The sequence below is a fragment of the Notamacropus eugenii genome, chromosome 7, assembly GCF_028372415.1.
Source record: "Notamacropus eugenii isolate mMacEug1 chromosome 7, mMacEug1.pri_v2, whole genome shotgun sequence".
Taxonomy (NCBI): domain Eukaryota; kingdom Metazoa; phylum Chordata; class Mammalia; order Diprotodontia; family Macropodidae; genus Notamacropus; species Notamacropus eugenii.
Genome location: NC_092878.1, coordinates 111,077,556 through 111,221,734, shown reverse-complemented (window position 1 = coordinate 111,221,734; position 144,179 = coordinate 111,077,556). Strand labels below are relative to the sequence as shown.

The following is a 144,179-nucleotide window of genomic DNA, read 5'->3' as shown; positions in this document are numbered from 1 at the left end:
GGTTCTACATTAAAAAAATAAAAACTAGAAGGCTTGGAATACAATATTTCAGAAGGCAAAAGAGTTAAGTTTACAACCAAGAAACACCTATCTAGCAAATCTGTGTATAATCCTTCAAGGGAGAAATTGGTATTTAATGAAATAGAGAAATTTTAAACATTCCTTATTAAAAGACTAGCAACGAAAAATAATATAATCATAAAAATAAAATACCTTCAAATGAAAGACTCAAGGGAAGGATAAGAAAGTTCAAAAAAAAAAAAAAAGAAATAAGAGGGAGTAACACCATGGACTTCTTAGAGCATTTCTCCCAAACCCAGCAAAATACCTGTAAAAAATGGCTCTAAAAAATTCTGGAGCTGCAGAACTTGCAGAATGACAGAGTGAAGCAAATCTCCAGCCAAAGACAGTCTGGAAAGGTGCCAGGAAGCATCTATTGCACCACAGTGGGAACAGAGCACAGTCCAATGTGGGTCACACCAGCATATATGGGACCTGAGCATCCATGGCCTTGGGGGAACTGAATCTCAGGCACCAGTAATGGTTTCCAGAATTCATGACCCCAAAACACTGAGGAAAAATTGGACAGTTAGTGGAAAGAAACCTTGTGTGTGAGAGAGTAGAGTAGTCAGGCACAATCCTAGGGCAGCTGGGGGGCAGGTGATAGAGGAACCCACAGTATCAACAACAGCAACTGGAGCAGCTGCAGCCATGATTTCTGGAGCTCTAGGCCCACAGATTGTGCCATGATTGAATGGCTGACAGTACACCCCCGCCCCCACGCACCCACTGGAAGCAGAAAACCACCTTGACAAAGAGCTCAAAAGTCAAGTAAATGGCTAGGGAAATGAGCAAAAACCAGAAAAAGAATCAGACTATAGAATCTTATTTTAGTGACAAGGAAGATGAAAACATGCAAATAGAAGACAACAAAGTCAATGCTCCTCCATCCAAAGGGTCCAAGAAAAATATGAACTGGTCTCACGCCATGGAAGAGTTCAAAAAGGATTTTGAAAATCAAGTAAGAGAAGTAAAACAAAAATGGGAAGAGAAATGAGAGTGATGCAAGAAAATCATGAAAAACGAGTCAGTTTCTTGCTAATGCAAAAATGCTAAAGAAAATAACACTTTAAAAAATAGACTAACCCAAATTACAAAAGAGATCCAAAAAGCCAAGAAAGAGAAGAATGCCCTAAAAAGGAGAACTGGTATGGAAAGAGAGGTCCAAAAGCTCACTCAAGAAAATAATTCCTTAAATATTAGAATGGAGCAGATGGAAGCTAATGACTATGAAAAATTAAGAAATTATAAAACAAAACACAAGGAATAAAAAATAGCAGAAAATGTGATATATCTCATTAGAAAAACAACTGACCTGGAAAACAGATCCAGGGGAGAAAAATTTAAAAATTATGGGACTACCTGAGAGCCATGTTAAAAAAAAAAAGCCTAGACATCATGCTTCAGGAAATTATCAGGGAAAACTTCCCTGATATTCTAGAACTAGAGGGTAAACTGATCACCTCCTGAAAAAGATCCCAAAAGGAAAACTCTAGAAATATTGTAGCCAAATTCTAGAGTTCCCAGGTCAAGGAGCAAATATTGCAAGCAGCCAGAAAGAAACAATGTGAGTATTGTGGAAATATAATCAGGATAACACAAGTTCTAGCAACTTCTATATTAAGGGATCACAGAGCTTGGGATATGATATTCCAGAAGTCAAAGGAGCTAGTATTAAAACCAAGAATTGCCTATTCAGCAAAATGGAGTATAATATTTCAGGAGAAAAGTGGTCATTCAATGAAATAGAGGACTTTCAAGCATTCTTGATGAAAATACCAGAGCTGAATAGATAATTTGACTTTAAACACAAAAATCAAGAACACTAAAAAGAAATTATAAGGGATTTATTAAAGTAGAATTATTTACATTCCTACATGAAAAGATAATATTTGTAACTCGTAATACTTTTCTCAGTATTTAGGTAGTTGGAAGGATTGTATACGTATAGACCAAGGGCATTGGGTGAGTTGCATAGGAAAGGATGATATCTCAAAAAATAAAATTAAGTGGTGAGAGATTATTATATTGGGAGGAGAGAGAGGAAAATAGGATGGGGCAAATTATCTCTCACATAAAAGAGGAAAGAAAAAGTTTTTTTTTTTTTCAATGAAGAGGAAGAGAGTGGAGGTGAGAGGGAAAGAGTGAACCTTACTCTCATCACATTTGACTTGAGGGAATAATATACACAGTCAATTTGTTATGAAACTCTATCTTACAGTACATGAAAGTAGGGAGGAAGGGGAGGAGAGGGATGTTCAGGTGATGACAGAATGGAGGGTAAATGAGAGGAGGGGGCAATTAGAAGTCAGCACATTTGAGAAGGGATAGGGTCAAAAGAGGGAATAGAATAAATGGGGGCAGGATAGGATGGAGGGAAATATAGTTAATCTTTCACACCATGACTTTTATGAAAGTCTTTTACATAATTATACATGTATAGCATACACTGAATTGCTTGAGGGGATGATAAGGGAGAGAGGAAGGGAGAGAAGTTGGAACTCAATGTTTTAAAAATCAAAGATAAAAATTGTTTTTACATGTAACTGGGAAATAAAACATAGAGGCAATGGAGTATAGAAATCTATCTTACCCTACAAGAAAATAGAGGGGATGGGGATATGGGAAGGGAGAGATGTGATAGAGATGAGGACACATTGGGGGACGGGGTAATCAGAATGAATGCTATCCTGGGTTGGGCAGAGGGGAGAGATTGGGAGAAAATTTGGAACTAAAAATCTTGTGGAAATGAATGTTGACAACTAAAAATAAATAAATAATTTTACTTAAAATAACCAATTAAATTAAAAATAACTACCAAAAAAAAAAAAAAAACCTGAGAGGGCAGCAGTTTCCTGGTTCTGGGAGCCTTGATGGCAGAGTGATTGGTAATTGCTATCTACCTCTCCTTGTTGACCTCGATGAGCCCAGAGAATATCTCTCCAGGAAAATCCCTTTAACAGAGGGAGCAAGAGAAGAGGAAAACAGATTCTTAGCCTGGGAAGCTAGAAAGATCCCTAAGGAGGGTTCTACTTGCTGTGGTGGAAGGCAACCAGAGCTGTCCCAGACAGCCCCACTTCAGCAAAGAGGGAGAAGATCTTGAACCCCATTAGGGTGAAGCTAGCAACTGCCAACACCTTTACCACAGACTTGCCTCGGCAACCCCAGGGGAATAAAGAGGACACTAATGAAGGTAGCTGAGCTTGCTTATGCTCTAGCTCAGCAGAGGAGACTTCCTGTGTACCGACCACCCTTTCCCCACACTTAACGAGCTAGCTCCAGAATAACTGCTGGGAAACCCAAAACTATATCACCTGGCCTCTGCTTTCCAACACCAGCCAGCTCAGCAATAGGTAAGCTACAGCATTTTTACCTTCCAGCTGAAAGAACCAGAGACCACAATATACAAGCCTCAAGTTTTAGGCACAATAACTGTGGGGCAAAGTTCCCTGTGCCACAAACACAGAGTTCTACTTTAAAAGCTAGGAAAAAGGTTATTATCATGAGTAAGAAGCAAAAGATAAAAAAAGACCATAGAGTCTTTCCATGAGGAAAAGCACCAAAACACAAATACCAAAGAGGTCAGCATTGAGACTGTACACCCATATGAAACTTCGGGAGGGAATATGAACTGGTCTGAAGCACAAACAGCCTTCTTGAAAGAGCCCACGAAGAATTTTTAAAACCCAAATCAGAGAAAAAGAAGAAAAACTGACCAATCACTTTAAAAATATGATAAAAAGGAATCACAGATGAATTGAAAAGGAAAATTGGAAAAATGGAAAAGAAAGTACAAAACCAAACTGGTGAAAAAAACTCCCTAAAAGGAACAAATGGAAAGATGGAAAAAGAGATGCAAAAGTTAACTGAATAAAACAATTTGATAAAAAATAGAATTGGACAAGTAGAAGCTAATGAATGTATGAGACATCAAGAATCAGTCAAACATAATTTAAAGAATGGAAAGAGAGAATAAAACATAAAATATCTAATTGAAAAAACAACTGACCTGGAAAATACATCCAGGAGAGAAAAATATAAGAATTATTGGTCTACCAGAAAGCTGTAATGAAAAATAGAGCCCTGACAGTATCATCCAAGAAACATCAAGGAAAATAACCCAGAACTCCTAGACACAGAGAGCAAAATAGTCATTGAAGGAATCCACCTTTCACCTTCTGAAAGGGACCCCAAAGTAAAAACACCAAGGAATATCATTTTGAAATTTCAGAATTATCAAGTGAAGGAGAAAATATTGCAGGTAGCCAGAAAGAAATAATTCAAATATTGAGGAGCTACAAGACTCCAAAGAAGCATAAAAAGGTAAAGAGGAAAGGGAATTCATAATGGACTTTAAAGTTAAACTGCTTAATTGTCTACATGATACTTGTAACTTATAAGAAGTTTCTAATTATTAGGAAAGTTAGAAGGAGTATAAATAGACAGAGAACAGATGTGAATGGAATATGAAGCGATGATATTTGAAAACCCTACAATATAATGTAGGATTAGGGTTGTACAAAATTATGATTAACTTCATATGATTATATAATCAATGATTTGGAAGAGGTTTAAAAAATAATTTATCCTATTGTAACTCCTTCAACTTCTTTGTCTTAAATTCTTTCAGTGGCATAGAATTCATCATCTCCTGAGTCTATTCTTTCCTTGTATGTTGATATTATCTCTCTTTGACTTTCCTTCTCCATGCCAAGCATACCTAAATCTTTTTTTTTTAATACCACAAGTTTGTATGAAATCAAGGATTTAAAACCTAGCACTAACTGAAGAAAATTTATGACTCAAGAGGTTCAAAAATCATTCTCTTGCAGTTCATGATGGTCTTTTTCATTTTTTGACTTTTACAAAATCTTGTCAACAGTTACCAATAAAATGTTTCAAATAAATGATGTGATACCATGGTGTGCATTTTTTTAAATTAACTTTCCATTGTCTTTTATAATTATTTTCAATCTACCACTCATTTGGCCAACTCTAATCATATGTAATTCAAGTAAAAAAAAAATCAAGCATTTATCTTTCAATTATTGTGTTCAAAGAACGGTACTAAGCTGTAAAGTCATATAAAAAATTTCAGAGGGGAAGAGTCAAGATCGCAGAGTAGAAGTAAGGACTTGTAGAGCTCTCCCCCCAAATCCAGTCAAATTATCTGTAAAAATTACTCTAAACAAATTCTGGAGCTTTAGAACCCGCAGAATGATGGAGTCAAGCAAATCTCCAGCCAAAAATAGCCTGGGAGGTCAAGGGGAAGCATCTATCACACTGTGCTGGGAGCAGAGCACAATCCAGCATGGGCTACACCAGCACTGATAGAACCTTAGCAGGTCTGGGGGAGGGGAAAACATCACTTTCACCTGTGGTGGTTTCCAAATTTCATAACCCCAAAATGCCTAGGACAAATTGGAAGGTCAATGGAAAAAATCTGTGGAACCTGCGTGAGACAGAAGAGTGGTATAGACACATCCCCAGGATGGCAGAGGGACTGGAGGAGCCCCATGGCAGCCATAGCAGCAGCAGGGACAGAGGCAGAAGCTGTTTATGGACCTCTAGGCCCACAGATTGTGGAAGGATCAAGTGGCTGGCAGTACACCCCCACTGGAAGCAGAGAACTACATTGACAAAGAGAAATGAGATTGATGCAAGAAAATCAGGAAAAAACAAGTCAACTGCTTGCTAAAGGGTACTCGAAAATGCTGAAGAAAATAACACCTTAAAATATACTAACCAAAATGGCAAAAGAGACCCAAAAATACAAAGAGGAGAAAATGCCTTAAAAATCAGAATTGGCCAGATGGAAAAGGAGGTCCAAAAGCTCCTTAGTGAAGAAAATAATTCCTTAAAGATTAGAATGGCAATGGGATATAGAAATCTATCTTGTCCTACAAGAAAATAGAAGGAGAAGGGATGAGAGAAGGAAGGGATGTGAAAGAAGGGAGGACAGACTGGGGAAAGGGGTAATCAAAATGCACGATGTCTTGGGGTGGGAGGAGAGAAGATGTGGGGATAAAATTTGGAACTCAAAATCTTTAGGAAGTGAATGTTGAAAACTAAAAATGAATTAATAAACAAATTCCCTTGTTTGAAAGAAAAATTATTTGTAGGAGATACAATGTTCAACTAGAAGAATACAGGATGATTTGAAGAAGAATATAACCTTTGGAATTATGGGTATTAGGAAAATTTTCTCCTAGGAGATAACATAGGAACCGAACCTTAAATGGTTTTATGATTCTCATAAAGTGAGGTGAAAAGGGAGTCTGTTCCAAACATGAATCATAGCTTGCATAAAGATATAGAAGGAAGGAAATATGATGAGAGAATAGAAAGGAGGACAGTTTACCTGATAAACATGCTGTGCAAAGGGTAGTAAGGTGAAATAAGTTTGGGAAGGGACTTCTGACACAAATGGAAACCCACATTTTATTGTAGAGGCGAAATAGGGAGCCATTGAAAATACTGTGTCTCAAGGGAGTTTTGATTATATCTGCAGTCTGGGAAAACATACCTTGAAGGAATATGGTAAATGAATGGGACAAAGGAAACAATATACTCCAAGACTCCATTTAGGAGAGTGTTTCAACAACGTGAATTCAAGTTAATTATGACTTTAACTAAGATGTTGGTTGCTTGAGTTGGAGAGAAGGGATTGTTGAGGAAGATATAGAGTTGTGATCAACAAAATTTGATGAATGATTAGGGAAGAAGGAAATGGCAAACCATTCCAATGTTTGCAAGAAAACGTTCAAAGGGGTCATGAAGAATCAGACATGACTAAACAACCAAACAATGACAACATGAGGGACAGAGGAGTTAATGAATTCCATATTTTGTTAGTTCTAAATGACAAAATAATATTGATTTCTCATTCTTGTCAACTACTGAAGTATAAAATATCTATTTCAAATTTTCAAAGCCTATTGATGATTTTCATTTCAACTCTCACAACCAGTCCCCACAAGCAATGCTGCTTTAGTACCTCTTTGTATCTCTTCCTCATGCCCTTACACTGGACAGTTTCTCACCTCCCCTTTACAATTTCATTTGTGTCTTGGCTTCCTCCATTGTATTGTGATGTCATTGATAGGAGGGATTATTTCTTTTTTTTTTTTTTTAATTTGTATTCTTAGTGGTTAACACAGTGCCTGGAATATAGCAACCATTTAATAAATGTTTGACTGACATTCTTTTTTAAAATTTCTATACTTTCATTTTTTTCCCATTTTACCCTGAGGTAGTAACATTTACTAATCAGTGTTCTTTGTCAGCATGATGAAATGGATAAAACCTAAATGTGGTTTGCAACTCTGTCTTTGACATTTACTTGGTACATAAGCATGGGACCTTCAATAGCAATACAGGGAATATGATTTTGAAGTCCTAAAAATGTTTGGAACAAAGCGGAGAAGGTAATAGAATTCTTGGGCCGAAACATACTAACATTCATCGTGGACCCATTTCTTTCAAATTCTTCCCATCCAGTTGTACTTAGAGATACCAGGTTTTCTTTCCCCAGATGCCCTCATATCCCTAACCATTATGTCTAGTTCTAGTTGTGATTTACCTCTCTCTCTTTCTCTACACACACACACACACACACACACACACACACACACACACACACATGCATGCACACACACACAAACACACAAAAACACACATGCATATACACATTTGTCCTAGTGAACATATTTGAACACTCCAGGCTCCCCAATGTCACTCAGTCTCTCTCTTTGTGTCATCAATCAGTAATTACTCTTTCTTTGAAGTTCACTCTTTTAAAATTTTCACCTTATACAGACCAAGATAGCTGAAAAAAATTAGGGTATCTGAATGTAATATGAATATACCATAAGAAATAACAAAAGAAATAATTACATTTTCAGAAAAAAAATTAGGAAGATTTGAAAGAAATGGTGTAGAATAAATTGAGCAGAATGAAAAGAATATACAGTAACAACAACGCTGTAAAAAAAACTATAAAAAACAACATTAATACAATTGCAATTATTCCAGAGGGCTGATTGTGAAGTTTACTATGCATCTGCTTATAGAATGGTTGTAAATTTAAGCTTCAGAAAGAAACACATTATTTTAAAATGGAAATTATGTGGAATAAAGAAGTTGCTGATTGAAATTGGTGGAATTCAAGAGCAACTAGCCATTGGCTAGCTAAGGAAGGCCTTTATTCAAGTGAGGTACTATCTAAGGAGACGGTAGAGACAAGAATACTATATCAAAAACACAGACCAAAGCCAAATAGACCAACAATACTTATGTCAACAGAATAGATACTGACAATAGGATAATGGCATTAAAAAAAAAAAATAAACTTTTTGAAGTGAAAAGATATCAGACCTTTCCACTGTCAGAGATGTGAAATTCTTGAAATTAGTTTATTCCCTTACTCAATATCTCTTTATTAGGATACTCTGTGTATGTGAATACTTTTCCCATTGATGCTGTATACACTTGTGGGAAAATGAACCAAGTTTTATGAAAGAGAATCTGTAAAGCTACTATTCTTACCTCAATAATTGTCTTTGTTTAAAAAAAAAGATTTTATTGCTTGGTTACACAACATTTTATCTGAATTGAGAAAGTTTCCAAATGTCTAATTCATTAAGCAGAAAAAATATTCTACATTTCTTGTTTTATTTTATTTTAGCGTATGGTAAGTCATGTTGCCTACTTCCCCCAAAGATAACATATTACTCATAATTATGTACATGAGATGACACTGAAAAAATATTCTACTACCTTAGCAATGAAAATACAACATTCAAATATTATTGTCTAGTAATTCTTAGTTTAAAAAGTCATCTTGGGGGCGGAGCCAAGATGGCGGAGTGAAAGCAACGACTCACCTAAGCTCCTGGAAAAACTCCTCTGGATATCTCTGGGGGGAGAGTCTAACCAGACTTTGGAGGTGTAGAATCCAGTGGGAGACGGACTTTGACAGATTCGGAGCCCAGGCTGGACTGGAGGGTCCACGGGAGGGATCTGTTCCGCGGGGGCGAGACCCCGGCGCACAGCGCAGCGTGGTTGGCGCGGCAGGGCGGAGGGGACCCGAGGGACCCGAGAGTGGCGGGCGAGACCAGCGGAGCAGGAGATAAGCCAGGCCGAGCCAATGATATCAGCGCAACAGCCTTTGAAATCTTCAGCCTAAAGACGGGACTTCAGTGGGTCACTACTTGAACATCCAGGAGCTGGGATGCCGGAGTGATCAGTAAGTGCTCTCTCCTCCCCCCTGATGACCCTGAGGGAACCATAAAATTCTTCCCCAGATTAATCCTGGATCAGCGGGAACAGCAGAAGGGGGCGGGTGGTCTCATAACACCAGAGGCTGGAAAAGTGGCAAAGGGGGATTCTTCCTACCGTGGTGGAGGCTATCTGGAGGGACAGACGACCCAGGGCAGAGAAAATTCGCACTGAGACCCAGGCAAGCCGCAGCCCGGGAGACGAGCCCCAGGAGGGGCGGGAACACGCATTAGCCCCTAGGCGTGCCCCAGCCCTCCAGGGGAAAGGGAAGACAATAGGGAAGCTGGGATCACCATCCCCGGACCTTGCCTTTGCCTCAGGCCAGCTGAGGAGATATCCTGAGACCAGACCACACCTCCCACACACCTATCAAGCTAAACCCAGGGTTGATCTGGGAAACAACAACAACAACAACAACAACAACAAAAAAGCCTGCTTTTAGCCTAGACACACATCAGCTCAACTTAAAGATCTGTACCTTCTGACTGAAAGAACCAAAAGCTACAACACTCAGCCAACATCATGAATCGGAAAAAGCAGACGAAAAGTGAAAAAACCATAGAATCTTTCTATGGGGATAAGGACCAAAACACAAACACCAAAGAGGTCAGAGCTGAGACTGTACTTCCATCTGAAACCTTACATGGGACTATGAATTTCTCGCAAGCACAACTAGATTACGTGGAACGTCTGAAGAAGGATATAAAAGAAAAACTGGCCAATGATTTTAAAACTATAAAAAAAGAATTCACTGATGAGAACATCAATCTGAAAAAGAAAATTGAAGAAATGGAAAAGGAAGTTCAAAAATTAACTGGAGAGAATAATTCCCTAAAAGGAAGAGTTAATCAAACGGAAAAGGAAACTCAAAACCTAAGAGGGAAAATTGATCAGAAGGAAAAGGAAACCCAAAACCTAACTGGGAAAATTGGTCGAATGGAAAAAGAAGTACAAAAATTAAATGGAGAAAATAGCTCCTTAAAGGGAAAAATTGGCCAGATGGAAAAGGAGATGCGAAAGCTAACTGAAGAAAACAATACGATCAAGATTAGAATTGGGCAAGTAGAAACTAACGACTCAATGAGGCAACAAGAATCAGTCAAACAAAACTTAAAGAATGAAAAGATAGAAGAAAATCTAAAATATTTAATTGGAAAAACAACTGACCTGGAAAATAGATCCAGGAGAGAAAATCTAAGAATTATTGGCCTGCCAGAAACCCATGATGAAGAAAAGAGTCTGGACAATATCTTCGAGGAAATCATCAAGGAAAACTGCCCAGAAGTACTAGACTCAGAGGGCAAAATAGTCATCGAAAGAATCCACCGTTCCCCACCGGAAAGGGATCCCAAACTCAAAACCCCAAGAAATATAGTTGCCAAATTCCAGAGCTATCAAGTGAAGGAGAAAATACTACAAGCAGCCAGAAAGAAACAATTTAAATATCAAGGTCACACAGTCAGGATCACACAGGACCTTGCAGCTTCTACATTAAAAGATCGAAAGAATTGGAACCCAATATTCCGTAAGGCAAAGGAGCTGGGACTCCAACCAAGGATCAACTACCCAGCAAAGTTCAGCATAACATTTCAGGCAAGGAGAAAGTCATTCAACGAAATAAGGGATTTCCAGAGCTTCCTGACCAAAACACCAGAACTCAATAGACAATTTGATCTTCAAATGCAGGTCTCCAGAGAATCATAAAAAGGTAAACAGAGGGGAAAAAACAAAAACAAAAACTTGCAACTCAATTAGGGCAATCTGTTTACCTCCCTATAAGGGAAGATGATACCTGTTAATCTTGAGAACTGTGCAACTATTATGATAAAAGGGATATATGTAGAGGGAACGGGCATAAAGTAAATGATGTCATGTCAAAAATATGATTTAAGTATGAGAAGGGAATGTAATAGGAGGTGTGGAAAGGGGGAAGCAGAAAATGGCAAATTATATCACAGGAAGAAGTACAAAACTATAGTAGAGGGAAGGAGGGGAGGGAGATGAGCATTGTTTGAGAGGTACTCTCATCTGATTTGTTCAAAGGAGGGAACAATAATCTTAAGTAGATAATCCTAACTAGCTTTATAGGTAGTAGGAGGGGAAGGGGGAAGAAAGGGGAGGGTGGCTAAAAGGGAGGAAAGAAGCAATAAGAGTAAAGGGGACTAAAAAGGAGGGGGGCTAAAAGAAGGAGGGGAAGGCTGCAGGAGGAGGGGGAGAAAAGTGAATACTATTGAGGAGGGGAAGGGAGAAGTGAGAGCTAAAAGCACAAATGGTGGGAAAGAGGTTGGAGGGAAATACACAGATTGTAATCATAACTGTGAATGTGAATGGGATGAACTCTCCCATAAAACGGAGACGGATAGCAGAATGGATTAAAAGCCATAATCCAACAATATGCTACTTACAAGAAACACATTTGAAACGGAGGGATACACATAGGATAAAGGTCAAAGGATGGAGCAGAATATATTGTGCCTCAGCTCATGTAAGAAAGGCAGGAGTAGCAATCCTAATCTCAGACAAAGCAAAAGCAGAAATAGATCTAATCAAAAGGGATAAGGATGGAAACTATATCCTACTAAAAAGCACCATAGACAATGAAGCAATATCATTACTAAACATGTATGCTCCAAGTGGTATAGCATCCAGATTCTTAGAGGAGAGGTTGGGGGAGTTGAAGGAAGAAATTGATAGCAAAACTATACTAGTGGGGGACCTCAACATCCCCCTCTCTGAACTAGATAAATCCAACCTCAAAATAAACAAGAAAGAGGTTAAGGAGGTAAATAAAACTCTGGATAAGGTAGATATGATAGATCTTTGGAGAAAATTAAATGGGAATAGAAAGGAATATACCTTTTTCTCAGCGGTACATGGAACATTTACAAAAATTGACCATGTACTACGACATAAAAATCTCACAATCCAGTGCAGAAAGGTAGAGATAATCAATGCATCCTTTTCAGATCATAATGCATTAAAAATTACATGTAATAAAAGGCCATGGAAAGAGAAACCAAAAATCAATTGGAAACTAAATAATCTAATTCTAAAGAAGGATTGGGTTAAAGAAGAAATCATAGAAACAATCAACAACTTCATTCAAGAGAATGACAATAGTGAGACAACATACCAAAACTTATGGGACACTGCAAAAGCAGTTATTAGGGGAAGTTTTATATCTCTGAATGCTTACATAAATAAAATAGAGAAAGAGGAGATCAATGACTTAGGCTTGCAGCTGAAAAAGCTAGAAAAAGAACAAATTGAAAATCCCCAAGTAAATACCAAATTAGAAATACTGAAAACCAAAGGAGAGATTAATAAAATTGAAATAAAGAAAACTATTGAATTAATAAATGAAACCAATAGTTGGTTTTATGAAAAAACTAATAAAATTGATAAACCTTTGGTTAATCTGATCAAAAAAAAGAAAGAAGAGAACCAAATTACTAACATTAAAAATGAAAGGGGTGAACTCACCTCCAATGAGGAGGAAATTAAAACAATAATCAGAAACTACTTTGCCCAACTTTATGCCCACAAATTCGACAATCTAAACGAGATGGATGAATATTTTAAAAAATACAAATTGCCCAGATTAACAGAAGAGGAAGTTGAATACTTAAACAACCCCATCTCAGAAAAAGAAATTGAACAAGCCATCAATGAACTCCCTAGGAAAAAATCTCCAGGGCCAGATGGATTCACAAGTGAATTCTATCAAACATTTAAAGAACAGTTAATTCCAATACTACATACACTATTCTTGAAAATTGGGGAAGAAGGAGTCCTCCCAAATTCTTTCTATGATACAAATATGGTTTTGATACCCAAACCAGGAAGAGACAAAACAGAGAAAGAAAATTATAGACCAATTTCCCTAATGAATATAGATGCAAAAATTTTAAATAAGATTTTAGCAAAACGAATACAGCATCTTATCACGAGATTAATACATTATGATCAGGTAGGATTCATACCAGGACTACAGGGCTGGTTCAATATTAGGAAAACTATTAGCATTATCGATCACATCAACAACAAAGCTAACAAAAACCACATGATTATCTCAATAGATGCAGAAAAAGCTTTTGACAAAATACAACATCCATTCCTACTAAAAACATTGGAGAACGTAGGAATAAAGGGAACTTTCCATAAAATAATAAGCAGTATCTATCTAAAACCTTCAGCAAGCATTATATGCAATGGGGATAAGCTAGATGCATTCCCAATAAGATCAGGGGTGAAACAAGGTTGTCCATTATCACCACTATTATTCAATATGGTACTAGAAATGTTAGCTGTAGCAATTAGACAAGATAAAGATATTCAAGGAATTAGAATAGCCAAAGAAGAAACTAAGTTATCACTCTTTGCAGATGATATGATGATTTACCTAGAGAATCCCAGAGATACAAGTAAAAAATTACTTGAATTAATAAACAACTTTGGCAAAGTTGCAGGGTTCAAAATAAACCCACACAAATCTTCTGCATTCCTATATATTAGCAACAAAGTTCAACAGCAAGAGATAGAAAGAGAAATCCCATTTAAAGTTAGGGTAGACAGTATAAAATACTTAGGAGTCTACCTGCCAAAACAAACCCAGGGACTATATGAACACAATTACAAGACACTTTTTGCACAAATAAAGTCAGATTTAAGTAAGTGGAAAAACATTAGTTGCTCATGGGTAGGCCGTGCTAATATACTAAAAATGACAATTCTACCCAAATTAATATACTTATTTAGTGCCATACCAATTAAACTATCAGACAATTACCTTCTAGAGCTGGATAAAATAATATCAAATTTCATTTGGAAAAACAAAAGGTCCAGAATATCAAAGGGACTAATGAAAAGATATGCTTGGGAAGGTGGCCTAGCGCTACCAGACCTTAAACTGTACTATAAAGCAGCAATTATCAAAACCACTTGGTATTGGCTAAGAAACAGAGAGGTAGACAAGTGGAATAGACTTGGCACTCAAGATGCAGTAGGCAAGGAATATAGCAACCTTCTGTTTGATAAACCCAAGGACCCCAGCTTCTGGGATAAGAACTCATTGTTTGACAAAAATTGCTGGGAAAACTGGATAACAGTGTGGCGGAAATTAGGCATAGACCCATACCTGACACCGTACACAAGAATAAAGTCCAAATGGGTACATGATTTAGGTATAAAGATTGATACCATGAATAAACTGGAGAAGCAAGGAATAGTGTATTTATCAGATCTATGGAGAAGGGAAGAATTCTTTACTAAAGGAGAGATAGATTGCATTATGAAATGCAAAATGGATAACTTTGAGTACATTAAACTGAGAAGTTTTTGCACAACCAAACCCAATGCAACCAAAATCCGGAGGGATGTAGTAAATTGGGAAAAAATTTTTACAGCTAAGCTCGGGGATAAAGGCCTCATTTCTAGAATATATAGAGAACTGACCCAAATGTATAATCATACAAGTCATTCCCCAATTGATAAATGGTCAAAGGATATGAACAGGCAATTTTCAGAGGAAGAAATTAAAGCTATCTATAATCATATGAAAAAATGCTCTAAATCACTATTGGTTAGAGAGATGCAAATCAAAACAACTCTGAGGTACCACATCACACCTATAAGATTGGCAAACATGACAGAACAAGAAAATCATAAATGCTGGAGAGGATGTGGGAGAGTTGGAACACTAATTCATTGTTGGTGGAGCTGTGAGCGCATCCAACCATTCTGGAGAGCAATTTGGAACTATGCCCAAAGGGCTACAAAAATGTGCATACCCTTTGACCCAGCAATATCGCTACTAGGACTATATCCCCAAGAGATCATAAAAATGGGAAAGGGTCCCACATGTACAAAAATATTTATAGCAGCACTCTATGTAGTTGCCAAAAACTGGAAGTCAAGGGGATGTCCATCAATTGGGGAATGGCTGAATAAATTATGGTATATGAATGTAATGAAGTACTATTGTGCCATAAGAAATGATGAACAAGAAGACTTCAGAGAGGCCTGGAAGGACTTATATGACCTGATGCTGAGTGAAAGGAGCAGAACCAGGAGAACTTTATGCACAGCAACAACCACAGTGTGTGAGAGTTTTTTCTGGTAGACTTAGATTTTTGTAATAACACAAGAACTTCTGAAAAAAAAAAAAAATCCCAATGGTGGACCTCAAGGCAAAAAGCCTTCCACACTCAGAGAGAGAAAAATGGAAGTCACTCACATAATGTAGCAGATCATGTTTGTGTATGTGTATCTGTTTGTGTATCATGTTCTGATTTGTTATACGGATTCTTTCATTTATCTTAGTCTGACTACATAGCATGACGATAGTGAAGATATACTCAATAGGAAAGTATATGTAGAATCTATACAGAATTGTATGCAGTCGTGGGGAGGGAGGGAGGTAGTGGGGGCTGGGTGGGGAGGGAAAAAATCGCAATTGTATGGCAGTGATTGTTAAACATTAAAAAAATAAAAAATAAAAAATAAAAAATAAATAAAAATAAAAAAAATGTGATTTTTTTTTTATAAACACTCATCATTTGATTCAGGTTTCTAAAAAAAAAAGTCATCTTTATATTATCTACTCACATATATGATATATATTATATGTATATATTAAAAATCCTTTATATATGTATGATATATATATATATATATAATTTTTGCACACATTCAAATATGTTAAAGATACCAATTTCAATAATGTTATTTTCAATTGTTTTTCTTTATGAAAAAGTGAAAAAAAAAACCCCAGCATAACAAGAGTTGAAATAACTTTGGGTTTAAATGCATTTTGCAAAACAGAAAGCTGTGCAGAAGGAAATTAAATAAGCAGTCATTCACCATCCATATACCAAAGTAATGGGAAAAGTTTTTCCAAGCTAATTTACACATGCAAATGAAGTCTGCCTCCTGTATCAATAAATCAATACAGCATAATGAATTCCTCAGATAGAATTCAAATTTAGCCAAAAGCAATGAAGATTTTTTTTAAAGAAAATTATCTGAAACTAAGTTTTCCATATGGACTTCTAAAGTGTGTATGTGTATGTGATATAATATATATACATATATATATAATACATATGCATATATATATATATGTAGTCACAAATATTTATTGATAACATCCCTCATCAAAATCTTTTAACAAATACAATTTAAAATTTGGTATAATCTTCAGAAATATTAAGTTTTAATTCTCCCTATCCCCCTCTTTATTTCCAGGGTTTTGTCCTTCCTTCGTCTCTCCTCTTTCTTTCATTATTATGTTACTCCCTCCCTCTCTCTTTTCCTTTCTTCCTCCCTCCCTCTCCTTTTCTCTCCTTCCTTCCTTTCTTCCTTCTTCCTTGCTTCCTTCCTTCCCTTCTTTCTTGTTTTCTTTCTTTCTTGGTTTCTTTCTTTCCTTCCATTATTCTTTCCTTATTCTTCTATATGTCCATGTTTTCTGTGAATTATTCAATATTATTATGCATATACACATAAACTCACTTGTAACAATGTGCAATGTGTAACAATGGCTCAAAGCAATCCTATGTTCAGTATCAATCTGCAAATATCTTATATTTTGTTTGAGAGAGAGAGTGTATGTATGTGCATGTGTGTGTGGGTGGCTATGTGTGTAAAGATATATTCTAGGTGGGGAAAATCAACTTTAGTAGTATTAGCAAAGGCTTAGAAGTTAGAATGAACAAGTTATATTCATGATAAAGTAGACCTGCTTGATTTTTGGAAAGATTTTCTACTGGAGAATAAGAGAAGCTATAGTTAGAAAATAGAGATGAGTTGAAATATTTTTGGAGAAAAGGAGTAAGTTTAAAATACCATACTGAAGAGTTTTGTTTTATTTTATTATTTTAACCTATGGGGAAAATAAAAAAGGACTAATTAAGATTTTTGATCATTTACTTAATTTTCTTTTTCATTAACCATGAAGAAAAAGGTTACTTAGGCAGAGTGGCAAAATAAATAAGATAATGGATTTGGAATCAGAGAATCTGGGTCCAAATCCTGGCTCTGAGGTTTACTATGGGTGATCTTAAACAGGTTACTGCATATTCTTAAGCTTAAGTTTCCACATTTGTAAAATGAGGAGGTTGAACGCCTCAAATCCTTTTCCCCAAAATCTATCACCCCAAGTTTTAGAGAGATGATTCTGTCAACAAAATAAAGGTGGATTTTGAAAGTTCAATAAGGGCATTTAATATTTTCAAATATGGGATTTGGGGTTTGTTTTCCAACACAATCTACAGGTGTACAGGTATTTTACGGTGATATTAAAGCCAACTATAGCATTGGTTACAAAACCCAGAGAATATATGAATGGGGAAGTATAAGTATAGTAATTGGCTTAATAATAATAATGATTAACTTATAATATACTCAAATAGAAACTATCCTTTCACTGACTAATATAGGAAACTTTTCTGAAGAAGGGGTTCAGAACCAAAGACTCATTGGTTTATCCATTCACTCAATGCATATTCATTAATGTCTACTAGGCACAAGGAATTATTTTTGCTCTCAGGAATTTTCGATTCTAGTAATAGAATTAAGAAAGCTGGTTCTGGGAGAATTGTGTCAAATCTGTCATATGAAAGGAGAAAGAGATTTATTTTATTTGGACTCTTGCAGCAGAAACAAGAACAATGGGTGGAAGCTACAGAGACAAATTCAGATGATGTCAGGAAAAACTTCTTAATTAGAGCTACTCAAAAATGGAATGAGAGGGAGAAAGATAATTATTTCTCTCATATTAGCAACCAATTAATAAATTAAGATTAAGATTTACCCTTCCTATTTCCTCATTCAAAAACTAGCTCCTGTGGGTTGTTCCATAAGTGTCTGAAGGACATTACTGATAACTGAGATGCCCAAATTCTCTGGGTACATGCTTAAGCTTAGGTGGAACCCCACCCAACTAGAAGACCCTACAAACAGAATCTAGACAATTTCTTGCCATTTGGAAATACGCTCCTGTACTTTGAAACTTCCATTAGAATACAGGGTGACCCAGTTTATGAAGGAAAAAATAAACAGCTATAATAATTTGGAGAGAGATGGATTCTTTTCTCCATATTGTTGCAGTTAGCTGTGCCTCATGATTAGGTCATGTTTTCAGCAGAAGGAACTTAAGACTTTTTGCCCACATCTTCATTAATATGTTGACTCCCTTATTAACTCATTAAAGTTTATTTCCACCTCATGTACATTCCCTTTTCTAAGAAGGCTTTTTAAGCATTCGATAGTCTCCATTTTTTGTTTAATGAAAGTCAATGACTTCAATCCATTAATTATTTGCTAGTCATAATTAATACACTTATTATCAATTACTCAGAAACTACATCTACAGGAGTTTTTTGGTTTTTTTTTTTCCTTTTTGTTTGTTTGCTTGTTTGGTTGGGGTTTTTTGCTTCGTCACAAGAGATTGTATTAAGAGGAAGTGTATTTCCCCGTCTGGTAGGTCTTCAAGCAGAGGTTGGATTGCTATGCATATTGAAACTTCCTTTTGTACCTGTTTTGGATGATATGATCTCAGAAGTGTGTTCCAAATTTAAATTCTATGATTCTGAGATTCTGTGGGAAAGAGGAGAATTTGAAGTTGCTGGTGGCATTAAGGTTATATATTATAGGGCTAAGTTAAGAATAAACCTTTTTATGAGCTGAAAAGGACTTTGAGATATCCTTGTTAAAAGTTAAAATGCAGATAGTTAGAAAGCATTTGAGATTAGTTTATTGGAGTCCAACTTAAAAAAAAAAAAAAAGCAAACAACAAACCTCTTATTGCATCCTACCTGAATTGTTATTTATTGTTACATCGTGAACTGGTTGGACTATAGCAAATTATTTTGGGAAATTCAATTTTAGCATAACTCACAAAAATTGTTACAATTACCATTTATTTTATGATTCAAAGTTTATAAAATATTTTACTTATGTTTTCCCAGTTGAATATGATATAAAACACAGAAATTAGGTACTAGGTTATTATTCCTACCTTAAATATTAGGAAAGGGAATTTAATTATGAACACATGGCTAGAAGTTTTAAGTGGTAGGTTTTGAATTCTTGTCTTCCTGGCTCCACATTCAAAATTCTATCCACATTATCATTACTATTTACAAGAGATAGAAACAAACAATAATAATAAGTCTTCAGGAGTAGGCATGACAAAATTACTTTCACATAAAACATGAGAAGTTAAGTCAAAAGAATGTTCGCATTTAGGAGTTTCTTCATATTGTTGAGAACTTAAGTTTTGTATTTTTTTTTTCAAGTTAAAAGCATTAGTGTTGCACTTCTGTTCATGAAATATTCAAAAGACCAGATGAAGACCTCCAATACTTTAGGTAGCTGCACTATGGAGTATTAATAGAAACATGTGGAAAGATTCAGAGATGATGAGCAGTTAGGGATTGTCTTCAGGTCTCCACTCACGAAAAAAAAAAACATACATTGATGAGTTCATAAATTTATTGGATTACCAGAGATCATATTCTAAGAGTATTCCTATTGCAATTAATAACTAGAAAATATTCCCTAAAAATTAGGTAAAGAATTTCCAAATAATAACTTCCAGTTGAATTAGAGAGGAATTGCTCTGGGGCAATCACTAAGCCTTTTTGTCTGCCTATAAGCAATCCCAACAGCCACATGTAGGATATAGGGAAATTTAATTAATCCTCAAATAAGTTAATATTACAATAAGGGTGATTGAGAAATGCAAATTGTTTTTCCCTCATGATGGATATGTTATCTACACTTTGAATTCTGTATGAAATCTGATAAATTGAAGTAACATGGTATATTGCAGTGGCCAATTTAAAAAGATAATATGCTATTTATCAATAATTTTATATTAAATTATTTAGTCAGTAATTTCTTTTTTTTAATTAATTAATTAATTTAAATTTTAACATTCATTTTCACAAAATTTTGGGTTCCAAATTTTCTCCCCTTTTGTCCCCTCCCTCCACCCCAGAACACCGAGCGTTCTAATTGCCCCTGTCTGCCAATCTGCCCTCCCTCCCTCCCCACCACTTCCCTTTGGAAGGCAAGCAATTCAATATAGGCCAAATCTGTGTAGTTTTGCAAATGATTTCCATAATAGTAGTGTTGTGTAAGAACTAATTATATTTCCCTCCATCCTATCCTGTCCCCCATTACTTCTGTTCTCTCTTTTGATCCTGTTCCTCCCCATGAGTGGTGGCCTCAAATTGTTCCCTCCTCCCCATGCTCTCCCTTCCATCATCCCCCCAACCCTGCTTATCCCCTTATCCCCCACTTTCCTGTATTGTAAGATAGGTTTTCATACCAAAATGAGTGTGCATTTTATTCCTTCCTTTAGTGGAATGTGATGAGAGTAAACTTCATGTTTTTCTCTCACCTCCCCTCTTTATCCCTCCACTAATAAGTCTTTTGCTTGCCTCTTTTATGAGAGATAATTTGCCCCATTCCATTTCTCCCTTTCTCCTCCCAATATATTTCTCTCTCACTGCTTGATTTCATTTTTTTAAGATATGATCCCATCCTCTTCAATTCACTCTGTGCACTCTGTCTCTATGTGTGTGTGCATGTGCGTGTGCATGTGTGTGTGTGTAATCCCACCCAGTACCCAGATACTGAATAGTTTCAAGAGTTACAAATATTGTCTTTCCATGTAGGAATGTAAACAGCTCAACTTTAGTGAAGTCACTTATGACTTCTCTTTGCTGTTTACCTTTTCATGCTTCTCTTCATTCTTGTGTTTGAAAGTCAAATTTTCTTTTCAGCTCTGGTCTTTTCATCAAGAATGCTTGAAAGTCCTCAATTTCATTGAAAGACCAATTTTTCCCCTGAAGTATTTATACTCAGTTTTGCTGGGTAGGTGATTCTTGGTTTTAGTTCTATTTCCTTTGACTTGTGGAATATCCTATTCCACACCCTTCGATCCCTTAATGTGGAAGCTGCTAAATCTTGTGTTATCCTGATTGTATTTCCACAATACTTGAATTGTTTCTTTCTAGCTGCTTGCAATATTTTCTCCTTGACCTGGGAACTCTGGAATTTGGCCACAATGTTCCTGGGAGTTTCTCTTTTTGGATCTCTTTCAGGCGGTGATCTGTGCCTTCCTTGAGTACTTATTTTGCCCTCTGGTTCTAGAATCTCAGGGCAGTTTTCCTTGATAATTTCATGAAAGATGATGTCTAGGCTTTTTTTTTGATCATGACTTTCAGGTAGCCCCATAATTTTTAAATTGTCTCTCCTGGGTCTATTATCCAGGTCAGTTGTTTTTCCAAGGAGATATTTCACATTACCTTCCATTTTTTCATTCTTTTGGTTTTGTTTTGTGATTTCTTGGTTTTTCCTAAAGTCATTAGCCTCCATCTGTTCCATTCTAATTTTGAAAGAACTATTTTCTTCAGTGAGCTTTTGAACCTCCTTTTCCATTTGGCTAATTCTGCTTTTGAAAGCATTCTTCTCCTCATTGGCTTTTTGAACCTCTTTTGCCAATTGAGTTAGCCTATTTTTCAAGGTGTTATTTTCTTCAGCATTTTTTTGGGTCTCCTTTAGCAGGGTGTTCACTTGTTTTTCATGCTTTGCTTGCATGTCACTCGATTCTCTTCCTAGTTTTTCCTTTACCTCTTTAACTTGATTTTAAAAATCCTTTTTGAGCTCCTCCATGACCTGAGCCCATTGGGTGGGCTAGGATACAGAAGCCTTGACTTCTGCTTTTTTCCCTGATGGTAAGCATTGTTCTTTCTCATCAGAAAGGAAGGGAAGAAATGCCTGTTCACCAAGAAAGTAACCTTCTATAGCCTTATTTTTTTTTCCCTTTTCTGAGCATTTTCCCAGCCAGTGACTTGACTTCTGAGTGTCCTCTCCACCCCCACCTCACCTCCAGATCTGCCCAGCCAGCATTTGGGGTCTGAGATTCAAATGCTGCTTCCCAGCCTCAGGGCTTTGGGCGGGGGCAGGGTGCTGTTCAGTGTGAGATTAAGTTCAGGTGCTCAGGTGGGGGAAGGGCCGCCTCACAGGCTCAGTTCCCTCAGGGTCTTTATGCAGAGACCTTCAACAATGGATCCAGGCTCCTGCCTGGTTGGGGAGCCCTGGTCTGGTCCCGCCTCCGCTGCTGCCTCCCGAGGGGGCCTGAGCTGAGGGGGCCTGAGCTATGGGGGCACCCCACTCCCCTCTCCACCCGCCAAAGAGACCCTCTCACCGACCCTTGTCACCTGTGGGTGGAGGGACCCGTGCAGCTGCTGGAGATTCCATCCCTGAAGCCTGCTCGGATCTGCTCCTTTCGGTGCTGCGCCGCCGAGGCAGGGCTGGGTTCTGCTCAGTGTCCGGGGCACAAGGGACCTTTTGCAAGAGGTTTTCAGGCTCTCTGGAGCAGAAATCTCGTCCGCTCTGTTCTATGGCTTCTGCTGCTCCAGAATTCGCCAGTGGTTCTTTTCTCTACAGGTATTTTATGGGCAGTGGGTTCGGAGGTAGAGTATGTGCATTTTTCTACTCCGCCATCTTGGCTATGCCCCCCTCAGTAATTTCTTAATCGTGAAATCATGCAATATATTTGAATTTAATCTTCTAGTGTTTCAGCCTACTCAGTACTAAATAATTAATGCTAGAGACTAAGAGCGATTTCTGCTAACTTGTTCATAAACATACCATTTCTTCAAAAGTTGAATTATTAAGGAAAGATTAATAAGACTTGTCGCAATTGCCCTTTAAAATATGAAAAAAAATATGGAATGTAAAATCTAATTTAATATTCAAATCACATTTTTCAAATAAAGCTTTCAATTTATTAGTATAAGATGGTCAGATCTGCTATAGAAATTTATGTAATTTTACTTTACATAGAGTCAATAAGCAAGTATTCTTTAGACTATGTCTAAACATGTAAAAGTTTTTAAAATGTTTTGACAAACATCTCCATTTCTTGCTTTATTTTTCGTTTGTAGACAAAAGTGGAATAACTGTCTGCAGTACAGACTTGATCCAGGGACATCAGAAAGTGATTTGTGTAGTAAAATTAGGCAGAAGTTAATAAGAGGCAGATACAAAGTACACTCCATGAGATGAAGAAGGGTGTGTATAAGACATATATCCAAATAGAACCCACAGCTTCTTAGGAGTCACTGAATGTGGTGTATGGAAATGGATACCAATTGTTAGATAAAGTTTTCAGCTCTGAATGGGTAGGAAAATGGTATGACTTGAAAGAAGGGGAATGGTAGCTTTAGAAGAAAGAGTCAGAGTATCCTGAAACTTGTACAATTTGAAGTGAAAGATATTATCTTACCCTTGAGTGAGAAGAAAGGAAGGCAGATATAGATTTGCTAATTTTCATCCTCAAAGTGAGAGATGAAACTTGGAGCATGGATGAACTCTCAGATATAGAAATCAGAGAACCCAAGAACCTACCCTATATACTCTACAATATAGAATTTTGCACCAAAGAACTTCTATTCTGTTCATTCTGTTTATTACAGAAAGCTACCTCTTCAAGACCATCAGTATGATTCACTGGGACTCACTTATTCTTTAGACTACAATTGAAGTGGGAAAAGGCAAGGTGTAACAAGACCCTTTTAAAACATCTAGAACAAGCCTGCACTACCTGCAGCCCTCGACCCATGGGCTCTCGCTGCATGCCAAAGGATTTCAGGGGATCAGGGAAAAGAGTAGAGAAAAACATCCTTTGTGTGTAGAGGAATTCCTTTGGTTTCATTAGAAGTGAACATGAATTATGTTTATTTTCAACAGAATTAATAGACTGTCAAAGGCTGAAATTATTCTTTTCTTAAAAAATTGTTATTGCTCTTTTGTCTTCACATCATTTATATTTCCCAATACAGGGTATCCTGAAAGTTATAGCATGGTTTTAAACTATCAGGGCCCTGCTCCATCCCATGTAACATAGAATAACAAAAAGAAAAGAAAAATACCAGTGTAGCAAAAATATACAATGGATCGATCAAGTATGACATTATATGTAGTGTGCCACATATGTAGTTCTTACCCAGAACAATGAAGGGAGCAGAGAAAGATATGCCCTTATCTCTTATTTCCAAAATATCTTGCTCATTATTATTTATTAGCAATTTTGATTGTTAATGTTCTTTCCATTTACATGGCTGTCAATCATTATATAAGCTATTTTCCTGGTTTTGCTTACTTCGTTTGCATCTTGAAAATCTCCATTTCCTTCTTTTCCACAGTTTTCAATCATCATGTCTTATGGTTAAGCAATATTTTCTTACATTTGTTAATAATAGTATTCACTCATTCCCCAATTAATGGGTATATACTTTTTTCCAAATTTTTGCTACCACAGAAGTACCGGTAAAATGTTTGGTACCTATGTGTCTTCTTTTCATCCCCTACTTTTAACCTTTAGGAGGTATATGTCTAACATTGAGATTCCTGGATCTTTGAATAATTTCAAACTGCTTTCCACAAGGGGTGATCACACGCTTTGGAACACTAAATGTCTGTATGGACAGAGATAAGTTTATCCCATTTAATAGCTTGTTCTTAGAACTGATTGTATTTCCAAATAGAAGAATATGGGGACATATATGTGTGTGTGTGTGTATATATATATATATATATATATAAACAATGAAGCAGCATGGGGAGTTAGAGTTGAGTTATGTCTACTACCACCCAAGCATGGATCCAAAAGCTGGATTCCATTCCCAGACCAAATACCTGAAGATGTGTTATTTTCAGCAATATATTAGAAAGTTCCAATAAAATTTAATTTCTAATTAAGAATATTGTTTTATAAACCAAATGCATTAACAATCTTCATCACTAATACTTCTGCATATGTGATTTAGCTCTGAGGCATAGGAACATAAATTGAGATTTTTTAAAGCAAAGTATCTTATTTTTCTTTCTTCTGTATTTTTAATCAGATTTGGTCTAAACTATTTGATAAAGAAATCTAATAAAGGGCCTTGTTATCTACGGAATTCTTGCTTAAGAAATTGACTTTAAATCTTCAGGGTGTTTCTATACCTGACAGTGAGACTGGCACCTCTCTGAGCTTTTGTTATTCCTCCAGGAGCAACCAGAATCAAACCAATAGAATGCAGATTTTTGGAAAAGTCCAACAATCCTTTTTCTGTGGGAGACACTCAGCAAGGCTAGCTGGTAAGAGGTGGTGTTGGCGACAGTAGTTTGAAGACCCCTGGGGAGGGAGTTGTGTGTACTTTCTCTGGGGCCCCAGGAATTGGGGGTGCAGGGGCAAGGCATGAGAGCCCTCAGGCCACAGTGAGAGGTGCATGTGTGCTTCATGTGGGCACTCAGGGCTGCTGTGAACCTGACTATTACAACCACCACCTATATGATTTTTCCAAAAACTCTTAAGAACTATATGACTGATTCCCTGCCACCACACTCATCCTAACTTCCTACTTTACAATTTTACAATTTGATTAATTTTACATAGAAGACCAACCAGACTGTTACCAGATTATCACAAAAGGAAATGGAATATTTAAATAACCATCTCTCAGGAAAAAAAAGAAAAGAACAAGCCATTAATAAGCCACTTAAAAGAAAAACAATCCCCAGAATCAGATGGATTTTCAAGGAAATTTAGCCAAACATTTAAATATATTAATTTTAAACCATATAAACTATCTGAAAATAAGCAAAAATTCATGCTGGAAATCTTTCTCAGCTTCTTTTTACATTATTTCAGGTATTTTAGGTAGTGCATTTGAACTGTCCTTCTCTCATCATTGTATTTCCTTGTATAATTTGTCTGACATACCTTTCTATTATTTTTACACCTTAAATCACTCCTCCCCTCACATGTTCTATCGTTCAATGAAATTGGGCTCATTTCTTTTCCTCAAAAAAGAAATTTTATCTCCAAAATCCAGGTAATTTTACTGGCTATCTTCCATTCTTGGATATTCTTCCTCTACATTGAAACCTCTTGACTGATGAAGCTTCTTTTAACATCCCAGAAAAATTGTCAATCTCTATAAAGAAAAGTGAAGCCAAAAATACAAAGCACTCAGATGAACTCTCCCAAATTCCCCTTCAAACAACTTTAAAATAATGCTTCAATGGTTGAGAGGCACAACTTACACAAATTTGGGGAAACAGTTTTCTAGCCCAACACAACTCAGTAGGTCCATAAAAAAAAAAAAATCTGTCTCACTAAGGTAGTGAAGCCTGAAACATCAGCACAGAATGTTTTGCAACAGCAGCATTACTGACAGCAACATCTTCTTTAGATCTCAGCCAAAAGATTGCAGGGGATGCTATTGAACAAATGACTGGAATGATACTATAATATAACCTTTACCGACTGATTTCAGGACCCTTTTGCATTGCCCATACACATTTTCAAGGCATAAAGGATCAATACCTCTTTTTGGCAGTGGGGAATCAGGGACTCTGGTTAGGGTAGCAGAATGGGAAGGAAAGATTGTGGTCACTCTTCAAGGAGAAGAGAACCTGGTTTCAATTACAAGACATAGGGGATCACTATTTTAGCTACAGAAAATGGAGGACCTGGTCAAAGGTTAGTTGGAATTCTATAATTGGTGGCTACAAGGGAACAAGGATCCTTCCTGTGTAAGGACCAGAGCATAAAGTAGGAGAGCAGTGACCACACCTCTTACTAGATTATACCATATTGGAAAACTTATAGAACCACAAGAATTAGTTCTGAAAAGAGCACACAAAACCTGAAGCATAGGACAGTGTTTCCTCCATCTGGAGAACAGAGTTCAACTTTAATGTAAAGTTGAAAGTTTCTTAACTTAAATGGCTGGAAAAATTAGCAAACAAGGAAAAAAAAAGAACTTAACCACAAGTTATAATTATGACAGGGAAGACCAAGACAGAAAATCAAAAGAAGATAATGATGTCAAAGAAGCTACAACCAAAGCCTCAAAAGAAAAAAAATGAATTGGACATAACTCAAACAAAAAATTTGAAAAGGATTACTTTTTTAGAAATGAGACATAGATGAAATTTTGGAAAAAGAAATGAGAAGGATGCAAGAAAATTAAGAAAACAGATTCAACAGCTTGTTAAAAGAAATACAAAAATACTGAAGAAAATACTATATTTTTAAATGGCAAAATGGTAAAAGAGGGATAAGCATCCACTGAAAAGCCTAACACTTTTAAAAGGAGAATTAGTGAAATGGAATAAGAGGTACAAAAGTTGATGGAAAAAAATAATTGTTGAAAAATTAGAACTGGACAACTAGACACTAATGACTCCATGAAACACCATGAAACAATGAGTCAAAAATTTAAAAAAAAAGATAATGTAGAGAAACATGTGAAATATTTCATTGGAAACACAACTAACTTGGAAAATAGATCAAGGAGAGATCATTTAAGAATTATTAGACTACCTGACAGCCTGAAATAAATGTCTACTCATTATATTTCAAGAAATTATCAAGGAGAAGTGCTCTGATAACCTAGAAACAGAGGGTAAAATAGTAGTTGAAAGAAGTCACTGATCACTTCCTGAAGGAGATGAAAAATGAAAACTCCAAGAAATATTTTTGCAAAATTTCAGAATCAAGGAGAAAATGTTAGAAATGCGAGAAAGAAATAATTCAAATATGAAGCCATAGTCAGGATAACTCAAGATTTATCAGCTTCCACATCAAAGGATCAGTGCAACCTGAAGCACTGTATCTAGGATTACAACCAAGAAAAACCTATAGAACAAAACTAAATATAGTCCTTCAGGAGAAAAGATGGATATTTAATAAATGACAGAACTTTCAAGCATGTCTGATGAAAAAAACAGAAGACAATAAACTTGAATTTCACATACAAAACTCAGGAGAAGCATCAAAAGTTAACATGAATAAGAAAGATAAAGGAGTCATACTTATAAGGGAAGATGATAACTGTAAATCTCAAGAGCTTTATCACCATATAGGCAGATAGAAAGAATACACACAGACAGCTGGAATGTATGTGAGGTGACTACAGTGGGATGATTAAAAGAAAAACATCAGAATAAAGAAGTGAGAAAGAGGAATGCACTGAGAGAAGGGAGAGAAAGAATGAGAATAAATATTTCACAAAATCATGCATGAAAATGAAAGTTTTGCAATGGAGAGAAAGGCCAGGGTGACAAACAATGCTTTAACCTTACTCTCAAAGGAATTGGTTCTCTCAAGAAGTAACCATGTGCATCCAGTTGGGTATAGAAATCTATCTTACCCTACAGATGAACTAGGAAGGGAAAGAGGAGGAAGCTGATAGAAGGGAGGCAGATTTGAGGGGAGAGAGGCAAGGTAAAAAGAGAGAATAAGAAAGCTAAACAAAAGAAAGCAGGATGTAAGAAAATAAACCTCTAATAATCATAATTCTGGGGAGGAGCCAAGATGGAGGAGTAGAAAGATACACATATGCTAGCTCTGAACTCACAGTACATAAAATACTTGTAAAGAAGAACTCCCAACAAATTCTGGAGCATCAGAAGCCACAGAACAACAGAGTGGAGGAGATTTTTGTTCCAGAGAGACCTGAAAAACCAACACCAAAGATCCTTCACACACTGGACACAGGGCAGAGCCCAGCCCTGCCTTGGCCACTCAGATCCGAACAGGCTTCAGGGACAGAATCTCCAGCCACCGCACAGGTCCCTCCAAACCACAGGCGCTAAAAGTCAGTGAGAGAGTCTTTTTGGCTCCCCCAGAGGGGAGTGGATATCTCCATAACTCAGCCCCCCTAGGGAGGCAGCAGCAGAGGCAGCAGAGGACAAGGGCTCCCAAAGCAGGCAAGAGCCCAGATCCATTGTTGAAGGTCTCTGCATAAACCCCCTGAAGTAACTGAGCCCCATGTGGCGGCCCTGCCCCCACGTGAGCACTTGAACTTAATCTCACACTGAATAGCAGCCCTGCCCCCGCCAAGAGCCCTGAGGCTGGGAAGCAGCATTTGAATCTCAGCCCCTAAGTACTAGCTGGGCAGATCTGGAAGCCAGGTGGGTGTGGAGAGGACACTCAGAAGCCAAGTCACTAGTTGGGAAAATGCTGAGAAAAGGGAAAAAAAAGTAAGACCATAGAAGGTTACTTTCTTGGTGAACAGATATCTCCTCCCATCCTTTCAGAAGAGGAAGAACAATGCTTGCCATCAGGGAAAGATACAGAAGTCAAGGCTTCTGTATCCCAAACATCCAAAATAAATATTCAACGGGCTCAGGCCATTGAAGAGCTCAAAAAGGATTTTGTAAATCAAGTTAGAGAGGTGGAGGAAAAACTGGGAAGAGAAATGAGAGAGATGCAAGAAAAAGTATGAAAAGCAGGTCAACACCTTGCTAACGGAGACCCAAAAAGATGCTGAAGAAAATAACATCTTGAAAAATAGGCTAACTAAATTGGCAAAAGAGGTTCAAAAAGTCAGTGAGGAGAAGAATGCTTTCAAAAGTAGAATTAGCCAAACTGAAAAGGAGGTTCAAAAGCTCATTGAAGAAAACAGTTCTTTCAAAATTAGAATGGAACAGATGGAGGCTAATGACTTTAGGAGAAACCAAGAAATCACAAAACAAAACCAAAAGAATGAAATAATGGAAGGTAATGTGAAATATCTCACTGGAAAAACAACTGACCTGGAAAATAGTTCCAGGAGAGACAATTTAAAAATTATGGGCCTACCTGAAAGTCATGATCAAAAAAAGAGCCTAGACATCATCTTTCATGAAATTATCAAGGAAAACTGCCCTGAGATTCTAGAACCAGAGGGCAAAATAAGTATTCAAGGAAGGCACAGATCACCGCCTGAAAGAGATCCAAAAAGAGAAACTCCTAGGAACATTGTGGCCAAATTCCAGAGTTCCCAGGTCAAGGAGAAAATATTGCAAGCAGCTAGAAAGAAACAATTCAAGTATTGTGGAAACACAATCAGGATAACACAAGATCTAGCAGCTTCCACATTAAGGGATTGAAGGGAATGGAATAGGATATTCCAGAAGTCAAAGGAACTAGGACTAAAACCAAGAATCACCTACCCAGCAAAACTGAATATAATACTTCAGGGAAAAAAAATATTCTTTCAATGAAGTCGAGGACTTTCAAGCATTCTTGTTGAAAAGACCAGAGCTGAAAAGAAAATTTGACTTTCAAACACAAGAATGAAGAGAAACATGAAAAGGTAAACAGCAAAGAGAAGTTATAAGGCACTTAGTAAAGTTGAACTGTTTACATTCCTACATGGAAAGACAATATTTGTAACTCTTGAAACTTTTCAGTATCTGGGTAGTTGGTGGGATTATACACACACACACACACACACACACACACACACACACACACATACATGCACGCACAGAGACAAAGAGCACACAATTGAATAGGATGGGATCATATATTAAAAAAATGAAGTTAAGGAGTGAGAGAGAAATATATTGGGAGGAGAAAGGGAGAAATAGAATGGGGCAAATTATCTCTCATAAAAGAGGCAAGAAAAGACTTTTTAGTGGAGGGAAAAAGAGGGGAAAAAACGTGAAGTTACTCTCATCACATTCCACTAAAGGAATGAATAAAATGCACACTCATTTTGGTATGAAAACATATCTTACAATATAGGAAAGTGGGGGAGAAGGGGATAAGCATGGTTGGGGGGACGATGGAAGGGAGGGCAATGGGAGGAGGGAGCAATTTGAAGTCAACACTCTTGGGGAGGGACAGGATCAAAAGAGAGAATAGAAACAATGGGGGGCAGGATAGGATGGAGGGAAATATAGTTAGTCTTACACAACATGACTATTATGGAAGTCATTTCAAAACTACATAGATATGGCCTATATTGAATTGCTTGCCTTCCCAAAGGGAACAGTTGGGAAGGGAGGGAGGGATGAAGAGAAGTTAGAACTCAAAGTTTTAGGAACAACTGTCAAGTACTGTTCTTGCTACTAGGAAATAAGAAATACAGGTAATGGGGTACAGAAAGTTATCTGGCCCTATAAGACAAAAGAGAAGATCGGGACAAGAGAAGGGAGGGATGAAAGAAGAGAGGAAATATTGGTGATAAGGGCATTTAGAATCTTCGGTGTTTTGGGGTGGGGGAGGGGAGAAATGGGGAGAAAATTTGGAACCCAAAATTTTGTGAAAATGAATGTGTTAAAAGTTAAATAAAGAATAAATTAAAAAAAAGAAAATTTACAACTCAAAAGCTTGTGGAACTGAATGCTGTAAGCCTGAAATAAATTAATTAAGAAAGAAAAGAAAGAGACTTCGTGCAGTAAATCACTAGACAAAGGTTTTAAAAATACTGAGGGTTTCCTTCTATAAAGTGAGTCTGTATGTTTTCTTTGAGCATTCACTAGAATGGCTATTTGAAGGAAATCCCTGGTGCTAGGGCACCAGGAAAGTACAGAGTTGCCCCAATGCCCTTGGTCTAAAGGCTTCACTTTGATTTAGAGTTAGAAATTCTTGTGGTTCCCTGCCTATCAGTACCTGTTCAGCATCAATTTAGGGCAATCCTTGCAGCAAACTGCCAAAGGCTCCCTGGATTTTGGTCCTCCACAGCTTTTGGAAACCAGGACTCTTTTGGTCTCCCATGTAAATGAACTGGATAAGGGAAAGGCACAAAACTAAGCTCGGGAAGCAAGGTCATTGTCTAAAATAATTCCTGACTTTAATAAATATATGTGACTTGGATTACAAAAAAAAATAATAATAATCATAATTCCGTATGGAAATAGGAAAACTTCACCCATAAATTGGAAGTAGTTAACCAGAATGGTTAAGAACAGAATAAAACAGCATGCTATTTACAAGACATATACTTTAAACAGACAACACACACACACACACACACACACACACACATAGTATAAAAAACAAGGGGCTAGGGAAGAATCTATTATGATTCCAACTGAAGTAATAAAAAAAGAAAGGAAGGGAAGGAAGGAAAGATGGGAAGAAAGAAAGAAGAAGAAAGAAAGAAAGGAAAGAAAGAAAGAAAGAAAGAAAGAAAGAAAGAAAGAGAAAGAAAGAAAGAAAGAAGAAAGAAAGAAAGAAAGAAAGAAGGAAAGACAGAAGGAAAGAAAGAAGGAAAGAAGGAAGGAAGAAGGAAGAAGGAAAGGAAGAAGGAAAAGAAAGAAGGAAAGGAAGAAGGAAAGAAAAGAAGGAAAGGAAGAAGGAAAGAAAGAAGGAAAGGAAGGAAGGAAGGAAGGAAGGAAGGAAGGAAGGAAGGAAGGAAGGAAGAAGAAAGAGAGAGAGAAAGAAGAAAGAAAGAAAGAAAGAAAGAAAGAAAGAAAGAAAGAAAGAAAGAAAGGAGAAGGAAAAACCAGGCGTAGCAATCAAGATCTCAGACAAAGCAAAATGAGACTAATCAAAAAGAGATAAGCAAGGAAACAGCATTTTGCTAAAAGGTACCACTGACAATGAAGAAGTATCAGTACTAAATATATATGTACCAAATGGCATAGCATCAAAATCCTGAGTTGCAGAAGGAAATATGCAGCAAATTAATGCTATTGGGTGATTTACAACTTCTCTCTCTCAGAGTCAGGTAAATCTAATGATTAAAAAAATAAGTTAAGGAGAGCAAGAGGTTTTTAGAAAAGTTAGACATGATATACCTTGGCAGAAAACTGAGTTGAAAAAGAAAAGAGTATAACTTCATGACACATTCACAAAAATTCACCATGCATTACGACATAAAAGCCTCAGAAATAAATGCAGAAAAAGAGACATATTAGATACAATCTTCGCAGGTGAAATTAAAAAGAAATCAGAAAAAGGCAGTGGAAGTATATATCAAATATTAAAATTAAATTAAATAATTTAATATTAAAGAAAAATAGTTGGTTATAGAAAAAATAATATTATCAAGACATAATTGCTTTAAAGAGAATTACAATGAGACATAATGCCAAAATTTATGAGAAGCAGTCAAAGTAGTATTTACGGGGAAATTTATATCTCTAATTTTATTTATTTTATCTCCAATTTATATCTCTAAATTTATATCAATAAAATTAGGAAAGAGCAGATCAATGAATTGACTATACAACTAAAAGAAAAAACACACTAAAACATAAATTAAAAATCACAAATTAAACAATAAATTGGAAATCATGAAAATTAAAAGAGATCTGTAAAAATAAACATATGAAAACCATTGAATTAGTAAAACTAGAACCTGACTTTATAAGAAAAAACAATAAAGATAAATCATTGATTTAACAAAGAATGAAGAAAAACAAATTCCCAGTAAAAAAAAAAAAAGAAAAGGGTGAATTCATCACCAAAGATAATGAAATTAAAGAATTGTTAGCAGCTATTTTGGTCAATTTTGTGCCAATAAACCTGACAATCTAAGTGAAACTGAGAAATATTTATAAAAATATAAATTTCCTAGATTAACAGAAGAGGAAATAAAGTACTTTACTAACTCCAATTTAGAAAAATATATTGAATAAGTCATCAATGAGCTTCCTCAGAAAAAATCGTGGGGCCAAATTTATTCAGAAGTGAATTCTACCAAACATTTAAAGAACAATTAATTCCAATATTTGTAAACTATTTGGGAAAAAAATAGGCAAAGAAGGAATTCTACCAAATTCCTTTTACAACACAAATATAGTTTTGATATCTACACTAAAGAGAGCAAAGAAAGTGAAAAAAAAAAAGAACACTATAGATGGACTTTTTTAATATTAATACAGAAACACTAAATTAAATAATAGCAATTATGACCAGGTAGAATTTATACCAGAAATACAGTGATATGAAACTATCTGCATGGTTGACCACATCAATAACAAAACCAACAACAACAAAAAAACTTTAGATTATCTCAATAGATGCAGAAGAAAAGATTTTGACAAAATACAGTATTCATTTCTCTTAAAACTCCAGAAGCCAATAACTTAAAAAAAATTCTCAGTGGTCTCAAGGCAAAATGCCTTCTCTATTTACAGAAAGAGCAATGGATTTGATCTCAAAATGAAGCAGATCATTCTCTTTTGTATTATGCTTTGGTTTGTTTTACGATTTTCTCCCATTTATTTTAATTCTTCTATGCAACACGACTAAGGTGAAAATGTATTTAATAGTATTGTATGTGTAGAACCTATATAAAATTGTAAGCCATCTCAGGGAGGGAGTAGAGAGGTAGGGGAGAAGGAGGGGAAAGAAGAAGAAAAAATCTAAGGTATATAGAAGTGATTGTAGAATGCTGAAAAAAAATGCCAAAAAACCTACACCAGAAATCATGAAAATATATAGAACTTTCCTTAAAAAGGTATTGTATCACTCTAAAATAATTAGCAAATGGTATCTGTGATAGGGATGAGATAAAAGTCTTTCTAAGAAGAGCAGGGGTAAAGTCAGAATGCCTGTTATCACCATTATTATTCAGTATTGTACTATTAATGTTTGCTGTAAAAAAATAAGAAAAGAAAAAGGAATTGAAAAAAATTTGATGAGGTAATGAGGGAGAAAAATCTACTTGGCAGATAATATGATTTCATACTTACAGTATCCTAGAGAGTCAACTAAAAACCTAGCTGAAGTAAATAATATCTCCAGGAAAGTTGCAGGATATAAAATAAACCCACATAAATCATCATAAAGTCTATGTACTACCAGTAATACCCAGCAAGAAGGGATAGAAAGAGAATTTCCATTTTAAATAACTGCAGATAAAAGAACATATTTCAGAGTCAATCTGACAAGAGAAATCCAGAAACTGTATGAATAAAATTACAGAACACTTTTCACACAAATAAAGACAGATCCAACCAACTGGAGAAATATTAACTGATTGGGGATAGACCAAGACAATATGATAAAATAAATATGACAATTCTACCTAAATTAATTTATGTTTTCAGTCATATATCAATCAAATTACCAAAAAAAATTGAGCTAAAGTAGTAACAAAAATCTTTTGGAAGAAGAAAAGGCCAAAGATATTTAGGGAATCAATGAAATACAAAAATGTGAAGTAAAGGGGCTTTACAGTACCAGATCTCAAACTGTTCTACAACACAATAATCATGAAAACAATCTAGTACTAGCTAAGAAATAAAGTGGTAGATCAGTGGAATAGAAAACATAGACAATTCAAAGTACTAAATGATTTTATTAGTATAGTGTAAACTAAAAAAAAATTCCAAAAAGATAAAAAATGATTCAAGATTTGGGGAGAGTAAAATCACTATTTGACACAATTTTCTGGGAAATCTGGAAAGCAATTTGACAAAACTAGTTATAGACTACCATCTTGCACAGTATACAAAGACAAAGTCAAAATGGGTACGTGATTAAAAATTAGATTAATATCATAAGCAAATTAGGTAATCATGTGAAATTTTACCTATCGAATTTGTGGATGAGTGAAGCATTTATAACCAAAGAAAAAAGAGAAAACATATAGAGAGCATTACAGGATGTATAATAAATTACTTTAATTACATCAAATTAAAAAGTTGTTTTTTGGTTTTTGGTTTTGACTTTTTGGAGATTTTTTTTGCACAAACCATACTAAGACAGTCAAGGTTAGAAGGGAAGTGGGAAACTGGGAAGGAAAATGTAGTAGGTTTCATTCATAAAGACTCAATTTCTCAAATATATGGAGAACTCTGTCAAATTTATGAGAATGAGTCATTTCCCACTTGATAAATATTCAAAGGATATGAACAGGCAGTCTTCAGATGATGAAATCAAAACCATGTATAGTTGTGTTAGAAATACTCTAAATCATTGATTAGGAAAATGTAAGTAAAATATGCCTGAAGTAAAACCTCATATGTACCAACTATTAATAGAAAAGAAAAATGACAAATGTTGGAAGGGATGTGGGAAAACGGGGACAACTGTGCACCATTGGTGGAGTTTCGAATTTATTTAACCATTCTGGAGAGAAATTTGGTACTTTGCTCAAAGGGACCTAAAAATAAGCATAGCTTTGACCCAGAAATTTGATTACTAGGTCTATCCCCTAAAGAGATCAAAGCAAAATTAAAAGAGCCTGTATGTATGAAGATATTTAAAGTAATATTTTTTCCTGGTGACAAAAATTGGAAATTGAAGGGATGCTCATCAAAAATGAAATGACATATGAAATTATGAAAGTTTGCAGTACCGTTGTGCTATAAGAAACGATGAGCAAGATGCTTTTAGAAAAATCCAGGAAGACTTATATGACCTGATGTAAGAAATAGGAGAACAGTCTACATGGTAATGACGAGTATATACAATGGCCTTCTGTCAATATTGGGTGTGGTCAGGTTCTACAGATTTTTTTAATTCTTTTAAGAGGATTTGTTCTGTGAAGTTTGGATTCTGTCAAAGGCCAACACAAGAAGGACCTAGAGGGTCACCTGTGGCCTCAAGGCCACAGGTTCTCCACAACTGGTCTTAGCTATTCTAATTAATACAATTATTCAAGATAATTCTGAAGGACATATGATGAAGAATATTTTCCACTTCAGAGAAAGAGCTAGTGAAATCAGAATGTGTGTATATGTATATATATATATATATATATATATATATATATATATATATATATATATATATATATATATGTATATATGTGTGTGTGTGTGTATGTGTATATGAGTATATATGTATGCATACATGTATATGTACATATACACATGCACCCAATTGTATATTATTCCTTCTTTGAGCCAATTCAAATAAGAGCAAGATTCAAGCATTCCTTCCCCATCTCCCTCATCTTCCCCTTCCCTAGAAAAACTCTTCAACATATCTTTTACATGAAATAATTTACTCCATTTTACCTCTCCTTTCCTGCTTCACCCAGTGCATCGTGCCCTTTGTCTATGTATAGTCCTTCTAACTGCCTTAATAGTGAGAAAGATTTTAGGAGTTACATGTATCATTTTTCCATGTAAGAATGCAAATGGTTTAACCTTATTGAATCCTTGTGATTTCTCTTTCCTTTTTACCTTTTTATGCTTCTATTTAAAGTCAAATTTTTTATGTAGCTCTGCCCTTTTCATCAGTAAGGCCTGAATGTCCTCTTTATCATTCAATGTCCTTTCATTCTTCTCCTCATTCCCCAAGGACTATGCTTAGTTTTCCTGGCTAGGTGATTCTTGATTGTATCTCTAGCTCACTTCTCCTCTGTAATATCACATTCTAGTTCTCTACTTTTTAAATGTAGAAGCTAATAAATTTTGTTATCCTTGTGCTTCCCTGGTTTTTGGAACTGCTTCTTCCTTTCTGCTTGTAATATGTTCTCCTTGACTTGGGAGCTTTAATATTTTGGGGATTTCATTTTGGGAAAACTTCCAGGAGGTTATTGGTGGATTCTTCCAATTCCTATTTGACCCTTTGGTCCTAGAATATCAGTGAGCATTCTTTCATAATGACTTGAAATATGATGCTTAGGTTTTTTGTTTGATCATTGCTTTCAGACAGTTAAATACTTCTTAAATGATTTCTCCTGGATCTATTTTCCAGGTCAGTGGTTTCTTCAGTGAAACATTTCAAATTTGCTTCTATTTTTTTTTCATTCTATTGGTTTTATTTTATTTTTCTTGATGTCTTGTAGAGTCGTTCGCTTCCACTTTCCCAATTCTCTCTCTCTTTTTTCCCCTTCAGTTAGCTTTTGTGCCTTCTTTTCCATTTTGCTATTTCTACTTTTTAATGTGTTAATCTCTTCAGTGAATGTGTGTTTATATGCTTTTTTATATGTGTGTATGTATATATGTATGTATATGTATGTGTGTATGTGTATGTGTACATGTATATGTGTATATGTTTCAATTTGGCCAGTTCTGATTTTTTTTTCCTTTTTTGGGAGGGTGGGGGGGGTAAGGCAATTGGGGTTGAGTGACTTGCCCAAGGTCACACAATTAGTACATGTCAAATGTTTTAGGGTGGATTTAAACTCAGGTCCTCCTAACTCCAGAGCTGGTGCTCTATTCATTGAGTCACCTAGCTTTCCCCCTGTTCTGATTTTTAAGTAGTTCTTTTCTTCAATAGATTTGAGTGCTTTTTTTTTTTTTTTTTTTTTTTTTTACCATTTGGCCTATTCTGTTTGTTTGTTTGTTTGTTTTGAGGTGTTATTTTTTAAGCGTTTTTTATTTCTTTTTTATGAAGGTGTTTACTTTTCCCCATATTTTCTTGATTTACTCACTTCTTTATTCAATTTTTCCTCTACTTCTCTTATTTATTTTTTTCAATTAAACATTAATTTATTTAATTAGTCTGTCTCTCAAGTATCTTGTATTCTTTATTATATTGAATTAGATGACCTATGAGATATTTTTTAAACTTTGAGATTCTGTGATTTAATCCTAGTGTCTTGCAGCAAAGATGACCTCTGGCAACAACTGCTATGTTGTTTAGAGATTTGCACCAATCCTTTTAATTCACCTTGTAGGTCTCAATAGTTTCTTCTGACAGAATGTGTATTTCATGGTCCTGTGACTCCATATGGTATCGACAGAGTAGGATCTGGTCATCCTCACAGAACAGATTATGGAATTCCTTATATCTCTGATAATAGTCTTGTCATTCAGCATTCTATAGGTGATTACGTCTGAGCCGCTTGGTAAGGACAGCCAGTTTGTCTAGATAGAAATTGATTTGAAAATCTCTACCCTGGAGTCTTCTCCGCCTTTATGGCAGGAGAAATATGAAGAGGCCTCTTCCCAATTCCTGAGGAGCCAGCACTGAAAAAAGCTATGGGCACAGTCACTGAAGATGGGGCCTTTGAGTTAGTCCATGCAGATGGAGTGGGAAACCTCCTCCTGGATTTTGCTCAGCCCCTCCTTACCTTCCATTTTCTTAGCTACCAGAGACAGAAGCACCAACATCTAGGTTTTCAAAGCTGGAGGTGTGGAGGTCCTTAGTGACTTCCCAGAGTCTCGTCTGGCCAAACAAAACACTTCCAGTCAGTAAGCCCCCTCTTATTTAATTTTTAAAATTCTTTTTGATTTTGTCCAGTAAGTCTTTTGGGGGAGAGCAGGGGAGGACTGAGACCAACAGTCATTTCTCTTTAAGGCTTTGGATTCAGCAGTTCTGATTTTGTTCGTGTTTGTGTTTGTGTTTTGGTCTTCCCTGCCACCATTGTCATGTTCAATGATCAAGTTCTTTTTTTGCTCTATCCTGTTTCTTGACTTTTAACTTGACCTTAAAGGTGTGCTTTTCTCCTGGGGTGAAGGAAGCACTGTCCCAATCTTCAAGTTTTTCAGCAGTTTTTTTGCAGAACTACCTGTGAGAGTCTGTCAGTTTTCAGTTCTTCCAAGGTGGTATGATTTTGGAAAGGGTATGCTTACTACTTTCCTGGCCTGTGCTCTGGTTTCTGAAAGACCACAAGCTCTTTTGTCTGCCCTAGAACTGTGATCAAGCCCCCTAGCACTGTGTTTGATCCAAATCCATATATTGGCAATGCAACAGAGCCCTGCACCTAGTGCCAGCTAATAGACCTTTTTAACATTCTTCTGAGCAGTTGTCTGCCTCCCTTACTGTCTTTGATCTGAGAGCTCTGGAAACTCAGCTGACACAATTTATTCAGTAGAACCCAAGGCCTGCTGCTAGGCAGCTCTGGCTGCTCTGGCACAGCCTATGCTAAAATATATTGCATTCTCATCCACATGTGACAGATCTTTCTTGCTGACCTCCAAAGTTGTCTTGAACTGAAAAATTATTTCACCCTATTTTTGTGTGGGTTTCACCACCTCAAAATTTGTTTTGAGACATTATTTAAAGTCATTTGGAGGGAAATTTGAAAGAGTTAAAATGAATCCCTTCTTTTTCTCCATGATCTTGACTTCACCTCTCTGTTCATTTAAAAAAGAATTAGCTTTGAATCAAACATACACACACACACACACACACACACACACACACACACACAAAAGAGAATACTAATAGAAATATCATGTCCTAGTTGCATTTTTAACATTGACCTTTCCTTATGGTAATTAAACTGTGACAAAACTTGAACTTTTTGTATGAAGGGCTAGTTATTTGTTGGGTTTTTAACTTTCATAAACAAACAAGGGAGAAATATTAGAATACAAAAAAAAGGTATTTATATCGGACCTTTGAAAATAAGGCTATTAGGCAATATCCAAGCTAAAGGATATTGTTTTATGTGTGGATCCTTTTCATTGGATTTGCTTCATATTGTTTTTCTTGAAGGCAGACAATCTCTATCACATGACATTGCCTCATTCCAATGTGCAAAACTCCCTCTGAATTTAAACAAAGGAGCTAATACTGCCTTTCAGCGTTGTTCTTATTTCTTAATAAAAGCAGGAACACATTGAGAGTAGAGCAACCTAAGGCACTTTTATAAGCACAATTTTTCAACTTTCAGGAGAGTAAACTGGAAAAATCTAGATAGATAGAATAAGCTTTAGCTTTGCAATTTGCTTCTATATACTTTTTGCCTTTTTGAGCATATCATAAAAATAATTTTTGCATTTTATTCTGTTTTATTTCTTTATCTCTTGACTCTCTGAGACTTCAAATGACAATTACTAATCATTTATTTGAGTTGTTCCTAAAAAAATAACAGTTAACACTGGGAGACGCGTATTGGTGAATTCTTTGAATAAAGGTTGACAGTATCATTGCTAAAAGTTATAATGAAAATTTAATTGAAATCAGCATTTCCAATTAAGAACAGAAAGGCAGCACTATACATTTCATAGATGTTAAAACCATGACCATAGTTTGGGTGCAATTGACAGGGCTGTAAATGACTCTTCCCTGACTGCAGTAAAATTCATGAAAGATAATATAGGTATATCTTCATTATTTGTAATTACAGAATGTCAGAAAAGTGGAGTCACAAAGTACACAGAGCAGTTTGCACTTAGTACTAACAATTTATCACCTGAATTTCAAATCTTGCTTCTTTCTTCCCTCTCAAGTTATTTGACAATTTTCTACCTATGACATTGTTTAAACCTCAGACATTGTCTCCAACTTCTAACTCATTTCTGATCGCTGACTTTTCTGAGTAGTTGCTAGTTGGTTGGTTGTTTTCCTTTGCTCTCAAAGAGGACCAAAATGACAATGCTTATGTTGGAGTCAAGGTGTAATGTGTCCAAGTGTGGCTGATCAGACCAATATTAGCTCAGAAAGCTCCAAGACAGGGTAGACACAAATAGTCCACATGAACATTTATAGTGGAGATATCACTAAATTTGCAAATCTCATGATTCTTTTGAGGTGCTGCCAATCTGCTTTGCTCATAGAGCACAGAACTTTTTTTGAGGTGGACATGACATGATAGGCAGTCCTGTGACAGTATCTCTCATGTATCACAATCAATTCCAAAGTTCTTTAGAGAGACCTTGAGAACGTCCTTGTATCCCTTCTTCTGACTTTCATTGGAGCTTTTGCTTTTTGTGATTTCTCTGTAAAACAGTATTTAAGGCAAATGTACATTTGGCACTCAAACAAAATAGCCAGTCCATTGGAGTTGTGCTCTCCACAGGAGAGTTCAAATGCCTGGCAATTCAACTTAAGAAAGTGTCTAGTGTCTAGTCCTTTAACTTGCCAGGTGATCTTCAGAATCTTAAGATAATTCATTTGGAAGTGAATCGATTTCCTGGAATAATGCTAGCATACTGCTCAGGTTACACAGGCATACACAATGAGGTAAGCACTGTAGATCTGTAGCTTCACTGATGTGGATGGATATTTCTTCAATGGTTTCTTCCATGCTTACCCATCCTCTGTTATTTTTGACCATGTCCTCCCAAGATGTAACCACAGGAGGTTGACTCAAAGTGCTGAGGGCTTTTCTGCACTTGTCTTTCTATTTTATAGATTTGAATTGAACTTAAATATTTGGTATTTCAGTTTCATAGAAAGGAACTAAGTATCTGGTAAATTATCTGGCTCAGTGATCTTCAGAATCTTCCTAAGACAATTCAAATGGAGGCGATTCATTTTCCTGGCAATGTGCTCTATACTGTCCATGTTTCACAGGCATAAAAAAATGAGGTCAGAACAACATCCCTGTAGACCTAAAGCTTGGTAGACCTCTTATCTTGCACACTTTCCTTTGGAGCCTCCCAAACACTGAGCAATGTGTGTATTATGTTTATATTCTATGTGTACATCCCTGGAAAGCGTCAGGGAAAGTGAGCTTATCCTCCACATTCAATCTTTTCCTTTTGCTGCAATTGATGATTCCATGTATTGATGGTTTGGTGCTGGCTAATAGAAAACCTGTATTTTCTTGATGTTAGTTGTTAGGCTAAAATGAGCAAAACCAGCAGTGAATCAACCCATATTTTGTTGTACTTTGGCCTCTGAGAGTGCATTGTGGGCACAATAATTTTTGTTTTCTGCTTCCTTCCTTTCTTTTAAATTTGAGCTCTGCTCCCAATGTGAAAGGGACGATGCCCCCAGCTTCTTGTGCTATTGTCTACAGGCCCAGCCTGGTTGTTTACCTGGTGACATGCTAATATTGTCCTAAAGCTCATGGGGAACTCTCCTGACTGATCTGCATTGAGGTGGTGGGATGGGCATTGGCTTGTGCTTCTGGAGGTTGTAGGGATCTGGCGGCTTACTTGATTCTGAACTGGGGTCCTAATGGTGGTGTCTGGCATGTGCTGAGGCCTGATGAGGGTATTTCTGTGTTTCCACATGGCTGCACTAAAAGACATGGCAATCTGGCCTCTGGAGGCTTCATGTTTGCCCTGCACTGTGCTGAAGCACGTGGTAGATCTTGGAGCTGGAGTCTGCCATTTGTGCTGGCTATGGTGAGGCAGAGGAGGAATCTTGGTGTTGGCGTTTGCCCATTCTATCACAATGGGGTTCAGGATCTCTCACTGGTTTGCTGAAATGGGGTTTGCTACAGCCTTGCTGGGATGTTCCCTGGGCCAGACTTTTCTCCTCTCTTACCTGAGTGAGATGGACCTTTCTTATTGACCATCCAATTTCTTTGACTAAGACACTCTTTCACCGTGTCTTTTTGCTGGTCCTGCTCTTTCAGTTTTTGTTTTGGGACTCTATTTTGTAACTCTCTGGAGGTGAGTATGGTAGAGTTACAGCAATTTACTTCTAATTCCACCCTCTTGATTCTCAGAAGTCACTGCATATTAATTTTAATCTAAACTAAGCTTAATATATTATTACAAGCTTACATAATTAAAAAGGAACAAAAGCAAAGTTACTGTAAATTTCTTTATAACTAGGGAGCAATCAATGAATGCTGGGAATCTTTGGTCAAAATGACTACTCTGGGACAGAAAATTACTGTAAAGTGCCTATTGCCAATTGCCTTGATTTAATATTTAATAAACACTGTGTATAAATAGCACATTCTTCTTACAAAGCACACGGTGAAGTGATGAACAATTACTAAATCGTTAATTTACATTTTTCTGAGGCTCAAACCTAATAAATCATTTTCCCTCATAAAAAAGAAAAAAGCCTCCCATTCCCAGAAGTAGATGTTTCCCCAGACTGACTATCATTATAAAATACTTTAAATGTATTGGCTTATTGCTCAAATATCTTACCCAATACAGGCATAACGCATGTCTAAATACAATTGTGAAGTCTTGTCCTTAGAGGGATCTTTAGATATCATATTGTCAGCTCCCTGTCAGATTCATGGATCTCTTTATCACCTCTCTAATGCTCTATCTGTGCAACCTGCTAGATTTTCTGACAGTTCTAGATGTTCAGAAAATTTTCCCTAATTATTTCAAAATATATTCTCATAATTTTAGTACATTGATCTTATTTTTCCTCCCTGGAGATACGTAGATAATTCCAATAACCAAATGTATGAATATTTTCCAAGATTTTCATTAACCTATTGGCTCCCTTCTAAGTTTTTTTATCTTCTTATTTAACCCCCTCATTCACTTCAATTATTTCTTCTATGACATATGACCACTTACTGGATATGTTATACTGAAGATTCTCTTTGATGCAGGAGTTGGATTAGATGGCTGATGAGGTGCCTCCTGACTCTCAGATCTTGTTGTTCTGTGTTAGCTTTAAAACTCAACACCTGATTTATATTTTTGGAAGTATATGTATGTATTTGAATGGATGAAAATTTCTTGAAAGTACATAGTCCCTTCACTAATAGAGATTACTACTCTCTCAAAAATATTGTAATAAAAGCTCAGTCTTAAAAGTGTTCCTGGGTGATGTATAGGACTAGTGAGAGGGAGAAAGAAATGTCAAAATTGCACCAAACTTAAGAGTTGTGAGTGAATTTTATTTAGGTCTGAGTACGTGTGTTATCATTGGGGAATGGTTGATACTGCCAATATAATACTGACTTTATTTCCTTCTGATAATAGAAATAATTGGCAAAAAAAATACAATTTCACAATTTTAAGTTTATATATAAATGGACTGAATTTGCCTTAAAAATTTGGAAATAATTTAATGCTATGGAAATAAAAATAATATCAAAGGATTCAACAATATATTATTAAGGGTACATATGTAATGACAAAGAGTATGCATATCTTGAAAAAGTAGAAATGGAAAGAATATAACACAATTCAGATGACATTTCAAATTACAGATTATGGAGAGGGTAATCAAAGTAGTCATGTAATGCTTTCTCACTCATAAAAAGAAACTCATTATTAAACACAACATGGCACAATAATTCATTTTATACAGGCGAACTCTATTTCACAAATAATTAGTTTGAAAGTCGGTTATAGGTGAGCATGATAGTACATTATGAACTGAAATTACTTGCTTGGGTTCACCTAGCCAAAATGTGCCCCAGGTTGCCACTCAGGCCTTCTGAAGACCAGCTCTCTATTCATGTTGAATCACTTTGCTTTCTCTCAGTACTACTGATGCAGATTTCAACTTCTCTGTTCAACTATGCAGATCATCTTTGAGAGCTGTAATAAAAAAGTTATATTTTTTAATTGAAAAACATTAAATCCATGCTATCCCCCCAAAATATTTAAAGGGTTACCTATTTCCTGGGATAGTTAAGATGGGTGCTAAATATTCTTTTGGAATTAAAAATAATTTTAATATTTAGCTTTCATATTCATCTATAAAGTTTGCAAATGACTTTATAAATAGTAACTTTTATTTCATTTTATCCTCACAACAACCCTGGGAGGGCAGTGCTGTTATGTCCATTTAGCACATGAGGAACATAAGGTTATACAGAGTGGTTAGTCCATGGTAACATGGATAATGAGTGTGTTGGCAGAATTTTATCTCAGGTCTTCCTAACTCCAATTTCAGATATTAGTCATTTGTGCAACCTGGTGGCCTATAATGTATGCGTTTATGTTGTTTCTTAACTAGAAAATCAGTGACAGATTTCAACATCACTCTCAGGTTCTTGTTATCTCTCTGCATGTACTCTCTGTCTATCAGTCTGTCTTTGTCTCTCTATGCCTCTGTCTCTATGTCTATCTCTCTCTCTCTCTCACATACATATGCATACACACAAACACACACACATATGAATATGCAGAAACACATAACTGCCAGTAATATCCATAGCTAGATATCAAACTGCTTGAGGGGAAAGACCAAATCCAAGTCATTTTGACCCTCCTCAGAACATAATATAGCACCTTGTAATCTGTATGTATTTGTTTTGTGAATTAATGAATGAATCAGGGAAGCAGCATTTTTAAATGACTGTTAGGTTATTGATAATTTGTTAGATGCTTGAAGGGAGGGAGGAAGGAATAAAGGAAAGAGGGAAGGAAGAATTCCTGGTCAAAAAGATCAGGGGAAACATCAACCCTTCAGTTTGATGTCTTTGATTCCAGTCATACAACAATGATGACAAGACAGATATTAATAGACAGAGGAGGTTAAAGCATGTGTTATAGAGAAAGGATTGAATTTAATGAATAATTATTAAGTATACATTCAAATATTGTAAATTACATATTTATATTTTATTAACTTTGTGCAGGTGCGTATATCTGTGTGTGTATTTGTCTCAAGTGTTAGAATGTAATCTCATCATGAGTAGAGACTTTTTCTTTCATAGTACTTGTATTCTTAAAACTTAGCCCAGTTCCTTGAACATAATAATTATTTCTCAACAGATTGCTAATTTTTCCACTTGTATTCAAATGCCCCTGGCAGAGCTCTAGTAAAGAGACCTGCAGTTAATAAGGGGCCTCAGACTACTAGTCTCGTGAAATGAGTTACTATTACATGATGTTTCTGTGCAATTAATTCATGCTAGTACAAAATTCACCAGGTATTTTAAGTCACCAAAACTATTGGTCAAGTAAGTGCAGTTAGTATTGGATTAATAGGCAAGGGGAAACAAATATAAAAATGGCCAGAGATCAGTTACTTTATTAACAAACTTAAAATATAATCCAAGTTATTTTTTAAAGTTGTACATAATTCATCTTCACTGAATTCACAATTGGTTTATACATTTTGCTATGCAACTACTCAGAGACAACACTGTTTCTTGTGGTATCTTCTATGAGGATATATAAAGTACAATGAATATCCTGTTCATGCTGAAAATGAACCATGAATGATATTTCTACTTCATAGTTTCTGCACAGTTGTTGCTAGCAACTCAGCTCTAGGGAAATCAACAAAACTCATCTCTATGTAAACAGAATTCTATCACTGCCATAGTTATAGGAATCTCTTGCCACTGGCCTTGCTTATGAATCAAGGACATCTTCAGATTGACCATATTAAATATTTCAAGATTTAATCTATTCTGCAGTATTTAGAGATTTGCAGGTAGGAATTTCTTTCCATTCTGGGTCATGCTTTATTTTACTGAATGCTCAGCGAAGCTAAAAGGCAGATGGTCATTTAATATAATACCTAAATAGATAATAGTTAATGCTGATGAACTTTTAAAAGCTATGTAGTGATACTTAAATGAAGAGATGTGATTTCAGTTAATTATTAGACTCACAACACTATTAAAATATGATTAATTCAACACTGAAGAATTTACAAGAATAAAAAAAAATGATCACTTCCACCATAGTCATCCCTGGGATGTAGTAAAATTTAATAATGCAAGACATTGACACTGTGCCTACTTAAATGTCATTTAAGATCAGTTGTGAAAGTGAATTGAAAATCCAGCTGAAACTAAGAGTTTGTATTTCTCTTTGGGAAGGTAGAAAAAAAGGACTGAGATTTGGGTGATTCACTTGATGCATTATAAAGACTGAGGTGGATTCCTAGAAAATGGGTCTGATCAGAAGTGATATTCTCCTTAAAGATGCTTTCCATAGATATTTTTTTCCTCCAGTTTTCTCCAATACCTTGATCTTGTTGTGAACTAGTATAAAACAGTCATGTGGGTGTTAAGTAATTCAATGAACTCCTACTCTCTCTCAATTCGAGGTAATATGTATAAATCCTTTATTAAATAAAATTTTAAAATAGTTAATAAGTCCAAATTTCAACACAGATCTAAAGAAAGCTGTGATTTGATAAAGTAAAACTATCGGATTGGAGTTAACAGATGACAAGTAAACACCTTATGCATTCTCTAAATGATTTATTTAAAAGTTCATTCTTCAATGTTGAATCAAAGCAATGTATATGTATGCACACGTACATACCTATTATGTATACATACATGCAAACATACATACTTATATGCCAACATAATACATACATACAGATATGTGTTCCTTCTAAACACTGCTGTGAAATTTTATACTGAGGTCATTTTAATATGTCTGGAAAGATAATATTCTATAAATTCGGATGAGTTTAGATTTATTTAGATGACTAGCTCTTTTCTAATCAAGGAATGTGATTCATTTATACATTTATGTTTTATCAGATTTTAATTAAAAATGACTCATCTTTGTCTAAGGAATACTTAGTACCTCAATATTACTCTTATTTCATTATTCTGGTTGTCTCCCCTCATTAGAGAATTTTTGGATATTTAAAGTATACAGACTAAGTTGCCCTGAATGCTGAAGTTCATTCATCTCTTTTCAGAAAATTCAAAGATGCATCCTTTGGCTCTCATATCTTACTGTTGCTATTTCCAATTTCATTTTTAAATATGTCTAATGCATCAAAAGAAACTCTTAAAGAAACATTTACACTATTTTGCTGACTGAACTGAAATACTTACTCTGTTGCATTAGTTCAATTCCTTGTCCATCCTTCATATTCTTTCCCAATCACCTTTCTCCCTGAACGTATAAGTCTGTATTGTATTACTGCATCAATCAAAAATTATTTATGTTCTCTCAGGAGCTTCCATCTTAAACTGTTCTGAAAAGCAGTTTATTTCTGATTCATGGTGTAATATAATATATTAATTTTTTCTTTCTGTTTTCTTCTATAAAATAAGATTTATTTTGTTTATTTAATGTTAAGTTTAACATTAAACATAAATAAAATCAAACATACTTTGCAGCTACGTACATTAAATACATTAAATGAATTTTAATGTATGAAACGTGATGACAAATTATCAGCCCCTCTTTCTTAGTATTTGTTGGTTTCCATGGATATACATTCATTACCATCAATATTTGTTTTATCTAGTTTTAGGTAGAATGCACGCTATTTTTTTTAATTTTTAAACTAACTTTCTTTTATTCATTTTGTATTAATTCACAAATATATTTCCAGAATTTGTGTTTTGTTTAGCAGTGGCATGTACTAGGGCTATTAGACTGGTAAGTGGGTGATTACTAACTGGCTCTTTCTGTATCCTACATATAAATGTGGGGCCTCTTTTCTTCATCTAATCTCCAGTTTCATCTTGGGTATGATTTTTTTTTCTAGTCAACTGCCTTTCTTCCACCCATTGAGGGATTTTTTTTTTTTTTTACTTTCAAACATGTCTTGGGGAGAAATCATGGGAAAATGGAAATATACCTTGTAAAGGTTCTGAAAAACCTTGTGCCACCAGAAACTGGTAAGCGGATTTTGTCAAAAACTGGTCCAGAATCACCTTTCTCTCTCTCTCTCTCTCTCTCTCTCTCTCTCTCTCTCTCTCTCTCTCTCTCTCTCTCTCTCTCTCTCTCTCTCTCCTTCTGGAAAACTTTTTAAAATGAGTAATAAAATGATATTTTTTCTTGAGTTTCAAGAATCCAATAATTGTAGGAGAATTCTAAAAAAATATTATTATTATTTTAAAAAATCTCTCATGGGTGTTCTGCAATCTATCATCTTTAATCACAGTGTTGACATTTGTTGAAGGTCACACATACATACACACATATTAACATAAGGGAAAACAAAACAAATCAATGGCAAACAGGCTAATTAGAAATGGTAATCAGGAAATAAGCTAATTTATCTATCAAGAGATAAAGAATGATAGTGGGAGTGAAGAAAAACACTAATATATGTGTTACCCAAGCCAGCATGATAGTAAATGTGTAATAAGCAGTTGTTTGGGGAGAAAACACCCAAATTTTAATGTTTAATCTCCTTTATTAATATTTTCCATTACTGTCATGTCTACATGATCAACAAAGCAAAACAAGGGACCTAAAACATTCCCAAAGAACTTTTAGGCAAAATGCCTTCCAATCCAGAGAAAGAACTATGGAATTGGATCATAGAATAAAGCAGAACACTTTCTTTTGTGTTATGTTTTGCTTTCTTTTAGTTTTTCTCATGACTTCTCCCATTCATTTTAATTCTTCTATGCAACACGACTAAGGTCAAAATGTATTTAAAAGAATGTATGTGTAGAACTCATATAAAATCGCATACCATCTTGGGGAAGCAGTAGAAGGGAGGGGGAGAAAACTGAAGGCTTATGGAAGTGATTATAGAAAACTGAAAACAAATGAATTAATTTAAAAACAAATAATAAACCAAGCCCTAATTTTTGTAAGTAGAATCACTGCCTAAAGTAATAAAAAATGGCAAAGGGAAAGAAAAATCTACAGAAAGCTTGCTTTGAGGATTAATTAGTATATATCTTCCCCAAAATATTTGTCATTCAACTGAGAGAACAGATAAAAATGGAGAAGATGCTTCAATCTTTATAATAAAAATTTTCCTTTTCAATAAGAATAGATCCATCACATTTGAATTCTAGTATCCCCAATAAAAAGAAAGAAATAATAGCTAGAACAGACCAAATATACAGAAAAAAAAAATCAATTATGAGGACACTGAGGGATCAATTCTGCAAATATCTAAAAAAAGTGAAAATACTGATGATCAGAGAAAATAATTATATTATTACCAAAATCAATGTGCTCAAGATTAAAACAAAGAATCTCAATCCATAATATCCTTTGTGATATAGCAGGGATGATGATAAGAAACCCTGTTCAACTTTATGAACTTCTCTCTCACACCTTGCTAGGGAAGTTTTGATTGTTACCAAAGGAAAAGGCTGCTTCTGAGAAATGGTTGGCTCAAGTTCAGGAGGATAGATTCTTGGGAAGAGATGATGTCCTTTTTCTGGTTGATAAAAAATAACTACCTATCTTTATTATATTTTTCTCATTTCTAGTAGCATCACTATATGATCCTCTCCCCAAATACTCCAGCAATAAGGATGACTCAAAACAGAAGCACATAGCTGTCTATTTAAAATATGTGATTGCTTAATTGATCCTGAGACAATATTCTCTTGGTTTCACAATTCAGGTTAACTTAAAAAAATTCTCTTGGTTTCACAATTCAGGTTAACTTCTCGAGCAATTTAGTTTCCTTTTAAGGGAACACAATGAAAACTAGCTCTTCTGAAAGAAATAAAAAGTACATTTCCGGGTTTGGGTGTTACCTCATGGACAATTTTAACATTTTAGATTTCCTGAGTTCTTTCTCCTGAATTCCAGTGGAAAAGAATTTTGTCAATGTCATGCCTTTCAGAGGATGAAGACTCACCATATATTTGGAGGATTACACTAATTCCTTATGTCTTGCTTACTCTCCATGATAACTGCTGTGAACAATTTTTAATATTATTATTATTTTTTTAATTTTGAGTTACAAATTCTCTCCTTCTCTCCTTTCTTGCCACCCTCCCTGAAATGTTAAGTGACTTTACATAAGTAATGCATATGCAATAAATATATTCCCTTATTAATCATGTGAGAGAAAACACAGACCCCTCCAAAAAAAATGAAAAAAATAAAGTGAAAAATAGTATGCTTCAATATGCATTCAAACTCCAACTTTTCTATATCTGGAGGTAGAAATTGTTTTTCAGGTTGTGGTATATTTTACATAACTAGAATTTATTTTTCATTTTTTTATTTCTTTTGATTATAATTTTGTTGTTCAGATTTATTTTTTTTAATTTTTGTGTAATCTAGCACTTCTCCTTAGTCCACAATAACTTATTTTATTACTTACCAGAAAAAGTCATTTCTGTCATAAAAGAAATTGATTCATTATTTCACTTTCTTCAATGTTTTTTAGTTCTTTTTTGTAAGTCAATTATCTAGATGGAATTTTATGAGTGTATTATACTGTTTAAAAATCTGTATCTAAATTCATCTCTTGTTATATTGCCAACAAGTTTTCCAAATACATTTGTAAAATAATCAATCCGCATCCATTTAAAATGTTTATCACTTCAAAAAATGTTATTTTCTCCTCATTTGATTGCATCTCTATTATTTCTACTACGTTCCATTGATCTATTTCTCTGTTCTCTTCCCAGTTCTACGCATTTGTGATGTGTGTTATTTTTGAGAATCTGATATAAGATAGAACTGAATGGTAAGTCATAACTACTTGAACAAAAATCACACTATAATTTTTCATATAGAATTACACTTTAATATTAAGGAAATATAAATGAATGTACACAAAAGTGAAAGAAGGTACACTCTATCTTGGCCAACTGGAAAGTTAGATTATAAATCTAGGTACTTCTGATGTGAAATCTATTAATATAAATAGATATGTACATATGTATTATATAAGTATATTCTATCATCTACTTTGAAAGGTATTTTAAATATTTTCCATAACATATTTTCTAATTTCCTTTTTCTCCCTAAGGGAGATAGTTGAAGAAAGATGCATAGGGTGAATGAGAGAGATAAATGGGACATGAATAAGGTGAAGGAGATTTATATTTTACAGTTACTCAATTTGTAAAATTCTCTTTCTTCTTGCATAAAACACAAGCCTAATTATTTAAGCAATCATATCATTCACATTATGTCTATAAGTTTCTCATGAGTTATTTGCTTACACTGCATTATCTTTGAAAGCAGAAATTTATTTAATCTATTTAATTTATCCTCCACATTGCCTAGTAGAGAGCTACAGAATCAGGAGGTACCTAATATAAGTTCATCAAAAAGATCTCAAATGAAATGGAATGAATTAAATCATAATATATGCACTGAATGCAGATTCCCTCTGAGTACCTCTAATCAAACATCACATGAGAGAGACTGCTGATGTGATGTCTGCTCTGTTGCAATAAACTAGCTAAAGAGTTTCCATTTGTAATGTAAAAACATAATGTCTATCAATTCATTTTTAAATGTGCTGAGCAGTGGACTTGGTACTCTGGAGATGAAAAAAAAATAACTTCAGAATACCCTTAGCCCCAAATTTAAAGAGAGCTCAGAGGTCATCAATTTGAACTCTTTCATTTTACAGACTGGGAAACTGAGTCCCAGAGAGATTAAGTGACTTTTTCAGATTGATCAAGCTTTAAAATTCAGAAGTTATATCTGAACTCAGATCCTTTGGTCCCAAACCCAGAAAATATATTTCTACTACTCTACCTTAAGACAGAGTCCATTCCTTCATGACATTTCCAGTATCACTTAGGAAACATATTCTGCCTCTACAAAACTGTTAGACTGAATATAACAAATATTTGTATTAGTATTATAATCATATTTTTATTATAATTATGTGTTCTATAAGTACAATTTTCACCTTGCAAATACAAGCTCTGTGATTATTATAACACAATAGAGAAGATAACACCAACAGTCACTTCCAGGGAATGTTTGGTTAATTAATCAAGGAGACTACCTTTATTGCACAGCTACATCACCTCACACACTCCTTTTCATTTAAGCAATTTTGTTGTCGTTCAGTCATTTCAGTCATGTCTTTGGGACCATTTTTTTTTCTTTTAGCAAAGATACTGGAATGGTTTGCCATTTCCTTCTCAAGCTTATCTTACAGATGAGGAAACCAAGGCAAACAGGATTAAGTAATATTTCCAGAGTCACACAACTACTAAGTGTCTGAGATCAGATTTGAAATTAGTAAAAAGTCTTCCTAACTCCAGGACAAGAACTCTATCCACTAGCCATTGAAAAATTTCAATGATTTTTTTAATTAACTCATGAACATATACCTCAGTATTAGATATCATAGAGAATTAACTCTATAGGTTTGGAAATACCTCCCATTGAAACTTAGAAATCCGAGATACTACATGATATCCAAAGAGTCATATGGATATACAGGGAGAGCCATTGGACTTCATATGTCTCTATTTTTTTTTCCATACAAAGATTTTTCCAGTATGTAATCTATTCTCTAGTTTAAAAACTGGGCATTATCTATCTGTGTGTATGTATTTATATTTGTATATGCATATATATGTGTGTGTATATGTGTATTATGTATATATGTGTGCAGCTGTGGATGTGCATGTCCTCCTAATTGTTTTCCATGACTCAGATCTTTCCTCACTCCAGGCTGTCTTCCATGTATCTGCTAAATTATTTTCTTTAAGCACATATATGACTATTTTATTCTTCTGTTTAATAAGCGTTGGAGACTCTTTTGGCTTTTAAGCCAAAATAGAAACTCTTCTCTTTAGGTTTTAAAGAGCTTCACATTGTGGCCTCAACTTATCTTTGAAGTATTATTGTAGTATTCCCACACATTTTTAGTCAAAATATACCAAGGATTCAAGATATCCCTAATGAATCTAAAGTCACTTGAGATATAAGCTGGTAAATAAATAGCTATAGAAGGACAAAAATGATGGTTTGATAAAATATCTTTTCAATAAATATTCCAAAGAGTTCCTCTTATGAATAACATTCTACAAGCTGAGTTTAATGGGATGATGCCTTATTAATTTCTTTAATAAATGGTGACATTGGTATGAATAAGATTTATTATGTTAGTCAAATTAAAGTGCATGTGATGAATATAGAACTTTAGCTGTCAGTACCTGCACAACAACCCTAATTAAAGGGTATATCAGTGACAATGATTTAAATTAAAAGATAATGAAGCAAATCTTATGAAATGTGTTTAACAGCATTTATGTTGAAAAGAATGGAAAGGTCATTATAATTAAGGAAGCAGCTCTCCGCATTAATAAACTAATTTTGTAAATTGTCCAATTTAACATTTTGAACTAAAAAGTCCAAAAAAGACTAAAAAGTTCTATACTTTTTACGTCTTTCCCATGATATTAAAAGTGAATTCTCACCTATTCTATATGAAATTATGATATGATCATGTGCAGTTGCTAAGCTGTGACTTTGGAGATGCCAAAACATTTGAAACAGTAGTAAAAAAATATACTTGTCCGGATATTTTTGTTCCATGTTGTCACAGCACATGACCATGACCAATAGAAGGAAAGATATTTCCTTAATAAAGGACAGCTACTTATACTTTGCATAGTCATTGTTAATGTAGACATAGGAAAATCATGTAAGCAGGATTCTTTTAGTATGTGTTAATAGTGATGCATGGGATTCAACTATACATTTTTTTTATACATCGTTATTTCTACATTTTAGATGCTAGATCATTTAGAATGATTATCTTCATGTTTCTGGAGGGACCATATTGTTAAGATCTCAAGTGGACATGGGAGAGGAGAATCAAGTTACCTCCTAAATTTCACAGAAAATGAAACTCAAACAGTGAGGGGTTAAATGACTTGCCTAGGATACAGGCAGCTAGAATCTGAGATAGAATTTAAACCTATGTCTTTGCCATTCCAAATCAAGTGCCTTATCCACCAAGCTATGCTAAGTAAATGAGTGAAAAAAATGCTATGGTAACATGAAAATGCATTCTCCAAAGAAGCCTAATGAAAACTGTAAATACAAACCTTCAGAAACATACCACCAAGATTAATTCTGTGATGTGTACAACTGGAAGTGTCATAGTAAGAAATTAGGAATAACGATTCTGTATCTGCTCCATCAGTAGCTGATGTTCACTTGTTGCTTTGGCTACAATGTTGAAAAATGAAGTCAGTTTCATAATGAGAGGAGTCAAAACATTTAGAATTCTGTAGTCCCTAAAACTAGCTGATTGACAGAATCATTTTGGTTTACAAGATGGTGTATGGTGATATGACCAAATCCAAAATACTCACTGCAAATAAGTGCCACCATATTTGAAAGAATTCCTGACTCTTTACTGTAGAAAAAAGATAATACATCTCATAGACGAAATAGTGACTTCAAAAATGATGAACAGAAAATACATTGGTTGGTCCTATGAAAGAATCCTGCCATCTTTTTACCTTCTCTTCCCTCAGTTTGGTTGATTTCCTCATGCAGTATTATGCCATTCCCAAACTTTCTGTAATATTTTGAAGATAATATTACACAACTCCTCCCTTGCTCCCAAGGTAAACTTGATTTTATGATATTTTTTAATGCTAATCAATTACCTTGACAGCTATCAGTACTTTATTCCATTTTGACAAGTGAAAATAAGGTCACTGGGAACAACAACAAAAAAGCAACAAACAGCTAAAATGAAAACAGCTTCCAACCAGAGAATATTTTTTTTTCATATTTTGCACAGTGAAAGAGACATTTGGCAATAAAGTGACTTCTCAACGGACACTGTATTACAGGTGCTTAATGGTCTAGGACAATCACTTGTCTGAGAAATAAGGCTCTAAATGGTACTGTAGCTTCAACTGGTTTCTCCAAATGGAGACTAAGAATTACCATTAGGCTCAAAGGTAGCTAAAATTCTTTTAGGTATTTCCTAGGATGTGTGCAGGTAGGTGGTGCAGTGGATAGAGCACCAGGGCAGGAGTCAGGAGGACCTGAGTTCAAATCTCACCTCAGGTGCTTGACACTCACTAGCTGTGTGATCTTGAGCAAGTCACTTAATCCCAAATGCTTCATCCTGAGTCATTTCCAGTCATCCTGATGAATATCTGGTCACTGGATTCAGATGGCTCTGGAGGAGAAGTGAGGCTGGTGACCTGCACAGACCTCCCTCACTCAAAACAAAGTCAAGTGAAAGTCATGTCATCATTTCTCTAATGGCATGGTCTTCTTCAGCAAGAAAGGACAAACACACACACACATACATACACAGGAAGTGTGCAAAGAACTTTTTTTCTGATTAATACGCTATAATTGAAGATTACCTCCTAAATGTCCTATCATTCTTTAATTGTATTCATTGATAATTAGTTCTGTGTTGATACTTTTAACCTCTCCACAAGTCATGAGTTTCTTTGACTCAAAAGATGTTTAGGTCAAATACCTCCTGGGGAAATCCCAACAGGATCTCAGAAGTTTCTCTTACAATGTGAAAAAAGCACTCCTACAGAGGAATAATGAAGGTGAATGAAATTCATATTACACTAGAACACACGAAGCTAAAATCTTATAAAGGACAGTTTTAAAAATAACTCATTAAGTAATGGTAGTGTACATAATAAAACATTTCCACAAATCACCTCTTATGGAAAATCCTGAAAGTTCTGGGGAAATTGCCAATTTCTCAAACAAGGTTAAGATTCTTTTATGGAAAAATGGGGAGAGTGATGTTTAAATATGATTCCTTTTAATTCCCTCTTTCTCAAATATGAATATTTCATTAAAAAGATATATTTAAGGATAATTTGAATATGGTTGGTTCAAATAAAGGTAGCTGAATTACCATGAAAATGGATTTAGAGTTCTTAAAAGAGAAATTAGTTTTACAAAAAACTAATGAAGGTTTCAAGCTTTTAGCAATGGGATTGCAACACACAAATTGTTTTTATGTGTTCCGTTTAGCAGGTAACAGGTTTAGAATATTTCAGCTTAGTTAACAAAGTTTCTAAATTTAGATGAAAGATTTTGAATGATTTAGCATGTGCAAGACAAAAATGTTTATCATATTTCATAAATAAAAATCTAATTTTTATGAAATCATAATCTTTAATTCAGTGCATTTATGTCAAATACCTATTGTGTGTTTAGCATTGTACTAAGCACTATGATGGATTCTAAAGAAATACTTTGCTGATCAACTCTTCTCAGAGCACCAGTCTTTTACCAATACTCAGAAATCTTTTAATTAATCTCTTACTGAGTCAATATTCCATTCACTAAAATCAATCTTTCTTATAATTTCCACTATATTTAATCCTCAACTCTACCCCATTTTCATTTTCTAATCTTTCTTTTCATTTCATTTCATTTTTTTTTTCTGAAAAGATAAATACCAGATATCTGATTTAGGCTTTACCAATTTCCCTCTTTCAAACTTTAGGATATCTTACTCATTACCTCCAGTCAATAGTCAATAACATTTATTAAGTGCCTACTATGTGAAAGACACTGTGCTAAATATATGAAAGTGACAGAAGACAATATTTACCCTCAAAGAGATCAAAATCTAGCAGAGAGCTCACAATCTAAACTAGTCTCCAGTCTTCTATTCAGAGAGGATGAAAATATCAGAGCTCTTTTTGTGTCAAATGATTCAATTTCATTTAGCTTCTGTTTCCTCCTCCATAAAATGAGGAGGTTGAACTTATATTTCATATATATATATAATCATACAACTTTCTACCATAACAGGAATTAAGCTCTGTCAATATTGCATTTGCATCATATACGATTATCAACCTATTCAGTGGAGATGCAGGCAAACTATAAAATAAACAAATTTTAAAATAGTTTTCCCATAACAATACGCATAGATCTAATAATCAAATCTTAGAAACAGCATCTATTTTTCTTTTCCTTTTTATCTTTTAATGTTGAAAGAGATGTGTTTGTCTTCAAATGTTTTTTTCACTGCAAAAAAATGGAATAGAAAGTCACAGTTTTTAGAAACTTTTTGATCTACTGACAAATATAGTTTCCTATTTTCATTTTTCTCTTCTCACATATTATAAATCTTTCACTTTTCAAAATGAATACATCATTTTATTTAAGAGTATGCTCACATATTCAGAAAATTTCCCACTGAGAATTCAGTCATATTCTTTCATTAGTAATATAGGAACAAAAAGGTGAAATTATCTTCTTCTTCATACTTTAGTTATCTATTCTTTTAAAGTTATCCTTTATTCAATACTTAATCAACATTTTTAAGTCATAGGGGTGCCACGGTGGAACAACGACTATAGTGTTGAACATGGAGTTAGGATTCCTAATCTCACATGCTGCATCATACACTTACTGCAAATAGCGTGTACAAGTCATTTAACCACTCAATCTCATTTTCCTCACAGATAAAATTGAGATAATAATTGCACCTACTAAATAACCTCATAAGATTGTCATGAAATATCAAATAAGGTATTATATGAAAAGCATTATGCAAACGTTAAATCACCAAGACAACATTCACATCACTGTTGGTGATTATGATTATGCCAGCATAGTTCTTGATTGCAAAGTGTAACAGACTCTCTATATAGAAGGTAGAAGAAAAAAAATATTCATTCAGACACCAGAAAGTCAAATTCCAAAACCAGAAAGCCAAATTAGTCACAGTAGCCAAGAAGTCAACACAAATTAGCACTGCCACAGACAAAGGCATTTCTAAGCCTTCTTCTCCCACTGCTGGGACATTCCCACAAACAAACAAACACTCAGGAGCCTAGCTGTCTACTTGCCTGTGACCTTCCCAAATCTGACTAGACTGACCAACTTCCTCCCAGCTCTGCTCCACCTTTCCTGTTCCACCCATTCAGCAAGCTCCTCCAAATACATGTGACTTAGGCTTCCAAGTGATTTAAGCAGGTCACATGGGCCTATTAATGAATGGGAAAGATTTTCCTATTTAAATTACTGTTACATTTGGCCCCAAGACCTTTCATATTCATTATATATGTCTCTGGGTGGGGCAACTGGTATGAACAGAATTGTAAAAGGAATAACAGAAAATAAGCATATAAAAGAGTATCTTGGGCAATTGGTGTCAACAGAACTTTACAACAATATAACAAGGATCACACAAAATAAGCACATAAAACAATATCAGGGTAGATCTTGAGCACAGGTATCCCAAAATTCCCTTCTCAAATGAATGGGGCTGAAAATCTTGGGGTAAGGGGCAAAGGTCTCTTCTTACATAGCTACTTCCTGTTGAGAATGAATGTAGAGCTGTCCCAGACCCAAGAGGTCTCATTTGAGGGGTAAGTTGTTTTCTGGCATCTGCAGCTTGGTCAACACTAGGTCCAGGGTGGACACATCAGAGTCATGGACAAGAGGTGACATTCAGCTTAAGCAATCAGGCAAACCTTAAATCATTATACAAATACTAAATATTATTATTATTCATTTGCATATACTATAGTGTACCAGGTTGAATTAAAGGCTTAAAACTTTCATTGAAGACTTGAGTAATAGAAATGTTCAACTTTTTTATTTTGATTTATAGAACTGCTCAATTTAAGTGAGGAAATGGATACCACCAATTGTCTCTGATTTCTCTCATCTCTAAAATATTTCTATAATATATGATATTCATGACTTCAACTTTCTTAACATTCTCACAGATTTTATTTCACTATTTTCCTGGCTCTCTAATGATTCTTTTTTTCCCCTCCCTACTCATTTTCCCCTCCCTACTCATTTTCCCCTACTCATTATCCTTTTGGCATATTCCTTTTCTCTTCCTCTTTTTTCCTCTCCTTTCCTTTCAATAGAAATATGTTGAAGGAAATGCTGAAATTAGAGATTTACAGATATTTTCTCTCTTCTCTCTTCTCCATGTATCCTCAGTACTGAGCACAGTGACTGGCACAGAGTGGGAACTTAATCAATGGGCTTCAGAGTACACTATTTCTTGAACAACAATGGTCCTTTCCCAAGCTCCACTCTGGCTGTTTTTTGGACCCTTCTGGCTTAGAGTGAATGTCAATAATAACTATTTCTCTTTGAAACAACAACCCTGAGAGTCCTGAGGTCCGTCCTAGACTGATTGATTGATTTTTCTTTTCTGTTTAAAGGGGGGATCCCTTGACTACTTCTTAAAGAGGCCTATTTACTGAATGGGTATTACCTCACCTTCAATGAGTATCTAAGAAGGCCTTAGCATAGAAGATCAAGGTCTCTCATTGCATCCTGGGTCATCTCCAGTCATCCTGAAGGATATCTGGTCATTGGATCCAGAAGGCTTTTGAAGACAAAATGACTCTGGTGACCTTGAACAGCCCTTCCTCACTCAAAACAAAGTCAAGTGCAAGTCATGTCATCATTTTTCTGATGTCATGATCATCTTAGAAAATGAAGGATGAACATGAAAACAAAAACCACAACCATTATCCAAGACACAAGTCCATTCTATTCATTCCTTTTTCACATAACCCTATCACCTTCCCCAACATTATTTCTTTAACAATTTTGAATAATAACAGAATCTCAGAAGGAGAAAGTACCTTTCTATACTAACTCATATCTAAACTGAAATCCCTTGTGCAATTCTGGGGACGATTCCTGACAATCCAGCCTCTGAATGAGAACTTCCAAAGAGGAGGAATTTGCTACCTCTTAAGAAAATTAATTCAGAAACTAATTTTGGAAGCAAAAATTGTTAGAATTTTTTGCCTCGTGTAATTTCTAAATCCTCCTCTCGGTAACTTTCACTCACCTGTTCTTGGGACCAGATATAACAGATTTAGCTTCCTTTCCATATTATAGTCTTTTAAATGTTAGGATATAGCTACTCTAACTTATGCTAAGGGTCAAGAACTTAGTCCCTGGGATACTCCACTGCAGAGCTCCCTGAAGCCTAGCATCCAGTGGTTAAAGCATACTCTCTGGGTATCAAATTTTAACATGTTATTTATTAGCTAGGGATCATCCAAGAGCACACATTTTACCATGTATGCTTACAACATTTCGTTCTGTAGAAGCAAGAACTCCAGCATACACAGGAAGCCTTCTGTACAGGTTCTTAGATCTGCCTTTCTAAGGAAATCAACCATAATAGAGGTGCACAAACTTACTTTATTCAAGTCCCTAAATCATTCACTTAGTTCAGGGGAAAAAGTCAACACCTTGAATTTCAGAGAAAATATAAAATGAAATTACAAAGCGACCAAGAGACAGGGCTTTCAACTATCTGAACGTAGACAATACACACAATACACACCAGAGAGAGAACCAACATCGGAGTTTTCATAGTGGGAGGAGGGACTTCTTAGTGGCTACCCAAAGTTTCACCTATTAATGGGTGGAGAAAATGTTAAAGTCTCATATACCAAACTAGTTTTCTTTTTAAAGGAGTAAAGAAATGATAGGAGCTTGGTATCACCTGTTCTTGATGAAATTACACTATGCTGGGTTTTAGTGATCATGGCTTATATTTATTATTTTAAATATGTTCCCCAATTGCATGTAAACAATTTAAACATGTTTTTAAAGTTCTGTGTTCCAAATTCTATCCCTCCCTCCCTGAGATTTTAAGAAAACAGTTACAAGCTATATATATATATATATATATATATATATATATATATATATATATATATATATATATATGCAACCATGTAAAACCTTTCTGTATTAGTGATTATGTATAAGAAAATTTGAAAAAAAAAGAATGAGAGGGAAAGAGAGAGAAAAGAAGGGAAGGAAGGAAGCAGAGAGAGAGACAGACAGACAGACAGACAGAGATAGAGAGACAGAGAGAGAGAATATTTTGATCTGTATTCAGCCTTCACCATTTCTTTCTCTGGAGGAAGACAGTAATTTTTCATAATGAGGCCTTTGGGATTGTCTTGGATCACCATAGAGCTGAGAATAGGGAAGTCATTCAGGGTTGTTTGTGGTACAATATTGTTGTTACTGTGTATACCCGTGTTCTCCTTTTTCTGCTCGCCTCACTTTCTATCAGTTCATGTAAGTCTTTCCAGGTTTTTCTTTTTTCTTAGATCATCCTGCTTTTCATTTTTTATAACACAATAATATTCCATTACAATCATGTACCACCACTTATTCAACCATTTCTCAATTGATGGACATCCTCTCAATTTACAATGCTTAGCACCACAAAAAAAGAAAAGAGTTGCTAATCCAGGTTTAAATTTCAAAGTGACCAAAGATCATTACAAGCATTCTTTTTTTTCCAATGACGTGAGTGAAAATAATATATTGGATAGAATATTTGGCTTAGAGTCAGGGAGATCTGATTACAAATGGTTTCTGACACTTAACCTAGAAGGGAGGGGAAGGACATTTATTAAAAGTTAGTGCCTTTATTTTACAGACACTGTGCTAAGTACTTGAAAAGACTATGTCATTTGATTCTCACAAGAACTCTTTGAAATATTTGAAATATAATTCCTCCCCACCCTGACCCCCATTTTGTACTTGAAGAAACTAATGTGGGCACAGGCTAAGTGAGTTGTCAAAGGTTGAATAATTCTGTGGGCAGATTAGAACACAGTTCTTCCTGAGGTATAAACTCTAGATGGGCATTAACCCTGCCTCAGAGAATATGTAATCTTAGGGAAATAAACTCTCATCCTCAGTTTCCTTACTCATTGCATTGGAAAACATCTAAGGTGACTTCTAGCTCAAAACCTCTCATTCTATGATGATCACATGTGCTGTCTTCCTATTATCTCACAGTTCACCTTTCTTACCTTTATAAATATAGTAACAAAAGTAAGGCTGATTTTCCTGATGGGTCTTTAAATAAAATTAAAATAACACTTATCTGAGAATGAAGGAATTATATCACTCTTTCTGATGGCAGAAGATTCTCCTATTCCTACACAAATTCACTGCAGGCTATCCTTTATGCATTAGTCACATCCTCAACTAAAAACTAATATAAAAATTATTGCATAATTTCATTTTGAGGCTTAAGTTGACAGCATATTAGAAAAATAAATTAATAAAAGATTAATATATCTTCAGTACTTCTCCTGGAATAAAAAAAATGAAAAATATTGAGTAGAGGTGTAACTGATTATGCAAACCTTTCACTGAACCTTCTATTTAATGTCACCCTTTAACTTCTTGCTGTAGTGAATAAATAGAGCATTTTACTTGGAAAAAGTGAGTTCAAATTCTCTTTCAAAAATTATGTAATCTTGGGGAAGTAATCGCATCAGCCTATATTTTCTCATCTGCAAAATAGTGATAATAATAACACCAATCTCACAGCACTATGGACATTATCTAGTGAGAAAATATAAGTAAAATGATTTGCAAAATTGGAAATGCTCTATATTATCTTTATTATAAAATAGGTGCTGAAAATGAATGTGGCAAGAAAGGAATCAGGAAAGATGGGAAAACTAAATCTTGCAAATCATTCTGTACATTATGATAAATATAGGCAAAATTTAAAACATCTCATAAAGCATAATTATTTTTATCATAATATGAACTAATTAACCAGACAAACTAACTGAAGGCAAGATTACTTAGGAATTGTTCCTACTGAAATAGTTCAGGAACTTTTGATCATGACATAATCATCTATATTATTCATGGCTTAGAACTTCATTATTTTCTGACATTATTTCTGTGCAAAACTGCCCTGGGCTCAGCAGTAATTATTCATTATTCTGACATTTTATAAAGGTGTTTTATGCAGTTCTGATTTTGTCTTACTTTGGAGCAATAAAAAATAATATGAAGTTTCTTATTCCACATTTTAACATTCTCATTCTGAAAAAATAAGTTGGCCATTCCCCCAAAACTACAAACCATAATTGCTTTAGAAAATTGATTACTAATATAGACTAATTTTATTAAGGGGATTGCCAAAGAGAAACATCACTGCAAGCAATGGTTGTTGTTGCCTCAACTCCAAGAGCCCTCATTTTTTCTCCATGTAGTTTATCTTGAACTGTTTCCCAAGTGGAAATCTAGCAGAAACTCTAAAATCTTTATTCCTGAGAATATCCTTTTTGACCTAAACATATGTTGCTTGAATTTCTCCCAAAACTTGTGATTAACAATCTCAAAAGTGCTCTTTTTGCTTCTGTAATTTTAATCTTCTTCTATCTAAAATGCACTCTCCCTTCTTTAGGCTCCCAACTAAATATTCACCATCCCTTTCAGCAGATCATCGCATCTGCTTCTGAAGTGAAAATATTGCACCCATCCAAAATGTCAGACCTCTCCATTTCTTGCCTCCATATATAATAACGTCTCCTATTGAAGGCTACCTTTCACCTATGCTCTTGATCTTAAGCTCTCTTCTTTGGAGATTTTAATTTCATAAGCTAAATCTATGCTTTTCCTTCTTCAGTTTGCTCCAATATACTGATTCTTGCATACGAACATATTCAGGTCTCCTGCACTTCAGGTATCTCTTTAAGGAATTCTAGTCCTATTTTGAGTGGAGAGAGGAGGAGGGTTTACTTTTAAACTGAAAAGGATGAATAGGAGTATTATAAGAATGAAGTCACAGAAGGAGATCAGGAAATAGACATAGAGACACAAAAGGAAAAGGAAATGATTGAGAGACAGAGACAGAGAGACACAGAGAGACAGAGAGATAGAGACCAAGGCAGAGAAATATCTCTCTCTCTATCTCCTCCCCCAGCCTCTCTATCTATTCTCAGTGTGTGTAAAATTGTCAGTCATGTAAAAGTAAAGGAGAAGGAGTAAAGGGGAATAATGATTGGGAATGTCTTCATCCTTTTACTTCCAAACCACTGAATGAGTGGTTCTCTGCTTTCTGCCTTTATTTCCTCTCTACCTGCTTATTCCTTAACTCCTTACATTCTTCTTGTACCACGGTGGAATATAAAGACCATTGGCTCTACTAAAACCCATGCATTGGGTTCAAATCCTACCTCTGATGTATACTACTCAAATGACTTTAGTCAAATCTCTTAAGCTCCCTGGACTTCTGTTTCTTTATTTCTAAAATGAGGGCATTGGATTTATTGAATCTTCAGCTTCTCTCTACAGCTAGAGCTAGAATTAATTATCAAAGGCAGTAGACATTTCCCAATCATTATTCTCCTTTACTCTTACAGGACTGACAATTTTACACACACTGAGAATAGATAGAGAGGCAGGGGGAGGAGACAAAAAAGATAGAGAGGTAGATCCTCTGGTGATCCTCTGATGTTAAACTCAATTTGTCCTAGGTTCAAGATCATGTATCTTCCCTTACAAATCTATTTTCCTGATTTCTCTAATACCTTTTAATAACATCCCTGTTATCCCTATTTAGAAATTCAAGTCACCTTTGCTTCCTCTTGTTCCATTAATATTCCATATCATTAAGTGCTAAGTTATTCCATTTTTACACCTGCAAACCCCCCTTCTGTCTGTTCACATGGTCACTGATAGGATTTCGTTACCTGTATTAATATAAAAGATTTCTGTTTTTTCTATCAACAGGTTAAATTTTCCCCCAAACCTTGCAATGTCAAAAATAGGAAATTGATCACTCTGTTGCTTGAAGACTAGGTCTTACTTTATTATACTTCTCACCAAACACCATCATCGACTTTTCATTCCCTAGTAATAAATTTCAAATTCTTAGCATGAGTTTTCTTGAATAAACATCAATCTAATTTCCCCAACCAAATGTTGAAAATTCTACTTATTCCCCAATTTTAATGGAAGTTTTGCCAAGACACATTATATTCCACCATACTAATATTACTTACTGTACTTGTTATATAATTTTCATATTACAATATTTTCAGAGTTTTGTTATAGATTGGTTTATTACATTTACTTTCCCTTCTTTTTTATTCTCTTCAAATTATCATATTGTACAGGACATTTCTCAGAGGGACAAGGAGGACAGTGAGAAAAACTGATAAAATATTTAAATAATTAAAAATGAAAAGTTATATCTCAGATGCTGTCTATTTCTTTCAAATTAATTTTAATACACAAAATTCTACTTTATCTCCTTCCTATCTTTATTATCCATTAAAAATGTTATTAATATGCATAGTTAAAAATATATCTTTCTGTGCTTTTCTGAGAATAGATAACTCTTATCATCTTGTTCAAAGCCTTGCCTTATTAGCTTTACTGAATACTTAAGTTACTTTAGTCATCAAAGATCAGGATACTGATAAGCAAAATGTTAAAACAAAGGATTTACATAATTCAAATATCTATCAGAATTATATAAATATCTCTGTTAGAAGTTATTTAAATGAAAGGAATACAGTTTGGGAAGAAAATTTTAAAGAGAGATCCATCAAGATGTAGATTGTTGTGTTTAGCTAATTTAAATTAGTGTGAGTAATTACAAATATTGAAGAGGATAATAATACATGTAAGAGCATACATGAATAAAATGGAAAAATAAAGAACTAATGATTTTAATATAAAATATTAGGAAAAAATCAACAAATACAATTGACATAAAAAGAAATTTTGATAATTGAATGAGAAATAAGCTAAGAAATAGCAAAACTATATAAATACTAAGCAAAAGTAAAAGGTAATTCTATGTAATTTTCTGAAAAGCTTAGAACTTAGTTAAGCTGAATAAAAGAAGTAAAATTCAATGAGCATAATGAGACATAAATTAACATTACAACATAGAAGAAATAAAATATTAGAACCAACAATATGCACAATTGCATGACACATGGCATTTCTTTTAGTAAGTATGTGTATCACATATTACCAGTGATGGAAAAACTAGTTTTGGATATGAATCCTGCAACTTGCTAACTGTTTGAACTCTAGTGGGACTTTTTAATCTCCTTGTAACTCAGCTTCTTCATTTTTAAATGAAAGGTAATTTCTAAGATCCTTCCCAGCTCCAACTCTCCTATCTTAAGATCTGTAGAATGACGGTTAGGAGCTCAGAGACATCAATTCTAGCTATTAATAAGGCAGAATATGTTAAAAGAGGTTTACATGATGAGCAGAATATTTTAAAGAAATAATAAATATTTCCAGAGGCTATCATAATTTGGGAAGTACTTATTAACCATAGTATCAATAAAATCATAATACCTATTCAGATGACCCATGTATTCAACTCCATGTTAGAATTCCAGGTATATGTTCCTACTTTAGGATGAATGATCCAGGAAGACTTTTATGGTTACAGTCAGGACTGAGAAATGAGAGAGATTTTTTTTTTTATGCTCCTAAAAATAAAACTCTAAAGGATTCCTATATCCATTAGAAAAATTACAAAGAAAAAAAAGAAAACAAAAGCAAAACACCTGTCTTAATTTCATCTCCATATACCTCTAAAAATTGTATAAACTGATCATGTATACAATATATTTTCCCCAGTTCTCTGAATATAAATATTGTGAATTGTTCTAGGATATTAGCCAAGATAACTTCAAATTTCTTACAGAAGGATTTATGTTCCAGAGAATATAAGAAGGGCACACTTCTCTTGATAGTGCAAGTTTCAGGCTTTCTAGCCTCTAATTTTTCAATAGATACCTGCAGATATAAGTTTTTAAAAAATACTTGGAAGCATGGTGTGGATATTTGTCAAAATGATATGATTTGTCTCACAATAGCGGCAATTTTTAAATCACCAGACTGTGACTGCGGCTATGATGGCACCACTGAATTTCAACACAGTCTCCAAATCCTTATTGCATTCTGCGACAAAATTGTGAACCATATCAAGATATCTCAGCATATAAAATTGATTTCGGTATTGATAAGTATCTCATTTATAGCTGTCCACAAACCTGGCTTTTATCTATCTTGTTATCACTATTTTACATTATTACTTTTACACTTCTATATTCCATTCAAATTAGGTATCCGGTCTCTAAATTAATATACCAGCTCTTGCCTCCATTCACTCAAATGTCTAGACTACTAGTTTTCCTTAATTCTGTCTTCCCGTGTTGTCACTTTCCTACAAGTATCATTTAAGGTGTAACCTCTTCCTTGAAATATTAGTGGCTCCTCCACCTGGTTAGCATTTGTCCTCATTACCTGAAAATGCCTTTTACTTCTCTGTGTTAAACACTGTGACTCCCAAAAGAATGTAAACTTATTGAATATAGTCAGCAACAAACATTCTTAAATGTCTACTATGTGCCCATCACTGTGTTAAACAGTGTGGATACAAAGACTTGTGGGGAGAGTACCAGTTTTCAAGTGGACCACAGTCTGATAGGAGAGACAACATGGAAGCAACTGTGTAAATTATCTACATATACACATATACATACATATATACATGTATTTGTCTACACACATATATACATATGTAATATATAACGTATTATGTATACATATATGGTACATATGTATATATAATTATATATAGTACACATAGTTATTTATTGCATATATGATGAATTAAAGACAATTTCAGAGGGAATACTGGGGAAAAGTTATTGCAGAAGATGAAATTTTAACTGAGAGTTGAAAGAAGCCCAGGAGGCAGAGTTGAGCATGGAAAGAATTTGAGTCATGGAACAGCCACTGAAAATGTCCAGATTCAGGAGACATTATGTCTAGTGTGAGGAACATCAAGGAGTTCATTATCACCACACCACGGAGTATATGCAAGAATAAGAAAACTAGAAAGGTATGAGTAAGTCAGGTTTAAAAAAATATCTTTAAACCCAAAGACAGGATCGATTTTGTATTTGATCCTGGAAGTAATAGGGAACTACTAAAGTTTATAGAATGGGAAGGTGAGACATGGTTAACATCTGTGTTGATGAAGATCAATTTGATAGTTGCATGGAGGATGATAGGAGTGGAGAGACTGGAGGTGGGGAGAATGTTAGTAGGTACTGAAAAAGTCAGGCATGAGGTTAGGAGGACCTGTGTCAGGATAGTGACTGTATGAGAGGAGAAAAAGGAATATAGATTAAAGGTGTTAAAGTAGAAACAACAGGATTTGATTGGATATGGAGAGTTGAGGAAAAATGAATAGTCAAAGTTTAAAACTGACTGGTTGTATTGGTTTTGTATATTAGCAGTCAATGGGGCTGAGTCAAAGTCTTTGCAGTAATAAATAAAGAGAATATTCATGTGATTATTCTGTGTACAGGGTTTGATATTTGCCATTTTGAATTATTCTTTTTTCATTTTAGGTTCAATTTTAGAAATCCAAGTTTATTCACTTCCTGTCACTCATATTTACAGAACCAATCTTTTTATTTCATATTTGATATATATCATAGTTTCATTGTTTGAGGTTTTTGATCTTATAAATGATAAGAAATTTTGAACGTTCAACCTTGAGTTCTCATTCTCTCCCACTCTCTTTGTCCTCTATGCTCTCCCCCTTTTCTTCCCCCCACGTGAAACTTCTTCTAAATTCCTGGTTTCATAGACTCCTCTTGCAGACCTCCTAAAGCGTCTTAGTTTGGAAAACACCTTTTCCTGACCTTCTGCTTGTTCCTTTGCTTTAATGTTTGGAGGGTACTGTTGGAAGACTTTGGCAGGATTGCTGCCTCTGTTATCTTGGCTCTGTCCTTTAGAAAAAAACTTGTAATGAAAAAAATATTATTTGACAATTTGTAGTGCAAAATATTTATTATCATTCTATCCAGGAAAAGACTGATACAAACTACAACAAATTAACTCTTAATTCATTTATTAAAATGGAACAGAGAGAATATATTCGTCTTTTTGTCTTTCCCTGGTCCAAATGACGCTATTTAATATATCAAATGGACTGACTCTGAATATTCTTCCTATTACAAGGTGGAAAGCCTAATAAAATGTCTACATATATTCTATGCAGAATTCAATGGTGACAAATATACTGGTCATAAACACCTATGGGGAACCTTGCAGGAATGAAGAAGCAACATAATTTTCCTCCATGGCTCTAGGATATTATATGCCTTGGAGCTAGAGGAAGGATTTGTGTAATTCTTCTTTTTTCCCAAAAATATATTCCTCACAAACTACAGTTTAGAAAACAATGACTTATAACAAAAATGACATCCTGACTCTCTTTGACAGTGGTCTTTTATGCAAACCAATGGACTCTTCATTTCGATTAATTTTCCTCCTTTAAATGAGCTGGCATAAGTAAATTATACTTCTTTCTGGGAAGGGCAATAAAGCAAATAGAATTCTGATGGAATAGTTAAAGAAGAAACATCAGAGTTAAAGTCATTAGTCGTGAAAAAAGGGGGCTTAATAGAACCCCAGATATGATTGATTTTTTAAAATTAATTTTATTATGACTTGTAATCATCTCAGTTCTGTTTGGATTTATTCAAAGAAAAATATAGTTAAATAACATCTCGTCCTATTTTAATTGCTTTGAAAGATTTGTATCCCATGAAATCCTTAATGCAAATGTGTCATATTGCCAATTGGTTTGTGAAAGACATAGGTGGTCCACAGTTTTAGAGATCTAGAAATATAAGTTTATTGAGTGTAAAATTATATGTATGCACATGTACATTCACATATATGTATACACACATACACACTTTATCTATCTATCTATGTAAATAAAATTCTGAAACTCTCATAAGGATTTTTGAAGATTAATTAAGATTCCTATTCTTGCCTTCCTGACAAAACAGCGTATGACAAGGCATGAACTTTGTGGTAAAATTGTCTTTGGCAGAAAAGAGGAGAGCAGGACATTGCTTGAACCATTTTTGCATATAGTGTTACAGGCTTATTCAATCTCTGGGACATATGAACAGATCTCCATGTAATTCCCATGACATGATCTCTGACTTGAAAGAAAATCTACTGCAATGTATATCTTTGTCTTGTCATTTTTAAACTTCATAAGGGACAAAAGTGGATATCAAAGAAGGGGAAAAGAAAAGCGATTATTTAAAACCATTGATTAAATCTGAAGGAGGCCAGAACAGAGTGGCCACAATATAAACCACTGAAAGCATAATCAAAATAAATCACATTACCTTTTCTCTGCAGTGATTTTTCAGGTCTTAACCTTTAATTTAACCAGGTATTTTTACAGATGTCTCATTTTTCAATTTACTATCTTGATTGTACCCACAGTATAGAATGTGGGAAGAGAGGGCATTCTCATATCTATAGAACTGGAAAATGTATTTTAAAAGTTACCAGGTCTTTCTTCAAAGTACATTTTATTTCTAATGTTGAAATTGTTACAAAAATATCTAAATAAACAGAAATTTGAATCATTTGTTTCCTCAAATGCTTTTATTATATGCTTCATTACAGTTCTTGTAGATAATTGGTAGGGATGAGTAAATGAAATGCTTGGAAAAGAATATTCAATTATACCTTGAAGTAGTATCTATATATGCAATGAAATGGATAAATGACACAATTTCTTCAAAACCCCAAAGATTTTTTTTCTGATATATCCAAATAATTATAGAGAAAAGGAGTGTAGGTTGGAAAGATAATAGGATGAGGCAGGTTGAATTGATGTACATTGAAAAGAATAGTTTTAGTTGAAAACTCTTTGAGCTTAAGCACATGTCTTATCCCTTAGATTGATAGGTCATTAAAGCTGAGAAAGTCTAGAACCTTAGAGGTAATCTAAAGAAAAATCTCGTTTTTGCATGAGAGGGAACAAAATCAAGAGAAATTATGGACTGATATAAGGTCCAATAACTACTGATTAGCCACTTTAGGACTTGGACAGTTTTGAATCTCTTTTAGTTCCTTATATAGTTCTCTGTACATAATGTAAACTTATAAATACTGGTGAAATCAAATTAATGAAAATTTTGATCTCACTTCCAGTATTGAATATAAAATCCTATGTTTGACATTGAGTCCTTCATGATCTTGAGCCCTTCCTACACTTCACTTCCCTCTCTACTTTACTCCAGCCTCTCCTTACTCTGCCCCACATTATACTTTGGGATCCACTGACATTGGCCTCTTTGTTGTTCTCATACAAAACATTTTACCTCTGCCTGCAAGCATTTTTGCTGGCTGTATCCCATAAACGGTATTATTTTTTTTCCTAACAATGGCCACCTGATTTCCCTGGTTTCTTTCAATTCCCAGCTAACATCTCACCTTCTACATAAAGCCCTTCCTGATCCCTCTAAATTCTAAGGTCTTTTCTCCAGTAATTATCTCCAAATCATTATACTTATAGTTATTTTTACACAATTATTTCACATCTTCTCCCCCCACCACACTATGAGCTCTTTGAGAGTACAGACTGTTTTCTAACTTAATTTGTATCCCCAGGACCTTTAGTGCAGTAACTAGATCTTTCCAAATGCTCCCTGACTGACAGGTTTGCTTTGAAGTATCACATCATTTACTTAATAGTCCTTACTTTTGCTTTCTTAACCCAGTTCCATCTCAACTTTTGTAGATGTCGTTTCTTGATCCTCTCAATTCCAAGCTAGTGGCTGCCATTATCTTCCATTTACATTGTTTATAAATTCTTTTCATAGTTATTTGCATATTATCTGCCCAATTAGAGAGCTCCTTGAGGGCCATGATTTTATCCCTTTTTTTGTTAATCCCAACACTTAGACCAGTGTCTGGCACATAGTAAGTGCTTAAAATAAGTTCTTGTAGATAAACTGGTAACAATGATATGTTCACTACCTCCCTCTCCAGTTTTGAAAGCCTCAAACAAGATAAAGTATAAAAATGATATCATCAAAAACATCCCATTACATATTTTTACTATTATTAAAGTTGTCATGATCTAAATAGCTACCTGAACTATACTTTACTCTTCAAGGAATACAGAATAAGGAAACGTAAGATGAAATTCTTTCCTCTATGGTCCTAGGTAGCTACTCAGTTCTTATTAGCACATACTATGAATCTCAAAATGGAGAACTTAGGTTTTAATTTCAATATTCTATCAGTTGCAAGGCAGTATATATTTAACTCATGAAGGGAATTTAGAAGTCATTTACTATAAACATTTTATTATAGAATAAAGAAACTGAGTGGCAATCAGGTGGCATAGTGGACAGAACACTGGCCCTACAGGACCTGAGTTCAAATTCAGCTTCAGACATTTAATGAGTTGAGTAACCCTGGGCAAGTCACTTAACCCCCATTGCCACCAAATAAAAAGAAACAAAAAAGAAATGGAGGTACAGAGAGGTTAAATCGCTTGTCCAACTTTTAGCAAGCAATAACTGAAGGGGGAATTGATTCTAATGGTGCAAATTCCAAATGCAATATCCTTTCCATTGAGCCACACTGTCATTCCATTCCACTTTATCAAGCAGATATATGAGGACAGATCAAAATTTGAAACACACACATAGACACAGACACAGATACAGACATATACAAACCATTCCTTTCCCTTACACAATGGTAAAAATAAATAAATAAAATAAAATCTTTAAATCAAGCAACCCTTCATTTTTATTCATTTCTGATTCTTAGGTGAGCTATAGCTAAGAAGCTAATATAAAGGATCAAGGGGGAAAAGACAATGGATTGACACATTTTCAAACAAATTTAAAAGCTTTGGAAAACTGAAAAAAAAAAACAAAAAAACAAAAAACAAAAAAACCACCTGTTCCACGTCCCTCGAGCTAGTTAAATGATTTTGGTGAATTATATGAGGAAACAAAACACATATCATTTGTTAAGCTACTGCTGATGAAGAAGACTTACTTTTTTGAGAAGTGTGTTTTTAATTGACTTATCTTTTAGGCAATAGAAAGGAAGAAACTTCCCCATGGTTTGGCTCTGAGCTATGCAGTGTTGTAGAATCACCAGTAAAGTAGCTGAGTTTGGTCTGCTCTGTTCAGACATGCCATCCTACAGGAGGCTTCCATAACAAGTTTCCAGGACAATACGTAAACTCTTGTTCAGCTTGTTTTACTTACCCTCTTTTTTCTACTGCCTAGAAGTACTTACACATAGAAATCTCCACATATTTTGAATTCAAATATTGGAAGAGATGACTGCAGTCTAAATCTTCTCTCTAGAAAATTCTGGGACAACATGGGAAGAGATGAAGAAATACCCCCTGACCTACCACTTTCAAAGAAAGACATTTTTTGTTTGTTGAACAGTGTGAGAAAGTCAAGCCAGTTCTGAAAGCTACTATATTTTGACTGAAGATGGTGTTATATCTATGTTTTATCTTTTAATATCTTGGCAAATATACTACTAACACTGGTGACAAGGTAGCATTTATTAAATAAGGAAACATGAATCTTTAATGTTTCTGTTCTGTACTTACATAATTAATGGTCAAAGCATCATGACTCACAGGACAGGTTAACAATCTTCTTTGTCATCCAAAGCTTGCATTTGAAAACATTTTTATTCTTTTCATCAAAACTGACAAGCCATTCTTGTCAGAGGCTTGACAGTGACAAAAAGTAGAAGGCTTAACCATGTCTGATCTAAAACATGGGTATTATTTTGCAATTCTGAAGTCTGCCAAGTTGTGCATTGAATGAAGTTGTTCACTCCAACCCTTCTCTTCCCACTTTCCTGAATTTAGCAATAGAATATTTTTTTTAAGAAAACTGAACATTTGAAGTCATCTTTCAGTTTACAATTATCAAGTAGTGGTTGAATGGTATAAATTGACACCTTTTACATTTTTGTAAGATAGTTGAGAGACAAGGAAATTATTTCCATAATAGGAAGAATGATAGAAAATAACTATAAATGATAGGTTTTCTCCCTTCTCTTGTATTCAGAAATGAGACTTTTTGGCATTTATTTAGAGGATGAATAATTTATACACTGAATTGATTTGTAACAGGAAGGTCAATTTGGTATAACCACAGGACTTTGTTTCAAGATGTGTTTCTGCAGAATATCATCTTATCTTCATGGAATAGTAATGATGATAACAACAGCCATGATGATGATGATGATGTTGGTGATATGTATTATGTGTGAAACATTTTCAATTGACTTTACAAATATTATGTCATTTGACCAAATCATAGTCATGCCCCAGTTATTTTCATCTTAATATAAATATATCATATTGAAAATTCTGGAACCAATTGTTCATCATAATTTTGAAGACATTTAATCAGTCATTAAAACAATCAATGCAAATACCATTGAATAAAAAAAAATTCCTATTCCATAGAATTATCCAATATTTTCCATTCTCTAGACATTTAGTATTTCATTGTCAACCCATCTCTTCTATTTACTTTTTAATACCCTCCTACTATATAATACATTATCCCTTTAGAAATCTTGCTCAGATAATCCTCTGTGTTTGGAACAATCTTCGGCACTCGTCATCTACATTTTAGAGTCCCTAGGTCTATTCAAGTGTCAACTCATGATTCATATTCTACATGAGGTTTTTTAAAGTCTCCCAAACTGATAGAACCTTATTCCTTCACCTAATTTCCACTCTAAGGAAATAACTTTGAATGTACCTTCTATATTTACTTTTTCTGCATACAGATGGGTTTTTTGCAACTCTAGAAAATTAGTTCCTTGAGAAAAGACATCAGTTTGATTTTTGTTTCCCAGGTACTTAGCACATAGCACGTGATTATTAAGCCTTTGCTGAATTAAATTGAATTGATTAGAAGTACAGTGTGAGCTATTAATTCTGAAATAATTAACACTATTTGAATAATGATTTCACTTTGAAACATTCTACTAGAGGCAATTAGGTGGCTAGGAGCACTGGACATAGAGTCAGGAGGACCTGAATTCAAAACTAGCTTAGACTGTTACTAACTGTATGACCCTGAGCAAGTCACTTAATCCCGTCTGTATCAAAAAAAAAAAAAATCCATTAATGCACTAAATACTGAGATATCAAACAGGAACAAAATGGTTGTCAAGAGTAGCTGATGTAAAGCTAATCCAATGGAATCAACACTTCTTTATTTTAATTCAAGCTTTAATTACTCATTTGTCATCAATAACTGCACAGGCATCTGGGGGAAACCGAATTTATTTGAAAACAGAAAAATACTTTGCTTAATAATTACAGAAAGAAACTCAGACTTGAAAGGTTAAGAAGAGGGATGAAAGAAGAATCTGTAATATAGTCCTGATTTGACTTGCTGAAAGTTTCATCATTCAGATGATAGCAAGGAAGTTATGAGGGACCCTGTTATGCTATTCATAATGCTTATCCAAAAGGAAACCCAGGTGGTAAAGGAAAAAAAATGATGTAAATCATGGGATAAAATATCTATTATATGAGAGATGAGGAATGTAACACTAGACATGATCATTTTTATACCTTAGACAGACTATTGCAAAGTGCCTATCAGAAAGCTCAGATAAATGCAAGGAATGACACTATGTTTTGTGACTCTAAAAAAGGCTACACAAGAGGGATAGAAATCTCTCAGAGATGAAATTCTGACAATATGATTATGAATGATCGTGGTGAAAAAGAAATAGAGGAAGCATTTAAAAATGTCATTATGGCTGAATAAGGAACTCTCTGTTGAACTTAGATTTTGAAAGCATATGTATAAAAGATTAAAGGCAGGGCATATAAACAAGGATGGGTAAATAGGAGTGGTAAAAATATTTAAGAATGACGTCAGGAACGTTTTTAGACCAGAATAAGTTGAAAATGGTGCAAAAATTTTAAAAAAAAGTTTGTGTGGTGTGTGTGTGTGGGTGTGTGTGTGTATGTGTGTGTGTATTCCTTGTGGGACAAACTAACTCAAGTCAAAAAACATTTATTAAGCACCTGTTAGATATCAAGCATTGTGTTAAGTAGTGGGAAAAAAAAGGATAGCAAAAAATCATCCCTGCCTTCAAGAACCTTACAATCTAAAGAGCCACAATTATTTCTTTTATTTATTTGTTTAACATTTTTTAATTAAGTGTCTTGGTAAAGAAATACATTTCAGATGTCCTGGAATTAAATTATAAAATATATTGATTGCTTCAGAGAGAACCAAGATTCAAGATTGCGGAATAGTCAAACATAGTTCTAAATTCCCCTGAATATCAAACACCTCAAAATAAATATAGAAATAGTGACTAGATTAAAAATAAATAAATATATAAAGGTCACCAGACCAAATCTTATAGGAAAATAAAGGAAAATGTTACACTAAGTGATTTTTTTCCAGCCTAGTTTGACAAAGACAAAAAGACAAAGAGATCTGAAGACAGTGAGAATAGGAAACATCCAGGAATGGACAGAGAACTCTAACAACAAAAGTAAAATAAATTATTTACATTCAAATATGGCAAGAGGGTATAACTTCCCTTATGAATTCCATCATCCTGTGAAGTAATAGAGGGATTTTATTTAGTCTGAAGGTATGGAAGCAATTCTATCATATCGTGATGACCTTATGAGAAGAGTGGAAAGAAAAAGAATGAGAAATATGCAAGAACGAGGAAGGGAAAGGAATGCTAGGGATGTTTATTTCACAATCAGAATATGTAAACAGAAGTCTGTACAAAGAAGAGGGGGAAAGGAGAAGAGTCTGACACTTGAACTGATCAAAAGAGTGTTGAACATACACACATGAAATTGGAAATAGAAACACATTTTACTCAATAAGGAAATTATAGGGAAAGGAGAAAAGGGAGAAATAGAGGGAGGGTAGATGAAAGGACATATTATTCCTAAGCAAAACAAACTCTAAATAAAGATTCACAAAATATTTTTTAATTGTGTAGTCTTTTTTGAGGTAGTAAATAATGGGAATCTGAAGGTGGTGCTATATATTGGGGAATGTATGAACAAGTTTCAGAATATACATGTGATGGCATGCTACAGTGCTGTAAAAAATGATAAAGATGGTTTCAGATAAATTTAGGACAATGCATCTGAACTGATGCAGAGTAAAATGAATAGAACTAGGAAATGATTATAAAATGACAACAATCTTGTAAAGACAAAGAACTTTAAAAGACTTAGAAACTCTGATTAGCCTAATGACCAACCAGGATTCAGGAAGACTAATGATAAAACACGTTACTGACTTCCATAGCTTGGGGGACAAAATAAAAAGGAAATTTGTTTTGCTTGACTATCTATAGCTATGTCTGTATCAATGTCTACAAACACACACACATACACACCACACAAACACACACACACACACATATATATATATATACACACACATATCTATATATGTACACTTATCTCTATCTATACACATAAACAATACATATACATGTGTACATACATATATACAAATGTGTGTCTGTATATATGTATGTGTGTATATATACACATGCACATACAGGGATTTTCATTTTCTTTCACTCTCAATAAGTGAAGAGAGGGAAGGAAGATTTTTTCTTATTGAAAAAATAAAGCATAACTTAAAAACAGTATTGGTTCCTTGCCCAAGTACTACCTTCAGTATATAAATAAAGATAATACTTTGCTTTGATTTTTCTACATTGTATTAATTTTAATTTTTCTTATTCTTCATCTTTCATTTTTATAGCCTTGTGAGTCCTCAAATAAGAATCGATAATTAGTAGTCTGGTATCTAATTAATTTTACTCTTTAAATTTCAACAGTAATAAAATGTTACCCTTGTTTCCATAAGGAAAATTATAACATTGGTGATGGTGATCATCTTACTATATGTTTTCTTAAAATAAAACTTATTATAATCTCTTCTGTATGAAATGAAAACTATAACTGTTTTAATAATAAAAAGCTCCATTCATTTGATTCATTTTTATCTCTGGTTCTTTGTCCTGTGTCCTTCTATTGTTTCATAGTCTAAATGTCTTTTGTCTGTTGCTGTGACGTTACGGCTTAATTTCTTACTAGTTTTCAAAAGTTCATTCCAAAAATTATTTCTTTCACTTTTACATGATCACTGAGAGCACGCCTTCCAAAACATGCAATGCTATCTTTGTTTAAAAATGTCCATCAGCATTTTCTAAATAATAATAATGATTCCATCCATCCCTCTCTCATCTATTGTTCCAGGTCAGTACATTAATTATTCCTCTCCTTATGGTCTTTTCAAGTATATTCAGTAGATGTAGCATTTCTAAATTTGATTTTTTATTTCTTCTCAAAGCTTTTATCTAGGTTTTTCTTTCTATTATCTTTCAGTTTAACATATTCATTTTTCATATTTGCCTTTTTGACAGTAAAACATTTTATCTTATGTTGAGATCATAGTTGACCCGATTCTGTTTTATCCTGTTGATCTTGAACAATCCAGCTAATAGCTCAAATTCCACCAGGGTACATCTCAGTTTCTTTTAACCTTGCATGACACATTGTACTTCCCTAATATTTATCATGTTCTAATGGGGATTGTAAATATTTTTGTGTATATACTACACTCAAAGAGTTATGAAGTCAGAAAGATTGTCTTATTTATCTTTGCATATATGTGACAGATATATGCTTAATCAATGCATATACAGTGAATTGAACTGAAGTTGATTTAGATACCCAAAGTGACCAACATATGATGTGGGTGTACATCATTTGTCAATCCAAAATTCAGGGATGATTATTAATTATTATGATCATTTCTCAAGTTCAAAGTAATGATTATTTTTATATCAAAATATGCTCTCTTCACTTCCCATTATTTTGCACCAGGTAATGTCAGATACAGGCTACTGGACAATTAGTCTTATTATTTAAGGTTAGCGACTAGGCCAGTGATTTAATTTGTATGGGGAATTCCTCACTTGAGGAAATTCCTTCCACCAATTCATGTTTTTACCTTCTCTACAATTTATAATTTTCGTGAACTCTCCAGATAACTGAACGACGAAGTGACTTGTCAAGGGTCAAATATTCATTGTATAGGAGAAAGAACTTAACTCAGATCATTCTGGCTCTGTATCATTATGTAACGCTGTCTTTCATTAGTCTTGTAAAATACAGAAGATACTATCGGACTTAAATAGAGAACACTATTCTCTGCTTTTCGTGGGAAACTAGTTTGGTCATGAAGGGAAAATCAAAAAGATAATGATAATAAAATTAATTATTACTGCTTACATTTTTATAATTATTTAAGGTATATAAAGCATTTCTTTCCCAAGAACCCTATGTAGGAACTTCTATTATCCATGTATATGGCTTGCTTTTTTTTCATAATCTGCTTTGTCCTTCACTATTAAACTAAACAGATAACAGCATTCCCTTTCTCAAAATGGTGTGCATTTGATGCATAAATGCTACTGTATTCTCATTTTTTCCATAGGGCAGACTTTCTTTCACAGATTTGCTTCCCATATTCTTCGGCAGCTTATCATTTCATCTGAAAGCCGAGCAATTTCAGTATATAGTTTTGTCCCTTCCCCCCAAAAATATCTGTTCATTCCTCACATACTATGCTACGGCCCCTACTTTCTTTTTTTTAAAGTGCTGTAAGCAGACATTTTTATTGAAAGACACTGTAAACAGACTCTTTTTTTGTGAAAGCACAGATTCTTTTACACATACACGTACAAATGAATTCTCCACTTCCCTGAATTGGTTGACAGAAAATTGTGGAATGAAGAGTTATTTACAAAAACTTCAGGAAGGAAAGCTGAGCCAGAGAATGGAATGCTCAATGATAACAATGCATCTGGGGTTGCATCTGTATGAAGAGGTACACTGGCCCAGTTCAGAGGTGAATGGTTGGAATGCCCATTTTGACGTAGAATGATTTAGACTTAAAATGGCAGGATTAAAAGAATGGGGAATCAAGCACGTCTTCAAGAGCAGGACTGCATAGTTTCTCTCTCTTTAGTATGTTCGCTTTCCAGATTCTAAAGAAGCTGACTCAGGCTAACTTGCTCTCCACCATGGAAAAAAGGATATGTGACAGCTAAGAGGGAAGCACTCACAATAGAGATGGGGATAATCCAATTTGATTATTGGACTTTCCACCTTTTGCACACTGAACTTGAATTTTCAGATCCTTCACCTTTATGGTCACTCAGATGGACTTCCCCCATGTAGTACTGTTTGAACATTACCTTGGCATGAGAAGAGTGTCCCAAGTTCTCAAAGCTTTCAGTTGCATCCCAATCAACTTGTTCCATTGGAACCTCTTCTCCATCCGGGTGCTTGCTAAGGAAGCATGTGATGTCGTAGATTCACCCATGGATGACTATTCACATGTCCTTCTCTGAGTTGCCCTTCACCACCTCCTCAATCCAATAGTAGGTGATATAGGCCTTTGGCTCCTTCCCCTCTATGCTGCCACTACTGCCTTCAGTTACCATTTAGATCAGAGGCCTGTGGCCCCTACTTTCAAAGGAATATTCATGATGACTTCAGATCCCAAAAATGAACTTACTCTCTCCATGCTGATCCAGGGTGAGATGAATATATTAAGGAATAAAAAAATGCATCACTAATCCTTATATACATCTCTCATGTGGCTAAAACTTAGAACAACAAACATTTGTGTTTTCCGGACGTGGAGATCCTGTTATTGCAAAGATACAAACAAAAAGGACATAAAAAATATGTGGAGGATTTTTTAAAATTACTGATGAATAAAGCATCAAGCATTGTGATTATTTTCTTTTTTAATCTCAATGTATTAGGCATGTTTTTGAAATAAATATCAAGGAAAATTCATGACTTTAATTTATGTAAGCTCCATGCAAGATTGTACTTTAGCAGCATTACAATAAGGAGTTGTTAGATTGTGCCAGAGATTGTGCCAACTCACATCAACAACAATTTGGGACAATAAATGATTTTTTTTTAAATGATGGAAACTATAAGATGCTCTGAAAACAAAACTACTTCACAAAATTTCAATTGTGACGTTTTCTTTCACCTTTCTGTGTTTTGGTGTTCTTTCAGACTTGAAATTCCTACTACTTAAATGGCCAGACTGTATCCCAGGGGACTTTGGAAAAGTTCTAGTAGAATAATCTTTCATAATGCCAGAGTTTTTCCCCTCTTCTAGTGTGACCTACCAAACCAATTAAGCAATAAATCCTCCTTTAGAGATTGTCTTGGAGGTGTGAAAGCAGAAAATACAAACCTATATCAAAATATGATACCACAAGCTCCAAAATCAAATATCAGTAGGTGAAATGACTGTGCCTCAAGAAATAGGAAGAGACTCCACTACATATTGCAATCTAGAGGGAGCAATTATTTGTTTTGGCTCAGCTGGATAAGAAAATTGCCATCAGCTACATTTAGAACTTCAGAACTTCAGATATTTTGAAAATGTTTACATGGACAAAATCACGTGTTACATTTGTAGCAATTATTAGTAAGTTGTGTGTGTGTGTGTGTGTGTGTATGTGAGTGAGAGACAGACAGACAGATAGAGACAGAGACAGAGACAGAGAGACAGAGACAGAGAGAAGGAGAGACAGGCAAACAGACAAATTTCTTTACTTATATGGTCAGCAAGACACAGTGAAATGATTGTTGGACTTGGAGGAGACATGGGTTCAGATCCTGCCTCTGACACTTATTACATATGCTAATCATGGATGTGCCACTTAACCTCTCAGATAATCCTTTAAGAACATACTTAGGTTATAAGGAGTCCTCATAGTGATTAAATCATAAGTGCTTAAGGAATTTTCTTAAGATTATAACGTAATAGATTTCCAGAAACACATATTATTTGGTTTTACATCTCCTATACTTCATAGTATCTTAAGCACACGTGGTACTCAATTTTTTGAAGCATTAGGAATATTATACATACATGCATGTATATATATGAGGTATCCAATACACACATATTATATATATACACATGTGTACATGTGTACGTTTTTTGCATATAATATACATATGCACACATGCATATTCATTGCGGATATGTACATAAATTCACCTGACAGGGACTGCTATTTTTTTAAGATTGTATAAAGTGCTCAATTGCTTGTACTCTTCAGTTTACTTTATATATAGATCTAAACTAAAAAACCTCAATAGACTCATTTTGAAATTTTTTTTTAACTTTCATACTGTACTAAATGTTTACTTCAACAGTTACAGAATTAATTTTGTGTAAATGAATAACAAATTTCATGTCCAATCAGAGACACTCACAAATGTTCACTGCAACCTTTATTGCTATCATGAATCTATCAAAGACAGCAGACTACAAATGCTGCAAGAGAGAAAACTCAAAATCGAGATCGTACATGGTAACAGTGAGGCTTGGCACATAGAATGTTTTGTTACTGTTTATTTTCTTTTCCTTTGACTGAAAAGCTCCCTGATAACAAGGAGGCTGGGTGAGATGAATTCCAATACTCTTTTTATTTCATCTTTTGTATTTATTTTGTATTGTATTTTCCTTTTTCTTTTCCAACCATACACCAGTTGTCTCCTAAAAATATAAGAAACTACAGAGTAAACAAATATTTAAGTCCACTTATTCTTATTCGCCAAAGTAACAATTAGGTACCTGCTTTGGTTTTTTAAATCAAGATTATTCTTATGCTAGATTGGCTCCTTCTAAAGTTCAAAGACGTCATTTTCCTGTCCTTAAAATAGAACTTATCCTTTTCTGAGACATGTATACCTGGTATGGCTAATTGACTTAATATGATGAAGTTGGTCATTGAGAATTTTCCCTCTCCTAGGTTCTCCTTTGGATTAAATAAGAAGCCAAACTATCTTGAATTCAACAAATTCTTTAACTTTCAGAAAATCAAGATGAATTTTTTTATTAGATTTTAATTACCTTAGTTTTGTCACTATTTTTCTTAAATTATTTTAAAAATAAATTTTATTCATGTATTTTGTTCTCACATTACTGACAGATTCTAATGTATGCTTCCCCACCCCCTCATGTCTTATCAACCATATCAAGGTGAAAGTAAGTTCCACTGAGTATGTGCAGGAAAAAAAAAATCTTAACAATATTTTTCCCAAGAGTGAAAAGAAATGTCTAGACTCAAGTTCAATTGATTAACATAGGTTCACTTTTTTTTTTCCTAGCATGAGGGTAAATTTGAGATATGTTCATTTTCCACACTTAGCAGGCTTTCAATATCTTACTATTTAATACAGAGAAACAGCTATGAACTTTCAATTTTATAATATTGTACTGTAGTCACTAAACTAATTTCATACTTAAGTTCTTGAAGAGTGTGATTTTGTTGCTTTGAATCTTTTCTCTACTTCCTCAGCTCCCAGCATCTCAACAAAGAATTGTTATGACTGAAATACATCACATACATATATAAATACTTGATATATATGATTTATGTTATATAGGAATATAGTGAATAACTATGATTCTAAGTCTCTTTGAATTTAGTTGAATTCATATGCACACAATAAGCATATAGTTCATTAATATTCAAAAGTCGCAAGGCTTTATTCTGCACTATGATAGAAATCTGGAATTCAATGTTACCTTCACACATTGGCATGCATGAAATTAAGATTTTAGAGGAAGAAAATTAACCTTATCCTATTAAAAAGGAACAGTTCATATACTGGAAAATTAACTTTATTTTATTGCATGTTTATCTGAATGTGATTATAGGAACTTGTACTAATCTCCTGCAAGTCTACCAGCATTAAATCTAACCACATCCCTACCCCATCTGGGACATATCTGATGACAAGGACTGCCTCTTGCCTTCTTTTTATACTGACACTTAACACGTGTCAATACATAGTAGACACTTCAAAAATACTTATTCACTGACTGAGAACTTTCAGGTACCATTTTTTCTGGTAATGTCTCAGTTTATTTTGGTTGTTGAAAATGATTATTCGATTTTTTAAGGGAAAATTTTTAAATGATTTATGTTTATTTCTCCTGTTTACTTAATAAATGAATTCTCTGCCTTTATGTATGCAAATGCCAATTCTCATAATGGAAGGCAGACTTGTCAAGAATAGGGACAGCTTAGTCTTGATCTTTTTTTCTGTATTTCTCCACTCAGTACATAGCATATAATGGGTTTTGAATAAATTCTTTTTTCCTGGATTGCAGTGAAAAGAAGAAAAAAAATGAAAAAAAAAATTAATGAAAGGGTTAATTTGACCTCACAACTTTTAAATTACATGTCTATATTCTCAAGGAGGTAAACAATAAGTTTATTAGAAAAGAATTCAAATTAGTTTTAAGTTGCAGTTGCAGTTGCAGCTATGAATTGGTATTAAAATACAGTCAGATTTTTTTTAGGTTGTACATGTGTAGTCATGTAAAATATTTTCATAATATTCATGTAGTGAAAGAAAACATAAACCAAAGCAATATTAAAACAAAACTTTAAAAAGATAAAGAAAGTTAAAAGAGTATGCCTCAATCAGTATTCAGACAATGTATTTTTAGCTGTCCTAATAGCATGAAAATTTTTGTGAGTTACAAATGTCATCTTCTAATACAGGAATATAAATAGCTTAAACTTATTAAGTCCTTAATGATTTCTCTTTCCTGATTTCCTGTTTATGCTTCTCCTGAATATTGTATTTGAAAGTGAAATATTCTCTTTAGCTCTAGTCTTTTCATCAAGAATGCTTAAAAGTCCTTTATTTCATTAAATGTCCATTCCCCCCCCCCACCCCGAAAAAGGGGACTCAGATTTTATGGGTCGCAGATTCTTGGTTATAATCCTAGCTCCTTTGTCTTCCAGAATATCATATTTCAAGACCTCTAATTTTTTTTTTTTTTTAAAGTAGGAGCTACTAAATCTTGTGCTATCCTCATTGTGGCTCCATGGTACTTGAATGACTTCTTTCTGGCTGTTTGCAATACTTTCTCCTTGACATAGGAATTCTGAAATTTGCCTATAATATTCCTGGGAGGTTTCATTTGGGGAACTCTTTCAAAAGAGTGATTGGTGAATTCTTTAAATTTCTATTTTTCCCACTGGCACTAGAATATCAGAGCAGTTTTCCTTGAAAAATTTCTTCAAAGACAACGTCTAGGCTCTTTTGTTGATCATGGCTTTTAGAGAGTCCAATAATTTTCAGAGAAACTTTTTTTCTAGGTCAGCTGGTTTTACAATGAGATATGTAACATTTTCTTCTATTTTTTTTCATTCTTTTGATTTAATTTTATTCTTTCTTGATTTCTCATAAAGTCATTAGCTTCCATTTGCTCATTTCTAATTTTTAAGGAAGTCTTTTCTTCAGTGAGATTTTTGAATAACCTTTTTCATTTGCCCAATTCTATTTTTGGAGGAGTTTGTTTTGTTTTTTTTTTCCTTTTTTTTATTCTGTGAATTTGTGTGCATTTTTTCCCATTTGGCCAAATCTGATTTTTAAGGCATCCTTTTCCTCATTGACTTTTTAGACATCTTTTACTCTTTGGCCTACTCTGTTTTTTAAGGTGTTCTTTTCTTCAGTATTTTTCTGTGTCTCCTTTACCTCTTTTCTCATGAGTTTCTTGCATCACTCACTTCTCTTCCCAATTTTTCTCCTATCTCTCTTGCTTTATTTTCAAAATTATTTTTGAGTTCTTCCATGGCCTTAGAACAATTCATATTGTTCTTGGAGGCTTTGGATGTAGGAGCCTCCACTTTGTTTTCTTCTTCTGAGTGTGTGTTTTGATCTTCCATCTCACCATAGTAACTTTCTATGGTCAGAACTTTTTTTTTTTCCATTGTTTGCTCATTTTTCCCAGCCTATTTCTTCACTTTTAACCTTTTATTAAACTAGGGCTTTGCTTCCACAGCAAAGAGCACATTGTCTTAAGCTTCTGTGATTTTGTACAACTGTTTTCCCAAGATACTTCTAAAGACCTACAAATTTTCAGTTCTTCCAAGGTGTTATGATCTATGGAGAAGTATTTGTTTCTCTCCTGGCTGGTGTTCTGGGCTGTGAGTAACCATAAGCACTCTTTTCTTCCCTGGAACTGTGAGGAAGGTTCCCATTCCATTGTGCCTGCAAACTCTGGTGTGTGCATGTTACTTTTCACTCTGGGACTGCCACCTAGGGCTACTATCCAGGTTGGAGTATGGACAAAGCAAGAGTCCTACCTCAGTGCTAGCAAGGAGTTGCCTGCAATCTCCTTCTGATCGGTTGTTTGACCCCCTTACTTTTTATGGGTTGAGTGCTCTAGAAGCAATTGTTGCCAAATGCTTATTCAGTGGTTCCCATGGATTGTTCCTGGTTTGCTGGGGTTGAGACAGTGCTCACATAGCATAAGCTGGACTGTGCTCCTCTCTCAAGTTGGTGTAAAAGACCTTTCCTGCCAACTTTGTAAGTCATGAAAATTGTTTCATTCCATCTTTTCATGGAGTGCCACTCTATAATTTGTTTACAGTCATTACTTAAAGATATTCCAAGGGGTTTGGGAGAAAACTCAGACAAATTCTTGTCTTTACTCCACCAGTTCACCTCTGTCCAGAAATCAAATTCTTAGAAAAAAAATAACTTGTTTTAAACATAGCCAAATGGTATCTAAAAGTTCAAAAATATCCAATTTAGGGTAAGTACACAATTAATTTGACACATTCTTACATGTCTTATTCCTTGAATTAGGGAATCACTATAGAACCATTTCACTCAAAACTTTTAATGGGGTAATCAGAGGTAAGCATGGAACAATGAAAATAATAATGTATTTAGAGTTAAAGGAATTGATTCAAATTTCACATGTGCCATTAGCTAGTTATATGACCCCAGGAAAGTCACTTAAACTCTTTGAAACCTAGTTTATTCATCTGCAAAATAAGAAGATTGGAAGAGATAGCAACAGAAATCCCTTACAAAGGAGACAATGTTTTGAGATGTGATTAGCGTAGTGCTTGACACATAATAGTAAATTAATGAATGCTTGTTGCCTCCCATTTTCCTTCTAATTAGAGATCTCTGACTCTGTGATCCTACATAGTGGTACGACCAAAGAATTTGCATAGAAAATATACTGCCAGGCCTAGAGGCCTGTGTGGGCTACCCGAGTCTTCTTACCTCACCTCCGAGGTCTTCGGTTGGCCAAAACCGGATGCTCATATGAGAGAAAGGACGTTCCAGAGTCGAACAAGGGTTGAGCTTTATTTCAGGGTCTAGTTACAAGTGCAGGGGGGTCTTCCTTAGGAGGAAGAGGGGGAGATTTCCTAAGGAGGCTAGGATCTTAAGGGATTGGAAGTAGAAGTACAAGCGGGGAGAGAGGGGGAGGGGAGAGAGGAAAGAAGAAAAGCGGAGCCTACTGTCCTCTTGGCTCCTCACGTGCTAAGAGAGCTTTCAGGCTTCCTCAATCCTACTTAACCTTCAGCCACACAGTTTGCATCTGAATACCGTGCTGTTAGATAACAATAGTGTGCCCAGATCCGGGACTACCTCGAGGGCAGGGAGACTCCACCCATCATGTATCTCCCGGGGAGAGGCGGAAATACCCGAGCTAGCCGAGCTAGCTCAGTCTGACCTTCTCGAATCCCCGCTGTTCATGGAGGGCCTCGTAAGACTCTAAGATTTAGAAGTCCCACTTTTACCCGCCCGAGACCCTCCACACGGATTTGAACTTCCAATCCCAACAATATACAGTAAAACTTATCATGAAAATTTGGATCAATTAGGAAATGGTTCCACAAGGGCAAAGGAGTAAAAGTCCCAGTTAAAGAAGAATTTATCTTAAGAGCAACTTTTTGAAAGAGCAGGGCCTCTATGTGTTTTACCATATGTCCAGAAACTACCTTTTCTCTCAATTAATCATGATCTTTCAGAACATAGAAAAGCTTCAATCCAGTGACTCTAGACATCTGAAGGGAAATTGCTGTGATTTCCTGGCTACCTAAATACTTTGCAAGTAATTCATCACCTAAAAAACAATGAATCTTACTGAGAGAGAAAGACAAAACCTCAAAACTAGATATATCTTCTCCCAAAAATGAATTGAAACTAGATACTGAGGTCTGTTCCTGGTACACACACACAAATACATGTACATATACATATATAAATATATAAACACATATATACATATGCACACATAGACATATACACACAAAAATATATAAGTACCTATGTACACATATATACTTATGCACTTATACGCATACACATGCACATATATACATACATAATACATGTACATACACATACACACATATATTCCTGCACACACACACACATATCTTCAAGGCTTATCTTTTCTATTACAATTTTAAGACTACAATTTTAAGACTATTGAGGTAACCTATTTTTTGTGTTGTAAGACCATTTTTAATTCCTAAAGAATGACTTTACGTATCTGTGTAATTAATTCCAAGCATGCTATATTGTGTGGTCACAGGACTGTGACCTAGTTCCCTCTAAGTTGTTGATCATCCAAAGTGTAAATGGTCCATAGACTGTGATAATCAATGATCTGTGACCAAATAAAAGAGAGTATCTACCCCTGTTTTGACTTCTTTAATTCAATCTCTTCTTCTACTGAGCACAGTAGTAATGATAAAGATCTCTTCTTTTTTTTCTCCCTGATACTACTCATCTAGAATCATATGGAAAGTTGCTATTCTCAACCTATGCACTAAAGGCTGACTATACTCATTTTTTTAAACAAATATCTCCTATGATATTTTATTGGGAGTCTTACTTGAAAAATAAATCCATGTCAGGATTGAGGCCTCCAGAAACAATTTTCCCAATGTGGGAACCAACCTGTGTTTGCTGCTATTTCAAGATAACTTTCTGGGATGATTAAATTCTCATACCTCATGGCTATTGTCTCTTAAGAACACACTGACAGTTTTATGCCATAAGATATATACACACATACTATATATATATACATACATATACATATATATATACACACATATAGATATAAATATATAGATATAAAAAATATATATACACACACACACACACACACATATATATATATATATATATATATATATATATATATATATAATATATATACTTGCTATTTTCCTTTATTAAAAAACATTTTCCTTTGGAGTCTGGAACCAGTCATAGGCAGGCATCCTATGAAATAGTGTTGTCAAATTCTTCAATGACTTACCATTCATTTGGTAGCTTTCTTTTTGATTCAGTGTTTCATTTGTTTCATCCTTACCATGGGACCTATAGACAGATTTTTGTAACTTGATACTGTGACTTGATACTGTTTAAGGGCTTTGGGTAAAGGTTTACCAATCACTCTGTCCATCTACTACCAACACTACCCAAGTTTCGCTTCTATACACTAATTCTTCATTCCTGGAATAGTTTCAGAAGCCTAACAATCATGTCTGCAAGCATGCCAAGAAAACAATACCATTCATGTACACATAAGGTGATGAAAATACTTAGTGTTCATAAGAAAAAGACAACATGTCTTTACCTGGCCAGCATCTTTAAATAAATTATCAAAGAAAACCTCCCTAATGTCCAAGAACCAGAGGGTTAATAAACACTTAAAGAATCAGCTGATAATCTCAAGGAGATACAAAAATAAAACTCCAAGGAACATTATAGTCAAATTTCAGAAATACGAAGTCAAGAAAAAAATACTGCAAGTTGTTAGAAAGAAATAATTCAAATATTGGGGAGTTCCAATCAGGTTTACACAGGACTTGGAAACTGCAACCTTAAAGAAATGGAGGTCATGGAACATGATATTCCAGAAGACAAAGGAGCTAGGACTACAACTATGAATCACTTACTCAGCTAAATAAATTATAATACATCAATGGAAAAAATGTTCAATAAAATAGAAGGATTTCAAGCTTTCATAAGGAGAAGAACAGAGCTAAAGTAAAAATTTGACTTTCAATATCAAGACTCCAGAGAAGCATAAACAGATTTTTAAAAAGGGAAAAAAAAGATAAAAAAAGGGAAAAGAAAACAGATTTAACAGAGCTAAATTATTTACAACATATATGAGAAGATGATACCTGCAATTCTTAAAAATTGTGTCACTAGTAGTACAACTAAAAGAAATCTACATAGAGGCTATGGGTATAAGGTAAATTTGAAGGAATGAGATTTAAAAAATAAGGGATGAGACAGAAATACACTGGATACAGAAGAAAGGGAGATGTAGAATGGTGTAAATTACTTCACATGAAGAGTCAAGAAAGACATTACAGTGGAGGGGAAGTTGCAAGGCTAGGCAACTAGTATTGCTGTAAGCTTACGCTCATCAGTATTGTCTCAAAGATGGAATATAAATACATACACACACACACACACACACACACACACACACACAAGCAGACAAGCAGAACTCTATTTTACCTGACAGGGAAGTAGGGTGGTAAAAGATCAAGTAAAGGGAGGGTAGATCAGGGGAAGTGGTAGAAAGAGGCAAGACGTGGGTGAGGAAAGAAAGGGGAGATAGGACAGACAAGAGGACGAACAGAATACAGTTAAATACACAAGTAGTACACATAAGTGTAATGTGAATGGGATGAACTCTCCCATAAAATGAAAGTGAATAGCAGAGTGGATCAAAAAACAGAATCCTACAATACGTTGTTTATAAAAAACACATTTGAAGCAGAGACACACACACAGAGTAAAGGTAAAAGGGTGGAGCAGAATCCATTATGTTTCAAATGAAATAAAATAAAGGTGGGGGGAGACAATCCTGATCTCAGATAAAGTAAAAGCAAAAGTAGATCTAATTAAAAGAGATAAGGAAGGCAACTACATCTTGATAAAATGTACCATAGACAATGAAGCAATATCAATATTAACATATATGCACCAAGTGATATAATATTTAAATAGCAGCCAAAAGAGAATTAAAGTGAGTTATAGGAAGAAATAAGACAGGAGAACTGCACTGCTGGGTGAACTCAACTGTCTCTTCTTAGAACTCAATAAATCCAACCAAAAGTAAACAAGGAAGAAACTAAAGAGGTAAATAGAATATCAGAAAAAGTTACTTATGACAGACCTTTGGCATGATTTGGAAATAAAAGGTGACACAATAAACACATGAGAAGAGCAAGGAAGAGTCTACCTGTCAGATATATGAGGAGGAGAGGAATTCATGACCAAACAAGACCTAGAGAGCATTATAAAATATAAAATTATTAATTTTATTATATTAAGTTAAAAAGCTTTTATACAAACAAAACTAAAGCAATTAGGATTAGAAGGAAAGCAGAAAGATGGGAAACAACGTTTGTAGTATACATCTCTTTAATGAAGGCCTCATTTCTCATATATAAAGAGAATTGAGTCAAATTTATAAGAATACAAGACATTTCCCAACTGATAAATGACCAAAGGACATAAACAAACAGTTTAGAAGGGGAAAAGGGAGAAAAAATTGGAACTCCAAATCTTGTTAAAATGAATGCTAAAAAATTTCTTGGCACATAAGTGTGGGAAAAATAAAATAATACTGAAAAAAGAAAGTATACTCAAATTCACTATTGATTAAAAAATGACAAATTAAAACAGCTGAGTTCCACACTTACCAGAAATAACCTCACCTCACCTCACACTTATCAGAAATAACCAAAACTAGAAGGAATGAACAGAAATAGGCACTCCCATAACTTCTGGTAGAGTTGAGAACAGGTCTGACCATTCTGGAGAGTCATTTGGAACTATGTCCAAATTATTATAAAACAGTGCATACCCTTTGATCCAGCAATGTCACTAGCTAGTCTCTACCCAAAGGAGATCAAAGAAAAAGGAAAATGATCTACATGTAAAAAAATACTTACAGTAGCTCTTTTCTGTGGCATCAAAAAGGTGTAAACTTAGGGAAGACATCATTTGGAAATAGATGAACAAGTCACAACGTATGATTTTGCTGGAGCATTACTGCAATATAAAAATGACAAAAATGAAACAAAAAAAAGAACATAGCAAGATTTATATAAACGGATGTGAAGTAAAGTTGGAAAAAAATCAGAAGACAGTTGTTCTCAGTAACAGCAATGTTGCAATAAAGGTAATTGTGAAAGATTTGGCTATTCTAATCAATACAATGATCCAAGACAATTCCAAAGGACTCATGATGAAAAAAAAACCAACACTATCCACCTCAACACAGAAAACTGATTTACTGTCTACAAACTGAAGTGTAACTTTCTCATTTTTTTTTCCTTTTTTTTCCTTTGCAATATAATTAATATGGAGATGTGTTTTGCTTGTTTTCACATCTATAACTCATAACATTTGCTTGCCTTCTCAGTGGATGTGGGAGTAGTAGAAGTGATAAAGTTTGAAACTCAAAATTAAAAAAAATGTTAAAAATAAGTAATAATTTTATTTATCAAAAACAAATTGGGCTCCTTAATTTTTTTTTTCGCATCTATATATAATTTTGTCTTGAATCTATGAGACTGCTAGATGGAGTGCTGGGCCTAGAGGTAGAATGACCTGAGGTCAAGTTGACTGCAAACACTAGCTGTGTGACGCTGGGCAAGTTACTTAACCTCAGTTTCCTATCCCGTAAAATGTGGACAATAACAACATCTAATTCCAAAGGTGATTATGAGGATCAAATGTTATACTATTGGTAAACAAATTAGCACCATGCCTGCCACATGGTAGACATTATATAAATGCTTATTTTCTTCTGTCACCCCTATCATTAGTTTAGGGCTATACTGGTAAGAGAAGCCTTTCCCAAACAAAGTTAACAGACTCTCTACATTTTACTATCAAAGACAATTATCTGCTCACAAAGAGACTATACAACTTGCCCAGGTTCAAACAGCCAAAAATATTTGACCCCAGCTTTTTGTGGCACTAATATCAATAGTCTATAAACTATGCAGCACCACCTCTCAAAAAGGGAAGATATAGTCATAATGTTCACTTTGCATATTGGCAGATGTTACTCTATTTTTGTTACTTTATTTTTACTCATTAGGGCGTCAAATAAAATTCTACTTTCTTCAACACCAAAATCTGCCTGCTGTGCATTTCTACTAAGGTTGAAAATCCTGCTGCTTCACCAATTCGTTACCTCCTTAATTTAACACTTCTGAATCTTCATCTGATATCACAGTTTCATCTTAGCTTACTAATCTGATATATTCTATACATTCTATTTATTTCCTAAAGCCTTTCCTAACTCCATCCTTTTTCAGTCTTCCACTCATGGCCATTAATTCTTAGCACTCATGTTAAATCTGCTTCCTCTTCCCATTTTATGTACCCCATCCTCCCATTTCCTCCTTCCCAGTCTACCCACCTTGCAAAGTGTTGTCCCCGAAATAAAGGATTATCCATCAAATGGGTTGGCTAGTAATAAATAACAGAGGTAGCAATGGAGTAAAAGCAGTGTGTAACTAAATACATAGAAAACTGGTTTCAAGTTTTAACAAAATTTGGAATAAATGCATTTATCTGAACATTGAATATGTAAACATAAAAGAACTTGTGCTTTTTGATGGTGACAAAGAGAATAGGGATGATCAAGCCATGGAGAATACAGCTTGGAGGTGACACATTAACGCAGGAGAGTGAAATGGAAAATGTGGAAAACACAACAGGGTTATTATAAATTAACGGACCCACCTTACACTGAAGCAAGGACATTGGCCAGAAGATCTGTGATATCAAGCAGATAGAGAATAAGGGAAATAGATAATATAGCTTAAAATGCACTGTTCCATTGAGGGATTTTTGATAAAAAAATTTAGAAAGGAAAAGAGCAAAATAATACTGTTAAATTAGATAAGATATTGCAACTCTTACAAATATTTTGATACCTACAAAGAAGAGGATTTTCTTTTAAAATAAAAATGTAATGTCTCTGTATAAAGAAACATTTCTGTTTGAGCAAAAATGAACTTTGGTATAAAATACAAAGTTCTAATTAATTTCTGAACAATAAAAAATGTGTCTAGTTTTGATGTGTATATTGTAGTAGAGGCAGAAAAATATATATATATATATATATATATATATATATTGTTTTTCGTTCATTGAAAATGGAGAAATATGATTTTAAAAAGTAGTGTTAAGGGCAGTAATAGGATGATAAAGTCTTCAGAAGTGCAAGAATTAAGTTTGCCTCCGGGGATCTGCATTTATCTACAACTCAACACAGTAAAACTTAAAAAAAAAGGAAGACGGGGAAGCATAGAAATGCTTGAGCATAGAATTATGTTTTAAATTTGATTTGAGAAGCAAATTTTGGTGGTTTGAATTTTTAATTGAAAAGTTTGCAGCTTACCTTTGAGCCACTAAATTAAAGAGGTATTGAGAAAAGAATCTGATGTAGGAACCTAAGGAAAAGAACTGAAGATACAGCAGGAGGGCAGAGGAAAAGAAAAGGTGCACTGGAATTGTATAGGTTAGTATCAATCAACTGATACAAACCTTAAGCTGAGTGATTCTTGGTTAATGTAATTTAGTTCTTTAGCCTAGAGTCCCAAGCTAAAACTAGATTTGGAGATTGTCGGAACATCTTATGAGGGTCTGTTGTTATCTGTTGTCACCTTCGGCTTGCAAAGGAAAAGTGGAGAGGGGTTTGTGTCTTGCTTTGGTATCTTGGTGAGGTGTCTTAAAAAAGTCAACATGAACTGGGTTGCTTTGAGCTCTAGCTTGATTTTGGGCAGTAAACAAATGTCTGGACTCCTTTTTTTGTGGCTAAAAGAGAGTCAGATTGGTAAGTTTTGAAGTCATCTAGTTTAAAGAAAACTGTTATTCATATTAAGAAGTAGCACAGTGTGAAAGTAAATTGAAAAGCTTGTAAATTCTATGGTTGGATAGAGAAGGAAATACGATTTGTCCAGTTGTAAAGCTGTGAAGACTAAAAATCAAGCAGAGTGAACAGAGGGGCAGTTTGTGCATTCCAGATCTCCTGTATGGATCAATGGCATGTAAATCTCCAGTCCAGAATTCTGATGGATGGATCTTCTTCCTTTATGCACTTTCCTTTCTGGATACTGTACTTATTTTCATTCTTCATGATAGATGCTGAGTACATTTGCGGGAGAGTATAAACTGGATTTATATGTGTATTGTGACATATTTTACTATCTATACCTTCCCTTTAATATAATAATGTCCACAATATTATTATTTCTTCTGCCTTATTACTAAATAAACGACAATGGTTAACATTTTAAACTGTCATTATCATAAGCGACTTATTGTGTAAATATCATGGGCATATTTATTTTTTGAGCAGCTCTTTGATTAGATAGAAAACAGAATCATATGAGGGTTCACTAGCTAGAGTAGTGAGTATATTTCCCACCATTAGTGTTAACCCTAGGAGTTCGCTTGTAATTGTGTGATGGTGGTTGTTTATATCTGGAATTTACATTTTGCAAAAGAAAATTAAACTTAGTAAGCTGATCAAGAGAGGAGTGGATGTAAATATGCTGAGATGGGAGGTGTAAGACTCCCTAACCATTGTGGATCTTTACTCTATTTCCATTGTAGTGATAACATGAATCATGCTGATACAGTAGTTAGGGGGAAAGGAAAGAGCAAATGACAATGAGATAGAGCCAGTTACTAAAGACATTCTTGCTAGTCAAATAAAATATGGATCAATTAGAAGATACAGAGATGATTGCTATTAAGAAACTAGGATGAAGCAAAATATTCATTTTAATTTTTTAAAAAAAGTAAATTTGCTAAAATCTTCATCGAATATGCATTTCCCTACTAGGCATTAAATATATGTTTTTAAATAATTGAATATATAATAGTAGCACTTCTCAAATTTCTTTCTGAAGTCTTTCTGTTCAAATATGTATAACATAGAATCAAGTATCTCTGAGGTCACTTCCCTCTCCAGCTGTGAAAAATCAATACATAGAAGTGTTAGATATAATAGTCTTCTAACATTGCTAAAATGAAGTTACTTTTTAAGTGATATTATGATTTAGTGGGTACCTCAAGATCAGGAAAACTTGTGTTCCATTCCACTTCTGTCTCATATTTATTGTGTAACTCTGGGCAAGTCAACCTCTCACTGCCTCCAAGCAATTCTCTAAGACTTAAGTTTCATCACAAATGTTGAGTTGTTGTGATAAAGGAAATTCCCTATCCTAATGAAATTACAAGTCTAGACCAAAAACAAAAGAACAAATAAATGAGAAAAAACAACTAGCATGGTGCCTATATGCCCATAGTAGGACTAAAAAGCATTAGCTTTATTTTCCATAAATTGTAGATTTTCAGATTTCAAGTACATATACACAGAGGGTCAGAGAATAGTTAGTAGTTCTAATCTGATCTCATGGTGGAGTAAGCATGACAAGGTGGATTAATAGAATGCTCTGTTTTTCCCTTGTGAGGACAGGAAAAGCTGAGAATGGACTCCAGCACATTGAGTAGACCTATGTAGTGAACTTATTAAGGGACACAGACAAAAGTTCCTGAGATGTATATGGATCATTTAAAATCCACATTGTCAGAAAGTACTCTGAAATGGATGAGATCAAAGATCTGTGAGTATTTGAGTATGTGATTTTCATGAAAAAAAATAAAATAAAGTTTTTTTATTAAAAAAAGACATGATTTGGTGTCGGTTATATTTAATTTATCTAAGTTCCAATTCCCTACTTTAAATTAAGGTTGACATGATGTCTATGCTTGCTAATATAATTCCAGATAATATTTATATAACGATTTACATTTATATAATGTAATTTATTTATTTAAATATTTATATAATGATTACTTTATATAATTTATATAATGATTACAAATCATTTTACAACAATTATCTCATTTTATCTTCACAACAAGCCTCAGAAGTAGGTCCTATTGTTATCCCCTTTTCAAGGATTCGAAAAATTGACGCAGAGCGAAGTAAGGTAATTTACCTAGAGTTGGTCCCACAGCTATTAAATATCTGAGGCCATATTGTGATATCAGGTCTTCCTGATTGCATATATATATATTTCTCTATACCGTATGCCTCCTAACTGCCCAATATATACATATGTGTTTAAGTGTGTGTTGTTGATACATATTCTTGATATTTAAACAAAAATTCAAGTTGGTTGCTGATTTAGTAATTTTCAGTTATGCTTAATTCTTTGTAACCTCTTTTTTGAAGTATTCTTGGCAAAGATACTGGAGTGGTTTGCCATTTCCTACTCCATCTCATTTTACAGATGAGGAAATTGAGGTAAACAGGGTTAAGTGACTGGCCCAGCATCACACAGTAATAAATTTCTGAGGCAACATTTGAACTCAGGTCTTCCTGACTTCAAGACCAGAACTCTGTTTGTTGAGCTACCCAGCTTCCTTCACAAGCGTATGATTATTTTTTTTAAAAAATCTATCAGAGAACTTTTGCTTCAAACTCCCTCAGAGTGAAAAGCTGAATACCTAAGAGAGGTTTTGTTTGGTTCTGTTTGGTTCTGTTTGGTTTTTATATCTAGTTAATATGACCTATTTGAATTGTGAGGGCCTGAAAGCCACAATGATTGACACCTCTGCAGCAATAAGATGTAAGTGAGCAATGGTTGCCATAGAACACTCTTCTCTTCCCACAGCATTATCCCTCATACCCCATGTACTCAGTAACTCTTTCCTGAGTCAGTGTGACAATTCAGGGTTCAGTGGCCCTTCACATTTCTCATTTCTTCCCCACTGAGGGAATGATGGAATATCTGAAAATCAGATAGCAACAAAAAACAGGGGAGGATGATGGCAAAAGGACTCTTGGAATCAATATGTTTTTTTTTTTTTTAAAATCTGACTGTAATTAAGAGCACCTGTGTTTCTTGTGTAGGAGTATGAAAAAGATTTGTTTGTGATTTCTTTGCCCACACGAGGAAGTAAAGGCTATATAGATAGATATATTTATATATATATGTATATATATATATATAGATAGATAGATAGATAGATAAATACATTTATATTTATATATATATATATATATCTACATAGATACATACTCAAACTGTTAATGACACATCGATAGGAACAGGGGAATCTTCCATTTCAACAGGTAGTGAACATATATCATGCAAGGTCAGGAAGGATCACATTTTAATAATAGCTCTTCCAGTCTCCCTATAGCTAGACCAAGATTCAGCATCATCTCCATAGAAAATTAACTCTCTTAATGATATATTAATACTGTCTCATTATCATTAGCTTGATTATCAAAACGCACACAAAATCATATGTGCATGCACACACACACAAGGGGGAGGGTAGAAATAATGCAACAAAAATAATGTTTAGCACTAGCTGTATATTAAGAATCTGTATGAGATACCAAAGCAGTTATATAGCATACTATGTGGTTTTGATAGTTTGATGCTAATAATATATCCTTTCGAGGTTGTGCTTATGCAGAAATGCTACAAATTCAGCTGTCATTATCCCCACCCCCTCTCTTTTCATGGAAGTGTTCAGTTTTTGAAAGTAGATTCAAAGAGGAGGGGACAGAGGGAAGTAGTGGCATGAGGGTCTATGTGAAATGAAATCTAGAAAGAAGTGTTTTCTCCCTGGAGACATCTTATTAAGGATTTGGGAATTTTCTTGTTTTATTCATCACTCAAGAGGCCTTTAATTCATGTAGTCCAAAAGTTCAAGGGAGAAAAATCTCTTGTCATCAATCTGTGCAAGGACACTCAAAAGAAATTTCGGTTAGGCAGCCATTCTGTGAACAGGCACTTATGTACCCAGAACTGCAAAGTTTAACAAAGGAAAATCTACAGTAAAACAACAACAACCACAAAATATCTCAAGTGCTGTCCTCTGGAGCGCAATAATGGCCACACATAAGATGACACACAAAATGAGGCAGAAAAAGAGTGGGGATAAAAGGAAGTACCTGATGCAGGGGCATCTTGTTCCATTTAGTTGCAGCAGATACAGAGTGGAGTGAGATAAAAAGCATTCTTACCTATATAAATGAAGTCATTTAATGGATTTTGTTATTCTCCCTCCAGCCCTCCAATTAGAGCAAAGAGGAGAGTATGGAAGGTGATGTCAATCAAGGCTTGAGTCAGCAGCACGATGATGAGATTAGAGTGGATGAGATTAACCTGAAGAATCATGGTTCATCTTCTTCCATAGTGTTGAAACCAGTCAGAGAAGAAGGTTCTAAGGGAAGTATCCTTTTTAATCCAAATTGCACCCCATTAATCTTGCTGGATATGCTAAATGTAGCTGTATCATGACCTAAAGAGTGCATTGGATTTTTTTTTTTTTTTTGGCAAATAACCATGTGAAAAACTAACTAATAATTTCAAAACTATAGCTGGCCAGTTCAACTTTATGCTCAATTTGTTTTTGAATTCAGTTTTGTTTTTTTTTTTTTTTTCTTGGCAATGTGAGTCATTTATGCCTTGCCAAACCTCAATACTGGGTTACTCCCAGAATCCAATGGGGCTGACTTTCTCTCTATTCCTCAGATATGGCACTCTATCACACAGCTTTGTTTCTTTTTACTGGTCATCTCTTACACATTGCAATGAACTCTGCTCATCACATCATCAAAGGATCCCTCTCTTTCTTTTAAGATACAGGATGAGAACAACCTTCTATAGGAAGCCTTCCTGACATCCCCAAGTGTTAATGCCTTCCCTGCTAGGTACCTTAAATTGAACTATTTTACATTTATTTTCTTTATATTTATTCTTTATAAACTTATTTTTGTTTTTAGTGTCACCCCTCTTAGAATACTCTTAGTGCCCTCTACTATCAACTTTAAATATGTACATCATATATAATACATATATGTATAACCCATGTATGTATATGTTGTGTGTGTATATACACACATATACTTGTCTCCATTAGTAAAATATAAGCTCCTTAAGAGTAAGGAATTGCTTCATTCTTTGAATCTGTGACCCCAGTAGCCATCAAATTGCCTAGCACATACTAGGTGCTTAATTAGTCATCTTTTCCACCATGAGCCTGGGTGAAGTCATATACGTAAGCTCAGTACACTAGAAATTTATATTATTTCATTTCAACATTGCCTTCAACACACCAAGGCATTCCTTTGATAGTGTATTCCTCCTTCCTTGATTCCTTATTTACCACTTTCCATAGATGCTGTTACAAATCTATAATCCTCAAACATCATGGCTTCCCCTCTACCTATCATTTCAGATAAAGACCTCACTGCATGCTTTAGAGAGAAAATAGAAGTCAAGAATTGCTAGTTCTTTCCTCTCAATTTATTTTCATATCAAAATCCTTTAATACTACCTCACTCTTGACATTCATTTAGTCCCTGAAAATGAGATGACCTTTCTACATTCCCAAGTCAATCCTTCTCCTAGGTGGGGGGTAGGGGTTATGTCCTTGGTATTGTCCCCTCCCATTTTCCAAAGCAGATTATTCCCCTGTTTTACCAATCTCCTCCTACCTATGGATGTTTTCTTTTCCTACTAACTATGAATACTCTCATATCTTTCTGTAATTTAGAAACAACAGCTTTGCTACTCTCTAGCAACTCCTTAGTCTCTTATTTATTAGTTTTTTGTTTGATATTCAATTCCTAGAAAAATGTTGTCTATATTCTTTGTTGTATCTCTCCATTTTTTAGTCTCCTCTCATTTCCCAAACCTATGTTCTCTAGCTACCATGATCTTTTAATTTCCAAATTTATTGTCCTTTTCCTATTCCTCAGCCTTCAAGACCCCTCTTAAATATTTCACACTAATCATCTTATTATTATTGATCACCCCGTCCTCTTTGATACTCTGACTTTTTCCAAATGCTACCACTCCTGTTTCTTCTCCTACATGTCTTTCTACTTCTCTAATTTCTTGATCCCCATCCATACCTTGCCTTCTGACCATGGGTGTACTACACAGCTACTCTAAAGATAACTTCTTTCTCTACACTCTTTCATTTCATGACCCCTTAAGTTCCCATGGGTTTAATTATCATTCACTGTATGAATGACCTGATCCATGGGCATTGAAACCATCACAAACAGGGTGTATCAGGAACTTTGAAACACAATGTGTCCAAAGTAGAACTTATCAGTCACTGATCTCTCTTCTGAATTTCTTTCCAAGTCTTCACCACCTTCTAGATGGTCCCTTTGCCTGCCTCCATTCTATCACCAGTTGAATCTGTCCTCCACACTGCTGCCAAAGTAAATCTGTTTAAATATGAGTCTCACTCTCCTGCTTAGTAAACTATGACCACTAGGATAATACAACTTCTGTGTTTGGCTTTTAACCTACCTTCACCCTAGCTTTCCAAGATTGTCAAACATTCTCCTTTCTCAACTCCAATATCCAACTTAAATAGGTTTCTGAAATGTGGCATTATTTTCTTCCATATCCATGGCTTTTCAATGGTATCCTCCAATTTCTAGAAGATACTCTTACTCATATTTTCCTGATTAAAATTTTATTTCTTTCAAGATTCAGTTCAAATATTACTTTATAATCAAAGGCATCCCTGGATCATCTGCCCTCAATGCTAGTTCTCTCCCTTCATAAATTACAGTGTGTTTGTGTGTGTATATACACACAACTATACACATATATATGAATGTTATTTTCACTGATAGAATACGTATTGTAAGAGAGTAGGAAGTGTTTCCTTTATTTGTTTGTTTTTCTATACCCAACACCAAATGTAGTGCTAACAAGATGTGGAGATACCTAGTTGAAGTCCTTAATAAATGTTTGGCAATGATTGATTAATCTGTTTATATGATCTTAGACCAGGTGTTCAATAGAGAGACAGAGAGAGAGACAGAGACAGAAACAAAGACAGAGAGACAAAAAGACAAAGATCTATAGATCTATATTTGTTAATTGATTACTACATGCAAGTACATGTGTTGGTTACAAAATAATGGATAAGACTGATTCTCAGGACCCTAAATGTCATGCTGAAAAAAATTCTAAATACATTGCTGTTTATGCACCCAAACTCATACATATACATAAAATGGCACAAAATAAAACATGAATAGAACCCATCAGTGTAGATTTAGAGCTGGTAGGGACTCTAGAGATCAGCTAGCCAAAACCTCTGATTTTATAGAAGAAGAAACTGAGGGCTAGAGGTATTAAGTGATTTGCTAAAAGTCAAACAGGAAGTGACTAATAAAGGCCAAGATTTCATGACAGATTAACAGATCATTGATACTCTGTTTTACCATGCCATTTCTCTGATCTAGATATGGGAGATTACTTGTTATTTTTCATGTGAAGTAATCAAGTCATCTTATAGAAATTACACTTGGATTTTAAAAGCTAAGTTTTATAAGATTGTTATGAAAATAAATGCATTTTGCATGGAAAATGGCAAAAGAACCAATTTTTTTCAATGCATTAATGAGTTTGGATTATTTTTCCCTATGTTTACTCCTTTTCTTCCTTTTTTTTAGGAAATATATTTTTTAAAAAAGAAAATGAATCTCTGAGGAGGATCAGGGAAGAGGAAAATATAGGCAATGAATGATTATTTCTGGGGATAGAGCCAAGATGGCAGAGTAGAGCAAACTCTCAGCTGAGGTCCCTCAATATTCTCAAAAGAACTTTAAAATAATACCTCAAATTGAATTCTGGAGTGTCAGAACCAATAAAGATTCAGAGTGAGATATTCTTCAGCTCTGAGACAGCTTACGAGGTTGAAAGGAGAGAACTGTGATACAAGGGTAAAGGCTGACCCAGAATCTATGTGGATAAAACACTGGCAATGGTATTAGGTGGTGGTAATTTAAGCAGCAGCAACTTCAGGAGCTTTGGAGCAAGGTGAGGGGACCTGGCAACTTTTCAGAAGATATTGCAGGGGACATCTGTGCAAGCTCTAGACACAGGACAAAATGCTATTTGGCAAATCCATTGCTTATACTTCTGGATCAGAGTTCAAGGGTGGAGAGGATCACTTTCAATCAAAAGGAAGCAGGAGACCCCAGGAGCAGAATCACTTTGGGTCACAAGGATTTAGGAACCTTGAATAAAATCTTTTTTGAGACCCTAAGGAATCAGGGACCAGGAGGAACAGTATCATTTGTAGGCCCAAGGGAGCAGAGGCCCTAAGAAGCTGTTCTGATTGCAAACCCAAGGCATCAGCGGCCATCTAGCTTTTCTCTACACCAGAATACAGAGCATGAGAAAAGTAATTAGATCAAATCTCAAAACCACACTACCTTGGAAGGACCAAGAATTTCTAAATGCCAAGAACTAGCCTTGAAAAAAAAAACCCAAAAAACAAACAGTGCCTGTTAACCTGAAGTTTTTAGTTGATAGTTGATCTTTCTACAACATGACAGAAATAGAACAAAACTTAAACATGCAATTCAAAATAAAGAAATATGATGAGCAAATGAAAGCCAACATGATCATAAAACCTACTGTTGAACAGGGAAAATAAAACAAAATTCAAAAGAAGACAATGAAGTCAAAACGGTTGTAAGCAAAACTTCAAACCAAATGGACATTGAAAGCAAGTTCCACAAAAATTCCTTGAAGAGATTTTAAAAAATCAAATATGAATATTAGAGAGCAAATAGATAAAGAAATGAGAGTATTTCTCCAGGAAAAGAAATGGGAGTATTTCTCCAGGAAAAGAAGGGAATTGTAATGAGAGAAATAGGAGATTGGTAAAAGAGGCACAAAAATATAGAATAAAATAGCAATTTAATAAACATAATTAGTCAAGTGGAAAAGGAGGTACAAAAATTCTCTAATGACAATAATTTCTTAAAAAGCAAAATTGGCCAAATGGAAAAAGGGAGGCACAAAAGCTCAATGAAAATAAAATAACTCCTTAAAAACTAGAATGGACAAGTAGAGGCTAATGAGTCCATGAAACACCATGAAGGAATATAGCAAAGTTTTTTTAAAAAAGAAAATATTAATATCTCATTGGGGAAAAAAAGCTGACCTCAAAAATATGTCAAGAAGAGATAATTTAGGGATTATTAGGCTCCCTGAAAGGCATGATAAAACAAAATTCCTGGACGTAATATTTCTAGAAATTATCAAGGAAAATTGCTCCCAAATCTGAAAACTATTATGTAAGATAAAAATTGAAAGAATCCACTTGAGATATGAACATAAACATTTTCAGGAATATTACATCAAAATTCCAGAGCTTTTACATTAAAGAGAGAATGCTGCACATGGCCAAAAAGGAAAAAAATATTATGGAGCCATAGCCAGAATCTCAAAATATTTAGCAGTTATGAAATTATTAGGAGTGTAGTATAGCTTGAAATATGATATGCTGGAAGGTAAAAGACCCAGAGTTACAACCATGAATAACCAACAAAGTAAAACTAAGTTTAATCTGTGAAGGGAGAACATAAGAGCTATTTTGACTCATTATGTGTTAATAAATTTAATAACCCAAGTGAATTGGATGGATATTTGCAAAAAAAAAATAGAAATTATCTACATATACCAAAGAGAAAATATAATACTTAAGTAAACCCTCTGAGAAAAAGAAATTTATCAAGCCATCAATGAACTTCCTAAGAAAGAATCCCCAGGGGCAGATGGATTCAGAAGTGAATGTTACCAAATGTTTAAAGAAAAATTCATCTCAATAATAAATAAAATATTTGAAAAAAGGTAAAAAATATTCCTAAAAAATGTTTTTATAATAAAAATATGGCTCTTACATGTTACAAAAGGAAATTTTAAGAATATTTTTAACCTTTTTTCAAATATTTTATTTTTTCTTAGGGAGTTCAGAGAAATCAAATTATAGGTCAATTTTGTTAATGAATATTGATACAAAAATCTTAAATAAATATTAGCCTGGGGATTTCAGCAATATATTACAGATGTCACAAATATAACTAGATAGGATTTGTACCAGGAATTCAAGGCTGATTCAATATTAAGAACACTGTAAGCGCAACTGACCGTATCAATAACAAAACCAACAGAAATCATATGATTACCTCAGTTGATGCAAAAATTTCTATGTAAAAATGTACCATCCATTCCTATTAAGAACATGACAGGTCACAGGAATGGGTTAAATTTCTCTTAAAGTTATAAGTGGTATTTACCTAAAACCATCAGCAAGCGTTCTCTGTAATGGATAAACTTAAAGCCTTCCCTGTAAGTTCAGGGTTGAAGCAATGATGCCCATTATCATCACAATTATTCAATATTGTAATAGAAATGATAGCTGCGGAAATAAATCAAGAAAAAAAATCAAAGAATAATAGGCAATAAGGAAACAAAACCACCACTTTTTGCAGATGCTATGAAGGCATACTTAGAGAACTTTTGAGAATCAACTGAAATAATTAACACATTTACCAAAATTTCAGGATATTAAATAAACCCACATAAATCATTGGCATTTTTGTATACTACCAACAAAGCCCAGCAGCAAGAGTCAGAAATAGAAATTTACCTGTCAGATTTATGGATAAGAAAACAGCAGACCACCAAAAACAGATAGAGAGGATAATGAAAAGTAAATTAGAGTGTTGATCATGTGTAATTTAATAGGCTTTTGGAAAAACAAAATTAATTCAGCCAAAATTAAAAGATAAACAGAAGCCTGGAAAAATATTTATATCAAGTTTCTCTGATAAAAATTGCATCTCAAATGTATTGGGAACTGAGGCAGATTTATAAAAATCTTATTTATAAAAATAAGAGCCATTCCTCTATCACTATCACTCTATCACTATCAGGTGATAAATGGTCAAAGATATAAAGAGGTAGTTTTCAGAAGAAAAAATAAAAGCTAGCCATAGTTTTATAAAAAAGCTGTAAATCACCATTGATTAGCAAAAGACAAATGAAAACAGCTCTGATGAACTGCTTTACCCCAGACTGACTAACATCACTGAAAAGGAAAATGACAAATTTTGGATGCAGTATGGAAAAATCCAGACACTAATGCACTGTTGGTGGAGTTGTGAACTAGCCACTCATTCTGGAAAACTGCACACAAAGGGATATAGATTTGCACATACTCTTTGAACCAGCAATACCACTACTAGGTTTTTATGCCAAAGAGATAAAAGGAAGTCAAAAAGCCCTTACTTATTCGAAAACTATTCATAGAAGCTCTTGTGGTAACAGAATTGGAAACAGAGTAGCTGTCTGTCAATTTGGGACTGGATGAACAAGCTGTGGTATATGATTGTAGAGGAATACTACTGTCCCGTAAGAAATAATGAACAGTCATATGCGTTGGAGTGGGGTGTAAAGGTGGTGGACCAGAAGGCCTACGAGGAGATCCTCAGCTGAGGCAGCAGGGGATGTTACACAGAGCTGCAGGGCCTTGGCCAACTGCTCCAGGAGCTGGAGCCACAGCTGCTGGAGAGTTGCAGGAAGGTGGCAGAGGCAGCCACCAGGTACTGCCTGCAGCTATGCCAGTCAAAGAGAAGTGGAATCTGTAGCCAGCAGCTAATGATGACAGTCATCTGAAAGTCTATTCGTTATCTGAAGGATTTATTGTGATCCACAATCCAAAGGAGAGGCTTTTTCCATTAAGTTGCTGACTAGCATGAATAAGATCATAGTATACATCACAGAATCAACTTTCCGTGGCACAAGACTTCCCAAAACTTTAGGGTTCTCCAGAAAAGGTTAAGTAAGGAGGAACAACTTTTAGAGGGCAATGTAGTTTTGACAGTAGAATGATAATGACTAGAAAAAGGTAATAGCTGTTTTGCATTATTTTGAAAAGAACAAGGATGTTATTCAGGATTGTAAGAATTCAATTTAAAATTATTTTTCCTATTTTTTTGCTCTAAATCTTGACAGAATTACAATGGTCAGAATACTTTGAAGTTTTAAGTCCTCTCCTGAGTAACAGCATGTAAGATCAAGATTGTGCAGTATACTAGTTGAGTTACTTTCAGTGAGAGGAGAATACTATTTGTTAAACTCTACTTATTAATTTAGATACAACTGCTTTTGTGATGTTGGGGAAACAGAATCTATTCCATAAAAGAAAAAAAAAAGATACACATGGGTCATTTATTTTGTCTTTCAATAAAGCATTAACTTTCATATAACTAAAAAAAAAAAAAATGAAATAATGAACAGATTTAGTTCAGAAAAGCCTGGAATTACATGAACTGATGAAAAGTGATGTGGGCAGAACCAGAAAAACATTGTTCACTGTAATAGCAATTTTTTAAAAATGATCACCTGTGAAAGACAGGTACTCTGATAAAAAAGATGATCCTAAGCATACCAAAGGATCCATGATGAAAAACATTCTCCTCCAGAAAGAAAACTGATAAATTCTAAATGTTGATTGAAGTATACTATAAAAACATTGTTGTTGGGGGTGTAAGCTCAGTTCCATGTGGACAGTCTCAGGCAGGTAAAGGTGAGGACTTCTAAACCTTAGAGTTCTCATGAGGCCCCCCAGGGAACAGCTGGGAATTGAGGTGTGAGACCCGGGCTATCTCGTGCATTTCCGCCTCTTCCCCATGGGAAACTTGCTGGGGAGAGCATCTCTGCCCTCGAGATTAATCCATGGTCTGAGCACACCTATTGTTGTCTATAGGCTGAGAGCACGCCCGGTATTCACGTGCAAACTATGCGGTGGGAGAGCTTAAGTAGGGTCAGGAAAGCCTGAAGGTGCTCTTTGTGCTGAAGGGCCCTTAGAGAGCAGAGGGTCCCTCCCCTTTCCCCTCTTCCCTCTCCCCTCTCCCCTCTCCCCTCTCCCACTTCCACTTCCATTCTCTTACTGTAAGATCTTTGCCTCCTTGGGAAGAGGATTCCTCTCTCCTGAGGAAGAATTCACCCTGCACATGTAACCAAGACCCTGAATAAAGCCTAACCCTTGTTTGACTCTGGAAAGTCTCTTCTCTCATACGTTTATCCGGTTTGGCCAGCCGAAGACCTGCGATAGGTAAGGTAAGACTCGGGTAGCCCATAGGCCTAAAGGCCTGACACATTGTTTTATTGTTGATGTATTATTTTGCAACATAAATAAAATGGGAATATGTTTGGGATAATTTCACATAATCATATTACTTGATTTATCAAGGAGGAAGTGTATAGGAGGGAGGGAGAGAATTTAGAACTCAAGATTTTAAAACAAATGTTAATTTTTACATAAAACTGGGATATATTTAACAATAAATCACACATGTGGCTGCATATATACAAACATACGATGTAAAAACAGATACAAATATTATTTTAAGAAGAAAATTAATATACTTGCTCCAGAACCAAAACACTGAACTAATTAATTTTCAGATAATTTGATATGTACTCTTTCACTCTTAGGCTGTATTTGTGTGATTTGGTAATTATAATGCAGTTTTTAAAAGACAACACCATTTTACTTTCTTTCTTTCTTTTTTTTTATTAAGAAACAGACATTAGCTCTAATGTGTTCCCTTGCCCTATAGGGGTCATTGCTGATACAAGCCAGGAGGTTGTTCTATTGCTAACTTAATGGTTTCAGAGTGAGCCAACTATGTGGTTCCTTGCTGTTTATTACTTCAATAAAAATGAATTTTATTGCTGTTGTTTTCACTTCACTATTATGTGTCCAGATAATGTTACTTGAAACACTTAAGTATTTAAATGCTGCTTTTTTCTGCAAAGTTTCATCTTTCTTCCATCCTGCCTATGTACAATCTAGTGATTCACTCTTTGCCTAACTAACAGAATTTTTCATATAAAATAGACTTGGCAGTATAGAAAGATGAATAAGCACATTTAATGCAGTGTTGTCTACTACTGACAATTCCAGGAAAAGATTTTAAACCCCCAAGTTTTCTTATACCATGAATTCCAGTAGACAGTGAAACACACATCAACAAAAACTATTAGTCATCATGACAAACATTGTGTTAGGTGATGGAGGTGCAAAGAAAGTAAAACAAATAGACAAAAGTCAAAATCCCTGTCTTCAAGGAGTTCATAGTCTAACTAAAGAGAGAAGAATATAACTGATATACAAAAAAGCTAAATACTACCAATGCAACTACATGAAAAATTCAAAGAAAAATGTGGATTGGTCCAAGACAAAAAAAAATAATTCTTGGAAAAGCTCAAAATGGATTTTTAGAATCAAGTAAGAAAATTAGAAGAAAATTGGAAGGAAAAATGAAAATGATACAAGACAATCATTTTTTAAAAAAGCAAAGTTTTATGAAAAAGGCAGAAAAATAATGAAGAAAATAACATTTCTTTAAAAAAAAAACCCCAGCAGATTCTCCCATTTATTTTAATTCTTCCATACACCATGATGTATTTAGTAAGGATGTATGTGTAGAACCCATAAAAGATAACTCAACACTGTGTTAGGAGGAGGGAAGAAGGAGAAGGGAACGGGAGAAAATCTAAGATTTATAGAAGTGATTGTAGAAAACTGGAAACAAAGAAATTAATTTAAAAAAACAGCAGATTGAGACAAATGGTAAAAGAGGTACAAAAAAAGAACAAAAATTCAATGGAGAAAAGAACCCATTAAAATGTAGATTTGGTCAAATAGAAAAATAAGTATATTGAATAAAATGATTTCTTAAAAATTAATGTTGTCAAATCAAAGCAAATCAATGGCAAATCAATGAAAATCAAGTAATGAAAATCAAAAAGAATGAAAAAGTACAAGGAAATGTGAAAAATAACTTACCTAGAATCAAGAAGTGATCATTTAAGAATTATCTCCAAAAGTGGCAACACAAAATATCTAAAGCATGGGACATTGTAAGAAAAGTCCAACTTAAAAAAAAAAAAAGTTAAAAGCTAATAAATCAGATAGAAAATGAATAAAGAATGAAGCAGTAACAGGACCTGATCATCAAAATCACTGTGGTGACAGGAAAAATCAAGAAACAAACTCAGAGGACAATTGTGTCAAAACAGCTATAAGCAAAGATGGAAGGAAATTATTAATTTGATACAATCCTATCAAAAATTATTGGAAGTGCTTTATTATTTAATTTTTAATTCAAATAAGGAAAATAGAAAAAAATTGGGAAAAAATGAGTGATGCAAGAAAGTAATGAAAATAAAGCCAACAGGTTGGTAAAAGAGGCATTAAAATACTTAAGAAAATAATATCTTAAAACCAAAATTGGCTTAATAGGGGAAAAAAGGAAGTGCAAAAATTCATGTAAAATTTTAAAAAATCCTTAATAAAGCAAAATTGATCAAATGAAAATTAGAATTGGGCAAATGAAAGTTAATGAAACCATGAGACAGCAAGAAAAATATGAAGCAAAATCAGAAGAATGATAGAAGAGAAAGAAATGTGAAATGTCTAACTGGAAAAGAAATGACCTAGAAAACAAATTGGGGAGAAATAAGTTGAGAATTATTGGATCATCTAAAACTCATAATCAAAAAATGGCTTAGACATCATATTTAAAGAAACACTGATTGCTTTAACGATTCCCACTTTGTAATATAATTTGAAATCTGGAACTGTTAGGCTCCATTCTTCACATTTTTTTCATTGACTCCCTTTATATTCTAGAACTTTTCTTCTTTGTGATGAATTTTGTTAACATTTTGTTTTCTAACTCTTTAAAATGATTTTTAGTAGGTTGATTGGTATGGCATTGAATGAGTAAATTACTTAGGTGGAACTGCCATTTTTTATTATACTGTCTCAGCCTACCCATGGAGATGAATTTGGAGCAATTGCTAGAAGTTATTTTCTCTAATTATATGCCAGAAAAAAAAGACCTGACAAAGTGAAATGGATGACTATTTACAAGAAATATAAAATGACTAGATTAATGCCAGAGGGAACAGAATATTTGAATAACCCTATCTTAGAAAAATAAGTAAAATAATGTATCAATGTACTTGGTAAGTAAAAATGTCCAGGACCAAATGGATTTAGAAGTGAATTTTCCCAAATACTTAAGGAACAGTCAATCCCAATACTATGTAAATCATTCTAAAATACATAAAATAAGTTAAGGAGTCTTACAGAATTCCTTTTATCACACAAATATGGAAGGGATATCTAAATCAGGAAGAGCAAAAACGGAGGAAGAAAATTGTAGACAAATTTTGCTAAAGAATATGATGACTTGGGGGGCGGAGCCAAGATGGCGGAGTAGAAAGACGCACATACACATAGCTCTGAACCCACAACCCATAGAATGGCTACAGGGAAGTAACTCACGGCGAATTCCGCACCCAGAGGCCACGGAACATTGGAGCGAGGGAGATTTCTGTTCCAGAGAGACCTGCAAACCTCTCGCGGGGGGGTCCTTCGCGCTGCGGACTGGGCACCGGGACTGGGAGCTGAGTGCAGCCCTGCCGCGACCGCAGCACCGAGAGGAAAAGATCCGAGCAGGCTTCACAGACAGGATCTCCAGCGGCCACGCGGGTCCCTCCACCCACAGAGGGATCTGCAAACCTCTCGCAAAAGGTCCGTCGCGCTGCAGACACAAAGCCCAGCCCAGACCTGCTGCGGCCACGGCTGCGGCACCGAGAGAAACAGATCCGAGCAGGCTTCAGGGACTGGATCTCCAGCGGCTGCACAAGTCCCTCCACCCACAGGTGACAGGGGTGGGTGAGAGAGTCTCTTTGGCGGGTCGAGAGGGGAGTGGGGTGCCCCCATAATTCAGGCCCCCCCCCGGGAGGTAGAAGCTGAGAGGCGGCTGCAGACAGGGGCTCCCCAAGCGGGCGGGAGCTTGAATCCATTGCGGAAGGTCTGTGCATAAACCCCCTGAGGGAACTGAGCCTGAGAGGTGGCCCCGCCCAGATCTCAGCACCAGATCATAATCTCATACTGAATAGCAGCCCTGCCCCCGCCAAAAGCCCTGAGGCTGGAAGCAGCATTTGAATCTCAGACCACAAACACGGGCTGGGAGGATCAGGAGGTGAGGTGGGTGTGAGGAAAATATTCAGAGGTCAAGTCACTGGCTGGGAAAATGCCCAGAAAAGGGAAAAGAAATAAGACTATAGAAGGCTACTTTCTTGGCGAACAGGCATTTCCTCCCTTCCTTTCTGATGAGGAAGAACAATGCTTACCATCAGGCAAAGACACAGAAATCAAGGCTTCTGTGTCCCAGCCCACCCAATGGGCTCAGGCCATGGAAGAGCTCAAAAAGAATTTTGAAAATCAAGTTAGAGATGTGGAGGAAAAGCTGGGAAGAGAAATGAGAGACATGAAGTCAAAGCATGAACAGCAGATCAGCTCCCTGCTAAGGGAGACCCAAAAAAATGTTGAAGAAATTAACACCTTAAAAACTAGCCTAACTCAATTGGCAAAAGAGGTTCAAAAAGCCAATGAGGAGAAGAATGCTTTCAAAAGCAGAATTAGCCAAATGGAAAAGGAGATTCAAAAGCTCACTGAAGAAAATAGTTCTTTCAAAATTAGAATGGCACAGATGGAGGCTAATGACTTTATGCAAAACCAAGAAATCACAGAACAAAGAGAGAAGAATGGAAAAATGGAAGATAATGTGAAATATCTCATTGGAAAAACAACAGACCTGGAAAATAGATCCAGGAGAGACAATTTAAAAATTATGGGACTACCTGAAAGCCATGATCAAAAGAAGAGCCTAGACATCATCTTTCATGAAATTATCAAGGAAAACTGCCCTGAGATTCTAGAACCAGAGGGCAAAATAAATATTCAAGGAATCCACAGAACACCGCCTGAAAGAGATCCAAAAAGAGAAACTCCTAGGAACATTGTGGCCAAATTCCAGAGTTCCCAGGTCAAGGAGAAAATACTGCAGGCAGCTAGAAAGAAACAATTCAAGTATTGTGGAAATACAATCAGGATAACACAAGATCTAGCAGCCTCTACATTAAGGGATCGAAGGGCATGGAACAGTATATTCCAGAAGTCAAAGGAACTAGGACTAAAACCAAGAATCACCTACCCAGCAAAACTGACTATAATACTTCAGGGGAAAAAATGGTCTTTCAATGAAATAGAGGATTTTCAAGTATTCTTGATGAAAAGACCAGAGCTGAAAAGAAAATTTGACTTTCAAACACAAGAATGAAGAGAACCATGAAAAGGTGAACAGCAAAGTGAAGTCATAAGGGACTTACTAAAGCTGAACTGTTTACATTCCTACATGGAAAGACAATATTTGTAACTCTTGAAACATTTCAGTATCTGGGTACTGGGTGGGATTACACATGCACACACGCTCACATACATAGAGACAGAGTGCACAGAGTGAATTGAATAGGTTGGGATCATATCTTTAAAACAAAATGAAATCAAGCAGTGAGAGAGAAAAATATTGGGAAGAGAAAGGGAGAAACTGAATGGGGCAAATTATCTCTCATAAAAGAGGCAATCAAAAGACTCATTAGTGGAGGGATAAAGAGGGGAGGTGAGAGAAAAACATGAAGTCTACTCTCATCACATTCCACTAAAGAAAAGAATAAAGTGCACACTCATTTTGGTAGGAAAACCTATCTCACAATACAGGAAAGTGGGGGATAAGGGGACAAGCAGGGTGGGGGGGATGATAGAAGGCAGGGCATGAGGAGGAGAGTGCAATTCGAGGTCGACACTCATGGGGAGGGATAGGATCAAAAGAGAATAGAAGTAATGGGGGACAGGATAGGATGGAGGGAAATATAGTTAGTCCTATACAACACAACTATTATGGAAGTCATTTGCAAAACTACACAGATATGGCCTATATTGAATTGCTTTCCTTCCAAAGGGAAGGGGTGGGGAGGGAGGGAGGAAGAGAAGTTGGAACTCAAAGTGTTAGGATCAACTGTCGAGTAATGTTCTTGCCACTAGGAAATAAGAAAAACAGGTAAAGGGGTATAGAAAGCTATCTGCCCCTACAGGACAAAAGAGAAGATGGAGACAAGGGCAGAGAGGGATGATAGAAGAGAGAGCAGATTGGTCATAGGGGCAATTAGAATGCTTGGTGTTTGCGGGGGGAGGGGATAAAAGGGGAGAAAATTTGTAACCCAAAATTTTGTGAAAATGAATGTTAAAAGTTAAATAAATAAATTTAATAAAAAAAAAAAAGAATATGATGACTTTTTTAATTAAAATACAAGCAATATATCACAAAGATTCTGGACCATGACCAGGTGGGATTTATGTAAGGAATGCAAGGCTGTTCAATATCAGGAAACTATCATCGACCATATAATTAATGGAAACTAAGAAAATCAGATGATTTTCGTTGAATGGCCAACCCAAACTACTGTGGCTCATTGCTGAGTTTTCCATGCTTTAGAGTGAGTGTAAATAGCAATTATTTTCAGTTCTAGCCAAAAACTTTGAGTGCCTTCCCCTCAAGGTGGATATCTTTGTGATGTTAAATTGAACCATCTTTACTTTGAACTTTTACCTAGGCCATACTCTTTGAATGGGCATGACTTCTGGCAAAATGGGACCTGGCAAAGACCTTAATTTAAAATGTCCAAGGTCCTCTATTGAATCCTAGGCCATTCCTACTCTACTTGACCTTTATCCTGCCACTAGACTTTGATGACTTTGGAGAGGACAGTGAGGCCAGTAACTTTTGGAAACTCTGCCTCACTCACATCTAATTCACATGGAAGTCAAGGCATTACTCTCATAATGTCACTGGTTGTCTTGGAGAATGAAGGATAAACAAAACAACAGGATCTATACAGTTCTGTACTCCTAGAAAGTGTGTTCAGCCATCTAATCCATACCCATTGTCTCTTGTGTTCCTGAACTTACTTGTTTGCAGTGTTAGGTTTACATGGAAGTTTGAATTTCAGAACACTAGAACTTGAATCAGTCAAATATTCATTTAGTCTGAACCTACTTCCTCTACAATATCTCAGTACTGAGTATTAGGGATATTGTGGTTAGAGACTAGCACACACTAATCACTGATGCTCTCCTGAGCTTTTGCATGATATTCCTGTGGGTTTGCAAACACTCTGGAATTTTCCTGGGGAAACCCTCTTCTTTTGATGCCTCTAGAAAAGGAATATTGCAACTCTTTTCTGGTGTCCCTCAAAGGCTATGGAGTATTATTAGATACCACTAGTATCAGCTTTATAGGTACCCCCCACCCTTCTCTATTGCATGTGGGCTGCTGAATGACTTTTTGTGAAGTGTTGACGTAAATTAGTCATTTTTCATTAGATTTATTAATCATTATTTGATATTATGAGGATTTTAGATTTTTGCTAAAGTAGATATAGGGTAACCAGGGAACTTACCATGATTTGAGATGTTATCTTAGCCTCAAATCCCATTCATTTCAAATATTCTTGCCTAATGGTGACCCTATTACCATCCAAATTGAAACCAAAAGTGTTTTGAAAATGGCTAGCATTGATGTTTAATTATATTATGTAAAAAATTATACTATGTAAAAATATTAGAATTATTTTATTATTTACCATATCTATTATCTATTTATCTTAGAATGTCTGGTCTAATGGGTTGAATGGTGCCATTAAAATGACTATTCCCAGATTTTTTGAGGTTGGCATAACACAAGTGATTGAGTTGAGTTGATCAATCACCAAATATATAAATTGTTTAGAAAGTAAAATAAGCTATTTTAAATTTCAAAAATACTATTTGAGAAAATGAAATGTATGTTGAAAACAGATATATTCAGTGAAAATCTATTCATTTTGAGTAGTATACCTAATTCACACAATTCTTTCTTGGGAAACAAATACACAAAACTGAAAGATTCTCATATTGAGAATGACTATCTGTGCAAGTATCTGACAGAATTTCAATCTGATTCAGTTAAACTGAGTTTTCAACTTAGAAGATAAAACTTTTACATCTATCAGTAATTTAGATTGTGTGAACAAAGAAGTTGTGTTTTTCACTGCATGGGCATTCAGGATATTTTCCACACTCAAATTTCAGGTCAACTGGAACAAAGAACCATTTAGGACAGAAGACTTAGTACCTGCAGGTATTTTGTGTGTAATACAGTACTGGACTTGTAATTTAGGAAAACCCATTTTTGTGAATTCAAATCTAGCCTCAGACACTTCCTACTCTGGACAAGTCACTTTACCCAGTTTGCCTCAGTTCCTCATCTGTAAAATGAGTTGGACAAGAAAATGGCAAACCCTTCCAATATCTTTAGCTTAAAAACTCCAAATGGAGGCAAGGAGAGTCTGACAAGATTGAAATGACTGAACAGCAACAAAAGCTAGTAAACACATATTTTAGAATACCTTGTAGTGAAGGATATGGGTCTCATGAGAACCACTTAACTACTTGAGTTAAAAAAAATTCAAATGGGTAGAATGTATATATTTAGAAATCACAGATTAAAAAATGCCATACATATAAACTGAAAGTTCATAATTAAAAAAAGTCATAATCTCAGTACAGAATGAGAGTTAGTACCAGATTTCCAACAGAATTATCCAAAAAGATAGATTCTTTAGACCGAAGAAACGTAATGCTTGTTATTTATCATACAGAAAGATTCAAGTAAGGATTGATGTTAGAAACATGAGTGTGGTAATCACAGCAAAAAATGAAGTCTAAGAAAATTCAGTGACAAATGTAAATCAATACACATTTAAAAAAAGGTACTCAAGGACAATGAGTTGAGAGTCATATGCCACACAAGGTACTGTGTGAACAAAAAATTTTTAAAAAGTTTAAACACTGGATGAGTTAACTAATGTAATACATTAATTTAAATAATATTGGTTATAAGAACTTGGTGGAATGTTTTAAACAGTTATTCAAAATTTGAATGGATAACTTCAATTCCAGCCTGAAACTTACACTGTGTCACATGACATTTTAAAATAACATATTAACATTGCAAGAGAGAAAAAAAAAAACATGTGGAATATAGTGAGTTGTTGAATCCAAGAAGATCTGGGTTTTATGATTCTCAGCAAGTCACTTTACCTTTGAATGCTCTAATTCCCTGAGACTTTAAATTGCCCATAAGGTACTGATCTACAATGATAAAAGGAGTTTTCTCAGCAAGCTCACTATATCAGAAAAAATTAAAATTCTAGTCCCTATACAATATCAAAAACTGTAACTGTCTATAAAAGATATGGCTAAGCAGAATTCCATTTTATCTCGTTTGCTAGAATCATAATAAAAATCAGAAAATTGGCAGTATATATTAAATGATCTATTCTTTTCCTTTTGCATTGATTATTGATTCTGTATTTCATTCAACAAATATTTGTTGGATTCTTGCAATCTGCTGTGCATTCTGTCAGATGTTGTGGATGTACAAAGATAAGCAAGAAGTATTCTCTTCCCTCAAGGAGCTTCTTGCCTAGTAGAGAAGATTATTCATATAAACACATGATACAAGTTGTTAGTTTCTATTGGAGCATATAACTAGATCTGAAAGTCTTAGAGTCTTCTAGTTCAGTGCCTTCATTTTTCAGATGAAGAAATAGAGGCACAAAAGAGTAAAGTAGGTAACCTAAGGTAATATAAAGCAGAGCTAGGATATGACTTTAGGTCCTCTCACTCCAAATTCTTGGTAGTTAAGAGAAGGGATAGAACATTTGCACCTTGGATACTCAAGAAATGATGCATGGAGGGGGTACTCTTTGATTTGGATCTTGAGGAATGAGTAGAATTTTAAAAAGACCTGAAAAAAAAGTCATGCGGAATTTTAATTGAGGTAAATACAAAAAAAAAAAAAAAATGACTAGAGGTCTGCTAAACTTGAGTTACAATAGGGAAGAATCCAGAGCTGGAAATGTGGTTTGCAATAGTTGTAGAGATAAGTCCAGGCCGGAAACACAAATTTGGCAATGGCATGAATTAAAGTGATAGTATAAGTCAGAGGTTCCCAAACTGATCTGACCTACTGCCCCCTTTAAAAAAATACTCAGTGCCCTCCACTCCAGAAATCTACTTTCTTTATCCCTTTAACAAGTTTTTAAAAAATCTGTATCATTTATTTTTTTAAATGATGCATCTTAAATTTAATAATTTATTATAAATTTGTGGGTTTTTCTTCTTTCATTGAAATTTTGATGACACGATATTGCATCATGTAACCATATAGTATCATACTGTAAACAAGTCATTGCACATAGGCATTCCTGCTGAAGTGTGTTGGACTTCCCAATACTGCATGACATGCTCACCTGCCAACATTTTCTCTGTAACATCTGTGAGAGGACTTGAGCACTGATTATTTGCAAGTTGGATTTTGTGTTTATTTGGAAAATAAAGTAATCATTATTACTTTAACTCTGTTATAGAACAGATGGAAGATGTATGGACACTTTTTCAAAATTTTCTCATCTCTTCTTTCCTTATGCTTCCACCCCCTCTCTTATTTTTATTCAATGACCCCACCCTCCCATTGCACCCAAGGCTACCACCACCCTCCTTGGATCACTCTAGCACACAGACACACTTGGAGGCGGGGCAATAGCACCCACTTTGGGAAACTCTGTACGGAATTACACCTTCCATTTTGGGCAGTAAATTTTTTTTTTAAATATTTTGCAACAATGAAGTATTAACTCTCTATTATTACTCAAAAAATATTTTTGATTGACATACACTGATTAAAATAGAAAGATAAAGAAAGGATAACTAAAGAAGGATAACTCTAATTGTAAGAAACATTCAACTGAGAGATGGTAAATTTTTTAAATGCTTGGACAAATAAATGTTATAAAGAGAAATGAAGGACACATTCTGGTAAGGTTCATTTATTTAATGAGTTGACACTCAAAATGAACAGATGACAGGATACCAGAAAGTTTGTGGGTGAAAATTAATGTTAAAATTTTGTAAATACTTTTGCAGAAAATACATAGTTCAGGAACAAGGTGTACAGAGTTCATTATTTAGAGTTATTGAAATTTTCAACATTAAGTCAGGTATCTGTCAATTGTCCCAATTACTTAGCAGATAGTCTGGTCTTCTAAGCACAAGACATTTGTTTCTCAATCATTACTGTGATTGACAAGCAACTCTTGGCACCTCATTCCAAGCTGACAGAAACAATTCAATTCTCCTCCTCCAAAGGAAAAGACATGGCAATATTACAACATGCTTATTAAAGGCATGTTTTGCTCACACTGAATTTAAAGGACCTTCTCCTACTCTTATAGTTTGACAGAGATTTTTTTGTTTTAAACCATGTGTGGTTTCTTTAGCACAGATCTCTTCTATGGAACCAACTCTCCAGCAATGCAAGTGTACATCTACTCTACATCTCAGTGTTGTTGAGAACTACCTGAGAGGTTAGATTTCCCTGGGGGATTCACACAGGCAGTGTGTGAGACTTTAATCAATTAGACCATGAGGCCACTCACTGTCCTCTACTCTGCTTTCCTTTTTTTCTGTATATTTTTAACCTAAAACTCTTACTTTCAGTGAAAAATTTGGTATGATGAATAAATTTCCTTGGCAAGGTTAACCCAATATGACCAGTCAACCTACACCTTCCTGGGTCACCTAAAATCCTTCGGTGTATTAGCGGACCTTGGGATTTGCAGGCCTGCAATATGACAAGTAGGCTATGTCTCTTTAAAAAGGTTTAGTTCTTCTATATTTTGTTTTTCCAAACTGTCAACCTGAAATAAGTCAACCTGACTTATCTGTACACAATCACGCCCCCTCCCTCCCCCAGTATTTTCAGTGTCTATAGTCAAAGTTAATGAAGTTACTGATTTTGCACCAGTGAACAGGCAGCAAAGTATAGATGCACATCACTAATTCAAGCTGTGGGAAAAAAATCTAAATCTAAAGAAAAGATGAATCTCCCAGCTAAAAGTCTTTATTAACTAGAAGACAGCATGATTGACATAGAGCTGCTATACAGTGCAAAAATGTAGAAACCTCATCTATGCCAATGCTTTTTGTGTGAAGATGTCTTAGTCCCCGATGACACAAATTATGCCTTAAGATGGCATAGGGCCAGTTCATCTTTGTCTCAAAGATGACAACTTATTATGGGTATGCTAGAAGAAATAGTAACATAGAAATTGAAAGAATACTCCAGAACATAAACATTCTTTTTGGCTCCCATAGTCTAAGTGATTGATGATAGGAATCTCCTGTGTGCCATTCCTTACTTGCATTATAAGCTTTTCTCTCAAATGGGAGTCCATGAAACAATGAACAGAACAGTCAGAATGTAGTTCATTCCCTACCTTGCCTGCTGGTGAGGCCTATAGCAAATAATGATATATCAAAGCATTATAATCACAGCTCTGAATCAACCTGATCTCATAATGGCTGAGTTACTTCCCGAATACATTGCTAGACCTCCTACAATACACAAAGGTCCAAAAGATCAATAAATAGAGTTTTATTCCTGAAGCAAAAGGAGTGAGAGTGAGGGGAATATTCTTCACACGGTACAAGACAAATGTAAAACTTCACATAAGTACTCCATACTCTAAGAAAACTACAGGGGGTATATCAGAGAAAAACCAGGAGCTTGTCTGAGCTCTCCCCAGTTTCCCTGGGAAACAACGTTAAATCGAGTCTCTAAACAGATTCTAGAGCAACAGAACCTACAATTTAAGATAACTTTTAAAGATTCCAGGAAAGGTCAGTATCATTTGGCAGAAGGGCAGCACAGCTCAGTGCAGCCCAGCATAGACAGCGTCTGGGCAAAACAGTGGGAGGCTCTTAGCTACAGCACAGATCAGCAACCAATTCCCTGCAGTTTTGGCTCAGTAGGCCAGTGGCACAGAAGGGCAGCTCTGAGGTCTTCAGGCTCAACACAGAAGGTAAGTTGCCAGACCCAGAACCCAGAGCATAACAGGTACAACCAGACAAGTCTCAGCACAATGAGCAATCCACCAGCACCAGAGGCCCCAGTGAATAAGATCAGTGGCTGCAGCACCAATGTCAAATTCACAGCACTCACAGCAGCCGTGAATATCACAGAACAATTAAGAATCATGAAATACCACAGACTCTTCACATGGAAGGCAGAATCAAAACAGTGATTCAGCCTCAAATCCATTGCAATAACAAAAATCTATACACAATAACAATGCAGAGGACAACAACCTCCCCAAGCCCTCCCCCTGCTAGGCTTCCCATAAACCGATCCATTACACTCATCACAAGCAGACTCTCTTAAACAAAATCACAATGATAATGACTCACCCTACCCAGGAACCTGCATCCTTCCTAGCTTGAACTGCTCTCAATACTAACTTCCTCTCAGCTCTGCTCTACCCATTCAGCAAACTCCTCCCACCACAGGCTCCATATGACTTAATGGCCCTATTGATGAATTGGAAAGATTTTCCAACTCAAATTACCATTGCACTCAGCCCCAAGATCTTTCATATTCATTACATAGTTTGGTGGGGCAACTGAGGTCAACAGGACTTTACAACAGCATAACAGGGATCATACAGAATGAGCACATAGGATGGGGTTTGAGCACAAGCACCCCATCATTCTCCCCTCAAACAAATGGGGCCCATAATCTTGGGGAAAGGGGCAAAAGTCTCTTCTTCTCTAAGTACTTCCTGCTGAGTTTGGAAACAGAGCTGTCCCTGCCCCAACAGGTCTCATTTGGGGGATCATTTCTTTAACTGGCATCCAGAGTTTGGTAGACTTCAGGTCCAGAGATGATACAGCACAGTCATGGATTGGGGTGATATTCAGTTTAAGTGATCAGGCATCCGCAGGTGGAGGGTATTAAGCCTGCAGAAAACAAATCTGACGGAAAGGTGAACAGACAAAAAGCCAAAAAGAAACAAGGAGACAATCACCAGAGGCAGAGTAGATATAGGTTCAGCCATGCTTCTGGAGACCATAGCCTCATTCACTATTGTTCACTGTTTCCCAATTTGCAGTCCCTGGGTCATCATTCTGGCTAGAGGTACACCTTCTTTAATCTGGGTTGGGGCTTGGCCAACACCTCCCCCCATTATCTCTGCAGGTGTGATGAACCTGGGTACAATGTTTCAGAATGATCTGCAGGGGCAGCTCCTACCTCCTTGCTCAGTCTAAAATCAAACCTCTTTCCTCGATACATTTTATACAGTTTATTAGTTGGAATGCCATCTATTCATCCAAAATCTAACCCTGCTCTCAACAGAGCAGCTAACAACTCTTTCATTGTCAATCCACTCTGACCCTAAATCCACTGGCTGTTCATTCTTCTCTCTCGAGAAAGCCTACCTTTTTCACTAATTCTCACCAATGATTCTCTGATCTTTTGGGTGAACCAACTCAAAACATCTGTGACCTCCTGCTGAGCAGAATTCTCAATTACCTTCCCAAACACTGTGGGCGCCCCCTTATTCCCCTGCTTCCTTCTTAGTACTGGCAGAACCTTAGCCTCCTCACTTATTTCATTCTTCTCCCACAGATCCTCAGGCCTATGTTTAGACCCAAATCAAGTCCAGGCTGGGCAAGGGCTACATTCAATTTCCTGTGTTAACTTTTCACATCCTGGTAGTCAAACCAACAAAAATTCATATTCTACCACTCAAAACTTTCCAGCTTCCTCTCCAAAAGGTCAGCCTCAACAAAAAGCCTCTCTTGAAAACCAGCCAACTCCCTTTCCATCTGAGCCTTTTCCTCCAGCAGCAAGTCTCCTCATTTACATACAATTCCATAGCCTATTAGCAAGGCCCAGCCATTCCTATACACCCCTGCCATTTCTTTCCCTGGTTTCATGTTATTCCCTGCAAACATCTTTCTAAGTCTCTGAGTTTTTCCCTTCTGTATCCTTGGTTCCCAGTTTTCACAAAGCCCTGGGTCTGTAGCTCATTTTCTTTCAAGGGAGGAATAGAAATCCTCCCAACCTGGGACATCCATTTCTTCCTCTGTCTCCTCTGCCTTTCTGTCTCCAAATAGAGGTCTGGTATTTCAGGATCCCATCCTCCTGCGTGGGATGGCTCAGGTCCCTACATAAATCAATTACTCAGAGGCCTCTCAAAGTGATGACAGAAAAGTGATTTATTCGATTCTCGATAAGCGGGGCTCACCTGTAGGAGTAGGAAAGCCGAAGAGAAAGAAAAGGGCAGTGATTTATATAGACCCTAACGCAAGTCCCTCCTCCCCCCACTGACCATTATCCTCATTAGCTGAGAATATGGTCTTACATTCTAGTCACGAAATCTAACCAATCCCTTTTGAAATGAAGACATCGAGGAATTATGTAAGTTTTGTCCAATCATTGAGACCCTAATACACTACACAGTTTTATATCCTTATATGGAACTATTCTATTCTAAAAATATTGTAACCTTGAGCCTTTAGGCCTTACCTCACCCCTGGGAGAAAAATTACAATCTGAGGAGTCTTCACTAAATCTATCCCACTCACTCCTAATCATCATTTGTAGTGCCTATGCAATATTCAGAGTGCCCATGGCAGCCATGAATATCACGGAACAATTCAGAGTCACAAAATACCACTGACACTCCACATGGAAGGCAGAACCAAATGATTTATTCAGACCCAAATCCATCACAGCAACAACAACCTGTACACAATAACAATGCAGAAGACCATCCCTAAGCCATTCCCCTGCTAGGCTTCCCACAAACAGGGTCCATTACACTCATCACAAGCAAGCTCCCTTAAACAAAATCAGAAACAATCACTAAATCACTCACCTTACTCAGGAGCCTGCATCCTTCCTAGCTCTGATGTCTTTCAAGACTAACTTCTAAGCTTTGCTCTAGCTCTTCCTCTTGTTGTTCCACCCATTCAGCAAACTCCTCCCACCACAGGCTCCAGGTGACTTAATGGGCCTATTAATGAATAGGAAAGATTTTCCAGTTCAAATTATGATTACAGTGACCCCTTCCAGTGCCCCAGAAAAGAAGCCTGGGACAGTGCCCTCTGTGACCCAGAAGCAGAGCTCAACTTTAAAAGTCAAGAAATAGGTAAAAAAATAAAAGGCAAGAAACAGAAAAAAGCCCTGACAATTGAAAGCTACTGTGGTGATAGGAAAGATGAAAATGAGAGCTCAGAAGAGAACAACAATGTCAAAATGCCTGGTTGAGCTCAAAAAGGATTTTAAAAATCACATAATATAGGTAGATAAAAAACTGGGAAAAGAAACAAGAGGTATGCAAGCTTGGAAAAGGAAGGACACAATTTGAATTAAGAAAGCAACCCCTTCGAAAGTATTATTGGTCAAGTGGAAAATGGGGTACAAAAGCTAACTGAAGATAATTCAGTGAGCTTTTGTACCCCGTTTTTTCTATTCTCTCTTTTCACCTTGTTCCTCCCCAAGAGTGTTTACTTCTAAATACTCTCTTCTCCCATTTGCTCCCCCTTGTTATCCCTCTCACCCCACTTGTCCCCTTCTCCCCTATTTTCCTGTAGTGTAGGATACATTTTCATACCAAATTTAGTGACCATGTTATTCCCTCCTTAAGACAATGTGATGAAAGTTAGCTTCACTTTTACCCTCTCACCTTCTCCCTTTTATCCTTCATTGAAGAAGCTTATCCTTGCCTCTTTTACGAGTGATAATTTGCCCCCTTTCATGTGTCCCTTTCTCCTCCCAATGTATTCCTCTCTCACGCATTAATTTCATTTTTTTAGATATCATCTCTTCTTATTCAACTCACCCTTCCCTCTCTGTCTACATATATATATGTGTGTGTGTGTGTGAGTGTGTGTATGTATGTATGCATATGTGTATAAACATGTGTGAGTGTGTGTGTGTATAATCCCTCCAACTGCCCAAATACAGAGAAAGGACTCAAGAGTTACAAATAGTATCTTTCCATGTAGGAATGTAAACAGTTCACCTTTAGAAAGTCCTTTATGATTTCTCTTCCCTGTTTAACTTTTCATGCTTCTCTTGATTCTTTTGTTTGAAAGTCAGATTTTCTTTTCAGGTCTGGTCTTTTCATCAAGAATGCTTGAAAGTCCTCTATACCATTGAATGATCATTTTTTCCCTGAAGTATTATACTCAGTTTTTCTGGGTAGGTGGTTCTTGGTTTTAATCCTAGCTCCTTTGACTTCTGGAATATCATATTCCAAGCCCTTCGATCCCTTAATGTAGAAGCTGCCAGATCCTGTTTTGTCCTGATTGCATTTCCCTAACACTCAAATTGTTTCTTTCTAGCTGCTTGCAATATTTTCTCTTGCAATATTTGACCTGGGAAATATGAAATTTGGCTACAATATTTCTAGGAGTTTCTCTTTTTGGATCTCTTTCAGATAGTGATTGGTGGATTCTTTCAATATTTATTTCACCCTCTGGTTCTCGAATATCAGGGCAATTTTCCCTGATAATTTCATGAAAGATGATGTTTAGGCTCTTTTTTTTATCGTTGCTTTCAGGTAGTCCCATAATTTTTAAATTGTCTCTCGAATCTATTTTCTAGGTCAGTTGTTTTTCCCATGAGATATTTCACATTATCTTCTATTTTTTCATTCTTTTGGTTTTGTTTTGTAATTTCTTGGCTTCTCATAAAGTCATTAGCTTACATCTGTTCTATTCTAATTTTTAATGATCTATTTTCTCCAGTGAGCTTTTGAACCTCCTTTTCCATTTGACTAATTCTACTCTTTAAGGCATTCTTCTCCTCACTGACTTTTTGGACCTCTTTTGCCATTTGAGTTAGTCTATTTTTAAGGTGTTAATTTCTTCAGCCTTTTTTTTGAGTCTCCTTTAGCAAGTTGTTGACTTGCTTTTCATGGTTTTCTTGCATTGTTCTCATTTCCCTTCCCAATTTTCCTCTAACTTCTCTTACTTTATTCTCAAAATCCTTTTTGATCTCTTTTGCATGCAGAAACCTTGACTTTTAGGTCTTCCTCTGAAGAACTAAATCGTTCCTCCTCATCCAAAAGGATGGAAGAAAATACCTGCTCACCAAGAAAATAACCTTCTATTGTCTGATTCTTTTTCCCTTTTTTCAGCATTTTCCCAGCCAGTTTCTTGACTTTTGAGTTCTTTGTCAAGGCCTAGCTCAGGGCTGAGATTCAGATCAGATGCTCAATTTTCTCAGGGGCTCTAGGAAAAGTGCTCCAAAAATGGAAGATGCCACTGCAGTGGCTGCTGCCAGGGGTGAATGTCCAGACCACACTCCCCTCTCCTGGGTGAAAGAGCCATCCCACTGACCTTTGTCTGTGGGTCTGTGGGTTGAGCAATCTGGGAACTGTTTTTACCAGTGGCTCCCTGAAGCCTGTTCAGGGTCCTGTCCCTGCCAAGTTGGGTTGTGTTCTGTGATTCCTGTGCTCTGCTGTATGTGCTCCACACTTCTGGGCTGTGCTGCATCTAGTTTGATTTCAAAATCCGTTTGAACCCTTCCATGGCCTGAGACCATTGCATTTTTTTTTGGAGACTTTGGATGTAGAAGCCTTGACCTTGACATCTTCCTCTGATGGTATTCTTTGCTCTTCCTCATCTGAAAGGATGGAAAAAAATATGTTTTCAACAAGAAAGTAGCCTTCTGTAGTCTTATTTTCCCCCTTTTGGGGCATTTTCCTAGTCAGATACTTGAGTTTTGAGTCCTTTGTCACGTGGAGGGTATACTACCCTAAACTTCAGAGGTTTTGTGTAGCTTTTCTTTGAGATATCTCTAGGGACCTACAAGTTCTCATTTCATCCAAGGTGGCACAATGAAGGGAGAGGAGTTTGCTACTCTCATGGTCTGTGCTTTGCACACTTTTCTGCCCTTGAACTGCGAGTAGGATTCCCTCTCCACATCTGCCACCAGCTCCATCACACCAGCACTCCTCCTCATCCCAAGTCTGCCACTCAGGACTGAGACTCAAATCAGCTGCTGGATTCCCACTGGGTCTTTAGGCAGAGAGCCCCAAGACTGGACACTCTTGCCACCCTGGGGCAAGGGCTCAGGTCAGACTACTCTCCCCACTTATCCAGGTGAAAGAGCTTTCTTACTGACTTTTGAAGCTGTCTTTGGTGTTTGTGGGTTGAGAAATCTGGGAACCACAGCAGCTGCCCATGATTCCACACCTTGAAGCCTGCTCCAGTTATGTCCATGCTGCATGGCCCACATTGGGCTGTGCTCTGCTCTTAACCTGGTGCAATACACTTTTTCTGCTGACATTCCAGTCTGTCTTGGGCTAGAAATCTTGTACACTCTTTCATTTTGTAGCTTCTGCTGCTCTAGGATTTGTTTAAAATCATTTTTACAGGTATTTTATGGGCTATTGGAGGAAAGCTAGAGCAGGTCTATCCTTCTGCTCCACCATCTTGGCTCCACCCTCAAGTTCTCAAAATTAATTATTAAGAGATCCATGGTGTTGTTGGAGATAACAGTCTCACTGAAGATAAAAAGGTAAGATTGGAATCCAGATTGCAAAGGCCTGAGAAAGGAGTGGGATAAAGGGAAATTGAACCAATTGATATAGAAATCCCACTCTCCTTCAAAGAATTTGAGTATGAAAATGAAAGGATATAGGACAGTACTTTGAGGAGATAACAGTGAAAAAATAGATATAGAAAATCAGGACATGTTTGTGGGTAACAAGAAGGAAATATAGCAGATAAGAAGTATTGAAGATTAGAGTAGTGAGCAATGACTGAAGGGGCAAGATAGCACAGAAAATTAGAAGTAATGAAATCAATGGCATGGCAGACTACCCAGTAAATGGTCTGGGTAAATATTTAGGTCATATTTTGATTAGAGATGCAAACTAAAGAGAAGAAAATAGAGAATAAGAATAAATGTTGAAGTATAGGATACAGGAGAGAAGAGGGCTCTGGACAGATGACCTCTGTTTCTTAGTAAATTATGTAGTTAGGTCCTTTGTTGATAGGAAAAGGAAAGAGGAGGATGTAAGAGGCTTGACAAGCAAACAGCAGGGTTAGTAACAGAGGGAACAGCGACAGAGAATCAATAAAAGAAACATTTTAAGATTTCTAATGTGTGGGCCTGTTGGCATTACAAAATAAATTTGGGAGTGGGACAAGTCATCATGTTTGTATCACTTCCTCTCACTATTATTTCTTTTCAGCAACATACAAAAAGGAATGGAAAAGGCAGACAGGGGAGTGTGTGGGAGGATGTAGGATGAGCAGGAAACCCAGGTGTAACAAGGTATGACTCCCATCACAAGAAGCATGGTATTGATTAGTAGAAGGCAATGAGTAAAGGGTGAAGGGAGAAATGTGATGCCAAAACAAGCTTAATAAAGGATAGAGATAGGGGTGGAATGCCAATAGTCATAATGAGGGGAAGGACAATAGTTAAGAAAAAACTGGGCAAATGGAAAGATAGAATAAGAGTTGGGGATGAAGAAAGGGAAGAGAATAATTATTTATTAAGTGTTTTCATACTTGAGTACTTTCACAAATATCTCTTTGATCCCAGGAAGTAGGTGCTATTAATAGTTCCATTTTATAGTTGAGGACATTGAATCAGACAGAGTTTGAGTGATTTGCCTGGGGGTCACACAGCTAGCAAAGGTCATATGCAAGGTTTTATTTTCTTTTATTTCCTAACTCAAGACCCAATTCTCTATCCAGTGCACCACCGACAGAAATTTCAAAATTCTAGATCACAGAGGCAGAACTCTTATGATGGCAAGTTCAAAAGCATGAATACACATCGATATAGCTGTAGTGGAGTGAAGATATATTGGAGTTGAAGCGTTAATGAACTGAGAGAACAGTCTATTTATGTAGAATTACACACAAACACATACACAAACATATATATACACACACATACATATATACACATACACATATACATATGCACATATCCATGTATGTATATACACATGTGTGAGTGTGTGTTTGTGTGTGTGTGTGTGTGTGTGTGCCAGGAGCTGAATTCCTGAGCAAAGGAGGGAACATGAGAATAGACCTTAAAGCAATAGCAGTTGTTTAGCAATGGTTGTGAACAGAGGTCTAGAAAGTACAGCAAAGTGTAAGGAGTCCAACTCCTCCTCACGACTCTCTTAGTTCTCAAAAAGCTGCTAAATTTCTCTTTCAGTGCCATCCTTTATGGTAGTCAATCATATTAGGCTAAAGATGTAATTAATACAGATTCAACTAATCAAAATTTGATCTCTCTTGCCATAATCAATGGGAAAGCTCCTCCCTCTTCTCTAACTTTATATCACATGTATGAATGATTTGTGTATATAAATATACATGCACATAATACATACATATATACACATGCACACATAATCATACATGTGTACTATATGTGTACATACATGTATGTATATATATACATACATGAACTTTGTGTCAACATGGGTAAAATATAGAGAATCAAATAAACAAAAATTATTGAAGGCTAAAAGATCGTATTTCCATCTGGACAAGAACTAGAAAAGATTTTATAAAAGAGTTCTGTATAAAAACCCTCTTGATCACTGGTTAAAAATAACAGAATCTTCAGTGAACATCCCTTTTATTCATATTGCTCCTACAGATGCAATCAAGAGATTCCTATTCTTCTTTAGGCAGTTACATGCAAAAGAATTCAGACTTTTCTCCTGGCTTTGATACTAAACTTTAGGATTTTCTTGATCCACTGTTGCTACCAGACCAGCCTTCTCACCTTAGAGATGACTCCATCGTTGTGCCCCTATTTTGAACAGCTTGAAATGGAAAAAGGATGACATTGCACACAATCCTGAGGAGGAACTAAAAGCTATCCAGTAGGCATTAAGACTTTAACATGTGAAAAGACTACCATGGAAGTGGTGAGAATAAATTTAAAAGTCTTCTGAGTATTCTTCTCTTTCTCTTTTTTTCTCTTGGTAGTCAAAGGAGAACTCATTAATTCTTCTTCCTCCTCACCCCCACCCAAGGTGAGCCCAACAGCATAACTGACAGGGGTTCTTCTGTACCACTTTCATAATTGCATCAGAGATCCAGCTGATCCAAAGTCAGGCATCTATTAGCAATGAATTGCTATCACATTTTTAGGGGTCTTATCCTCAGTTTTGTAAAAGTCATTTTTTTGTGTTTCTTTGTATCTTATTGAGCTGGAAATTTCCCTGGAATTTTTTGTTTTTAATATTTTTCATCAAATTATCTTTCTCACAGAGGGTGTAAGCAAGATACTAAAGTCAGCAACTCACCTGACTTCTTACAAATTCACTTCCAATGTTAAAATAATGCACTAATTCTGGAGAGGCAGAACCAACCAAGGGACTGGGTGAAACAATTTTCTAGCTGAAGACAACTTAAGAAAAGTCTATCTCACCAAGGTGAGAGTGGCCTACATTGCAGTTTAAACCAAGCAAGCACAGGCACAACCACAAAATGTACACTATGACCAGGTGGGATTTATACCAGGCATGAAGGGCTGGTTTAATATTTGGGGGGGAAATCAGCATGATTGACCAAATCAATAACAAAAAGTATCAGAAACCATATGATTATATCAATAGATGCAGAAAAAGTTCCTGATAAAATATGAACCACATTCTTATTAAAAACCCTGGAAACACAGAAATAAATGGATCTTTCTTTAAAATGACACATCATAGCTATCTAATGCCATCACCAAGCATTATCTATAATGAGGATAGAATAGAAGCCTTCACAATAATATCAGATCAAAAGTGAAACAAAGATGTTCATTATCACCACTACTATCAAATATTATGTTAGAAGTGTTAGCTAAAACAATAAGGGAAGAAAAAGAAATTGAAAAAATTAACATAAGCAGTGAGGAAACAAGTCTATTGCTCTTTGCAGATGATATGATAGTATACTTGGAGAAACCTAGAAATCAACTAAAAAATTAATTGAAATAACTAAAAACTTTAACAAAGTTGCAGGATATAAAATGAACTCAAATCATTTAATCTGAATTTCTATGTATTGCCAACAAAATCCAGTAGCAGGAGATAAAAACAGAAATTTCATTTAAAATATCAGTAGAAAACATTAAATATTTGGCAATCTATCTGCCAATACAAAACCAGGAACTACATGAACACAACAGTTAAACACTTTTCACACAGAGTTGGATCTAAACAATTGGTGAGATAATAATTATACATAAAAACACTAAGCCAGTATAATAAAAATGACAGTTCTACTTAAATTAATTTACCTTTTAAGCACCATACCAATCAAACTACCAATATTATTGCATAGTTGAAAAACAGTAACAAAATTCATCTTTAGAACAAAACCTCAAGAATATCCAGGTAATCAATGAAAAAAAAAGTTAAGAACGGTGGCTTAGCCCTGTCAGATCTCCAACTATATTACAAAGTGGTAGTTGTCAAAAAAATTCTATTATGACACAGAATGGTAGATCAGTGAAATAGATTAGCTACAGAGTAGTAAATGACCATAATAATCTAGTGTTTGGTAAACCCAAAGATTCAAGTCTTTGGGAAAAGAACTCATGATTTGACAAAAACTACTGGGAAAACAAGGAAACAAACAACACTGAAAAGTTATGACAGAAACTAGTTATAGACTAGCATCTCACACTGTATACCTAGATAAGGTCAAAATGGATACACCTTCTTACACATAAATGGTGATACAATATAAACAAATTAGTTAAGCATGGAGCAAGAATGAAATACTTGTGGTTGATGATAAGATCAAGTGTGTCATCATCCCTGCTTTAGTTAAAGTAGATTGAACCACTGGAGCCAAGTAAATTAAGAAAAGCTAAGGAGAGGATATATGAGATAGCATCAAAATATTTTTTGAGGTTGACTAGTATGAAGGTAGAAATTCAGGTTCACGTGGTGATATATGGTGAGAGAGTTGCTAAACTCATTTAGAAAGGGAAAAGAATGCCCTGAGGGTCAGTAGATGACAGGTACCAGGATCTGGATTAGGTGATAAAGGAAAAGAAGTTACTGTAGGCTAACAAAGGAATATTATGTAAGTGGCAATAGGGAACAAGCAACAAGGCATGTTGAGAGTCTACTGCCAATTTTAACATCAATATTTATAAAAGAAAGCACAAATAGTACTGGGAATGATTTCTAGGGATCCAAGTTCATCCAGGGTGAGCCAGGCCTCAGTGAGAACTAGAATATCAAAGAAGCAATTATTTTTCTTTGCTATTAAGGATGACTCCCTTATAGTGGGGAGAAGACATGCAGGAGGAAATCTAGGAGATACATAAATACAAACAGACATACACATATATGCATACATATATATGTGGATATGTACACATACATATATGTGTGTATATATATAGACACATGCACACTATATATGTATGTATGTGTGTATAAATGTAGGGGTAATATGAAAGGAATATGAAAGTTTCTTAATTATATATAAAGTATAGGGATGTGCTGGAGTCCTACCAGCTGACACCAATTATTATATTTTTCAATGTGTGCACATTAGAAATCAGCAAACATGAAATTGGAACCAAAATAACAGGAATTCTCTTGAATTCTCCTAAATTCCCCTCAAAACAGCTTCAAAATAATACCTCAAATCAAATTCTAGAGCAACAGACACAACAAAAGGTTGGGGTGAAACAATTTTCCTCTATAAGATAACTTAGATGACTGGCAGGAAAGATTTGTCTCATCAGGGTGATTCATTCAGTTCAAAGTGATCAGAGTGATTCTTTTATGAAAGCAAACCTTGAGAAAGAAGGACAAACAACAATCTATTAGTAGTATTAGCTGCCCCCTGGGGGATACAACAGGCCAGTTCCAGCTAGGCAAAGCTACTATTTCCTCCCCTTCCCACTCACTCCCCTTTTCTTCCTCTGTCCACTTGGAGAGTCCTACTCTTACCTATGGGTACTCTGTCCAAAGGAATATAAATTTTGATCACTTATACTTTTTAATGCATCTTGGGGCTTGAGATCTAGATTTTTTTCTTCCCTATTTATTTATTCAATCTTTCTTTTTATAAATTGGGACAAATAACTGTTTTGTCTTATGTAGTATTTATCATTTCTTGAACTATAGCTCTGAAAACTTTGACTTTATTGAAGTCTGAATAATTTATTAAATTATTTGGGTGTTGCTGGCTCAGAGAGGGTATACATAGCAATGGTTTCTGTTCTGATCTGGCTAGAAACTCTGATGGTCTTCCCCTCCCTGATGTGTTCTTCTGTGAAGGCAAAGTAAGCTGTCTTTTACCTTAGTTCTTACATAGCCTTTAACTAATGAATGGGTGTTGCTTCATACAAACTGAGACCTGGAAAAGACATTATCTTAAAAAGATCCCTGCATTCTGGGTCATTGCTAGTCATCCTGACCTATTTCTTGTCACTGGACTCTGATGACTTTGAAGGAGAGAATGTGGCTGATGACTTTGCACAGCTCTGCCTCACCTAAATCCAATTCATTTGCAAATCAAAACATCACCCACCTCATATCATTGGTCCTCTTCAAGAATGCAGGAAAAAGAACAGCAATACACCTGGAGTACAGTGCAGCAGAGGCCACATCCCTGCAAACCAGCTGCTGGCCTTGTAGGCTGCTGCATCAGTGCCTTGGGAGCTCTTAACACAGAGAGAATAAGATAGTCAGAAGGCGATTACAGAGAAGACTTTGCAGACGACACTAGAGGGAAGACTCTGTTGCATTGCACACACATCATTCTGGATAACAGTTCTGAGGCAGAAAAGCGGCTCACAAAGGTAAAGGGGCCTTGATCTCAGGTGTAAGGCAGAACAAAACACTAATACTTATGGCCATAGCAGAACAAGGGCTCTAGTTCACAGTTCCAGGAGGAAGAGTGCTTGTGGTCATTCACAAATCAGATCACAGATTAGGAGATCAGTGAACTCACTTCTCCTTAGATTGTACCACATTGGAAGAAGCAAAAATATACAGCCCTCCAAAACAAGCTCTGAAAACAGTCACTGGAAAACCTGAAACTTCTAACAATGTCTCCTCTTTTCTGAGAGCAGAGTTCAACTTTAACAATTTTAAAGTCAAGAAATAGACTGGAAAAAGGAGCAAACCACCATTCCAACAACCACCGCAGCCACCATCAAAACACAACGTGAATATAAAAAGTTTATGGTGACAGGGATCATCAAGACACAAACTAAGAAGCCAAACAAATACAACAGGTGAAAATCCTCAAGGAAAAATATAAATTGTATGCAAGTCCAAAAATAACTCTTGGGAAGAGTCAAAAAACATTTTAAAAATCAAATAAGAGAGTTTGAGGAAACATTGGAGTAGAATATATTATACTTCAGCTGATGTAAAAAAAAAACAAGAGTAGCAAACCTAATCTCAGAAAGCAAAAGCAAAAACAGGAAAATAACCTACATGTTCTGAAATATTTATATCAGTTCTCTATGAGGTTTCAAAAAACTGGAAATTGTGGGGATGGTCATTGTTTTGGGGAATGACGGAACAAGTTGTGGTATATGATTGTGTTGTAACACTACTGTGGGATAAGATATGATAAGCTTGATAATCTTAGAAAAACACAGATAGACTTGCATGAAATAATGAAAAACAAAACGAGTAGAACCAAGCGATCATTGCATACAGTAATAACAATATTATTGTAAGAAAAACTTAGAGGGAATAATTCATTTTGGCTATTATACATACAAAGGAAAATACTATCTGCATCTAGAGAAAGAACTGAAATAAAAGTATGTATAAAGTGATTTTATGCACACACACATATTTGTGTCTAATGATAGTCATCTCTAGCGCAGAGGGAGGGGAGGGAAGAAAAAGAAAAAAAGAAATTTACATGACAACTTTGTTATACATTTAAAAACAAGTAGTACATTATAGATTTCCAGTTTTATATGAAATCATCTTTTTTTAATTACACTATATTATAGAAATGTTTGATCCAGTAAATTAAAAATAAAATAAATTTTAAAAAAGATTGATTTAGATACAATAATTTTGGAATGTCATATTTTAACTGTTTATTTCACCTAGATTCCTCGGAGGGAATGGTTAAATTTTGCAAATGTTATGTACCCTTAAGAATACTAAGTTAGCCAATAGCAAAGGAGTACATGAGGACACTGCATTGGGAAAGAAAAAAAATTGGTCATGACTGAAACTATTCAGTTTGGAAGTTAATGTACAGAATTTACCCAGCTTATCCAATTATAAAAGTATAACAGTGATATTCATAAATTTCCTGTCATACAACACACATAGCAACAGGACTCCAGAGGAAAAGTTTTACAGCTATAATAGAACCTTGTTATTTCTCACATTGATCTCCAATTGCTGCCTGTCTGGAAGTACACATTACAAGATGAGAGGATCAGAGGATTTAGAGATGGAAGGGACTGAAGACATGATCTAATTCAGAGGGCTGATGAAATTGTCTACAAGCTAGGGAAGTAAGGTAGGCTACTCTTCCAAAGCCATAATGAAGATAGATGTAACTGCACTGGAATTAAGGTGTACCTGGAAAAACAGTCAATTAAAGAGGAAAAATGTCTCCCCTCATCTCTAAAATGTGAGGTCACATGGCACCTTGCAACTAATTTGTAAGGTTATAATGGGCAAAGGAAGCTTAACATTTTCGAACTTCTTGTATTGCTTATTTGGGTGAAATTAAACACATACATCATTCTAACAAATCTCTCCCAGCAGATTGTGAACTTTGGAAATGGGAGAAGGGAATTAATGACAATGTATTTCATATTTGTGTTCCTCAGTCTAATGGTTCAATTATTTTCCCACAGAGAATTTATAGTTGTTATCCACCAGATGTTGGTCAGACGTTGAACAGACATTACTAAAAGTAGTGAAAAAAATGACCTTCACATACAATAAACTCAACTGCTATTATTTATCCCATTGTCTAAGTGACAGACCTAATAACCCATTTCAAAAACAGGAGGAAAGGAAAGAGAGGTAGGGCATATAGCTCTACTGCAGACACAAATGTATTGTCAGTAAACAGTTCAAAATAAAAGTAGGAAATAAGTCCTAAACAGATCTGAGCTCTGATGAACAGGAAGAGATTCATTAAAGGTGTGGCAAGTGTTTTGTCATAAAGGGGGCATATAACTAATAGGAACTTCCTTACATCCCAGGTGAAAAAAGTGAAATATACATTTTAAAAATTTATTTAAAATTTTGATGATACTTTAATGTGATAATTCTTTATCATGAAATATAAATTTCCTTCCTGTTCTGTCAAAATGTTGGTTGGATAAGTGTATTAAACTATGGTTTTATTTTGTTTAACAGGGGGTTTGTTTGGAAGCATCAATAATCGACATTATTTTGATAGTCCACCTGGCATCTCTCACTTTCAATGCATGGCTGAACCTATTGTTGTTTGGTTTTGTTTTTGATCAAGCATTGCTTTTTATTGCCATTTGTTACGTATATATCACCATTAGTGATGTTACCATGCATCTTACTGCACTGTCTCTTGCATCATTTACAATTTTTAATTTTTGGAGATGATGATTTTCCATATACCTTAGAGCCATGTGATATCATTTGGAAGTTATTGTTGTTTAAGAGATTTTTTTGCATGTTCTTATTTCAGGGAACAGTTGAAGATCATTAAAAGAGCTATGTCATTTACCACATCTAGCTCATCCTCTTATTGAAGCACCAGACAGCATGTGTTCAAAGATTAAATCAATGGGCCTCTGATCTAGCTGCATGCTGTAAGCTGAATATTATATATTTTTAATACACTCGACTATTTCTCTTTTGAGGGTCCATTAAACTCACCGAAAAGGGGATGCTGCCTTCAGATTGACACAAGGAAAGGTGTTCCCCATCTCTATAAACTTCCATCTTCATTTGTTTTTATTACTAACAAACATACATAAGAGGGAAAAAGGGAAGTAAAATGGGAAATACTATTCAAAATAATAATTAAATATGCTAAGTAATTACCAATGTGTATAGATAAGATATGTATAAATATAAATACTATAAAGATAGCGATAGATATAGAAGAAATGTCTATCTATATGTATGTGTCTTCGTATGTGCATACACACAAACATACATACATACATACATATATATAATAGGTGTAAGAATATGTTTATGTGTGTGTATTTATGCATATGTGTATATATATATGTATATGAATGAATGTATGGGGAGAAAGAGAGAGAGAGAGAGAGAGAGAGAGAGGGAGAGACTAGTAGACCAGTGGACTTTACTTGGTTTCCTAGCTAAACTCTAGAACAGATAATTGAAACAATGACTTATGAACATTTGGAAGAGGAAGACATTATCAAATGGCTTCATTGAGGGGAGGACATAAAAAATGACTTATCATCATTATACTACAAGATTCCAAGCAGATCTATCAGAGAAAAGTCATGGATACATTTACCTAAATTTTAGAAAACGATAGATAGATAAATTTATCTATCTACCTATATCTATCTGCATATTATATATATATATACATATATATATGGTATGTGTGCATACACATATCTCATGCTATCCTTGACAATCATATGAAGAGAACTGGAACTGGACTAGATGATAGTAGAATTGGACACATCAAGAATTATTTGAATTGTTAGACTCTAAGCTAAGTCTTTAATGGTTTAATGTCACCAAGAAATTTCTCATTTTTAGTATCCGAGGTGTCTATACCTGGCCTAGGGCTGTTTAATATTTTTATCAAGGCTGCAGTGAAGACATACACAATGTCCTAATCAAATTTATTGATTACAGAAACAGGAAGGGGTAGCTAAAATACTGGATAACAGAATCAGGATACAAATAAACTCTGTAAGGTTAAACACTGGACTTAACTGAGTAAAGTTATTATATCTTTGCAGAAAACAAATAAAGCTCACAATTCAAAAAGAACAACCAAAGCATGAGGGTTATTCATCAATATAAAGAAGGATGCAAGTAAAGCATACTCCTTTTATAAAGTAAATATGACAATGTTATTAAATTCAAGCTACATAAAGTAAATATGGCAATGATAAAGATAAATACCCAAAATTTTAGATGAACTGAATTAAGAGAGATCCACAAACACTATGCAAAACAGTACACTGCCTATTACTAGTCAACTAGGTGGAACTGTGGATAATATTGGACTTGAAGTCTGAAATACGGAGCTCAGATCCTTCCTCAGACATTTTTCACAGCTGTTTGACGAGAGCCACTCAATCAACATCTCTCAGTCACTGTTTCTTTATCTTTATAATGGCAATGAAAAGAGAATATAAGTCACAGACTTGTTATGAGGATTAAATAAGATAACATATATAAACCACTATTTACATTTTTAAAAACTATATAATTTCTCGCTATTATTCCTCTTATAAATAGCAGAAATTATAGACTTGACCATTAAGACATTATGAAAAAAATTTAAGTATCACTAAGCAAAGTTTAATCCAGACATATGATGACTAATTCCCTGAAGTGAGGAATGAAACAGGGGTATCTACGTTTATCTAATGCATTTACTAATGTCAGAGAGGATGTTTTGTATAGACTTCATAGCAGAAATATAACCCATAATCGACAAAAATATTCTTATTTTCATGCTTACAGATTAAACCAAGTACAATATATCAGATACAAGACACGACTAGACACTTAAACTCTGTCTGCCTCAGTTTCCTTAACTATAAAATTAGGATAATAATATCATCTACCTATCATGGTTCTTTTGAGGACTAAATGAGATAAATTTGTAACACATTTAGCATAGTTCCTGTTACATAGGAGGCACTTAATAATTGCTCATTTCCTTTATTCTCATTCCCCAGTCAGGTCCAGTTATTCACACTTCAATGACACATTGGTGAAACAGATCATGACATATAATTGGCAAGGAGCTTTTTTAGCTAATCTGTGCATGCTATATACACTTACATATAGAATACTCAAAAACATATATATGCATCTATGTATATATATGTATATATATACATATATATTTCTATAGAAATGCCTCTATGTGTATGTGTATGTATATATGTGTGTGTGAGTGTGCGTCCGCCCACACCCACACAAACATATTTGTATATATATATGCATACTTATACTATCATCTAGCCCAGATCTGTACATCTGTTCTTTTATTTATATAGCTCTTACGTATGTATATCTATACTGGTTATACATATATGCATATGTACATTTATATGTTTATATGCTTTAAGCACACAAAAAAGTAAGTTTTCTTAAGCATTAGCAAATACTTAAAGTATAAAACTATTAACCAGCACACCTTTTATATATTCCCCAAAGTGGTTTAATTTCAGGATTCTGTTCCCACTGCATGTTCAGTATCAACTTATCAAAATTGAGGATACCTATATAGAAGGAACACTGCTTTCTGCTTATAGAATTATTTTTTAGTAAAGAAACACAAAGATAGAGGTGGACATCTAGGAAAAGAAGACAGAATAGCATATTGGAAAGAGTGCTGGATTGATATCAGATGACTAGCTCCTGACCTGAATTCTGGTTATACTGTCTATATAAATCAATAACTCTCTATAACCTATGGAATCATAGGCAAGTCTGTACCTCCTTCAGCTATAGAGTAACAGGAAGTTGGACTAGATACATCTAAAGTCCTTTTAAGTTCTACATCTATGATCTTATGTCTCAGGTTCACTAGGATATGTTCTTGTATTCACCTTCCTTGTGCAAACTGTGAGAACAGTTGCTGCTGCTATTGATGAGAAGCAGAAAAATGGAGACAAATTCAGTTCCATTTGAATTGTAGTCTAAGGGAGAGCCAGAAGAATCCAAAGTAGCAGAGTTAAAAGAGAAGCATTAAGACTATTCTGTATATTTTCTATCCTATTGAGAGGGGAGTTGACTCCATAAGAAATTTCCATCCTGAATGATAGTCATCTCAAATCTAGTCATGGGGACTACTAAGAAATTGCTGCATCATCCCCATGTTCAACTTATATCCTTTAACGAAGGAACAGAGCACATATTCTACTGAAAGTTTCCAGAGGACCCATCCACCTCCATGGCTGCATAACATAAGCCCAATTCCATGTAATGAGTACTGTTTCAAAAATATCCATGTTCAAATACATTAGTAAAAGTAGAAAGCAATAGCTATCAACAAAAATAAAACAAAACAAAGAAACAAGAAGTGTTTCAGAAAATCACTCTCTTATATCCCATCATATACAACAAAATTCTTGCCCTCGTCAATATTCAAGTAGAGCAATACATTCCTCAGATATAGTAAAGGAGAAAATTACCACATGATAAGGTATATTGCTTTTGTGATTACTACCCATCTGATTTCTCAACTTGTAGGCTTAAAAGGAAGAGAAAAAAATTATGTCCTTCTTCCACCATTCTGGACTAGAGAACAGAGCAGTTTCTCTCAGCTATTTTGACATTTCAATACTATTTATGATAATGGAATATGAAACTATGTTGATAATCAGTTACACCTATTTAGTGCCAAAAAAAATCAATCTTCAAACAAAGAGGCTTTCCCAAAAAGGAAATTTTGGCAAAAAGAATAATGCTAGTCCCAAATTAAGAATAAAACAAAACAAAAGATTGTCCACTTCATTTTTAAATCTTTTCTCCTTGATTACATCATAGAAAATGTAAGAAATATAACGAATTGATGGTTGGATTTTTAAAGTTAATATAAACTTCTTCAGAATGTTAAAGAAGCCCTTTATGGCAAACCACTCTTAACTTTGATTCTGTTATTCCTTTTTGTGAAAGGAGGAATAAACAGGGTCTTTTAGCTTGGCCACCTATTCATTTGTCATGTCCATGTCCTAGAAAGCTATCACATTAATCTTGTCTCCTTTCATACATAGGGCAAAACTAAGCTTATTGTCTGGTGCTGCTTCCTGGAATCATTTTAAGTGCAACTGGACTATTAACACTTTGTCCAGTTATCCCTTAGACGTTTTTGTTAGGGGAAGTTCTAGATCAGTACATTTTAGTTCTTGAGAAGCAAAGAGAGGAGTAGGGACAATCTCCTCCAAATATTGATATTTAAGTTGTGTCTGGCATTTGTAAATGTAGTCAAGTTTCAATTATCATGTTCATGCAAGATAGCAGTGGCAGTAGGATTCTGTGCAAGTCAGAATAAAATCCAGAATTTTCTCTTAAAGGCATAAGATGGTGGAGTAACAGCACGAGCTTGCTAGTGCTTTCCCCATAAACCCAGCCACATACCTCTGAAAATGACTCTAAGTAAATTCTGGAGCTTCAGAACCCAAAAAGTGACAGAGTGAAGCAAATCTCCAGCCCAAGATAGCCTGGAAGTTGGCCAGGAAGTGTCTATCACACCACGATGGGGGCAGAATGCAGTACAGCATGACTGGCACCTGCACAGATGGGACCTGCGGAGGTCTTGGCAGAACTGAATCTCAGTCACTTATAACAGTTTCCAGATTTCATGACCTCAAAATGCCATGGAAAAATTGGAAAGTCAGTGGCAAAAAACCTGTGGGACTTGAGTGAGAGAGTAGAGTGGTAGGAACCCAGCCCCAGGGTGCTTGATGTGGTAGAGAAGCCCATGGCAGCAGCAGCAGGGCAGGGCAGCTACTGTTTTTCAAGCTCTAGGCACCCAGGTTGTTGGGGGGCCAAGCAACTGACAGTACACTCTCCACCCACACTGGAAGCAGAGGACTACCTTGACAAAAGCTAAAAAGTCAAGCAATTAGCAGGGAAAAGGAATAGAAACCAGACAAAGAAGACCGTAGTATACAACCAGAAGACATCAAGGTCAAAGCTTCTCCATCCAAAGTCTCCAAGAAAAATATTAATTTGTCTCAGGCCTTGGAAGAGCTGTAAAAGGATTTTGAAAATCAAGTAGAGATGTAAAGCACAAATTGGGAAGCGAAATGAGAGTAATGCAAGAAAATCATGAAAAATGGGCCAACTGCTTGCTAAAGGAGATCCAAAAAATGCTGAAGAAAATAACACTTTAAAATATAGAATAACCTAAATGGCAAAAGAGATCCTAAAAACCAATGAGGAAAAGAATGCCCTAACTGGCCAGATGGAGAAAGGAGGTCCAAAAGTTCACTGAAGATAATAATGTTTTAAAGATTAAAATGGAGCAGATGGAAACTGATGACTTTATGAAAAATCACAAAATTATAAAACAAAGTCAAAGGAATGAAAAAGAAAAGTCAGACAATGTGAAATATCTCATTGGAAAAAATAACTGACCTGGAAAATAGTTCCAGGAGAGAGAATTTAAAATTTATTGGACTACCTGAAGGCCAAGATCAAATAAGAGCCTAGACATCATCTTTCAAGAAATTACCAAGGAAAACTGCCCTGATATTCTAGAACTAGAGGGTAAAATGAATATTGAAAGAATCTACTGATCATCTCCTGAAAGAAATTCCCAAAACGAAAACTACTTGGAATATTGCAGTCAAATTCCAAATTTAAAGGAGAAAATATTGCAGGTTGTCAGGAAGAAACAGTTTGAGTATTGTGGAAATATTATCAGGATAACAAAAGATGTAGCAACTTCTATATTAAGAGATCAAAAGGCTAGGACTATGATATTTCAGAGGACAAAGGAGCTGGGATTAAAACCAAGAATCACCTATCCAGCAAAACTGAGTGTAAAACTTTAGGGGGAAAATGGTCATTCAATGAAGGAGAGGACTTTCAAGCATTCTTGTTGAAAACACCAGAGCTCAATAGAAAATTTGACTTTCAAACACAAGAATCAAGAGAAGCATGAAAAGGTAAACAGGAAAGAAAGTCATAAAGGACTTATAAAAGTTGAACTGTTTACATTCCTGTATGGAAAGATAATATTTGTAAGTCTTGAGACATTTCCCAGTATTAGGGTACTTGGAGGGATTATATACATATAGAAAGGGGGCACAAGATGAGTTGAATAGGTAGGGATGATATCTAAAAAAATAAAATTAAGTGGTGAGAGAGGAACATATTGCGAGGAGAAAGGGAGAAATAGAATGAAACAAATTGTCTCACTTAAAAGAGGCAAGAAAAAGTTTTTTTCAATAGAGGGGAAGAGGGGGGAGGTGAGAGGGAAAGAGTGAACCTTACTTTCATACATTTGGCTTAAGAAGGGAATACCATGAAAACTCAATTTGGTATGAAAATCTATCTTATATTGCATGAAAGTGGGGGTAAGTGGCTAGAGGGATGATAGAAGGTAGGGCAAATGGGAGGAGAGGGTAATTAGAAGTAAACATTTTTGTGAAGGGATAGGATCAAAAGAGAGATGAGAATAAATGAGGGTCAGGATAGGATGGAGGAAAATAGTTAATCTTTTACAACATGACTATTATGGAAGTGTTTTGCGTAACTACACATATATAACCTATATTGAATTACTTGACTTCTCAGTGGGAATAGATGGGGAGGGAAAAAATGAGAACAGTTTGAACTCAAAGCTTTAAAAACAAATGTTAAAAATTGTTTTTACATGCAACTGTAAAATAAGACATACAGACAAT

General features: G+C 35.2%; 1 long non-coding RNA gene across 1 annotated transcript; it reads right to left on the bottom strand.

The window, feature by feature from the left end:
- Positions 1-44,440: 44,440 nt before the first annotated feature.
- Positions 44,441-122,050, bottom strand: LOC140513163 (uncharacterized). Its single transcript, XR_011970088.1, has 3 exons — positions 122,006-122,050; positions 92,803-92,902; positions 44,441-45,180 (listed from the first exon to the last, which is right to left on the bottom strand). It is a non-coding gene; the product is annotated as an uncharacterized lncRNA (long non-coding RNA).
- Between the last annotated feature and the right edge of the window lie 22,129 nt (positions 122,051-144,179).